General features: G+C 38.3%; 1 protein-coding gene and 1 pseudogene across 9 annotated transcripts; both read left to right on the top strand.

Moving 5' to 3' along the window:
* Positions 1-28,199: 28,199 nt before the first annotated feature.
* LOC134374859 (zinc finger protein 420-like) lies at positions 28,200-115,496 on the top strand. Of its 9 annotated transcripts, XM_063092913.1 has the most exons (8): positions 28,200-28,277; positions 31,447-31,594; positions 36,563-36,688; positions 36,940-37,032; positions 64,421-64,567; positions 78,903-79,029; positions 79,275-79,367; positions 81,037-84,302. In XM_063092913.1, exons 5-8 carry the CDS (start codon positions 64,424-64,426, stop codon positions 83,985-83,987), a joined length of 3,315 nt encoding a protein of 1,104 aa, XP_062948983.1. In that variant the 5' UTR covers positions 28,200-28,277; positions 31,447-31,594; positions 36,563-36,688; positions 36,940-37,032; positions 64,421-64,423; the 3' UTR covers positions 83,988-84,302. The 9 variants fall into 9 exon arrangements, 7 of the variants coding, with proteins under 7 accessions (XP_062948983.1, XP_062948982.1, XP_062948988.1 ...); XM_063092912.1 differs by lacking the exon at positions 31,447-31,594 and having other exon boundaries at positions 28,201-28,277; XM_063092918.1 differs by lacking the exons at positions 31,447-31,594; positions 64,421-64,567 and adding an exon at positions 55,617-55,730 and having other exon boundaries at positions 28,201-28,277.
* A 6,905-nt stretch (positions 115,497-122,401) lies between these two features.
* LOC134375531 (tyrosine-protein kinase Yes-like) lies at positions 122,402-124,349 on the top strand (annotated as a pseudogene).
* The last annotated feature ends 19,830 nt before the right edge of the window (positions 124,350-144,179 follow it).

Below are 144,179 nucleotides of genomic sequence, written 5' to 3'. Positions count from 1 at the left end.
ATTTGCCATTCCCACCACTTAAACTCAGCACTGAAACTAATTTGTTAGTCTTTGCTTACTTCTAAAATTGAGGAACTTCCTGTGGGGACCAGCACTTGAGCCCTGCACTTGAGCTGAGGTGAATTGCTTCATTGCTGCTGATTCCCTGGGGAAGGCTTTTGGTGCAGCTCAGGTTTTAATGGTTGAGCTTGTATGTATGTCCAGGTCTTGTGAGGGCTGATACTCTCAGGTTGCAAGGAAACTCTGGTCTGGGCCTGAGTCTTTTCAGCAAACTGTACCCCTGCAGTTCTGTATCTCTGACCACTCTCCACTGAGTGGTTCTGCACTGATTGGAGGGCAGATCATCTGTCTATGCTGTGCCCCAGTGTTCCCCCAGTGGGCCCATCTCTCCCATTGCCCATACTCCAAATACTTCCCATTGGACAGTCCATGCACTGGTCCCTTGCAATGACTCACTGACCTCTGGTTGGCTCTTTTTTCCATTGTCTGTTCTTCCTCACTCCTATGTGTGTCAGTGGTCTTGCTGGCCTGGAGGCCAAGTTCTTCTTCTCCCCTGGTGCCTCCAACTGCAACTTCATAGGGAGGGTACAGCTGCAGTTTTTGCCAGGTCTTCCTCCATGTGCTCACCAGCTCCAGCCTTAAAGTGGCCAGAGCTCAAAATGGTGGGAGCAATCTTTTCTTTCTCTCATTCTCATTTCTCCTGCTTTCATGAACTCTGTAAGTCTCTCCTCCTCACCCCCTGAGCTCTAGAAGCCCCAGCTTGACTGTCATTCTTTTTAATAGTTGTAAATTGGTTGAATTGTGGGAGAGAGTGACACTGGGGACCATCTATACTGCCATCTTGACCAGAAGCACTGAAATATTTACATTTAGCTATGACTGGTTGAATTGTATAAGAAAAACAAAATCTCCAAGTTACCTTGATATTTTACTTAACAGGGTCTGTGTTTACTCATGCAGAACTCTGTGTACAGATAAATTTTGTCCAGAGACTTAACCAAGTATAATGTTCTGTTTCTCAAGCTTACAAGGAAAAACTCAGAAAAAAAATATTCTTTTTTGTTTTTAGTCATCAGGTGTTTAATGAAAAAAAGGCATAAATGTAGTTACTCAAGCTCAAAGAAACATACAAATTTTGTTTAACTGATTCCAAGCCCACTGGCTGGCAGACTTGGGTACTTCATATTTTCTCCAGCCTCATTTGAGAATGATGTATCCATGGTTTGACTCCTGCAAGCTTTAAAGCATTATGAGTTGTTAGTAAGACATCAAAAGGTCTGTGCCACTTTTTGTGTTAGCAGGTATTCTGGACATTGTTCTTTCCAGGTTTTTTATAAGACTTTGTCTCCAAGCTGGAAAGGATGGAAAGGCTCATCAGGTGAAAGAGGCATGTAAAGAAAGCAAACTCATGAAGAGTCGTTAGTACCTGACATAACTGTTGTACATACTGTTTGATAGGATTGTCAAGATCTATCCCTGGGTCAAGTAAACCTAAGCTGGCCTGGATGGTTCTCCCATGTACAATCTCAAAAGGACTCAATTTAAGTCCACTTCTAGGTGCAACCTGGACCCTAAGCAAGACAGTTGCCAACAGCTTCTCCCAGGTTAAGTGAATCTCTTGACAAAGTTTTCCTATGGTCTTTTTCAGAGTGTGGTTGATCTTCTCAGTCTTACCTGTTGACTGAGGTCTCCATGATGAGCATAGTTTCCATTTAATCTGTAAGGCCTTGCTTTCCTTCTGTGTGACCTTTGAAACAAAGGCTGGTCCGTTGTCACCCTGAATTATGTTTAGAAAGCCAAACATAGCTGTTACTACTTAATAAAATTCTGGCAACCTCTGAAGCTTTCTCTGTTCATCTTGGGTAGGTTTCAACCCACCCTGAAAAGTATCCACCATAACAAGAATGTATTTAAGGTTTTCCACTGTGTTAGGCATCTGAGTGAAATCAATTTACTGGTCATCAAAAGGACAGACTCTCTTACACTACACTCCTTTTTGAAGAGGATGTTTACTAGTTTGGGTTATTTTTAGCACATAACTGGCAGCCTTGAGTCACTCATTACATGGTTCCACTGTGAATTCAGCATTACATTGTCTGTGCTCCATGAAGCTACTGCCTTCGGTATATAATTTCCAGCCTGGTTTAGGTAATAGTTGGTCCAACAGTTCTGGCCACCTGGAATAGACTGCACCCAGACCCTGAAGGCAGTCATGCATTCAGCCATCCTCTGTGCCACTGGTGGGCAGCAGGGGTCTGGATTCATGTTGGTGATTGTCTGTGAGAACTCCTGCTCCTGACTTCAGTATTATGAGTACAGGAATTATATTTTTGGCTTGGCCAGGGACCCCATTTACCCAAACTGTTTTACTCACTTGCTTGTAGACTTTGGATGGAAAGAGTTCACCTTTTGGAGGTCTGACTCTATCAAGGAGCATCTGGAATTGCAAGCCTTGCTCAGGAGGCATTCTTATCTGCATATGTACTTTTTTTAGGACAAAAAGTCACTTGTGCATTTAATTTATACAGAAAAACTCTTCACAGCAAAGGAATTCGACAATCACACATATACAAAAAGCTATATCTCAGTGTCAGAAACCCTAGATGGCACTCCAGAAAAGGTTGAAGAAAAGACTTTTTGGGGGGCCTACCTGTAAACCATATTATGGGCACTTTCTTCCCAGCATTTTTAGCTAATTTAGTGTTTAGGGCTGAGTGACTGGTTCGAGTATCCAATAGAAAATCAATTAATGTATTCCCCAGTATAAATTGTACCTGGGGCTCCTGTGGGGAAAGAATTAGTGGCTCTGAAAGGTTTAGTGGAGTCCCCAGGCCCCCTCATTCATCATTAGAGAAGAATTAAGCTACCAGACCTTCCTCATGACTGGCTCAATTCCAGGCTGTTGCTGCAGTTGCCATTTTGGGAATAAAGCCAACATGTTTGTGCATTTTGCACTGGGGCCGATAGGCATAATTTTTCCACAGCCCTGAGACCCAATCATCATGCCAGTTTGCAGGCACCTAAGTCTCCATGGCATCCTACACCCTGGGAACAGGTGGTCCTGTGCAGCAAGGGGTCACCCTTAGGACAGAGGGGGTCAGTGTGCACAATTTCCAGAGCCTCACAGCCAACCAATCAGAGCTTTCTGCCATGGATGGTGGCCCCTCCCTCTTCAATAAAGCACCTTTTCAACTTTCAGAGCCATTCTGAGTTAATCCATGGCTGCAATGGATCTGCATAGATCTGAGTTCCCCACTGGGGAGGTTACGGAGGCCTTGCACACCTCTGTTGATGGCACAGGCCCCCACCTGAAACACCAGTGAGCTTGTGCAGGGCTGGTACCACCACAGAGGGGACTGCAAACAAACCCAGAATCTCTCTTATGGGAACAGGGCTGCAGAATTTTCAGAGCCTGAGACTCAACTAATCAGAGCCTTCTGTTACTGGTGGCCATGCTGCTCTCCTCAGTGAAGTGTTTGTGCACCTCACAATGGTGCTGTGTCCCTCCCCAGATCCAGCAGTCCGACCCAGAGCCACACACTCCTGCATGGAAGTTGTGGACAGCCCGCATGCCCCTCATGGAGGCACAGAGCTCTACCTGCAGCTCCAATACCACTCATGCTTACATGATCCTGTCAGAGACTACAGAGCAAGCCAGCATGTCTCTTGGGGGCACTGCAGCCTGTCCACAGCCCCAGAAACCTTGAGTGGAGCAGCCTACCCACACTGTGGAGCTTCCGAGTGACCTTGTGCCAGAGACCCAGCATCTCTCTTGGGAGTTCAGGGTCCCATCCACACCACAGTCACCTCACCCAGAGAGACCACTCCAGCTGGACAGCTGCAAAGGACCCCAGCATCTCTTTTGGTGGCACAGGTTCCCACCCATGACTCCAGAGACCTTATCCATAGTAACCCACTCCACCTAAAGAGCTGCAGAATGATCCAGCATTCTTCTTAGGGCCAAATGGTCTTGTCCAAAACTATCATGCCCTCACCCAGAGTGGGCCACTCCCAACAGTGGTGCTGCAGAGCAACTCGGTGTCCTTCTTGAGGATGCAGGCCTCCACTTATGAACCCAGCAACCTCCACCCAGAGTGGCCCATATCAATGGAGAAATTGCAGAGCACACCAGCATCTCTCTTGGGGGCACAGGGTTCAACCCTCAGCCCCAGTGCCCTCAGCCCCAGTGTGTTGTCGATCCGTACTCCAAGGGGAGATGGTGGGAAATGAAGAAAGACACAATTTATCTTATGGGATTAGGAGGACTTTTTAGGCTGCTGACCTGCCTAAAAAGTCCTAGTTTATTTTTAGTTCCTTTTTATAAGCCAGTGAATTTAACAAATCGTACTAATTAAATCAGTTATGTCTGGTACCCAACTATTTATAGAACAGACCAGTTTTAGCTGCCATGGTGCTTAAAGGTTTCTGGCTAACTACTTTTCAACAAAACAAGAGCATAAGTTCCTCATTTACAAAACAGGAACATAAGTTCCTTTTTACAAAACTCTCAGGGTCTTAGGTTCAACCAAAGGTCAGACCTCAATGAAAAGGAAAAGGGGGAAGTAGGCAAAAGGGATGCTATCCTTGCTGGATCCCCGAGAATGGCAAGGACTCTGTCAGCTTGCCACTCAGTATCCCACACCAGTGACCTTGCCTTATGTTGCCCTGTGTTGTCCACTTTATTTGTGGACCTACAGAGTGCCCAACACCTCCTTTAGGTGTACAGGGCCCTGCCCAAAGCCCCAGTAATTCCACTGAGTTGCCCACTCTAGCTGAGGAGCTCATGAGCACCTCACTGTCTCCCCCAAAGTTCAAGCTTCTAAATCTCAGCTCCCAGATATCTCACCTAGAGTTGCCCATTTCAGCTGAGGAGTTTTAGAGCATCTCAGCTCATCTGCCAGGGTTACAGGATTCTGTTCAAGTTGCCAGGGAGTTCATCCAAGGTCACCCACTCCAGCTGAGCACTGGCAGGACACCCTGGCATGTCCTTAAGTTGTCCTTAAGACTAATTTAATATTGGTTTAAGAAAAACAGCTGTATCTTCTGAGTTATCAGCAAAATACCCATATGTTCACCTTTGGGTGAACACCTGATATTCACAGGCTATGAAGTGGTTAACAACAACAACAACAAAAACCTTAAAATGATGACCAGCTTTGTCCAATATCTCAATTTTTATAAGTAATCTATGTTTAATTGTTAAAATACATACATAAATTAGGTCAATGTAAATGAGGTCAATGTTTATAAATAATTTTTATGTAATTTAAAATCTTAAAGTTATGTTAAATTAACTGAAAGTTACTCACTAAATTTCCAAATAAGACATAAAAACTAAAATATAAGTGGGCTTAACAAATATGTGTGTTCTTAGTTTTAAATTTTATAAAAAGCTAAATACATTTGGGTGTATTGATATACATAAAACTTAAAGTTATTCAAAAAATTAATGTTTGGAAAATATGTTTCTAAAATTATAAAATGGTTCTCATTTATAAAATGATGACACAAAACATACAGCTCAAAATTGATTGCTTCCTCAGTTCTCACAAAAAATAGTTACTAATTGTCAGTAGTCTAATCAATATACCTAATTTTGTTTACAAAGTGTATGAAAAAAGATGTCGTTTTTATTTTTAAAATTACTAAAAAACATAAAATTGTTTTTTATTAAAAATAATAGTTTTATCCAAATTCAGAGGTTATTAGATGTTGTATCAAAAAGTAAATTCAAAAATAAGAATAAAAACATGATAAAGATCAATGTGAAAAAGGGAAATATGAAGAAAGTCATGGGTATGAAGATGTATTTTTGATAAGGAAGGTTAAAAAAGAAAAAAAAAGAATTTTGTATAAGAAAATATTACATAGTAAATTTGTATCTTAAAGTAAACTTACTATTAAGAAAGAGGAATAGAAAGTCTGAAGCATGTCATGGAAATGTCTGACTAAGGTGAAATAATGGTTCCTGAAGGGTTGAATTTATAAGAAGTATTTTGTGTGTGATTACCTTGGTTATAATTAGATGAAATTACAATTATTTCTAAAGATTAAACATTGATATTAAAAATACACTGATGCAAAACTAAATTTTATCCCTGTGTGTTAGAACAGAAAGGTTCATTGAGGTATTGATCTGCTCTTAGTAAAATTATAATAATTGTTTATTATTTGAAAAAAATTTTAACCTGCTTCATTAATGCCATCTTCTAAACTATAGTTATTTCTTCCTAAGATTCATTTAATATCCCTATTTTCAGATTGGAAATGCTGTCTTCTATATTCAGAATGGTGATTTCACTTCCTGAGGTAGAATATTTCTCTTAAACCTTCTTAGATTCATGTCTCAGAAGTTCAACTTATACCGTGTCTTGCTGCATGTAATTTGCAGGCCCTATGTCAGAGTCTGCAGCTCTTTCCTTTACTCCCCTTGAGAAGGCCTTGGAGTATAACTCTGTTTAATCTGCTCATCAGATGACTCGGCAGTTGACTGACACTAAAATCTCCTGTGTCGAAGACCTAGAAAAACAATGTTTTCCTCCAGTATAATTTAAAAGTACTCATGGCTTTTCTTAATTTTGTTGTTGTTGTTGTTGTTGCTGTCTGGCTGGTAATGAGGTCTCAACCCTTTATCTTGGGGTTATAACACTATGCTCTAATCAACTGAGCAAGTCAGCCAACCCCATATTTTTTTAACTGGCTTTATTGCAATTCTAGAAATAGACAACTCTTCATTTTATGCAATAGAATGTGTTCCCTTTGCTTTTCTTGATGTATTTAAATTGTTACTCTCATTACCTTGGATACATTCTTTCTATGTTTGATTAAATTTAAACCTTTTCATCAAGTCCAACTTTCAGTTTATCCAAGCCAGCTTCCCAGAGGAAGATGCAATCACACTACAGGAAGTTTATTTATAACTTTTTGGTGACTGGCCTTTAAAAAACTTAAGATTTTGTGTTTCTTTCTTTCTCTCATGGCTGGCCTGTATGGGGATTTGAAACCTTGGCTTTGCTGTCACCCACACCACACTCTACCAAGTGAGCTAACTGGCCAGCTTCAAAGATTTTGTGTTTTGTTAAAATTTTCTGTTATCTTTATTATGCTTTTAATTACGTGGAATAATTGATCATCAAATGGGTAAAGGTTTTTACATCCGTGTAACATTTTGAGTTGTTTTTAAAGTCTTTTGGGCCTGGCTAGTTAGCTCAGTTGGTTAGAATGCTGTGATGGTAAGACCAAGGACAAGGGATTGGATCCCCATACTGTCCAACTGCCAAAAAAAAAATCTTTAGATTATTATTCTGGTTAAATAGACAATTATTTTATGTTGGCCTGGGATCCTGTTATGATCAAGTGTTTTCAACATTTAGGCATGTTTAATGGGCTTCTCCAATAGCAAAATTCTAAAATAAGTCTTTGAGATTTTTCCAGTTGGGCCTCTGGACAGCCTTAAATGGTTTACCTCTCATCTTGTAGAGATATTAAATGATTAAGCATTATTTGACAAACTATGTGGAATGAATTGTCCAGTGGTATATAATACCAGATATTCATAAATTTATATTTATGGGTGTTTTAGTCCGTTTGTGTTGCTATAACAGAAAAACCCGAGACTGGGTAATTTATAAGGAAAAGAGGTTTATTTGGCTTACGATTCTGGAACAGCTCCATCTGGCATGGGCCTCAGGCTGCTTGTACTCATGGTGGAAAGTGGCAGGCAGCCAGTGGTTACAAGCAGATCACATGGTGAGAGGAAGCAGGAGAGAAATAATGTGCCATGGTCTTTTTGAGCAATGAGCTCTCACTGGAACTAATTGAGTGAGAACTCACTCATTAATCCTCCCTCCCCCAGGGAGAGCATTAATCCATTCATGAGGGATCTGCCCCCATGACTCAATCAGTTTCCAACACTGCCACATTGGAGATCAAATTTCCACATGAGTTTTGGAGGGAACAACACATCCAAACTCCATCAATGGGTATATTGTTAATATAGTTGTCACATAATTATATAAAGTTCTTAAAATCTAATATATGTTACCAGTCATATTTTGGTATTATGTTAAATCTTCTTTAAGGACATATACAAACCATGAACTTCACAAAGGCCATCACAAACCTACACAAAAATACTTTGGAGAGCTCTGCCCAACAACTGTCTCACCGACCTCACACTGGCTTCATCCTTTTTATTAATTCTTGTTCCAAGGATAATAAAAATTAGTCCCAATTATGTAATTCTTCATCACTTTTCTTTTAAAACCCTTTGCCTTTCTTTACCTCCCTGAATACACACATAGTTTACTATGACACATGTATTCCCATTCACACATAGTTTATTCTAAGATGAGTATTCCCATTATAATGCTCTAGGCCCAGGAAAACTCTATATATTTGGCCATGCTATTTTTTAGGTTAGCAGGAGAATCTATAAAATAACTTCTGATAGTTTTACTTGCTATATCAAACGGCAAGTAATTTAGTAGTTGTCATATAGGTAGAATATTTTGACACTTGTTAAAATAGTAAGGAAGACTTTTGCAACAGGAACTAACTCTATGGAAGTAGGGGAGAGAGAAGGACGTCAACTCCTAACACAAAGCGATAAGTGGAAATTTATTGCCAAAGCTAACGTGATGGGGTCAGTGGCTAGAAGGTTACTGGGAGATGATATCAAGAGTGGGAGGATTCTTGTCAAATTGACTTATCAAAACACCAAGGTCCAGGGTATGATTCCTGATCCAGGCAGCCATCATAAGAAAAAACAAACACAAAACAAATAATCCAAAAAACAAACAACAACAACAACAAAAACACCTGACAGCAGAATTTTTGCTAAAGGCAGGCCAAAGTTGAGACCATGTTAAGAAAAGAGATCAGAGGAGTCTGACTAACATCTGCTCAAAGACAGACTCTTTGCCACGCTTTTGATAAATATTATCAACTGCCCTCCGAAGACTTGGTTCACCTTCTATGAGCCTAGGAGTATGTACAAGATGCCCCATTTTCCACTGTTACCTACCAGTTGTTTTCAAACGTCTTCATCCTTTTCAGCCACATATGCAAAAGTAGTGTCACCTTACAAACCTTCTGGCAGTAAATATCAAAGGTCTTAAGTGGGTGCATCACCATTTCTAGAAATGTATCCCAAGAAAATAATGAAACATGGTGTTCAGCACTGTATTGTTTATAATTTTAAAAAAACTAAAACAACAGCCTAAAAATACCTGCGGGGATTTGTTAAATTAATTATAGCACACCCATTGGATAAAATTCTTTCAACCATTAAAACTTATGCATAAAATTGTATGATCAGCAGGTTTCAAGTTTACCTTTTTTAAACCTTTATGTTCTTCTCACCTAAAATCTCATACAAATTCGATAGCATTCATAAATTTTTGCATTAAAATTTTAAATTATTCAAGTAATTAACAGATATAAAAATGGAATGAAAAGTGAAACACCAACACTCCTTGTTTCAGTTATTATTATTATTGTAGAAATAACTACAGCCAGTTTGGTAAAGACTTGGAGACTTTTTCCTAAAGTGTATTTTACTTAGTGATTTAAGTTTTAGTTTTTGCTCAAGTGACAAATAAATTCTGTCTTAAAATGTGCAAATAACACAAAATTATGTGATTTAAACTTCCCTGTTATCTTTTGTCCCTAAATCTTTCTGCTTCTTCAGAGCAAACCACTATGAACAGGCTGGTATGTCTCTTCCTCAAACTCTTTTTAGAGATCAAATCTACTCTAACAATATATGTGTGTTTATTTTCTCTTTAACTTTTATTATGGAAAATTTATACACATATTAAGGTACAAATCATACTGTAGTGAAGCCATTTACTCTTCACCTAAATGTGAAAACTGCCTTATTTACTTTATATATTATTTTTCTGTCTTTTAAAACAAGTCCAATGTTTTCTGATGCTTCACACTAAATACTTCAGTATGCCTCTCTAAAAGTAAAAAAAAAAAATTCTTGTATAATCCAATTCCAAAATTACACCTATCAAGATAAAAAATGACTGCACCAAACCATATTTAATTTTCTTCCAATAACCCCTAAATGACCTTTGCAGTTTGTTTGGGCAAACAGTTTTCTGGACATTATTACTAATAGAGGAGGCAATGAGCTGCTCCTCTGTGTTTATTCTTTGTTGCATGTCTAGTGCTTTTCATAGGGAAGACAGAGAGTGGAAAAGCAGAAAATATCTGTAAATGAGACAATGAATATTTTATTAACAAAAAATCCAGGATACAATACAGCCTGTACAGTATGAGCACCTTCCTTTTAACATTTTAAAATTTTTTATTTTTTAAAACACTTTTAATTAGCACATAATAATTGGACATATTTGTGGGGTGCATTGTGATGTTTCACTACATGTCAAAACAAAGTGAGCAACCACAATAGATGTTAAATCCGATCCTCAAAGGTCATAAAAATGTTTCTGCACCTCTGCATGCCCCTCAAAATCCAAATCCCTCCCCAGAGTCATGAATGAAAAAAGCAGCCTCCAGAACCTTTTCTGCGCATCCTACACAATGTTACAATTGACATAATTATTCCAACCTGTTTTTCTCTCATACAAATATCTCTTTTGAATATCATGCTGTGTCAGTTAAATATATCTAATAATTTAAAAGTTGACTTTAGTTAATTTAGATGTAACTGAATTTTACATGTTTCTTCCTCATTCTAGAAATCCATTGCACAGATATTTGCTTTGTGCATGGGCACAGCTTGATTTTGCCTTTTTCTCCCCATGTTTGGCTACCACCATTGATGTTCCAGTGACTGTATTCAGACCATGTGTCTTTTGTAAGTTCCTCTAGGAAAATAAGTTAGAAAGGGAAAATCCAATTTAAATGCTAATCTTCTGCCACATGGGCTACTGCAAAGCTTTTACCAACTGGTATTCTTTCCAGCTTAGTACAGGAAAGTCTGAGCTTGCATGTCATGGTCACTAGGCAGTACCCCTGTCTTCCTTTTGAAACAATCTGATGGACTGAAAATAAAATCTCATGTTTTTAAAATTTTCACCCATTGCTGCTGAAGTCAATTAAAAATTAATCTAAATATAGCAGCTTGTATGAGGAAAGTGGAACTGAGATGCTTAGCACAGTGGTGGCCACAGCAGGTGCTCAATAAAAAGGGTGTATGTGCATCTGTACATTTACTTCCTTTTTCTTCTTAGCTGAGGACTTTCACTGGGTGCCGCACCCTCCTCCAAGCAAGCAGTGGGTGCTCATCTTATTTTAGTTTTCAATCTTTCATACTGAAGAATCGTCATAGAGCACCTGCTGTATACCAAGTCTACATTAATGTAGAAAGTTCAGCAGTTCACTTCTTTCTGTTCAGGTAAATTCGCTCTCAGATTCAAACTACTTGTTTTGGTAGCAGCTCCCTGTTGAATTTTTTTCAGAATCTGGGTCAGCTAAGGTGTCTAAATAAATAAGTAAATAAATAAATAAATAAAAATCTTCATCCCCCTTAAGACTGTAAAAGACTTTTTGTCATTTCTGGGCAAGTCTTGTTTGGTACCAGACTTGGCAAGTCTATGGTAAGCGCACTTTTGATTTCAGCTTCGCACTGGGTGGAGCGTGGACTCTCATATTCTCATTATTCTTTTTCTTCTCTGTTTCTGAACATCTAAAGGCAAATTACTTTCTATAAGGGGTGGGGACAGGCCAACCTTTTAAAAGTCACTAAGGGGGTCACCACCTTTCTAGGAGGGACCTCAAACTAACAGAAAAACTGTTAGTGTCTATACAGAGAGCAGGTATGCTTCAGTAGTTGCTCATGATTTAGGATATTGTGGAAGCTGAGAGGTTTCCTCACTTCCAGTGAAGATAAAATAATAAATGAGACACATGCAAAAAAAACTATTAAATGCAATACAGTTTTATGCTGCTCTAGCTATTATCAGTCTTTGTCTACTTGGTACCCTACTTGGAGTATACTCCTCAGCATTTGTAGTGACCAAGAAACCCGTTTTACTGGACAAGCTATAAAACAAGTGAGTGCTATGTGGCCGGTCAGGCAGCAATTCTGTTGTGCTTCCCATTTCCAGTCCTCTGGACTAGTTCAACACATAAATAGTACTTTTAAGACCCAGCTGGCAAAGTTTCTGGAAACTTTCAAATTGCCATGGCCAAAAGCCCTACCTAGAGTGTTTCTGAACGTAAGAGCTACTCCCTAGAGATTGCACAAGCTCTCACCTTTCAAGATAATTGCTGGACCCCCCATGCATTTGATTCCAACTCCTTTTGGCCCAAAATTAATAAAAAGTTGGAATGCTTATTATAAATATATTATCAAGGCTATAAATAAAAATTATTTTCTGACAGAACAATTTTTCCACAGTACACTCCCAGAAGACAAAGACATTAAGCACCATAACCTACCACAAGGAGATTTTGTCAATTGAAAAAGAGATTTGTAAAAGTATTTTCCCAACCATGCCAGAAAGGGCCATACCAGGTTCTTCTGACCAATGCCTGCACTGTCAAATTTAAAGGAATTGATTTCTGGATTCCTGTATCTCATTTTTTAAAAAAATCAACTTCTGGGTGGGCGTCTAGTTTTGCCAACAAATTAAAACTAAAATTCTCAAAATTTAATATAGATGGCACCTGGGTAGATTGCATTTTTCCAAGATGAACAGACTAGGCCTATACACTTTTTCCTTTCTATTAATTCTTACTTTATTTTCTTTCTACTTCTCCTTGAAAGACAATGCTCTTATCCACATTTCCCAGCCACCTGTACAAATTGAATCTCTGGTCCCTCCTATAGGTCAGACTTTCTCATCCACCTTCAGTGACCATCCTATGTCTTACCTACTCAAATCAGTGATCTCCTAGAAATATGTAATGGATCATCACTGTTAAAACATTCCTTAGGTCTCCCTACCATATATAAAAATAAGTTATTGGGATCAATTCCTTTTTTTTTTTTTTTAACATTTACTGGTTTATTTTATTTTTTTAAATTTATTTTATTTATTGAATCAAAATTGACTATACATATTTCTGGGGTTGAACATTGAGATATGTTGATCAAATCAATATTACTAGCATATATATTGTTACAAATTGTAATTATTCTTTATGTCCCTTGTCCAATCCCTCCCCATCCCCCTTTCCCTTCCTCCTCCCATCTCTAATTACCCTAGATTTCTTCTCTCCTTCTGAAAGAATAATGGTTACTCTGTTAACTTGTTGCCTAGATGATCTGTCCAATGCTGAGAGATGTGATCAGGTCCCCCAATATTATCATACAACAGATGCTTCTTCTGTCACTCTGAAATGGGCTTTGTGGAGAGAAACATCCTCTTCTTTTCTTTGTTCCTGCTGGTGACTCTTCTTGTGTTAATGCACTCCAGTGGTTGGCAGACCATCTACGTGGTGGCTGTGGCATCTAGCCGCTTTTGCAGTAGCCATGGTTATTGCAGCACCCACATGGAGGTGCTGCTTTTGGCATGCTCCTTGGCACTGGCAGTATGCCTGGTTGTGGGGTGTGTTTGGTCCCCTTTTCCATGCCTCTGGTCCCTGGGCAGGCCTCAAGGCACTGGTGCCATGTGCCTGGTTGTGGGTGAGGGGTTCAGTCCCCTTTTCCATGTCCCAGGTCCCTAGGCGGGCCCTGACATACTGGTGCAGTATACCTGGCTGTGGGAGGAGGGTCTGGTCCCCTTCTCCATACCTTGGGTACCCAGGTGGGCCCTGAGGTGCTGGTGTTTTGTGCCTGGTGTGGGAGGAGGGTCTAGTCCCTTTCTGCATGCCTCTGGGCCAGGTGGGCCCTGAGGTGCTGGCACAGTGTCCCTGGTTGTGGGAGAGAGGTCTAGTCCCCTTCTCCTTGCCTTGGGTCCCTGGGTGAGCCCCACGGTACTGGCATGGTGTGCCTTATTGTGGGAGGAGGGTCTGGTTCCTGACTCCATGCCTTGGGTCACTGGGTGAGACCCAAGGTGCTGGCTTGTTGTGCCTACTTGTGGGAAAGAGGTCCATTCCCCTTCTCCTTGCCTTGGGTACCCAGGCAGGCCCCAAGGTGCTGGCATGGTGTGCCTGGTTGTGGGAGAGAGGTCCAGTCCCTTTCTCCACACCTAAGGTCCCTGAGCAGGCCCTGAGGCACTGGTGCAGTGTGCCTGGCTGTGGGAGAGAGATCCAGTCCCCTTCTCCAGGACTCAGGTCCCTGGGTGGGTCCTGAAGCACTGTCTCAGTATCCCTGGTTGTGGGATAGAGATCCATTTCCCTTCTCCTTGTCTCAGGTCTCCGGGCAGACCCCAAGGTGCTGTGTGGTGTGCCTGGTTGTGGGAGGGTGGTCTGGTCCCCTTCTCCATGCCTTGGTTCCCCAGGCGAGCCCTGAAGTGCTGGCTCAGTGTGCCTGGTTGTGTGAAAGAGGTCCATTCCCCTTCTCCTTGCCTTGGGTCCTTGGGCAAGCCCCAAGGTGCTGGCGTGGTGTGTCTGGTTGTGGGAGGGGGGTCCAGTCCCCTTCTCCATGCCTCAGGTCCCTGGGCGGACCCTGAAGCTATTGCACAGTGTGCCTGGTTGTGAGAGAGAGGACCATTCCCCTTCTCCTTGCCCCAGGTCCCTGGGTGGGCTCCAAGGTGCTGGCATGTTGTGCCTGGTTGTGGGAGAGTGGTCCAGTCAGCTTCTCCTTGCCTCAGGTCCCTGGGCAGGCCCCAAGGTGCTGGCGTGGTGAGCCTGGTTGTGGGAGGGGTGATCCAGTCCCTTTCTCCATGGCTCAGGTCCCCAGGCTGGCCCCGAGGCACTGGTGCAGTTTGCTTAGAAGTGGGAATAGGGTCTGGTCCCCAGATCAAAGCCTCCAGTTCCCAGGCAGGCTCCAAGGTGCTGGTGGTGTGCCTGGGCCGGAACTAATTTTTTGTCCTTTGCTTCTAACATGGGGGAACTTCCTGTGGGAACCAGTACTTGAGCTGTGTGGTTGTTTAAATTGCTACTTTCCTGCTGTTTCCCTAGGGACGGCTTTTTGTGCAGCTCAGGGTTTAATGGTTGATCTTATAGGTATTTATGGCTCTCCAGAGACCCAGTAGATCTGTGTTCTGTAGAATCTCTGATCTGGGCTTGTGTTTTTTCACCAAACTGCACCCCATGCAATTGTGCATTCCTGACCAGTATCCTCTGAGTGGTCCTGTGCTGATTGGGGGGCAGATTGGCTGTCCTTGCTGTATCCCAGTGTTCCCCAGCTGGGCACATCTCCCCCACTGCCTGTGCTGCAAACACTTCCCATGGGATGGGCCCCTGTGCTGGTCCCTTGCGATGACTCAACAGCCTCTGAATGGCTCCCTTTTTTCAGCTATTCTGGCTCCTTGCTCCTGCATGGGTCCATGTGAACCCTATTAGTGGTCTTGCTGTCCTGGTGGCCACCAAGGCCTTCTCTCCTGCTGCCTCCAAGTAACGCCATCCGAAGGGCACAGCTGCGACTTCTGTTGGCTCCTTCTCCATGTGCTTATCAGGTCGAGCCTTAAAGCAGCCACGGCCCAAAATGCTCAGAGCAGCTTTTTCTTTCTCTCATCGTAGTTTCTCCTGCCTTCATGAACTGCATAGGTCTCTTCCCCTGAGCTCCAGCAGCACCAGCTTGGCTGATGTTCATTTTTATAGTTGTTAATTGGTTGATTTGTGGGAGACAGTGACGCTGGGAACCATCTATTCTGCCATTTTGATTGGATCTCTCTGGACCAATTTCAAAAGGAAAATATATTAGCAATACTTAGTAATATGACCAACTCCTGGTTTTATTTTATTATATATAGAAAATGCACAGATATGCAAGCCTGTGGCTCACTTGGGAGAGTGTGGTACTGATAACACCAAGGACAATGGTACAGATCCTTATATAGGGATGGCTGGTTAGCTCACTTGGGAGAGCATGGTGCTGACAACACCAAGTTAAGGGTTAAATATACCCTTACTGGTCATCTTTTTTAAAAAAAGAATGAAAATGCACAGGTAGAAGAATTGTCTGTGTGCCTATCAGATACATTTAATTTCGTGGGTGGGATACCTCAGTTTGAACATGTGGATGTTTGGACACCTGGACAACGGTAGACCAATGTAAATTAGAATATTTGACTGCTCTGTTATTAGTACATAATAGAACTTAAACTAATCATTGGATTAATGATTAAGTTATCTGCCTTTTATTACATCAACTTATCAAGTGTGAATAACCTCGTGAATTATGGAATTCTGAATTTGCTTCCTTAGGCAGATCTTCTGAACCATGGTATGGTGTGTTTGCTAAGAACAAAAGGTAAGAAACGTACCTGCTATCCTAAAAATTCTTGCAGATTTCACTGCAAAGGCTTTTGCAGTGAAAGAGCACTCATTCACTTCTGTTGCCAGGGTAGTCTTAGGTAATGGAGTTGCTCTTCATTACCTATTAGCTTAGCATGGTGCTGTCTGTGCTATTGAAAATACTACATGCTGCATGTGGAGAAACTCCTATGGGAAAGTTGAGACCCAGTTGCATAAGATAGAAAACCAAACCACATGACTAGAACAGGTATCACCCAGTTCCCCACGGTCATCTTGCTATTTAGTTAAATGCTTTTAAGTCTATGTTTATGGCTTAAAACATCATGTAAATCAGAATTGTCATATTGTTGTTATCTTTCTTTGTATTTTTCTTTTTATACTTACTGTTGTGTACTTGTGAATTATCAAGGCTTTGAAGAAATACAACTCCTGATAATATAATATTGGCTCAGAAGTTTGAGATGATAACCAATGCCCATGTAACAGATAAAATCAAACTAAACAGTATAATCCAAACAACGTTGGCCCAGAAACTACTCCTTCAGGCCTCCTTAGTGCCCAAATTTGGCTAAAAGCATCTTGACACTGACTTCCAACTGTTCATGACCTCTCCTGATGTGCAATCAGACCACACGTTCATCCTGGCTTCAAGGGACACTTAAAACCTGACAACAGTATTGTTTATCAGTGATGCTTTCTGAGAAAGATCTTGATCAAAAGGAGTAAATGTGACTGTTGATGATATCACATTCCCAGAATAAATAGCTGGGAAAGGCATGAAGAAGGGGTGTTATGCTTGCTTTTTAAGATAAGAACTGTTTCTGAGGATCTTCTTAAAAGCCCATCAGAAATCCTTTCATGTTTTTCACATCTTTTATGCATCAAGTGCTTTGCACACATGCATATGTTTCTGTGACAAAGTTTCTCATTAGACATATTTTAGAACTGCAGCAATACAGATAAGATGCCCAGAGAAGAAACTGCTCATAAGACATCTCAATCCATGAGCTAATGATAAATCTGACTTTGATCCTCTGATACTAATGAACTGTATTACCAATTGGCTTATGTAAACTTCCTTTTTGCCAATAAAAGATTTCTATTATCCTTGCCTCACTCAAGGCATTTGTAGCTTGCCATGGTATGCATTTGGATTATATTATTTACAATTTCCAAATAAACTCAACATATTTGAGATATTTTTCTCTAATATATATGTTTCGTGTTAACAAAAGAAATCTACCCTAACACAATAAATGACATACATGAAAGCCCAAAGTTAACACCATTGCAAATTATGAAAAGTTGAAAGTTTCATATCTTCTCTAAGATCAAAAACAAATAAGAATGTCCACACTTGCCACTTCCACTAAACATATTACTAAAATTCACAGCCAGAAAAAATTAGGCAAAGAAAGGAAGAAAGAGAGAAAGAAAGATCCAGAAATTGAATGAGATTAAACAACATATTTTAAATCTATGGATTAAAGAAGAAATCTAAAGACAAAATTTTAAATATTTTCAACTAAATTAAAATGCAAATACTACGCAGCTATAAAAACGAATGAAAGAGTTTTCAAGATGGCGGCGGCTGCGGCGGCTGGCGCGGAGTAGCTGAGGTGGAAAAGGTGGCCACTGGGCCTGAGGCAGCCGGGAAACTTGTGGTCCTTCCTCTCGCCATCTCTTAAGGGAGGACTGCTGCTGCTGACCGGTCATGGGGGGTGACCGCCACTTTGCCCCCGGCAGGAGAGGCTGCCTCATTTACAGGCAACAGCTTTGAAGTGTGGAGCAGGAAAAGAACTGTTTCTTAGCTGCAAAAGCGAGTCTCGAAACAGGGAACACGGCGCCAGGGCTGCGGTGGATGCAGCCAGGATCCCGGAGGCCGGGGCCGTGCTGAAGGCGGCCAGCTGCCCTATTCAGGATTCGAGGTTTCAGGCCGGCATTAAAGAAGATTCCTGGGAGCGCCCGAGCCGCGCCGCGACTGAACAGCCCGAGGCGGCAGCGACCGAGAACTGGGAAAGGCGGCAAACCAGAGACAGAGAGCGAGCACCCGACCTGGCACAGCACTGTGAGTGATCCCTGGCATAGCTCTGTTCGGGGGGTGCATGCCCATGCGGCTCCCACCTGCACCACCAGGCCACTCACAGCCGGGTGCTGCCTCCATTTTCCCAGGTGCGGGCAGCTCCGCCCTGCTCGGCCATCACTGAGCCCTCCCACTTGCTTGGCCTGGCGCCGGGCTTTCCGGAGCCTGCGGACCGGCCTCGGCTCGAACTCCCTCCATGGTTCTCTGGCGGGGCCGGTGTCGGGGGGGGGGGCAAGGAAGTACCCATCACTCCACCATACCCTGGACTCCGGCCCCAGGTAAACTCCCTGTTACTGGGAGGCAGATACCATCTCTGCGGCCACCAGTTTGGAAAAAAGCCTAACGAATTTCTGGTTGGGAATAGTGTGGTAGGAGAGTTCCCAGGTCCGCTTGAACCGGCCGGAGACCAGGCTGCAGGTGGGCACTAGACTCGGTTTATACTGGGGGGATACAAAGGTGAACAAGACCCGAGAAAGATCTACATAGTGCTACAAAGGCACCCAGAGAGACCAGTCGTCTGTGCCCAGCAGAAACCTGGTAGACTTCCTGGGCGAGGCGGTGCCGAGCAGGGTCTTGAAGGCCCAGCTGATAGACGAGGGGTGCAGAAGACAGGCCCCAGCCCAGCACAGTGCGCACAGAGTGGGGAGACGTGCGGCCAGGGAGGCGGAGACTCGACAGAAACCACACACCGGGTGGGGTCGCCACTGCACGATCTAACAGACTGGGCCAGAGCACACGGAACAGGGAGAAGTCCTGCACAGGAAGTGAAAGCTCAACAGAGATCACACACCCTGTGGTACGTGATCCACCAGCCCAGCAGAGTCCAAGCTGACCAGAAAGCTGGCTCCCCAGAGAAGCCCAAGACCCGAGGCAACCACACACACAAGGCACTAGATGCCAACTGAGCAGTCACGGAGGGAGCCATACGAAATTGGCAACCACAGCAACATCCTAGTTAGTCATTAGTCTTAAACCAGTGAACTGTGAAACCCCCGGCCACAATGAATAAACACCAAAAAAAAGATACCAGAAATACAAAAAAATCAAGAAAGTACTCCACCAAAAGTTAATAAATCTCAAACTCTACATCCTATAGAACAAGAAGCCCTTGAAATGACTGACAAGGAATTTCGAGTGATAATTCTAAGGAAACTGAATGAGATACAAGAAAACTCAGCTAGACATCATGATGAAATGAGGAAAAGTATACAGGATCTGAAAGAGGAAATGTACAAGGAAATCAATGTCCTGAAAAAATATGTAGCAGAACTTGCTGAACTGAAGAAGTTATTCAGCGAAATAAAAAACACAACGGAGAGTTTAACCAGCAGGCTTGTCGAAGTTGAAGAGATAACCTCTGAACTTGAAGATGGGCTGTTTGGAATAACACAAGCAGACAAAAAGAAAGAAAAAAGAATCAAGGACATCGAAGAAAATCTGAGAGAGATATCAGACAACCATAAGCGATGAAATATCCGAGTCATGGGTATTCCAGAAGGGGAGGAAAATGGAGATTCCATTGAAAACATATTCAACAAAATAGTGGCAGAAAACTTCCCAGGTATAGGAAAAATCACAGATCTTCAGATCCAGGAAGCTCAACGATCTCCAAATGTATTCAACCCAAAAAGACCTTCTCCAAGACATGTCATAGTCAAATTGGCAAAACTCAGAGATAAAGAGAGAATCTTAAAAGCTGCAAGAGAGAAGCGTCAAATCACCTATAAGGGAGCCCCAATCAGGTTAACATCAGACTTCTCATCACAAACCCTAAAAGCTAGAAAGGAATGGGATGATATTTTCAAAATACTAAAAGACAAAGTTTGCCAGCCAAGAATACTCTACCCTGCAAGGCTATCCTTCCGAAATGAGGGGCAAATAGTATATTTCTCAGACAAACAAAAACTGCAGGAGTTCACTACCACAAGACCACCCTTACAAGAAATCCTCAAGGGAGTACTGGGTTTGGTTCCTGAAAAATAACTACCACTGCCATAAAAACCCAAGAAAAATCTAAACCCGCTAGTATAATAAAAATGGCATTCATGAAGAGAAAACAAGCTAACAAAAACACTATCTACAACCTAAGGAAACAAGAAACACAGAAAACAAACAGTAAATGAGAAAGCAAGGAACAAAAGACACCTAAGACAACCAAACAACCAATAAAATGCTAGGAATAAATCAACACCTTTGAATAACAACTCTTAATGTAAAAGGCTTAAATTCCCCAATTAAAAGACACAGACTGGCTGACTGGATCAAAAAGCAGGACCCAACTATATGCTGCCTACAAGAGACCCACCTCACCCATAAAGATTCAAACAGACTAAGAGTGAAAGGATGGAAAAAGATTTACCATGCAAACAGAAAAGAAAAACGAGCTGGAGTAGCTATTCTTATATCTGACAAAATAGACTTTAAACTAAAAACCATAAAAAGAGACAATGAGGGACACTACTTAATGATAAAAGGACTGATCCATCAAGAAGACATAACAATCATAAATATGTATGCACCCAATGTTGGAGCAGCCAGATTTATAAAACAAACTCTATTAGACCTAAAGAAGGAAATAGACACTAATACCATAATAGCAGGGGACCTGAACACCCCACTGTCAATATTAGACAGATCATCTAGGCAAAGAATCAGTAGAGAAACACAAGATCTAAACAAGACTCTAGACCAATTGGAATTGGCAGATATCTACAGAACATTCCACCCAACAACCTCAGAATATTCATTTTTCTCATCAGCACATGGATCATTCTCCAGGATAGATCACATATTAGGTCACAAATCAAGTCTCAATAAATTCAAAAAAATTGGAATTATCCCAGGTATCTTCTCAGACCACAATGGATTAAAACTAGAAATCAATAACAAATGAAACTCTGGAAAATATACAAACACATGGAAATTAAACAGCATTCTACTTAATGACTTATGGGTCCAAGAAGAAATCAAGCAGGAAATCAAAAAATTTATTGAAACTAATGAAAACAATGATACATCATACCAAAACCTGTGGGATACGGCAAAAGCAGTATTGAGGGGAAAATTTATTGCATTAAACGCTCACTTCAGAAGAATAGAAAGATGGCAAGTGAACAACCTAACACTTCACCTTAAAGAACTAGAAAAACAAGAACAATCCAAACCTGAAGTTAGCAGACAGAAAGAAATCATTAAGATCAGAGCAGAACTGAATGAAATTGAAAACCAAAAAACAATTCAAAAGATCAACGAATCAAAAAGTTGGTTTTTTGAAAAGATAAATAAAATTGACAAACCATTAGCATGGCTAACAAAAAAAAGAAGAGAGAAGACTCAAATAACAAAAATTAGAAATGAAAAAGGCGATATTACAACTGATTCATCTGAAATACAAGGAATCATTCGAGACTACTATAAACAACTATACGCCAACAAATTTGAAAATCTGGAGGAAATGGATAAATTTCTGGACACACACAAGCTTCCAAAACTGAACCGTGAAGACGTAGAAAATTTGAACAGACCAATAACAATAAAGGAGATTGAAGCTGTTATCAGTAGGCTCCCAACAAAGAAAAGCCCAGGACCAGATGGATTCACAGCAGAATTTTACCAAATATTCAAACAGGAATTGACACCGATTCTTTACAAACTATTCCAAAAGATTGAAACGGACGCTAATCTCCCAAACTCATTCTATGAAGCAAACATCATCCTGATACCAAAACCAGGTAAAGATATAACCAAAAAAGAAAACTACAGGCCAATATCCTTGATGAATATAGATGCAAAAATCCTTACTAAATTACTAGCAAACAGAATACAGCAACACATACATAAAATTATTCATCACGATCAAGTGGGATTCATCCCAGGGATGCAAGGTTGGTTCAACATACGCAAATCAATAAATGTGATACACCATATTAATAAACTCAAACACAAGGACCATATGATCATCTCTATAGATGCTGAAAAAGCATTTGATAAAGTTCAGCACTCATTCATGACAAAGACCCTCTATAAGTTAGGTATAGAGGGAAAGTATCTCAACATAATTAAAGCCATATACGCCAAACCCACTGCCAATATCATCCTGAATGGGGAAAAGCTGAAAGCTTTTCCTTTAAGAACAGGAACTAGACAAGGATGCCCACTCTCACCACTCCTATTCAACATAGTGTTGGAAGTACTAGCCAGAGCAATCAGAGAAGAGAAGGAAATAAAGGGCATCCAGATTGGAAAAGATGAAGTCAAACTGTCCCTGTTTGCAGATGACATGACCCTATATATCGAACAGCCTAAAACCTCTACAAAAAAACTGCTGGAATTGATAAATGATTTCAGCACAGTAGCAGGATACAAAATCAACACACAAAAATCAGTAGCATTTCTTTTCTTCAATAGTGAACATGCAGAAAGAGAAGTCCAGAAAGCCTGCCCATTTACAATAGCCACCAAAAAAATAAAATACTTAGGAATTGAGTTAACCAAGGAGGTGAAAAATCTCTATAATGAGAACTACAAACCACTGCTGAGAGAAATTAGAGAGGATACAAGAAGATGGAAAGATATCCCATGCTCTTGGATTGGAAGAATCAACATAGTGAAAATGTCCATACTACCCAAAGTGATATACAAATTCAATGCAATCCCCATCAAAATTCCAAAGACATTTTTCTCAGAAATGGAAAAAACTATCCAGACATTTATATGGAACAATAAAAGACCACGCATAGCCAAAGCAATGCTGAGCAAAAAAAATAAAGCTGGAGGCATAACACTACCTGACTTTAAGCTATACTACAAAGCTATAATAACCAAAACAGTATGGTACTGGCATAAAAACAGACACACTGACCAATGGAATAGAATAGAGAATCCAGAAATCAACCCACACACTTACTGTCAGCTGATCTTTGACAAAGGCACCAAGCCTATTCAGTGGCGAAGGGACTGCCTCTTCAGCAAATGCTGCTGGGATAACTGGATATCCATATGCAGGAGAATGAAACTAGACCCATACCTCTCGCCGTATACTAAAATCAACTCAAAATGGATTAAGGATTTAAATATACACCCTGAAACAATAAAACTTCTTAAAGAAAACATCGGAGAAACACTTCAGGAAATAGAACTGGGCACAGACTTCATGAATACGACCCCAAAAGCACGGGCAACCAAAGGAAAAATAAACAAATGGGATTATATCAAACTAAAAAGCTTCTGCACAGCAAAAGAAACAATTAAAAGAGTTAAAAGACAACCAACAGAGTGGGAGAAAATATTTGCAAAATATATATCTGACAAAGGATTAATATCCAGAATATATAAGGAACTCAAACAACTGTACAAGAAGAAAACAAGCAACCCAATTAAAAAATGGGCAAAAGAGCTAAGTAGGCATTTTTCTAAGGAAGATATATAAATGGCCAACAGACATATGAAAAAATGCTCAACATCACTCAGCATCCGGGAAATGCAAATCAAAACCACATTGAGATACCATCTAACCCCAGTTAGGATGGCTAAAATCCAAAAGACTATGAACGATAAATGCTGGCGAGGTTGCGGAGAAAAAGGAACTCTCATACATTGTTGGTGGGACTGCAAAATGGTGCAGCCTCTATGGAAAATGGTATGGAGGTTCCTCAAACAATTGCAGATAGATCTACCATACGACCCAGCTATCCCACTGTTGGGTATATACCCAGAGGAATGGAAATCATCAAGTCGACGGTATACCTGTTTCCCAATGTTTATCGCAGCACTCTTTACAATAGCCAAGAGTTGGAAACAGCCCAAATGCCCATCATCGGATGAGTGGATACGGAAAATGTGGTACATCTACACAATGGAATACTACTCAGCTATAAAAACGAATGAAATACTGCCATTTGCAACGACATAGATGGACCTTGAGAGAATTATATTAAGTGAAACAAGTCAGGCACAGAAAGAGAAATACCACATGTTCTCACTTATTGGAGGGAGCTAAAAATTAATATATAAATTCACACACACACACTCACACACACACACATACACACACACACACAAACCGGGGGGGGGGAAGAAGATATAACAACCACAATTATTTGAAGTTGATACAACAAGCAAATAGAAAGGACATTGTTGGGGGGAGGGGGGGAGGGAGAAGGGAGGGAGGTTTTGGTAATGGGGAGCAATAATCAGCCACAATGTATATCGACAAAATAAAATTTAAAAAAAAAAGAAAAAAAAAGAAAAAAAAAAGATACTAGTGAGGAGATAAAATAAATAAATAAATAAAAAATAAATAAAATAAAAAATAAAAACGAATGAAATACTGCCATTTGCAACAACATGGATGGACCTTGAGAGAATTATATTAAGTGAAACAAGTCAGGCACAGAAAGAGAAATACCACATGTTCTCACTTATTGGAGGGAGCTAAAAATTAATATATAAATTCACACACACACACACACACACACACACACACACACACACACACACACACACACACAAACCGGGGGGGCGGAAGAAGATATAACAACCACAATTATTTGAAGTTGATACGACAAGCAAACAGAAAGGACATTGTTTGGGGGGAGGGGGGGAGGGAGAAGGGAGGGAGGTTTTGGTGATGGGGAGCAATAATCAGCTACAATGTTTATCGACAAAATAAAATTTTAAAAAAAAATGCAAACAGAACTTACAAAATTTTGTAGAATATAGCATACAGGGTTCTTTGAAGGAAACATAAAATTGATTGCATATATTAGAAAAAAGTCTAAAATCAATAATTTAAGTTTTCACCTTTGGAAATAGAGAAAAAGAACAAATTAAAGAGCAGAAGAAAAGAAAAACCTACAGCTAATATCATACATAATAGTGAAAATGCATATACTTTTCTTCTAAGCCCAAGAACAAGATAAATATACCCACTCTTGTCACATCTAGTCATCATTGTACTAGACAGGACAACTGGTACTGGAAATAAATAAAAGCCATCTAGATTGAAAAGAAAGCATAATTTTCTTAATTTGCTGATGACAGGATCTTGTATTTAGAAAATCATAAGGAATTATATGAAAACTTTTAGAACTAATAAACAAGTTCAGGAACGTATCAGGATACAAGATCAATATACAAAAATCAATTGCATTTGCATACACGAGAAATGAACAATCCAAAAATGAAATTAGAAAGAAACAAAAAAACAATTCTAGTTATAATAAAATCAAAAATAAAATTGTTAGGAACATCTTTAGCCAAAGAACTGTAAACTTGCACACTGAAAACTACAATTCATGGCTAATGTGGGGAAAATAGAATAATTTAGTCAGGCTTCCTTGACATTTCTTGTAAACAAGTTGTGTGTGGGTGGAGTTAGTGCGCATGTGCACCCATGTATCTTTCTAGTTTTTTGCTTTTGTGTGTTCTTCAGTTTGTGAAGCAGAGCTGGCTGGCAGAGCTCATGTCTAAAAATAGAACATGTTTACTCTGCTGGCAACTGCTCACTTTCAGTGTTTTCAGATGATTTTGCTGGCAGCAGTTGAGTTTTGGAGTCTCTGATTTTCTCTTTGTACTGCCTCACTCACAGTGTTGTGTGTGCTGAATAAAGACTGTTCCTACTCCAACCAAGGCTCCAAGGAACTTTTTCCCAGTTACTTTGCTCATAGACTGGCATATGAAGGGTTTGTGAATGGGCTCAAGGGGTCTGTGAGCTCCAGATCCTAGCCCTAGTTCTACAGCTAGTGTGGAAACACCTAGGTATAATCTCTGAGCCTCTTCTCCTTTGCTCCAAGGACTTCACCTTCATGGTGGAAAAAAAAAAAAAGAATTGCATTCTTGGCCTTTATATTATTAGAGTGAGACCTACTCATCCAAATGTGTATTACTGTCTCCATTTGTGTGTGTGTGTGTGTGTGTGTGTGTGTGTGGCTGACTGGTATGGGGATTCCGACCCTTGACCTCGGTGTTATCAGCACCTTGATCTACCAAGTGAACTAATCCACTGTCTCCATTTTTACAAATAGAAGATTGAGGCTCACAATAAAAGAGAATAACAATACCCATGCTAGAGGATGGAATACCAGCCACCCCCCACCCAATCCCTGCTAATCATCATGATCTTATTTATTTTTTATTTTTTATTTTTTTAAAAGATGACCGGTAAGGGGATCTTAACCCTTGACTTGGTGTTGTCAGCACCACGCTCTGAGCAAACCGGCCATCCCTATATGGGATCCGAACCCGTGGCCTTGGTGTTATCAGCACCACACTCTCCCGAGTGAGCCACAGGCTGTCCCCCATGATTTTATTTTTTGTATTGTTTTTGGTGGCTGGCCAATGTGGGGATCCAAACCTTTGACTTTGGTGTTATAACACAAATCCTGTATTTAAAGAATCTTCAGATATTTTACCAATAGGTGTTTAAAAGAGGCCTGGGATCCACGAATTTGAGAAAGGGAGGCTATAGATTCCAAAAATGTAGGCAAGAGGGCTTTCAGAACATCAAGGCTGAGATCCTTGGATATGCATAATAGAGTCACTTGATGCGCCATTGTAAGATCATATAAGTCACAGGAATGTGGACAACACACAGCATACATTAGGAAAAGAGAAAAAAAGGAACAGGTCTTTAGCAAGAGTCCAGCCTCTCTCGTGCCTCACCCACTCACCCCTAATCTTCACCCTCTTTTCACTCCCCACCCCATTCTACCACTCAAGCCCACATCAACCTTGTTGACTAAAGCTTGACATTTCCCTGTTTGAAGACTAACTTCAGTGGTAGCAGGAGCTTAGGGAAACCTTTTACAGAACATCTTGCCTAGTCTGCTGCAGAAACCAGAGAAGAAAAGGCAAAGTTAATGCGCATCACAGACACACACACACAAAAAAATATCTGAAGATGTGACTGATAGTTAGATGAATAGATGAATGTAACGTGGGGGTTTCTGGGCAAATAATTATCAGATGCTGACTGTGTAAATTGGCACAAGGATGAAGGAATGGACCTACCCGATATTCCTGCTCTTTTATTTCACAATACACGCTAGAGCAGTTTTTCCACTTATGTAGTACAATCCACTGAAGACTGACAAATTAGTTTACTGGATGAGAACAAACACTTTTAAAGGCTTGGAAGAGAGCTACCATGTTAATTTCTCATTTGTTTAACCATTTAAAATAAATTAGACGCATGATTTTTTTCATACTCTAAAACTCATGTACAAAAATAAAAGTGGATTCTATAATAGTAATAACTATATGACAACTAAAAGTAAAATTACTTATTAATACCATGCTGTAATTGGCCCACATTCGAATTTCCCCATTATTCTCCCGACGTCCCATGTTGTCAAACCAGGATTTAATAAAGAATCAGAATTCCACCTCGAAATAATGTGGATAGGGTCCAGTCCTGATCCATCAGGTCCTGGTCTCTCGGAAACAGGACTCCCTGATGGGAAAATAAAGAAAATATTCTCCCTTCCTCCCTAAAAGGTGACTGCAGAGGCTTGTGGGAAATGTAGTCTTGCCCTCCAATGACGTCACCAGCAGAGGAGGAGAAAAACAGCTATCCCGAATTCCTTCCACAAGTGCGCTGCTCCGCCCACTCCACCATCTTGTAAAGGTATTGTCTTGCTCTCCAATGACATCACCACCTCGGGAGTATGGCAACTGGGCTTTCTATATTTCTTCTACGTATGGGCTGCTTCACTCACTCCGCAATCCAGGAAACGTAGTTTCGCCCTGACGTGACGTCCCCAGAGCAGGACTATGTGAAGGGCTTTTCCGGGTTTCTTCTGCGCATGTGCGGCTCCGCCCACACCGCCATCTTTTGTCTGGAAATACTGGTTGTTGTGGCCGCAGCAGTGCTGCTTCTCAGGTCCAGGGGTTGGATTATGTCTCCTTGAAGGTGGGTAACAGGGTGAAACCCTGGGGAGCGGGACGGGTGTCCCGACACTTGGCGGGGCAGAGGGGCCTTGGGCCTTGGGTGGGCGGGGCCTGACGTAGGGCACAAGTGCGGACCTGGCCCCGCCGGGGAAGGGGCGCCTGGGCTGCGCTTTACGGCTCCGGTAAGAATCTGGTACCAACCTGTATGACATTCAGATTATTGTGAGGTGTGTGCGTACTGTTACGCTGTGGCAGTTGTGTTTGTGGGGTGTCTTGGTGTCCCTTCAGAAAGTCAAGCTTCTGGTCCCCTCCCGCTTGGTGCAGCCTGCCCAGCACTCCTGTTTTCAGTTTACAGGTGTTTATACGGGAACTCGTTTCCCAGGACAGTGACTTCTAGGAGGGAGATTGGGCTACTGGATGATGGTCCCGTTTTCTTCAGAGTAAAGGAGGTGTTACAGGAGGACGCCGTAAAAATAGGATCCCCACCTGAAAGAACTCTCCTCTGGCCCAATCTCTTTCACTGCTGCAGTGTGTTACTGTGAACTCATAGGGAGAGGCAGGAAACACCCAGGCTTGGGACAGGAAGCAGAGTTCATCGATGGCAGCAGCGGCTCAGCGGACTCCAGTCACAAAGGCTGAGCCCCGAACGCAGCAGGGCTGTTTCTTTTATACCATAGCGTTTCCCGGGTTTTTGCAGCGGGGCAAGGAGGTGACCTCATATGGTGATGTCTTTCTATCAGGAGTGGACAGTCCCAGTTCAGTTAGCCAATACAGCAGAGCAGACATGATAGCAGGATGGAATGACATGTATGATAAAAGCACGGTGGTCCTGGCTCAGTTAGCCATTACAGTAGAGTAAGGTGTACCTGGGCAGAGCATGAGTGTCTCATCACTAGTGCTTGAGAGCAGAGGCAAAAGTCTCAGAAAGGTAAAGGTCCTAGCTTTACACCGCCCAAGCAATTATTATTGATCCTAGTGCCGAGATGCACAAGGGTTTGGGTTGGTAGTACTTCCTTCAGTAGCTATCAGAGACTAGGTGATAGTGGAAGGTTTGGACAACTTTCAGAAGGGAGAGTGAGTTTGAGAAGAAGAGGCAAGGACCTAGGAAATGTTACTTATTGAAGGGGGTTTGAAGATATTCTGTGGGGTGCAGGAATAGCATGTCATAGCTGAGAGGATCTCTCTGCAGTGCTCTCTGAACACACTCCCATTCCTTCAAACTTCCCTCATTGTTCCCAGTGTCTGAGCTCTCTCAAACCCAGTCTGTCACGAATTTTGACATCTAGAGATATGTTGATGCTCCCTCTTATCCTGATAGTTCTTACTGGTAGTTCAGGAAACTTTGCCAAGGTAGTTCTGCCTTGTAAAAGAAAACAAAAAAGAAAAGGAAAAAAGAAAATGATTGAATTTGAGGAGATATGACTTGCCCAGGGTCATATGATTTGTAGATGTTAGATATCCTGACATTTTTGGCTAGTGTTTTCCATTTTGCCATACTTAAGTCAAAACAAGTGTTTCATTACTTTTGAGATTACTGTGACACTGAAGTCAACCTAGAACTAACGCTGCTATCACATATGTTGCCTTAAACATCCCTGTTCTTTTTGGCTTATTTTTTTTGTGTGTTCTTTTGTTTTTGGTACCTAGACCCTGGTTTTACCATCACCTTGCTCTAAACAACTGGCTAAGCAGCTAGTCCCTTCCTTATTCATTTTTAGTTTCAGCACTTTCTGTGGATTTACTGAGTTCAAAGGGTATGTAACACAAGTGTTTTCCACTTAATGTCAGTAACCTGTTCTTGGAAATCATAAATTCTGCAGGAATATAATAGGAGTCTATTTTATGTGATTTTAAATGGGAAAATTAGACTGCATCACACTCCTACTCCAAAAGATTTTTTTCAATGTAATTAAAATATAGTGCAATAGTTATTTATAAGTAACAGACTCTTTTTATGTTTTATGTTTTTTAAACCAAACAGACTTTTTTTATTATGTTAAAAAAAAAAAACTTACAGCATTGTTAACTGATGTTCAAAGCAGTTGATTTTTGTGATTACCATGACCTCTATTAGAGCAGGTAACCTCACTGAAGTTCACTTAGTTGACATTCATTGTGATTTTCAAAACTTGTAAATATGGCTGTGAAATTCATTGTTTTTGACATGTAATTTCTTTCTCTTCCACATAAGTTTGTTAGAAACATATTGAGTTCTGGGGGCTTAGATGTACTAGCTTGTGCTGTCTGAGGAACCAACCAAAGTTCAACAGCTTTAAAAAAAATCAACCCAGATGCTAACACTGAGCAGCTGCCAAACAAAACCAAAACCAAAACCCAACCATTTTCTTTGCTTAAAGTTTGAGGGATCCACATTTTGGGGTGTGCTAGCTGGGCAGTTTTATACTGGTGTTTTATGGATTACAAATAAGGTTTTAGTCAGCTGATACCTTGACTGAGGCTGATTGGTTCAAGATGGCTTCACTCACTTGTCCTGTGGTTTGTGCTGACTCTTTGGTAGGCCTTGTGTCTCCAACAGATCAGTCCCAGACTTATTCACACTATGACCCTGTGTGTCCATGAGGCAAGCACCAGTGGCCACTACTTTTCAAACCTATGTTGCATGACACTTTCTAATGTGCCATTGTCCAAAGCAAGTCACATGGCAAAGCCCAGTTCATTGTCAGAGTATACTTTATCAGGGCTTGGGTACAGGGAAACCTGTCAGTGGGCAACATTACTGTAATAGTGTACCATGAGAAATCTACTTTCCGTACATTTTTTATATAATCATTGGACAAAAATGTTTCATTGCAAGGTGCATATTTTTCACATATTTATGTATATAAAAGCAAGATATGTTGTGGAAATGCTCATTGGGTGTCCTCTATATAATCTCTATATTAGTAAAGAAATAACTAATACAGCCTATTTCTATAGCATTAATTTTAGCAAGGCATTTTTTTTGCTTAAATTATTAAATTATATGTTTAGATAATATTAATTCTTTCTATATCAGTAGGTAATGTATGTTTTCATTAACTTAAAAATAAATTGTCTAATGTGTTCTAATTAATATCTTTGTAAGTGCATCTTTAATGGGCTATTTTTGGCCTTATTGATGTATTTTCTGCGATAGAGAGTTTTTTTTCTTCTCTCTCTCTCTCTCTCTCTCTCTCTTTTTTTTTTTTTAGGTAATTTGTAAAAAGTTTTGGGCAGGAGAATCTAGCAGAAAGCCACACACTAGTTCTGTATAATCCACTGCATTTGCCATCTCTCCCAGTTATGCTGCCACAGTGCTCTATGCATTTCCAAGAGCAACAAAAAACAAGTAAATGTTTGGTGAGCTCGTTGTTTCTTTCTCACTTTATTTTACATTGTATTTTATTAGCTTTATGGGTGCATGAATTAAAATGGAAAAGTAGATATAAGTAAAACTCAGCTTGAAGTAAATGTACATGTACGAGATTAAGTGGACATATAGATATAGCAGCTACAAGACCTCAGAATTGTCTAAGTTGAGTGCAGATTTGGCTCTGGTGTTTCCGAGGTTATCTCAAGAAGGTAATCACATTTATTACACAATTGGAATGGAACCTGAGAAGAGAGTATGATAAATTCTCATGGGATATGAAGACTCGCTGGCAGCAAATTCTAAAACATTGTCTCTATTGGAAAGTTTTTCACTACCAACCTGGAAATAAACACTTTTCACTTTCTGCAGAGGTAATAGTTACCTAGTGTAAAAACACATGTTATTTAATAATGTTTTTCTAAATTATTTAAAATAGTTTGGTCTCAGACAGCTTTTGGAAGGCTGTACTTGATTCACAGATAAAACCTGGAATTATAAGAAAAATTACAGTCAAATCCAATGAGTATTCTCTAGTATTTGCCTAACTTGAATCTTCTGCCACATTTGACATTATTGTTCATTTCTTCTGGAAATTTTTCTGTTTTCTTCTCCTTAACAACCTTATCTAAGTGCTCCGTCCTGGGCCCTATTCTTCTCACTCTGCACTTCTTAGTTACCAATTCAGTCCTTTCTAGTTTGCACTCTTGTTTATCTGCAGCACGGAGCTCTTTCCCAGCCTTCTGAGCATAGTTTAAACTCTCTTTTGAATGCTCCTTTGTAGCTATCGAAAAGACTCCACAAGGTCAACAAATCCAAAATAAAATCTACATCCTCCTCTCTTCTCTTACATGAGGTATCACTCCATCTGGCCAGTGACCCAAACCACCAAAATAGAATTTCTTCTGGAGTATTCTGTGTTTCTCAGGTCTAATTTTGTCTGGCATCTAATCCTGCTACTTTAGTTTGTTTGTTTTATTCTAATTTCTATATACAGTGCCAGTATAGGGGAGGAAGAAACACAGTAACTTTGTTCCATTCAGTAAGGAATGTCATTCTTGTGAAAACCTGAAGGGTGTGTGTGCTGGGTGATGAGGTTTAATCTTTGGTGAATTGTGTTTTTAGACAGCACATGTGGTGATATCCTTAGGAGTTTTTCTATTATGTGTTGCTCTCTTTTGTGTGTGAGGTGATATTTTATTGTAGTTTTGATTTTCATTTCCCAAATAATTAGTGATATTCAGCATTTCTTTACATGTTTGTTAGTCATTTGTATATTGTCTTTGGAGAAATGTGTATTCAAGTATTTTGCCCATTTTTTAACCAGGTTGTGTGTTTTGTTGTTGTTTAGTTGAAGAAGTATTATTCAGAGTGTTTTGTTTAATTCCACACTTTTGGGGATTTTTCAGGTATTGTTTTGTTACTGATTTCCAGTTTATTCCATTTGGTTTGAGAACACACATTGTATGATTTCTATTATTTTAAATTTGTTCAGGTGTGTTTTATGGCCCAGAATGTGGTCTCTTTGGGTGGTTGTTCCCTGATTGAGAAGAATGTCTATTCTGTTGTTGTTGGATGATATAGTCCTTAGATATCCATTATATTTAGATCCTGATGTTAAGTTTAACTATGTCTTTACTGCTCTTCTGCCTGGTAGATCAATCCACTTTTGATAGAGGGTGTCAGTCTTTGGTTGTGATGGTGGATTTATGTATTTCTCCTTGCAGTTGTGTTAGCTTTTGGCTCACATAGTTTGACAATCTGTTGTTAGGCACATACACGTTAAGAATGGTTGTATTCTTGGAGGATTAGTGTTTACATCATTATGTAATGCCATATTTAATATCTGATAACTTTTCTTGCTTTGAAATCTCATTTGTCTGAAATAAACATAGCTACTTTGTTTTTTTCTGGTTAGTGTTGTCATTGTATACTTTTCTTTATCCATATACTTAGAATTCATGTGCATTTTTATATTTAATGTGGATTTCTTCTAGATATCAAATGTGTATAATTGGGTATTGTATTTTGATCCATTCTTAAAATGTGTCTTTTAATTAGTACATTTAGAACATTGAATTTCTATGTGATTATTGGGCTAAACATCTTTTGTAGTGCAAGATGAATACAAAATAGAACTATGTTTTCTTCTTTCTTACCTCAGTATACATTGAACTTGAGTCTAATCTAGTTCATGTAACACATTATTTCAGGCATGTATTCATACTTAACTGTTCATTGTTGTGTTAGTCCATTTCTATTGCTTATAAGAAAATACCTGAAACTGGATGATTTAGAAAGAAAATGAAATTTATCCCCTAGTTTCAGAGGCTAGGAAGTCCAAAGTCCAGGGAACACATCTGGTGAAGGCTTTCTTTGGTGGTGACTTCAGTGATGACATGGTATCATATTGCAAAATGGTGAAGCAGAGAGAGGAAGGGGGGGCAGGTGCCTACATCTTTTTAAATAACCAGCTCTCATAGGACCTAATAAAGTGAGAATTCATTCACTACTCCCACCCACTAGGAAGAGCATTAATCCAGTCATGTGGGATCTGCCCCCATGATTTAAACAGCTCCCAACACTGCCGCATTGGGGATCAGATTTCCACATGTTTTGGGGATCAAAACATTCAAACTCTATCATTCTGCCCCTTGCCCCCCAAAACTCATGTCACCATCACATACAAAATACAGTCATCCCATCCCAACAGTCTCAGAAGTCTTAGTTTGTTCCAGCACCAACTTAAAAGTCCAAAGTCTCATCTGAGACCAAAGGCAAAACTCCTTCTAGCTGTGAACTTGTAAAAATCTAAAACAAGTTTATCTATTTCCAAGATAGAATGGTGGATGGAACAGACATTGGGTACACATTCCCATTCCAAAAGGGAGGAGTAGGTCAAAAGAAAGATGTAACAGGTCCTGAGCAAGTCCAAAACCCAGCAGGGCAAACATTAAATCTCAAAACTGGTGAATCGTGCACCTTAACTCCATGTTTAATGTCCATTGCATGCTGGCATGGGGGTTGGGTTCCCAAGTCCTTGCACAGCTCTGCTCCTATGGATTTCCCATTCTGAAACCACATGTCAGCTCTCACAGCCTGGTGTTCCACCCTGGTAGCTCCACAGGTCTGGGATCTCCATGGCATTCCCACTCCCATTGCTCCACTAAGCATGGTGCTGATTGGGTGTCTTTGCTGCAACCCCAGCCCTGTGTTTCTGCTTGGCATGGCTTTAATGAAGGCTGTATGCAGTGAATCTGCCCACGACAGATCTCTTCCTCGGCCCCCAGACTTTTCCATATATCCTTTGAAAGTGGGTTGGATGCTCCCTTTCCTTCCCAGCTCTGGCATTCTGTGAGCCTGCAGGCCTAACACCACGTGGACTCTGCCAGTGCTTCTAGCTTGTATCTTTCAAAGGTGTGAGTACAGCTACACCTGGGGCTAATTTAGCCAAGGCTGCAACAACAGGGTTATGGAAAGCAGCTTTCCATTGTGGTTCTGGGCAGTGAGCCCTGGAGGGCACCTCAGGCCTGTTTCCCAAGACCATTTTGTCTCCCTAGGCCTTTGGGCCTGAAATGCAAGGGTTGGCCCCAGAGGCTTCTGCAATGCCTTCAAGGACTTTTTCCCTTCTCTTGATGATCCCAATCTATTGTGTTAAACTTCTTAGTGCCATTGATTTTTTACTTCTGAAAATGCTCTCTACTTCTCTACTATGTGGCCAGACTGCAATTTTTCGAAATCTTTATGGTCTGCTTCCCTTTTACATTCTGGCTTTCTTTTGTGCCTTTGCCACCACAACTCAGCATAGGCTGTTGCAAGTAAACATTCAGCTTCTTTAATGCTTTGATGCTTAGAAATTTCTTCCACCATATACCATGGTTCACAACTCTTAAGTTCCAACTTCCACAAAGTCCTAAGGCATGGACATAACGCAGCCAAGTTCCTTGCCAGTTCATAGCTAAGTTGATCTTTGCTCCAGTTTCCAAAAAGCTCCTTCTTTTTTCTATCTAAAACCTCTTTAGAGTGGTGTTTACAGTCCATATTTCTATCAGCACTCTGCTTGCCAGCATGTAACCAGTCTCTAAGGCATTCCAAACTTCTCTCATCTTTTTATCTTCTTCTGAGTCCTCCAAACTCCTCCAACCTCTCCTCAACACCCAGTTACAAAGCCATTTCCAATTTTCAAGTATCTATTATAAGCAACAACCCAATTCTCTGGTACCAATGTTCTATATTAGTCCTTTTTGTGTTGCTATAACAGAATTCCTGAGGCTGGGTTATTCATAAAGAACAGGGGTTTATTTGGCTTAAATTCTGTGACAGCTGCATCTGGCATGGGCCTCAGTCTGCTTCTATTCATGGCAGAAAACAGCAGGCAGCTGGTGTGCCAAGCAGATCACGTGGTGAGAGGAAGCAAGAGAGAAAGAGAGGGGTGGTGCCAGGGTCTTTTTAAACAATCAGCTCTCACAAGAACTAATAAAGCGAGAAACCACTCACTATCCTGAACCCTCAGGGAGAGCATTAATCCATTCATGAGGGATCTGCCCCCATGACTCAAACAGCTTCCAACCCTGACACATTGGGGATCAGATTTTCACTTGGGAACCACACAGTTGAACTCTATCAACAGTAGATCATAAAATTTGTGGATGAGAAGAATTTTATTCATACTTTTATCACTAGCCACAAGGATGGTTTTAATTCATAAGATAAAGCCTAAGGTAAATATATGGGAGAGAATACTACAGGTGTTAATAGTTAATTTTAATAATTAATAGATTATGATAGTGGCATATTTCTACTGTGACTTTTACTGCTTTCACCATATACAGTACAAGGAAGCTGCAACTTGTGTAAGGTACATGTGACACACATACACACACAAAAGGGCGAGCTTCCAGGTTTCTGTTTAGTGACCCAGGGCTGGTCATTGACTTCAGGAAATTGTGCCATTACAGGGGTTGGTGTCATTTGACCATGTGGCTGTGGAATTCACCTTGGAAGAGTGGCAGGATCTGAACAATGCTCATAAGACCCCGACAGTGATGTGATGCTGGAGACCTAAAGCAGCTTGGTGTTGTTGGGTGAGTGAATCTCCATGGTAAGTCCCAGGAATAATAGTTTCCTCTTTATTGATAAATACAGGAACAATTTATAAGGTTTAATGCTATTCAGGTAGGATTCCATTCCATGAAGAATGTTAGTGTCATCTGTCTCTAACAGAAAGATCAAATTGGCCTCTTAATTGCATAGCTTCTGAAGCCAAGTTTTTGGCTTCCTTCAAAGTACCTATCCTAGCAGTTTGGCAAAATCCTACATTATTTTCCACTAACAGGATGCTGCATTACCAAACCTGAGGTGATCTTCAAGTTGGAGCAAGGAGCAGAGCCATGGATGACTGGTGATCCTCCAAAACAGAACCTCCCAGGTCAGTCAACACATACTGGGAAGAAGCCAGGAAGAGTAAAACTCAAAAGATGTTGCCCAAGTTCAGCTGTTTCTACCAATTTTTTCCATTTTCCAGAGCTGAGGATGACTCATTTGCATGTGCAGGAGCAAACACACACATTACATGATCTCCATGGAGAAGTCACACATGCATATCCCACATTTTGTTTTGCTGATTTTTTTGACATTTACCCCAAATGTAATTCTTATTGCTCTCAGACTTTTTTCTTTTTTTTTTGCTTTTCACTTTCTCAATATTCTTAGTTGCCCTCTTTTTTTCATTTCCATGGACTTTTCTTCTTCCAGAAATTTATTCATACATTCATTTATTTTTTTTGCACATTTTGAGACGTTCCCCCCCCCCTTTTTTTTTTTAACCACTGGTGATTTTATAGTTGTACTTATAACAGCGATGATGTAAATGTTGTTCCTCTTTCATAGAATTTATATTCTCATCAGAGAGAGAGAAATAAGAAAATAATATATGTAAGTAGCTGTATAAGAACCATGAGGAATATTTCACCAGAATAAGAGACAGAGGAAAATGAGATGTGATAATTTAGGAATGATTATCAGAGAAGGCAGTTTTAGAGGGATTATTAAATATTTATTTTGTTATAGCTTCATTTCAAGTAAATTTTTCTTAATTATGAACGAATAATACATAGGTAAGTATAAAATACAGATTCGAGGGTATACTTCATTATTAGAGATAAAATTCAGAAGTTATTTAAAGTCATACTTATAGAAAAGGTCACCTATGGAGAAAAAGAAAAATTCAGCATTAAGACTTGTGTACTATGACATCAGAAATCATGAAGCTGAGGAGGACAGCATAGGAGCATAGAAAAGGGAAGTCCTGGACTTGATTGAATTATCAGGAGATTGTGGGTTTGAAGGTCAGTAAACCAAGGCTTCATGGTTGTGAGGTCAGATTTCTGTTTGGGTGTGGAGTTTGAACTTAGCATTTTCCACTTCTTTTTGTGGAAATGATTCTAGAACAACAAAGAGAATGAGAATTTTACAGGGAACTATTTTCTATGAAAGTAGGAGACAAGCTGAAACTCCAGTGTACAAAACAAAAGCCTTCAGAAGCAGTGAATTATCAGTAAGGGGTATGTGTACCAAAAATTGGGGGACAATGCCAGTTGATCTCAGAAACAGCTCTGAAAACATTTTTCAAAGACAGTGGGCAAAGCCTGGGTTTGCAGAACCAAATCCTTTAGACCATCAGGAAGGCCTGCCCAGAGTGGTGGACTGGGGCTTCCTGTACCTATTATGGTTTTGATAAGCAGAGTAAGTCAGGTTAAATTAGGAATTTGGAAGAAGCTGTCTTCATCTACTATGGGGAAAAAGAGACTTTATATTTGGGGGGGGGAGAGAAAAAGCCCTACCTTAGAGAATGGCTATAAGCACATTTCTGCTTAGCACACAAAGGGCCCTCTTCTGCACCTGCAAGTAGCTGATCCAGGAAATCCTTGCCATCTTCAAAACAAAATAATGAGAAAAATTACTAGCATAAGACAGCATGAGACACTGATATTACAAGAAAACAATAGAGAAAAAGAACTAGGTTAAACAAGTGGCGGGTGAGGAGCACTTAGTTGAAAACTGGATAGGCAGTGGATAAAAATTTCTATTAAATATTTCTTTATGAATTACAAAATAAAATGAGTCAATTGAAGACATGATGCAACATTAGAAAATCCATTAATATAATTTCTTACATTGTGTGAGTAGAAATAAACACTATATACTTATGAAAACAATACCAGTATTAATCCGTTTTGTGTTGCTTATTACAAAATACACAGAACTGGGTAATTATAAAGAGAAATGAAATTTATTGCTTAATGTTTCTAATGCTGGGAAGTCCAAAGTCCATCATGTGGTGGTGACAGTGACCCAGGGATCTCGCATTGCAAGATGGTGGAAGCAGAGGGAGCAGAGAGAGTGAAAAAGACAGACTCTTTTCTTCTTTTAAAGCCCTCAGAGCCACACTCTTGACCACCATTTTTAATACATCCACTATGTCATGGTCCTACAATCCAGTCACCTATTTAAGGCTTCACCTTTCAATTACCATAATAGGATTTCCCACCCTCTTAACAGTCACAGTGGGGGCTAAGATTTTAATACATAAACTTGGGGGAAACAATTCAAGCTTCAGTGAGTTTTGGGAGGTCATAATTCATTCCACTACATTCTACCCCGGCCCCCAAAACTCATGTCTTTTCACATGCAGATACATTCATTTCATCCCCAATGTCTTATCTTGTTTCAACTCAAAAGTCCAAAGTTCAAAGTCCCATCTGTGAAATCAATAAAAGTTATCTACTTCAAAGATACAATGGTGGGACAAACATAGGGTACATATTTCCATTCCAAAAGGGAGAAATAGGCCAAAAGAATGGGGTAACAGGTCCCAAACAAGTCCAAAACCCAGCAGGGCAGGTACTAAATCTCAAAGGTGGTGAATCTTGTAACTTGACTCCATGTTCAACATCCTCTGCACACTGGTGTGGGGGCTGGGTCCCCAAGTCCTTGGACATCTCCACCTCCTGTGGCTTTCCTGGTTGCAGGCCACACTTCAGCTCTTCCAGGCTGTTGTTCCACTCTGGTATCTCCACAGGTCTGGGGTCTCCATGGAGGTCCCATTCTCATGTCTCCACTAGACATGGCACTGATGGCAACTCCTACCTCATGTTTCCATTTGGAATTGCTCTAGCAAAGGTTGTCTGTGGTGACACCACCCCTGCAACTGATCACTTCCTGGACCCCCCAGACTTTTCCATACATCCTTTGAAATCCGGGTGGAGGCTACCAAGGCTTCTTAGCTTTGGCAAGTCTGCAAGCCTGCAGACTAACACCAGATGGATTCTGCCAAAGCTTCTGGCCTGTATTTTCGAAAGCTGCAAGTCCAGCCACACCTGGGGCAAATTTACTCACAGCTGGAGGCAGCTTCCCAAGGTGGTCCTGGGCAGTGAGTCCATGGAAGGATCCTTAATACTGTTCCCCAAGACAATTCTGTCTTCATATGTCTTTGGGCCAGAAAGGGAAGCGTTGGCCCCCAGAGTCTTCTGCAATGCTTTCAAGGACTTCTCCTTTCCTTGATAAGCCCTTTCCTTTGTACTAACCTTCTTAGCACCATTGTACTTTTTCTCTGAAAATGCTCTCTGCTTCTCTACCACATGGCCAGGCTGCAAATTTTCCAAATATATATACTCTGCTTCTCTTTTAAATTCTGGCTTTATGTCATGCCTTTGCTGCCATAACTCAGTGTAGGCTGTTGCAAGTAGCCATGCAGCTACCTTAATGCTTTGCTGCTTAGAAATTTCTTCTGCCAAGTACTCTGATTCACAACTCCCAATTTCCAACTTCCATGAAGTCCTAGGGCATGGACTGAATGCAGCCAGACTCCTTGCCAGTTCACAGTAAAGTTGATCTTTGCACCAATTTCCAACAAACTGCTCCTTCTATCTGAGACCTCCTCAGAATGGCCTTTACTATCCATAATTCTATAAGCACTCTTCTTGCCACCATGTAACCAGTCTCTAAGACATTCCAAACTCTCCTTCATCTTTTTGTCTTCTTCTGAGTCCTCCAAACTCCTCCAACCTTTGCCTAACATCCAGTTCCAAAGCCACTTCCACATTTTGAAGTGGTCGTTGTAAGCAACACCCAACTCTCTGGTACCAATTTTCTGTATTAGTCCATTTATGTTGCTTATAACAAAATACTTGGAACTGGGTAATTTATAAAGAAAATGAAATTTAATTATTAGAGTTTCTGAGGCTGGGAAGTCCAACATCCATCTGGTGGTGGTGACAGTGACCCAGGGGTCTCACATTGCAAGATGGTGGAAGCAGAGCAGATAGAGAGCAAGAGACAGACTCTCCTCTTTTCAAAGCCCTCAGAACCATACCTCTGTCCACCCTTTTTAATCCATTCAGTACTGCATGGTCCCACAATCCAATCACCTCTTCAAGGGTCCACCTTTCAGTTACCATAATAGGATTTCCCACCCTCTTAACAGTCACAGTGGGGGCCAAGTTTCTAATATATAAAACATGGGGGACACAATTCAAGCTTCAGGGAGTTTTGGGGGGGACATAATTAAATCTACTACAGGAGGCCAGGGGACTCTAGTGCTTCTAGCTTTTGTAGGTGTTCTTTGGTGGTGTTAGACCTTTACTAGTTAAGATCAAATGCTGTCTCTAATCTGGGTATTTTGTTTTTTCTTTCGGTTCTGTGTTGGATTATTTTCTGTTCCTGCCAATTTAACTCTGCACTAGAACTAATGTGCTGTCCTTTGGTTACTTCTACAATGAAGGAAATTCCTGTGGAGCCAGAACTTGAACCTTGTGGTTGAGCTAAGTTGCTGCTTTGCTGCTGATTCTGTGGGGAAGGCTTTTTGTGCAGCTCATGTTTTGATGGTTGATCTTGTATGTACTTCTGTGTCTTGTGAGGTCTGGTACACCTGCGTTGTGTGAAAACTCTGGTCTAGGACTGAGTCTTTTCAGCAAACTGTACCCCCTGCAGTTCTATATTCATGACGAGTCTGCACTGAGTGATCCTGTGCTAATTGGAGGGCAGATCAGCTGTCCATGCTATTCCTCAATGTTCCCCGTGCTGGGCCCATCTCTCCCACTGCCCACATTCCAAACATTTCCCACAGAATGGGGCTAAGCACTGTTCCCTTGTGATGACACACTGGCCTCTGAGTAGTTTTTTTCTCTTGTCTGTGATTTCTCTCTCCTTTGTGAGACCACAGAAACCTTGTTAGTGATCTTGCTGGTCTGGGATCACCAAGGTCCTCTTCTCCCCTGCCACTTCCAAGCAACATCATACAAAGGGCACAGCTGTGACTTTTGCCAACTCTTGCTCCGTGTGCTCACCAGCTCCAGACTTAAAGCATCTGAGGCTCAAAATGGTGGGAGTGATTTTTTCTTTCTCTCATCGTGGCTTTTCCTGCCTTCATGAACTCTGTAGGTCTCTCCTCCTCTTCCCCTGAGGTCTAGCAGCTGCTGCTTGTCTGTCATTGCTTTTAATGGTCGTAAATTGGTTGATTTTGGGGAGAGAGTGATGCTGGAGATCATTTATTCTGCCATCTTGACCAGAAGACTTACCTCAGAATTTTTGATATTAAATGTCCCTTCTTTATGTTTTGTTAAACTTATTGTCTAAAGTACTGTGTTTCTCACTTTTTTCCTACTCTCCTGTTGTAGGTAAATTTGTATGACCATTATTACAAAACTCTCTGTAATGTAAATATAATTTTTTCTAATGTTTGTAGCTAACACAGAGCCAGTCAGTGTGTTGAACAGAAATACTTCCATGAGAATGTACAAATAAGGTATAGAACTGTTAAGAGATTAAATCTGCAATCAGTTAAACTGCTATAAACAGCAGTATTTATCTTGTTCTAATCAGTGAAATGGAGTGTTTGGAAGGAAGATGTATCCATTATTCCTATTCCTCATATTTTTAAATGGGACAACATAATAGATATGATTGTGTGTATCATGTGCTCTGTACTTCAGGAATATCTTGTGTTTATATCTGCAGCGATGGAGTGCTGTGTTTGTATCTTGCCCTAAGAGGGGCAACAGAGTAAATCCTAGTTCCACTTGTGTATTGCCTTGTGCATGGTTCTTATTGCACATAGTTATGAAGACCTAGCAATGGCCCCAGAGCCTGTTATCACAGAGGGAGCCTCCTGGAGCCTGCAGCAACCCCTTCTCTGTCCTCAGAGCCCTAGTGAGGGGAAGAGACCCAGGCCTCAAGGAGGGATAAGAGCAAGTAAGACAAAATGGGGTCCAGCATAAAACCAGAGGTGTGGCTGAGTGCAGGTGTTGCAGGGCTTTGTTGAGCAAAGAGGTGACTCCCACCTGCCACCCTTCTGTCCCCTAATCTCTAGTACCAGTCAGCATACACTACAACACCATCATTTCTTTATCATTTTTCAGTCTGTATTATTTTCTACCTTTTGTTCTTTAGGGGTTTAATTTTGCTATCTTTTTCTTGTTTTTTAGTTGGAAGGTTAGCTTTTCAATATCAGATCTTTTCAAAGTATACATATGTACAGCTATAAATTTTATTCTAACCCCTTTTTAAGTTTTGGTATGTCATGTTCTTGTTTTCAGTCACAAAATGTTTCTAATTTTTTTTGTATGACTTACTGGCTCGAGTTTGTTGTTTAATTTCCACATAATTGTGAACTACTGAAATATCCTTCAGTTAATCATTTTCAATTTAAATCTGTTGTGGTCAGAGAACATACTTTGTGTGATTTCAGTCCTCACATTTATTGAGGCTATTTTATGGCCTAACAAATGATGTTTTCTGGGGTCCTTTCATGTGCTTTTGAACAACATGTGTATTCTGTTGTTGGGTGGTGTGTTGTATGTATACATGTCTGTAAAGTCAATTTGCTTCATAATGTTGTCCAGGACTCCTGTACCGTTGTCAGTGTTTTGCCTTGTTGTTCTACCAGTAGTGAAAGTTGAACTGGACATCTCTAAATATTTATATAGAACGTTCTACTTCTATCTTAATTTCTTTCCTAATTATTTTCATTTAATGTTGGGCTTCTGTGTTTGGTGCATGTGTATCTATAAGTGTCATGAAGTTCTCCTGACTGACACTATTGTCATCATAAACTGTCCCTCTTTATCCCCAGTAACATTTTTGTTGTAGTATTTATTTTGTCTGATATTAGTATGGCCAGCCAATGTAGCTATCTTTTGGTTCTGTTTACATTGCATATCTTTTGCCGTTCATTAACTTTCAATCTATTTGCATCTTTGAATTTAAAGTGTTTTTCCTATACACAATATTTAGTTTTATCTTGTTTGTATTTCTTTAAATTCATTCAGGCAATTCTGTTTTAATTGACAGATTATAATTGTATATGTTCATCAGGTAGAAAGTGATGTTTCAACACATATATACATTGTGAAATGAAAATATCAGACTGATTAACCTTCATTAACTCACATACTTATCATTTCATGGTGAGAACGTTTAAAATTTACTGTTACCAACTTTGAAATATACAATGCATTACTCTTAGCTATGTTCACCATGCTGTGCAATACACCACAAGAACATACTCCTCCTGACAATTTGAAAGTTTGAACCATTTCACCAACATGTCCACATTTACCTTGGACCCCCATCCTCACCCTCAGCTTCTGGTAACTTCCATTCTATTTTCTATTTCTCTTAGATTGACTTTTTAATAGACCACATGGAAGTAAAATTATGTGGTATTTGTTATTTGTGCCTGGCTAATTTTCCTTAATATAATGTTCTCTAGATTCATCCATGTTGTCACAATTGGCAGTTTTTTTAAAAGGCTGAGTAAAATTCCATTTTTTATATGCATGACATTTATTTTATCTATTCATTACTTGATGTGCATTTCTGTAGTTTTGATATATTTGCTGTTGTAAATAATGATGCAGTGAACACTGGAATGGTGACATCTCTTTGACAAACTGATTTCAGTTCATTTGAATATATACTCAGAAGTGGGATAGTTAGATCTATAGTAGTTTTATATTTAGCTCTTTGCAAAAACTTTATGCTACTTTCCAAAGTGGTGTTCTAACTTACACCCCCACCTACAGTGTATGAGTTTTCTCTTTTATTCACATGCTCATGAACAGTTATTTTTCATCTTTTTGATAATAACAATTCCAAGAGGAGTGATGTGTTCTCACTGTGGTTTTTAAATTGTGTTTCTCAGGATTAGTGAAAGTGAAGATTTTTTTCATATTTCTATTGGCCATTTCATCCATTTCATGTGTTCTGTTGAGAAAGGTGTATTCAGGTTCTTTGCTCTTTTTTTTTTTTTTTGAGTAGGGTTATTTCTTTTTTTCTTATCAAGTACATTGAGTCTTTTATATGCTTTGGATGTCAACCATTTATCAGACGTATAGTTTGCAAATATTTATTGTGAATCTGTGGTTGTCTCCTCACTTTGTTAATTGTTTCATTTTCTGTGCAGAAGTACAGGTTTCTCTAAATACCACTATGTACTTGTGATGTATTTATTGTCATTCAGTCAGCACTATAATTTCCAGTTAATGTAAAAGTTGTATCAATTGTGTATCAAAATTTCATGTCTAACACAGAAGTGATTAATCCCATCTCATAGAAAAATGAGAGGTTGACTTTTTGGTTTGTTGCTCGAGGTCTCAGGCCAGTTGTAGAATTTGTCCACCATGCCATATTCCATTCTTCCATGGTAACCATGTTCTCGATTCTGGAAGCCAGGGTGGGTCTCATTAACCCCATTATGTCACTGACCTACCTGGCCTGGGAGCCAGCCAACAGAAAAAATCTCTTTATACTTAGCTCAATGTATTTTGGCCCAGGAGGTGCACACCTTGACTCCCTTCTTTGGCTTTCACTGGGTTTATGTGTATTGGGAATTTGAAACCTACCTGACGTGCACAAAGTTGAAGACAAGGTTGATCGACTTTCTGCACATTAAGAATTTTTACATATTCCTGTCAAAAGTGTCAGTTATATATCCTGTGCCCATATGTAGACCAACTACACATAGCTTCAAGTCACATTTCTATTTCTTTGTAAACCAGTGGGAACTATGGCGTGGAACTGACTGGCTTGGGATTCCAGCTTGTACACCCTCTTTTTTTTTTTTAGATCTGAGGGTCAGGTGGTTCTAGAACCTCTGGGCTCATGGTGAGAGGGTCTCAGTCCTCATCTTTCTGCCTTGGGAGACCAGAATGTGAACAGTCCAGACACCAGGAGGTTTGGGAAGCACTCTGGACCAGGTCACAGGCAGTCAAGCTAAGGCTTTACCCAGTTTCAGGACCCTAGAAGTGTGTAATGGTTCTTCCTTCTTAAAACATTCCTTGGGTCTACCTAAGATATTTTTAAAATTTTATTGAAAACAATTTTAAAAGGAGTCATCATGAGCAATATGTAGTACTATAACTAACTCCTGGTTTAATTTCATTACATATAAGAATTCACAGATTGAAGAACTGTCTGTTCTTGTATCAGGCACATTTCCTTCTGTGGGTGGGATACCTCTATTTGGGCTTCTGAATGTTTAGTCACTGGACAGCAGGAAGCCAATGTGGATGGGGATGTTTGCTCTCTTATCATACATAATGAGTGTAAAGCTGATTACTGGAATATTCATTGGACTAGTCCCCACTCAATACATCAAAGGGTCAAGTGTGTTTTGCCTGGTCAATTATGGGATTCTAAATTGGCTTCCTTTGGCAGATCTCTTGAACCACATAGTATAGCCACTAATGAAGGAATGATAAGAAATCTAGCTGCTGCCCTATGAATTTTTTCAGATTCCACTGCAAAATCTATTGTGCAGCAATAGCACAATATCTCTAGCCAGAACAGTCTTAGGTAATAGAATTTTCTTGATTATTAGCTCAGGAAGAGCTTGTCTATGTTATTGCTAACACTACATACTGTGCCTGAGTGAATTCCTTTGTGGCAATTGAGATTCAGTTCCATAAAATAAGAGAACAAGCCACAAGGCTAGTGCAAGCCTCACCTAGTTCTCCACTGTCATTTGATTTATATAATCAAATGCCTTTAAGTCTAGGTTAATGGCTTACAATGGTCATGTTTCCAATATTTTTACTTTGCATTTCTTTTTTAACCTGTGCATTCATTATCTAGTAAATCTGTGTAGAAATGCCATTCCTGACAAAATAATGTTTGTGAAGTCCTCTGAGATCATAACCAATACCTAAAAAACAGATAAATCAAACTTAAAGATAAAATCTAGACAACTCAGGCTCCAAAGGAACCGTTTCAGGCCTCTACATTTCTCAGATGTAGTTAAAAGTCTCATGACGCTGACGTACAGTATTTCACTGCCCCCAATTTGAGAGCAGATCTACTGACTGGAACATGTTCATCCCAGCATCAAGGGACACATAAAATCTGCCATTAGACTTCTTTATCTATGATGATTTCAAGTAAAGCTCTTCATGAAAGGGGAAAATGAAAAGGTGATGAAATTAATTTATGAAATACACAGAGAAAATAGACCCAGAAAAGGCAGAAAACTGGGGGCTCATGCTTGCTTGTCTGAGGTAAGAATTTTTCCAAGGAAGTTCTAAAACCCCATCAGAAATCCCTTCATATCTTCCATGCATCTCCAGCTTTGTACAAACACACATTTCTGTAACAAAGTTTGTCATTAAACATTGTTTGTCATTGTAGTAATTCAGATAAGATGTTCCAAAAAGAAACTGCCCAATAACGGCATCTCAGCAAATGAACTGAGGACAAATCTGACACTGAGCCTCTAAAACCAATGAACTGTTTCCAACCAGCTTATGTGAACTTCTCCCTTAATGCCAATGAAAGCTTCTCTCACCCTTCCATTCTTTACAGAATGCGTTCATGGCTTGTGGTGGTGTGCATTCCAGATATTAACCCAATTTTATATTCATGAATAAACAGCATATTTGGAGATTATTATTCTCTCCTCTATTTTTTTCTAGGTTAACAGAAGAAAAGTACCTTAACACGTTACATGCCACATATGACAACCCCAAAGCTAACACCATCTCCAATGGTGAAAAGTTTCAAACTTTTCCTGGAAGATCAGAAACAAGATCAAGATGTCCACCCTCCCCACCTTTATTCATCATAGTACTAAAATTTCTAGCCAAAGAAGCTGGGCCAAATATATATAAAAGCCAACCAAATAGAAAATTTGGGCTATATGATCTGTTTTCCTATTAATACAGTGATACAATGCAGGACTTCATATGAGTGTTTCTACTACACCACTTCTACCTTTTATATATGTAAATATTCTGGAACATATGTATGTTGCAATTAAACATTTTTCACCCAAATTTAAATAGAAAAAGTACATAATTACACTTCTTGTGGTATACTATTCCAGTAATGGTTCCAAATGACAAACCTTCTGCTATCCACACCCTCATGTAGTCCCCACTGACCACTTGGGCTTTGCCACTGGATTATTTTGGCCAAGAGGACATCAGTAAATGTAATGCAAACATACATTTTAAAAATACTTGCTACTATGGCCTGCGTTCTTAGTAGCATTCATATTTGGATGCAGCCTGGGGCTATTCTGTTGGAGCAAAAGGGAATGGCCAAGAGTCAGCACACACAGGACATGTAGCAAAGCCATGTTAAACCAACCTGCCTCAGTGAAGGCACAAGGTGCCTACAACCTCATCTGTAATCCAGACAACACCAATCAAAGAATTTCCTAACTTAGCCCATCCCAAATTCTGATCCATAGAAAGATGATTAAATTAAATGATTCTTTTTAAGCCAATACATTTTTGATGATTTCTTACATATGAAAGGCTGATATATCTAAGCATGTGAAAGTCAACATTTTTACCCATTTGAAGAGGGTGACAGTTTTCAATTACATGCCAAATACACTAAAGGGAAATTTATAACCACATGTAGAAGTTTTGAAAACCAGAAAAAAATCAACTGAATAAACTTCAGTGTGCTTGAAGCTATGTGCATAAAACAAAAGCAGTTTTTTGGAGATTAAAATAATGTGTTTTAAGAGTTTTACATCAGGGCCGGCCCATGGCTCACTTGGGAGAGTGTGGTGCTGATAACACCAAGACCCCAGGTTCGGATCCCATATAGGGATGGCTGGTTAGCTCACTGGGTGAGCGTGGTGCTGACAACACCAAGTCAAGGGTTAAGATCCCCTTACTGGTCATCTTAAAAAAAAAGAGTTTTACATCATAACATACTTCTGATACTTATATGGGAGCACTACACTGTTTTATTTTTTATGGGTTTTGAGCAGAAATGTGATGCAGTCTGATTTTCCCATTTCAAATAATGTAAACTAGGATTATTATTATCCTGCACAATTTATGATTTTTAAGAATAGATAACTGACATTAGGGAAAAACACTTGTTATCAACCCTTTATATTCACATAATCTCCAGAAAGTGTTGGGATTAAAAATAGATATGGATGTTTAAAATAAGGCATTTTTAAAGCAATGTATGTAAGTTGACTTCGATGTAAGAAAAATGATATCGAGTTGACTTCAATGTCAAAAATGATGGCAAAAATAAACATGTTTTGAGTTAATTGTGGCAAAACTCATAACACTAATCAAAAGCAGAAAGGCCTCAGGACGAATGGGTCACAAGCACATCTCTAGATGACAAATTGGGTGATAGACTAGGTTTAAGAGATCTCAATCTCTAAAAACAATCATTGAAGGGAAATTTGAAAACTAGATGTGTGAAAATTAAAAATAATTAAATAATATTAGTGTGTTTAGAGAGCACTGTAGAAAGAATATCTTTCATGTGACAGTATCAATCAACCCCAATGCACATCTTCAAGACCTCTCCAATAAGTAACACTTTCTAGGCTCTTGTCTATCATCAGTCAGACTCACCTCTCCCTTCCACAAATTTGTTCAAGACTTCCAATATCACCAAGTCATTGATAATTTCCAGAAATTGTAGTGTCACTCAACTCTTGTTCACTATAGGCAGTATAATCAGTAATTGCTTGGTACATGGAAAGATAGGGTCTTGCCCTCTCTGAAGCTCTTTTTCCTCTTCTCTGAGTGTTAGTGAGAGGCTTTAGGAGTGTTCTTTCAAGTGAAATGTCTATTCATAAGATGACTTCCTTCAAACTTTGTAAACCTCCTTTACTCTAAAGTAAACCAGACCAACATCTAGAACCCAAATTTCTTTCCTTGGAGTCACTGTCCAGGGAGACTAGGTCCTGTATAAACTTCTGTGACTCAAACCAGGAATGCTAAACAGGATGCACAGTACCAGAGGGGAACAGAGATTTCACTTGCTGAATAGACACCAAGAAACCACACAAACACAACTGCCACTTAGTAACTCTTGGTGTAAACACACTTCATAGTGATTTCTCTGGGAATCCGGGGACATTTCTCTAGTACTGCTAATATACTCAACAACTTATAGATGGGTAAACTGCTTGTTATTTAGGATAGTAACATTTCCCACATCCTTCAGTGTCAGAGATGTAATGAGAACTCACACTACAGACCTCTCATATGCACAGTGTCTGAAGAAAGCCTTCCCCTGCTCAGCTTAAGGAACCAGAAGACAAAAGCACCTGGTATCCTGGCAGTACACATTCTTCTGATAAAGGAATCACTGAATTCACAGCTCAAGTGACACCTTTTGCAGACGCAGATCTGCAGACGCCAGTGCTAGTGTTGGCCACCTGTCCTGGCCTGGATCCTTAGCTCACAATGGTATGTCAAGTCTGGGCCAAACAAGGTCCACAAAGGTTTCTACTTCACTAGGTGGTGGGACACACATCCCACTCCCCAGGGTTCCCTGAGGTCCTCAGGGGCTCCTCTTTCATTCTCATGTTTACCTTCAGAGACAAAGAACCCATCCCCACAGCCTACAGAGCAGTGTTGGAGAGCTGCAGGGTCTGAAATGTCCTGACAGAACATGGATGAAGCAGCACATGCGCAGAAGAAATAAAGATCTTTTTTCAAGGTCTTCTGCTGATGACATCATTGCAGGAAGAAAACATTTCCACAGGCCTCTGCTCCAGTCCCTTATATACCAAAGGTGGAAGTTTTGTTTGTTTCACTGGGAGTGAATCCTGCTGCCTGTAGACCAGGACCTGGTGGTCAGTACTGGTTTCTGCTCACATGACAGCATGTGAAATTCTTCTTTATTAAATCCTGGTTTGACAACCTGACACATTTTGGGATGAATGGGAAAATTGGAATGTGGGCAAAGCAGTTGATGATATTAAACATTAGATTAATTTTTTATGTTTGGATAAAGGTATTGTAGAACACACGTATTTTTTTACAGTCTATTGTAAAGCAAAAAATTAAAAAATAAGTCTATTTTTTCTTTTAACTTGTTAACATATAATTAATATAACTCTCTTCAAACCCACTATAAAAATGTTTCTTCTCACCCACAAAACTAAATTGTGTGTCTTCAATGGATTATATTACTCAGTTGAAAACTCTTCTCTAGTGGGTAATGTGTATTAGAATAAAATACCAGGGAAACGTGCACTGTATATTTCTTGTTCTAATTTACACTCTAGTTTCTAAACATTATTTGCCCAGACTCCCAAGTTCCATCCACCTGTCCATATATCCATCTGTGAAATCTATAATTATTTAATTCTTATTATTATTTTGTGTTTGGTGGGGGGGGGACCTGATCTTCGTGTTTCCTTCCCTGGTTTATGCCAGAAACTAGGCAAAGATTCTCACACAAATGTTTCTCAGAGCTCCTGCTGCTACTGCTCTTCCTCCTCCAACATGGCCTTTTTGAGTTATCCAGGGTGATATGGACTTGTGTAAAAGATTAAAATTTAAAAAAGCATGATGTTTCAGGGTGAGTGAGTAGGTGTGAGAAGGCTTACTCTTTCTTAACACTGATCCCTGGTTTTACATTTTTCTAGTGTAGATGTATGTCCTGATATGTTTTAATTCCTGTGTTTCTTCTGATCCTACAATTGCCCCTGAGTGACTATCCTACAAATATAGGAAACTCAGCCTTGATCTCCCCAGAGAGATTTTGACTCAGACTTTATCATCTAAAGCCTCTCTTCCTCAGACTCCTGGATCCCAAGCTCTAACTTAAAGATCTGTTGATGTGATATCTTGGTTTTATTAAATACTTGAAGATTGGCAGGTGTTAAGTCAGGGTGAGTCAGTGACTGATAGTCTGTCCTCTAAGATATGGACTGTCATTTCCTCTTTGTGGGCCTCAGTCTTCTGTCCATAAAAGTGGGGACAGTAATACACATTTGGATGTGTAGAACTCACCCCGAGCCCATTTTTGTAATATAAAGTCCATGAATGAAATTCCTTTTCTCTCTCTATTAAGAACAGGAGTCTCTTGAATGATAACTAAGTCTTTCCACACTGGCCCTGTGTTGTAGTTTTCATTGTTCAAGTTTACACTTCTTTTGTTTCTGTTACTCATGTTTTCCTTTTGATATTATTGTATGTAAGATTGTTTTCTCAATATTATTTATGACTATTTATTATGTACAGTAACTTTATTAATTTTTGTACATTGATCTTCTATTACTTTCATCAAGCTGTTTAGTAGTTTTCATAGCTTTTAGTGAACTCCTTGCAATTTTCTAGATACAAGATCATGTCATCTGTGAATAAACATGATTATACTTCCTTTCCAATGTAGATGCTTTTTACTTATTTCTATTGCCAAATTTTCCCGGCTAGCACATCTACTACAGCAATAAGTAGATGTGATGAGAATGGATATACTAATCTTGTTCCTGATCTCAGAAAATAAGTATACTGGCTTTCACTATGAAGAATGATGTTAGCTGTGGGGTTTTTGTTTGTTTGTGAGTTTCTTTGTATTTTAATGCCCTTTATCTGTTTTGTTTTTTTTTTTTTTTTTTTTTTTTAAAGATGACTGGTAAGGGGATCTTAACCCTTGACTGGGTGTTGTCAGCACCACGCTCAGCCAGTGAGCAAACCAGCCATCCCTATATAGGATCCGAACCCGTGGCCTTGGTGTTATCAGCACCACACTCTCCCGAGTGAGCCACGGGCCGGCCCGCTTTTATCTGTTGTTGATGTTTCTTTCTATTCCTATGTTAAGTGTTTTTGTCATAAAAGTATATTAAATTTTGTCAAATTCATTTTCTGCATGTATTGAGATGGTCGTGTGGTTTTGTTTGTTATTGTATTGATATTGTATATTATGTTCAATGATTTTTAGCTTTTAACCAACATTCTATTTCTGAGAATTTAACTTGGTCATGGGGAATAATTATTTTATATGTTTCTAAGTTCCATTTGGTTGTATTGTTTTTGAAGGATTTTGTATCTATACTTACAAGGTAAACTGGTTTGAACTTTTTTTTTTCCTTGTAATATCTCAGTATGCTTTTGGTATCATAGTAAAACTGCCTTATGTAATGATTGTAAAAGTGTCTCTACTGTGTTTTTATTTTTTAGACAGTTTGAGCAGACTTTATATTAAATCTTCTCCAAATGCTTAGTAGAATTAAATAGTGAAGTTTCTGAACAAAAACTTTTCATTGTGTATAATAGTTTTTTATTATTAAAACACTTGTAATAGGTGTACTCAGATGTTTATTATTTTCTTGAGAAAGTTTCTGTAGTTTCTGACTTTCTAGGAATTTCTCCATTTTATCTAAATTATCTAACATGTTGGCATACAATCCTGCACAATGTTCTTCTCTAATATTTTCTTTATTTTTGTAAGTTTGGTAGTAATGACGTCTTTAATTTTTTATTTTGGTTATTTGATTCTTCTCTATCTTCATTTTTTATCTCTTTTTCCTTGGACTAGCTGAAGACTTGTCAATTTTTTTTTTATCTTTTATTAACCTGCTTTGAATGTTATTATTCTTTATTGTCTTTTATTTCCCATTCATTGCTTTTGTGTGTGTGTGTGTGTGATTTTATTTTTTTTCTTTTCTTATGCTTACTTTAGATTCTGTTTGCCTTACTATGTTCAGTATATTTTGGGGGAAGCTTAAGTCATTATTTTGAGATCATTGTTTCTTTTTAATATACGTATTCACATGTATAAATTTACTTCTACTCACTGCTTTAGCAGACTTCCAAACTTTTTAATTCTTTTTTATTGATAAATAAACACTTCATTCATTATAAAATGTTCCTCATTTTCTCTAATGAACTTTTATGTTTTTTTTTTTTTCTTCAGAAGATGACTGGTAAGGGGATCTTAACACTTGGCTTGGTGTTGTCAGCACCAGGCTCTCCCAAGTGAGCTAACCAGCCATCCCTATATAGGATCCGAACCCGTGGCCCTGGTGTTATCAGCACCACACTCTCCCAAGTGAGCCACAGGCCGGCCCTGAATTTTTATGTTTTAAAATCTATTTTGTTTTGTTTTCCAACAGATCTGATTACTGTTTATAGGTACCAGTTAGTGTAGGGTACATCTGCTTGATACAAATAGAGGAACTAAGCTGTAAGGGACTCTAATTTTCATTCTTTTTTCTTTTTTTAAATGATTGCCAGTAAGGGGATCTTTACCCTTGACTTGTTGTCAGAACCACACTCTCCCAAGTGAGCTAACCAGGCATCCTTAAATAGGGTTCCAAACACTTGGCCTTGGTGTTATCAGCATCACACTCTCCCAAGTGAGCCATGGGTCAGCCACAAAGGGACGGTAATTTTTAATTGCTTCTAGAAGAAATCATTGCAAACATAATGGCTTAAAACAGCAGAATTTTATTCTTCCACAATTTGGAAGAAGAGAAGTCCAAAATCAGTGTCATTGGACTAATATGAAACACAGATGGGGAGATGACAGCAGTGTGCAACACCTCCAAAATTTTAAGTGGAGGGCATTTGGAGACCACTGAACCCAGATGGAGCTAGGTGAAGAGAAAGTGCTGAGTCTAGATGGAGAGGAGGAGAAAGAGTACAGCCCACTTGGAACACTTCACCTGCGACTTTGATTAGGCACACAAAACATTTCCAAGCCACATAGAGACCTGTAGTGTTCTGATTATTGCTCTTTTCATCTTTTGCAAGCATCTCGATCTTCCCCCCACAACACCCACAATGCACATGGGGTACTGTATTTATCCAAACACTCTGGAGGATATACACATATGAAGATCTTTCTCTCTCATTCTCTCTCTCTCTCTCTGCATTTCTCCTTCCTGTCCAGAACTCTGCCTGCAAATTCCTGTGGCCTTATCTCTCTGAACCCCCATTTCTGTCATTTCAACTCAGCACATCTTCGTGCTGTGTGTGGTGTGGAGACCTGGAGCAGATTGTGAGACACACCATATTTGACTTCCTTTTCTATATTTAAAAAAAATCTTAACTCAGTGGTTGCAGAGAAGAGAACATATTTCTCACTCACCTTTACATTCAGGTCAAAAAGGGGTGCGTGTTGCTGCTCAGAGTGACTCAGGGACCGAGGCTGTTTATGGTTCTGAACTCTTAGAGTTACTTCATCTGGAGCACATTTCAGGTTGCACACTGGTTCTGTGCTTTATTGGAGGTGATTCATGGGCCATAACTGGTCTTCTGACCCTGCATAACTGTAAGGGAGCATAGAAACATGGGGATGGGATGGAAAATTTATCTCCATGGTTTCAACAAACTTAGCATGGTCCCTGCCCATGACAGGAGTTGTCTACTATCCCAAATCAAGTCAGAAATCAATTTCTGAACTCCTAAATTCTTGGAAAAGTAATTCCTCAAGAAAGATAAAGCTGGACATTAGTCACATTGGTAAGGACAGATCTTCATCAGTAATGAACTATGGTAGTAGGAAAAATAGTGAAATATACTCAACTTCAATTTGTACAAAAGAGACTGGACATTTTCAAGAGAGTATGGGAAATGATATAGCAGCCAAGGGATCAGTCCCATCTGGGCTGTGAATAACTGTAAAAGTAGGAAGGCGGTTGGCTCATGTAAAAGGAAACTGAAATTCTTACCTCTGCTTTATCACTATTTTTTCTTATCTTTCTGGTAAATCCTTTGCTTTCTCTGTTGTCAGGTGATATTCAAGATTTACTCCCTCCATCAGCCTGTGAGCCATTTATTGAGGAAGAGTATGAGGAAGAACTGAGTGTGGGAATGAAACAGATGGGAGACAGTGCACAAACCAAAAGTGAGAAGAAAGAAACAGTACAGTCGTAACAATTCACTTTTGAAGTATTCTTTTCACATCCTCCAGGTCCTGGCTCCCCAATGCCTCATTCATACTGCGTGGGAATATACAGGTCAGAGAGGGAGAACGCATTTAGTTCTTGAGAGGCATTAAGAGTTAGGGAGAAGGTGAAGAAAGAAAGAGTTCTGAGGAGAGAACGGAGAGCTCCTGATAAGGGTGAATCCAGCACTTCTGTGGCACATCTGAATAACCCAAGTTGCCCTGCATTGTCAGGCACCTGAGGCTCCTCTCTTTCACCTTATTGTCAACATTTACTCATGGTGACCCCACTCCCCAAATTCTATTTGAATAATGCATGCTGGTGCATTTGGACTGAGATTTTTATTTTAGGCCTATGGACAAGGAGCAGTGGGCAATTGCAGCACACGATACAAGAGAGTCTCTCTTTCTCTCCCTCTCTGTGTCTCTCTCTTTCTCTCACACACACAGGCACACAAGCACAGTTGAAAATAAGACTTTTCTTTTTACAGACAGATTTGTGTGATGACCACATTAGAAGGAAGTGGCAACTTGGTGAACTCATTTCAAAGGCAAAAAGAGTGACTAAAAATAATTTGTGGTTTTCAGATATTGTTGAAATTCATCCTTTGGTAAGAAATACATTTCATATTACCTCCATATATCCTTGAAAAATTGAAGCACATTATCACACATGACAAACTTAAATTTACAGAGTATGATACTGTTTGATATATTATTTTACATTACATTTCAATTAAAATATTTATCTGATGTAAACAACATGCTCCACAATCATAAATGGGTCAAATAAATCAAAAGAGACATTCAAAAATACATTAATATGACTCAAAATGAAAATACAATGTACAAAATTTGGAAGACAAAGTGAAGCTTAGAGGAAAGTCTATAGATGTGAACATTTATATTAAAAAAGAACAATCTCAAGTAAGTAATCTAAACTTACAGGTGAAGACACTGGAAGAGGAAGAGCAAATAAAATTTAAAGTAAGCAGAAGGAAGAAAAGAACCGTGGTTGCTGGCTGGCCCATGGCTCACTTGGGAGAGTGTGGTGCTGATAACACCAAGGCCAAGTGTTTGGAACCCTATAAAAGGATGTCTGGTTAGCTCACTTGGGAGAGCGTGGTTCTGACAACAAGTCAAGGGTAAAGATCCCCTTACCGGCGATCATTTAAAAAAAGAAAAATGAATCATGGTTGCAGGAGATATCATTGAAACAGATAATGGGAAAAGAAAAAAGAATAGAATACCAAAATTAGGCTCATGAGAGATTAAAGAAACTGATAAATCCTTACCTAGACCAGAGAGAGAGAGAAAGAGAGAGAAGACAAAAATAACTAAGAAGTGAAAGAGGAGACATTACTACCATCCTCACACATAAAATTGTTTAGAGAAGAGTAATATGAAGAATGGCATGTTAATATATTAGATAATGTACATGAAATGGAAAAATTCCTACAAACAGATTGCAAAAGCGGAGTTAAGAACAAAATTAATCATCAAAATAGACCTAGTACAGGTGAAGTGATTGTATTAACAATGAAAAACCACTACATAACAAGAAAGGATCATGTCCAAAAACTTTAATGATAAATATTAACAAACATTTGGAGATTTACCATCAACTGTTCCCAAATTCTCCTGAAGATAACCATTGTAGAGATGCTTTTCCACTCATTGCCGGCATCAGTATTACCATGATACCAAGATTCTACAAAGACATTACAAGGAAAGAAAACTTCATAAGAATGCATCTTATTAGTATAGTAGCAAAATTTGATAAAAATATAAAAGTAAATAGAACCAAGCAACATATAAAAATAATTATATCCCGTCTCAATGTTTCATATACCCAGGACTACATATTTGGTTAATAGAAAAAAATTGCATATTATGATACACTATATCAATAAAATAATAAACAAAACCAGACGACATCTCAATAGGTGGAGAAAACAAATTTGACAAAATCCAACATCCTTCTATGAAGAAAATATTCAACAAAGTAGGAATAGAAGGGAACATCTTCAAACTGATGAAGAGCATATGAAAAATCCACTGCTCACACTATTTTTAATGGTGAAAGTTAATATGCTTATTTCCTAAGATTAGGAACAAGATAAACAATCCACTCTTGAGACACCTTTTCATCATTGTACTAGACAGAAAAACTGGCAGCAAGTAAATAAAAGGCATCTAGATTGGAAAGAAAGTACAATTTTCTGTATTTTCAGTTTACATGTTTTTGTATGTAGAAAACCATAAGGAATTAATGAAAAACTGTTAGAGTTCTGAGAAGTAACAAAAGACAAGATCAATACACAAATACCAATTGTATTTATGTACACAAAAATAAATAATCAAAATATAAAATTGAAGAAACAATTCTAGTTACAGTAGAATCAAAATAAAATCCATAGAAATCAGTTTAACAATAGAAGTGTATACTTGAACAGGTAAAACTACAACACATGGCTAGTGTGGAAACACTTAGGTATCATCCCTGAGCCTCATCTCCTTGGAGGAGAGAACTTTACCTTCATAGTGAAGAAAGGGGATTGCATTATTGTTCTTTATGTTAACAGAGGGTGAGGTCTGCACATCCAAATGTGTATTACTGTCTCCATTTTTATGGACATAAGGCAGACTTACAAAGAGAGGGAGTGACAAATTGTATCCAAAGTGTGAAAGTTCAGGCAGTGTCTCCTGCCACCCAATCCCTGCCAATCATCCTGTGTTTAAAGGATTCCCACATACCATACCAATGATTGTTTAAGAGAGAGGCATGGGATTTAGGAGTTCAAGGTTGGGGGTCTATAGATTCTAAAGTGCTAGACAAGTGAGCTGTGGGAAGATCAAGGCTGAGTTCCCTGGATCTGCAATTAGAATCACTGAGAGGAAGTTGAAGAATCAAAGAAAACACAGGAATTTGAACAAGGCATGAAATACGTTAGGAAAAGAGAAAACCAAAGATAGGTTTTAGACATGACCCCAGCATCTCACACATCCCATCCACACACCCCCAGTGTTCACCCTTCTTTTACTCTGCCCCACATTCTAACACTCAAGCCCAAATCAACTCTGAGTACTCAAGCTAGGCATTTTTGCATTTTTTGTGGTTTTTCTTTCTTTGTTTGGTGTCTGGCCAGTAATGGGATCTCAACTCTTGATGTTTGTGTTATCAGCACCATGTTCTCCCAAGTGAGCTAACCAGCCAGCACTAGTTCCTGTTTTAAGAGGAACTTCAACAGCAGAAACTTTGATAAACCCATGTAAAGATCTCTTTGCCTATTTTGATGCAGAAACCATAGAAGAAAAGGTAAAGTTCATGTCCAACGCACACGCACACATACATCTCACATTACTAAAATTTAATTTAATAAAGGGACAGATGGGTAAATGGAACATGGGAATTTCTGGGCAATTAATTATCAGACCCTGCAAGCATAAATTGGCACAAGGATAAGAATGCATCTACCCTGTGACCCTGCTATTTTATGTCCCTATACACTAGAGCAGTTTTTCTAACTGTGTAATACAATGCATTGAGACTCACAAATTAGTTTACTTGATGAGAACAAACATCTCTTAATGTTTTGAAAGAAAATTACCATGTCAATTTTTAGAAACATTTAAAATAAAATGGAGATATGATTTCTTTTCTTCCTTTTTAATTGAATTATAATTGATAATACATATTTCAGGGATTCAGTGTTGACATATGTTGATCAAATCAATATTACTAGTATGTATATTGTTACAAATTGTACTTCTTCTTTATGCCCCTTATCCAATCCATCCCTATCCCCCTTTCACTCCTCCTTCCCACCACTGATAACCCTAGATATCTTCTCTCCCACTGAAAGAGTAATGGTTTCTTTGTTGATTTGTTGCCTAGAGGATCTGTCCAATGCTGAGAGGTATGTTCAGGTCCCCCAATATTATCACAGAGCAGATGCTTCTTTTGTCACTCTGGGATGGGCTTTGTGGAGAGAGACATCCTCTTCTTTTCTTTGGTCTCTGCTGGTGACTCTCCTTGTGTCAATGCACTCCAGTGGCTGGTGGACCATCTCCGTGGTGGTTGTGATGTCTAATCGCTTTTGTGGCAGCTGTGATTAGTATGGTGGCTGTGGTGGGCCACCCACATGGAGGTGATATTTTTGGCATGCTCCTTGGCCCTGGTTTTGTGCCTGATCATTGGCAAGGGGCCTAGTCCCCGGATCCAGGACCTGGGCCCTGGGCAGGGCCTCAAGGCACTGGTGGTGTGTCTCGTTGTGGGTTTGGAGTCTGGTACCTGGCTCCATACCCTGGGTCCCAGGGTGGGCCCTAAGGCTCTGGTGGTATGCTTGGGCCGGTACTAATTTTTTGTCCTTAGCTTACTTCTAAAATGGTAGAACTTCCTGTGGGAACCAGTACTTGAGCTCTGTGGTTGAGCTAAATTGCTGCATTGCTGCTGTTTCCCTAGGAGAGGCTTTATGTGCCACTCAGGGTTTAATGGTTGACCTTGTAGGTACTTCTGGTGCTCCAGAGACCCAATGTACCTGCGTTGTGTAGAAACTCTGATCTGGGCATGTGTCTTTTCATCAAACTGCACCCCATGCAATTCTGCATTCCTGACCAGTCTCCTCTGAGTGGTCCTGTGCTGATTGGGGGATGGTTCGGCTGTTCTTGCTGTGTCTCAGTGTTCTCTCGGTGGGCCCATCTCCCCCAATGCCCATGCTCCAAACACTTCTCATGGGATTGGCCCTGTGCCAGTCCCTTGCAATGACTCACCAGCCTCTGAATGGCTCCCATTTTTCCACTGTTCTGGCTCCTTGCTCCTGCATGGATCCATGGGAGCCCTATTAGTGGTCTTGCTGTCCTGGGGTCCACCAAGGCCCTCTTCTCCCCTGCCACCTCCAAGTATCTCCATCCAAAAGGCACAACTTAGGCTTCTGCCGGCTCCTGCTCCGTGCTCTCAGCAGCTCCAGCCTTAAAGAGGCTGTGGCCTGAAACACTATGAGCAGTGTTTTCTTTCTCTCATCATGGCTTCTCCTGTCTTCATGAACTCTGTGGGTATCTCCTCCTCTTCCTCTGAGCTCCAGCAGCCAGAGCTTGGCTGTTGTTACATTTTTATTGTTGTAAATTAGTTGATTTGTGGGAGAGAGTGATGCTGTGGACCTCCTATTCCCCCATCATGCCCAGAACTCGATTTTTTCATACTTGAAAACGTATGTTTAAAAATAGACATAGGTCTGTAACAGCTATACCAGGCCCCCATTTGAATTTCCCCATTACTGCCACAATGTCTCAGGTTGCCAAACCAACGTCTAATAAAAATACAGAATTCCACATCTGTGGAACAGAGACTAGTCTGTTGCATAGGTAGAAACCAGTCTTGATCGAACAAGGACTGATCTCCCGGTAGCAGTCGTCCGTGCAGGGAAAATTTTAAATATTTTCTCATTTGTTTTCTAATGTCGGATCCCAGAGTGTTCTGGGAAATGTAGTGTCACTGACCACTAATGAAATAGGCACAGGACTACGGAAAACTGTCTTTGTGTGTTTCCTCTGCGCATGTGCATACTCGCTCACCTGCTATCTGGGAAATGCAGTTTTGCCTTGCAATGACGTCACCCTCTCAGGACTACCGTGGGACAGGATTTCCCAGGTTTCTACTGCGCGTGTGCGGTCCGCAGCACTCCGCCATCTTTTCTGTGGAGATTCTGGAGGCTGCCGAATTCTCCACGCTGCTCCTTAGATCCTGGGGTTGGATTGTGCGTCTCTGAAGGTAGGTGTGGAGGTGGGGGCCCTGGGGAGTGGGACGGCTATCCCTGGCACTTGGCGGGTCGGAAGCGCCGCGGGCCTGGGGCAGGAGGGGCCTGACGTGCGGCGCGAGCGCGGACCAGGGCCGGGGAAGGGGCGCCCGGGCTGCGGTTTTTACAACGGCTCATTCAGAAGACGGCGCTGCTGGAAAGTGGTCGTGGTGCTGCCTAGTGTGCAGAAGCCGGTTCCATATGTCCTTGAATGGGGGTTCAGGTCCAAGGTGGCCCCGGGTGTGTGGTTGGGGGTGTGTGGAGACCTCGAGCCTGGGAGGTGTGCGGGAGGTCCTATTCCACTTCCGCCATCCAGGAACCTGGTGCCTGCCTACAGGACGTTGACTTTAACCTTCTGTAACATAAATGTGTTGATATTAGTGTAATGCCGCCAAATTCCCAGAAAAATAACTGAGGCGTGTGCAGACGCAGTGTTCCTCTGTGGCAGTTGTGTTTGTGGGGTTTCTCTGTGTCTCTTCAGGAGGTCAAGTTTCTGGTCCCTCCTGCACTGTGCAGCCGGCATAGCGCTCCTGGTCTGACTTTACAGATGTTGTCATAAGACGAAGTTTTCAGGAACAGTCTCTTCTAGGAGGGACATCGGGGCATAGGATGAAATTCGGGCTTTCTTTGGGATACAGGAGCTGTGACAGAGTTTGAAGGAGGGCACCCTTTGAATATAAGTAGGAATCTCACTGGGGAGAACATCGCTGTGGCCTGAACTCTCTCAGTATTGCTTCAGAACAAAGGCAAAAGTGTCCCAGAAATTCTTAGCTTTCACAACCCATGGAGTTATTCAGTCTAGTGCTTACAGTGCACAACACTTGGCCAGTAATCTCATTAGGAAGCTATCTGGGACTGAGTGATATTAGAAGGTTTAGGCCAACTTTCAAAAGGGAGAGTGAGTTTGAGAAGAATAGGCAAGGACGTAGGAAATGTTACTGAAGAGGTTTTGAAGGTGTTCTGTGGGGTACAAGAATAAGCTGTCATAGCAGAGAGGATGTCTGCAGTGCTCTCTGAACACACTCCCATTCCTTAAATTTTCCCTCATTGTTCCTAGTGTCTGAGCTCTCTCAAACCCAGCCTATCACCAATTTTGGCATCTAGACATGCTGATGGTATTATATCTTCATAGTTTCTTTCTGGTAGTTCAGCAATATTTTGCAAGGTATTTCTATCCTGGAAGAAAAGTGAAAATAATTAGCTATGAGGAAATGTGAGTTGCCCGAGGTTACATGATATGTTGGTGTTAGATATCCTGACTTTTTGCCTATTTTTCTCCATTTTGCCACACTTCCATCAAAACAACTGTTTGTTCACTGTCGAGATTACTTCTGTAATGCTGAAGTCAACTTAGAACAATGTATGCTTTAACATACATTGCCTTAAACATCCCTATCCTTTTTTGATCTCCAGTGCTTTCTGTGGATCATGTCACCACAGAGTAAATAACATAAGTACTTCCCTTAATGTCAGTATTCTGTTCTTGAAAGTTACAAATTTTGCTGATATATATACAGGAGTCAATTTTACATTACTTAAATGGGAAAATGAGAATACTAATGTGCTTCAAAACTTCATGGAGAGAATCCCTATTATATTATATTTCTTTTAATTATATTTTTCCATGAACTTTTGAATGTACCCTGGTACAGTTCACTACTAACTTATAAGAGACAGATCCTTTTCATGTTTTTAAAATATGCAACTTCTACATGATATTAAACAAAACAGAACAAAAAAAACCCCCAGAAAATCTTACACCATAGTTTACTGATGTTCAAACAATTGCTTTTATGGTTCACATGGCCTGCATTAGTGCCAGGAACCTCAGTGAAGTCCTCTTAGTTGACATTCATTGTAATTTTCAAAATTGTCCCTGTGGTTGTAAACGTATGTTGATTGTATTTGAAATGTAATTTAAGGCTTTTCCCTCCACAACATTTTGTTCAAAACATATTGAGTTCTGGGGGCTTAAGTGTATCACTTAGCATTTCCTATATAAGGAAAAACCTAAAGCCTATATAAGGCTTTAAAAACCTGGCCATTTTATTACGTTGAAGTTCTATGAATCCATATTTTGGGTGTGTTTAGCTGGGCAGTTCAGCTTTAGTCACCTTGTGCCTTGACTGAGGCTAGTTGGTTCAAGATGGCTTCACTCACATATCTTGTGATTTGTGCTGACTTTTTGCTGGGCCCTGTTTCTCCAAAAGTGTAGCCCCAGGCTTCTTCACACTACGATTGTGTTTAAGAAGGCAAGCACCAGTGGCCATTACTTGTCAAACTTATGTTTGCTGACATATGCTAATGTACTCTTGGTGAAAGCAAGTCATGTAGCAAAGCCCAGTTCTTTGTCACAGCATACTACATGAGGGTTTGGGTGCAGGGAGTTCCGTAAGTGGATAACGTTACTGGAATAGTGTACTAAAAGAAATATACATAATGAACATTTTTTACCTGTATAATCATGGGCAAAAGATATTGGGTTGCAAGATGCATACTGATCAGATAGGTACATATAAATAAGATTTGTTGTAGTGGAAACACTTATCTGGAGTCATGTGTGGAGTCATCACATTAGTATGAAAATAATATAGCCTAACTATATTTCTATACTATTGGTTTTAGTAATGACACAGTGTGTTTTTCTTTGGTTTAAATGAAGTTTTATTTTAGTTAACGTTGATTCTTGCCAAATCAGTAGGTAACATGTTTTCATTAACCCAAAAATAAATTGTGTGTCTAATGTGTACCAATTAATGTACTTGCAGACGCACGTTTCATGGGTCTTTGTTGCAACTTATTGATGATAGAGATTGTTGTCTCACAAGGAGGCTTTTTGTTGTTTGTCTTTTCCAGCTAATGTGTAGAGAGTTTGGGGCAGGAGAATCCAAGGTCAAGCAACAACAGTTCTCTCCTTACTCCATTCCATGCCCTCCGCTCCCAGCTAAGCTGCCTGAGTGCGCTATGCATTTCCAAGAACAAGAAAAGATGGATAAATCTCCAGTGAGTTGTTTATTTATTCCTCATTTTTTCACTGTATTACCTGAGTCTTATGGGGAGCATGAATTAAAATGGAAAAGTAGAAATGAATAAACCTCAGCTTGAAGGAAATGTACATATGTAAGGTCAAGTTTGCATGTAGATATAGTAAGGTATAAGATTTCTGAGTCATCTAAGTTGAATAAAAATTTATCTCTGGTCTTTCTGATGTCATGTCAAAAAGGCAGACACTTTTTTTACATGATTGGAATGGAACCTGAGAAGAGAATATGCCAAATTCTCCGAGAATATAAGGATTTGTTGGCACTAAATTCCGAAATACCGTCTCTATTAGAAAGTTTTTGACTGCCAACCTGGAAATAAACACATAGCTTTCCACAGTGGAAATGGTTAAAGAGTGCTAAGGCACTTGTTGCTGAATAAGCAGACTATAAGGTTTCATGTAATTTAAGACTTTCTCACCCACATAATTTTGTTAAAATATACTGAGTTTGGGGGGCTTACATGTATCATTTAGCATTTGATGTGTAAGAACAAATCAAAATGCAATGGTTTAAAATATCTGGCCATTTTATTTCCTTGAAGTTCTCTGGATCCAAATGTTGGCTGTACTTAGCAGGAGAGTTTTCATGCTAGCATTGCCTGGATGGCAAATTCACCTTCAGTTACCTGGTGCTGTGATTGAGGCTTTTGGTTCAAGATGGCTTCACTTACATGTCCTGTGGATTGTGTACAGGTTTGGAAGTTTGTACATGATTCATGGATAAAACATGAAATTATCACTTAAATTACAGTGAAATCCAGTGCCTATTCTGTAGTCTTTTTATAACTTGACTCTTCTGCCACATTTGAAACTGCTGTTCATGATCTTTTCCTGGAAATTCTTCTGTTTCTCTCGTGCCCTTGCTGATGTTTTTTTCTCTTTTCTTCTGAGTTCTTCTCCTTTCTTCTTCTAAACATCACTCATCATAGTACTTCATTCTGTGCACTATTCTCACAGTGCTCTTGTTGACAGATTCAGTCCTCTGTTGTTTGCAGTCTTGGTTCTCTTTAGCTTCTTCCCTTTTCTACTTTCCTTTTCTTGGATCACAGATTCAGCTCGCTGTTGCCTGCTTTTTGTAGCTATTCAAAAGTTACCTTAAGGTCAATGAATCCAAAATGAAAATGGTGTTTACTTCTTTTATATGTGGTATCACTACCATCCAGGCAGTGACCCAAGCCAGTGAAATGGGATATTTCCTGGACTCTTCCCTGTTTCTTGTGTCTAATTCTCTGTGGTGTCAATTCTTGCTACTTTCGTTTGCTTGTTCTTTTCATTTATTCTGATTTCTGTATACACTGCATATATAGGGGAAGGAGGTGTTGCTTCTTATAAAGACAATAACTTTGTTCCATTGGAAATATTCTTATATGAAGCTGAAGGGGATGTTTCCTGGATGATGAGGTTCAATCCCTGGTGACCTGTGCTTCTAACCAGCACCTGTGGTGACATCCTTAAGACTCTGAGGGGAGAAAGCCTTCAGGAGTTAGTGAGACATTCACAAAGAGCTGATAAAAAGGCATGCAAAGAATAAAAACAGAAATTGCAGATTTTCATAATTTGTACATTTTGCTTCCATAAATTTATGTCAGTGATCCTATCTGTAGTCTGTTCCTTGTTCAAGAAGACTTGTCATGTATTTAAACTTTCTTACATATTGTGTTTTATTCTCCTTTCTCCTATTTCAGGTAATCACTTAGAAATGAATGAGAAAAATTGATGTGTGCGTTAGTCATCAGTACATTTATAAACTAGAACCATAGGTAACAGTTGGTGTGTTGACATTCTCAGAGTTTGAGATGTAACCTAAGATGTGAAATGCTGGCTTTATTTATTTTGGACCTAATGTTCATTGTGAACCTACATGCTTCCTGTTGCATATCAGAGTATTGTCAGTGGTCTCTAATGACTTCTTTGGTGTTCCAATAATCAGCTGTGTAATGAAGTGACACAATACTTAGTTGTTTAGAATAAGAATTTTTTCCTTACTCCATGTTGGAATGGTGTGGGTAAGTAGACTGTAAAAGGGCAGTGTGTTTTGGCTGCTGCATGATGTGTCTGGTCTCACGTGGAAGAACACTAGTGGCTGGGGACATTGGGCAGACATCCAGCCCTCTCTTTTTTTTTTTTTTTGTCATTTTTGTGACCAGCCGCACCGCGCTCAGCCAGTGAGCGCACCGGCCATCCTTATATAGGATCCAAACCCGTGGTGGGAGCACTGCTACGCTCCCAGCGCGGCACTCTCCTGAGTGCGCCACGGGGTTGGCCCCCAGCCCTCTCTTTGTGGTCAGGTGGGCTTCCTCAGAGTCTGGCAGTCTCAGTGTGGTCAGGTTTGTCTGGCTTCTCCCAGGGCAATTGTCCAGGAAGCCCTGGCAGTGGCTGTGAGGCTTCTGGTTATCTCTACTCAGATACAAAGCATGTCTCCTAACACATTTTCTTAGTCATGCACATCACTAAGAGCAGCCCCGATTCAAGAGGAAGGCAATTAGATTCCACCTCTCAATAACAGGAATAGTAAGACTTTGCAGCAGTCTTTAATAGACCACAATTTGCTCTCTGGCCACAAGTTTCTACCACATGCAGAATGTAGTTTGCCCCTCTCAGGAGCCCTTGAAATCTTCTACTGTTATGCAGTTGACTGAAAGCCCAAGCAAATCATGTCTGGTGATCTGTTATCTTCATCTCAGCACGTGGCCAGCTCACATTGAGGAGAATGGCATAAACATGTGGACACTTCCCTTCAGACAGGGTGGGTGGTAAGGGGCAACACTCTGCAGGCACTGGCCTGAGCAGTTAGCTATGCCCACTGGGTACCTGATTTAGTTCTTTGATCATGGCCCGGTGTTGGACTCTGGAAAAAATGCCTCCTGCTTTTGCACTGTGCCCTCTGGGCTCTCACTATTCTCTGTCAAAATCCATTTTTCTTAATGCCCGAGTTTGCAGTTGACCAATTTCTTTGCCTATTTTTAGTTTATAATAGTTAAAAATCCAATGACCCTTTACAACTTTTTTCTAATTCTGCCCTTTTGATACAAGAAATTACTTTGTGTACATCTTTAAAAAGCATGACCTTCAATTGTACTATAATCCATTATAACAATGTGTTAGGCTCTTTTTTTTCTGGCCTCCCCTTCTCTCTGAGGCAGCTATTTCTTAAGAAGTTTTATTGTTTATCAGGCACTGTCTTTGTATCACACCCTATGGTACTTACAATACTGGAAATATTTTTTGGTTTTTAACTGTTTTTGTTTTTGTTTTTACAAAACACTGTAATTCTTGCCACAAAGTAGTTTGTGTCATTGAAAGTATTTTGTTGGAAAAAAACTTGGATTGAAAAGTCTTTTTCTTTCAAACTCAGCAAGTTTTGGCTCCTAACATTTTGAAATTGAACATCTTTCTTTGTTTTATTGTTACTTATTTATTGGTTGATGCATGGCCTATGGAGGGTTCCAAACCATTGACCTTGGTGTTATCAAAACCATGCTCGAACCATCTTAGTGGTCTGGCCACCCATCCTTCTTTAATTTAGCTTTCTTCTCATATTTTTTCAGTGGCAAAGAGAGGGTACCAGCTAGCACTTTTCCCATTGTTCACAGAAGACTACTTCGGCGGACCCCTGAGATGTTGAGATATCCTTTCCATTTTCCATGCTATTGTAGGCAATAGTGTGGCCCACATCTTTCAGTGCTCCATTTATTTCTGGTAGTATATTTTGTGCTGAAGCTTCTTTTGGCTAGTATTAATATTTCCTTTTAAGCTTTTCATAGTTAGTGTTTGTGTAGTATTTTTAATTTAACTTTGGTTTTTAACTTTCAGTTTGTGTCTTTGTATTTAAAGTGTATGTCCCTGGATAGCATATCATTGGGTCTTACTTTCCTACCAAATCTGATAGTTTTTGCCTCAAGTAGAATATTTAGACTAATTCCATTTAATCTACATATTAAAAGGGGTAGATTTAGGTCTGCCATTTTTCTGTTTTTCATTGTTGTTGTTGTCTCATCTATGTTTTAATCCTTTGCTTTTCCTCTTTTCTTTTCCTTAATTTTTTTTTCAGTTAATCAAATATATATATACATTTCAAAAGACGACCAGTAAGGGGATCTTAACCCTTCACTAGGTGTTGATAGGACCACACTCTCACAAGAGAGCTAACTGGCCATCCCTAGATAGGGATCCAAACCCATGGCCTTGGTGTTTTCAGCACCACACTCTCCCAACTGAGCCATGCTGGCCCTTAATCAAATATTTTTAAATATTTTAGTTTCTTCCAATTTATTTTCATTTTAGTTTTAGTAAAGAAAAATACTCATAACAAAAAATTTAGCATTTGAGCCATTTTTTTTTTACCTTGAAGTGGTGTTATGTATATTTGCAATGTTGTGCAACAGATGTCCAGAACTTTTTTGTTTTGGAATACTGAAGCTCTATATCCATTAAAGGACAACTCTCAATTTTCCTCTTCTCTTAGGTTCTGGCATCTGACATTCTAGTTTGGTTTCTCAGAATTTTACTCATGTCAGTGGGGCCATACAATACTTGTGATTTTGTGAGTGGCTTATTTCGCTTTGCATAATGTCCTCACTGTACCTTGTTACAGCATATGTCAAGATTACATTTCTTTTTATGGCTGAATAATATTCCTTTCTGTGTACATACCACAATTTGTTTATCCATTTATTCATGGATGGATGTTTGGAATGCTTGCACCACTTCACTGTGTGACTAATGCTGCTATGAACACTGGTGGGGAAATATCTTTTGGAGATTTAGCTATTAATTATTTTGGATATATACATTGAACTTGGACTTCTGGATCACATGGTAATACCATTTAAATTTTTTTTAGAAGCCAATGTATTTCTTTTTAATGGTACATGGGCTACACCATTTTATATTGCCACCCACAGCATACTAAAGTTCCAACTTCACTGAAACCTGTTATTCTGTATTAAATGTGAGGCAATATTTCATTGTGGTTTTGCATTTTCTTATGTTTAATGCTGTTAAGCATCTTATCATGTGTTTGTTAGATATTAGTATATCATCTTTGGAGAAATGTCTATTCAATTTCTTTGCAATTTTTTCATTGAGGGGTGTTGTTGGGCTGGCAGCCTGGTATGGGGAACTGAACCTTTGAACTTGGTGATATAATTCTGCTCTCTAGTCAACTGAGCTAAACAGCCAGGCCCATCCTTTGCTTGTTTTTAAAATAGGTTATTTATTTGTTGTATAACTGTGGAAGGTTTTTTCATTATGTTTTCTTGATGTTAATTGCTTATGACATAGATGATTTGCAACTGTTTTATTTTTTCAGGTTCTGACAAATAGTGTTGTGTTTTTTATTTAAGATTCTACTTGGTCATTCCTGGTATGTTGAAATGTGATAAAATTTTGTTTCTTAACCTTGTGTTTTGCAATCTTGCTGCAATCACTTATTAATTCCAGGAGTTTTTTCATTTACTTACTAGAATTTTTTACACAAATAGTCATATCACCTGTAGCCAAAGACAGTTTAGTTGATTCATTTTTCCCAGTCTGTAATCTTTTATTTCATTTTCTTCTGTTATTACAATGTGAAGTATTTTCAGTGCGATGTTGTGAGTGGTGAGAGGGCCCATACTTCCCTTGTTCCTGATTTTCTGGAAAACCTTTGAGTATTTTACCATGAATAATTAATGTTAACTCATTTCCTGTAAATAGTATTTAGGAAGTTGTGAAGTTCTCCTCTATTTCTAATTTACTGAGAGTTTTTATGATGAGTGGGTGCTGTATTTTGTCAAACACTTTTTGTGAATCTGTTGATATGATGATCTAATTTCTTTGTTTTTAGTGTTTTGATGTGAAGGATTAAATTAATTGATGTTCAAGTATTGAATAAGCCTTGCTTGCTTGGGATAAATACGACTTGGTTGTGGTGCATAATTTTTAAACATTGTTTGATTAGGTTTTTGAATATTTTCTTGAAGATACTGGTATGTTCGTGTGAGATAATGGTTTGTAGATTTCTATTGTAATATCTTTGTCTGGTTTTGGTATTCAGTTAGTACTGTCCTTGTAGAAAGTGTTGAGGTATCTTATTTATTCTCTGAAATAGATGGTAGAGAGTTGGTATAATTTCTTCCTTTTAAATGTTTGGATGAATTCCCCAGTAAACACATAAGGCCCAGGTGCATTCTGTTTTGAAGATTTTTTTTATTTTTTACTCAATTTTCATAATAGATATAGTCCTGTTCTACTACTTCATTTTAGTGTGTTTGTGTTTTGGTCAATTGCGTCTTTTAAGGAATTGGTCCATTTAATGTAGGTTATCAAATTTGTGCCCAGCATTGTTCATAGTATTTTTTTAATGTCCACAGGCTCTGTAGTAATGACCACAGGCTCTGTAGTGATGTCCTCTTTTTCATTTCTGATATTAGTAATTGCTGTTCTGTGTCATTGTCTTTTTAGTTCACGTAGCAGTAGGCTTATCTATTTTATTGATCTTTTTGAGTAATCAACTTTTTTATTGACAATTTTCTCTCAATTTCCTTTCTAAATTTTATTTTTACTCTGATTTTTATTTTTTCTGATTCCTTTCAATTTAATATGCTCTCTTTTTTTTTTTAGTTCTCATAGATACAAACTTAGCTTATTGATTTTAGGTGTTTCTTTTTTTTCAAGTATATGCATTCAATATTGTAAATTTTGAAAGGATTTCTATTTCTGCATCTCACAAATTTAGATAAGTTGCATTTTCTCTTTCATGTACTTCAACATATTTTAATTTTTTTTTGAGATTTTTGTTTATTTTTATTCTTTTTACCTATGTACAATTCCAATACTGAATTTTGCCAAAGTGCCTACATGGAGACTGCACTATGCATCTACCTGAAACCAGTACTAAAATACCCATTCAGTAGTCAGTATTAAACATATCAACAAAAGGAACTTCATCTCCTCAAAGCCCACTCTGGAGTATTAGCGAAAAACAACTGCTCTACCAGGTGACTAGAGACCAATGTAGAGGTACCAGAAATATGAAAAATAAAACTTATGACACTATCAAAGGAATATAATAATTTTCATGTACCAGACCATATAGAGCAAGAAGTCCTTGAAATGACTGAAAAGGAATTTCAAACAACAATCCCAAGGAAACTCAGTGAGATAGAAGATGACTCAGAAAGTAGAACAAAATGGGGAAAAGTATCCAGGATCTGAAGGAGGAAATGTATAAAGAGACTGTTGCCCTAAAAAAAGCAAAACTCATGGAACTGGAAGTGTCATTAAATGAAATTTGAAACACTACAAAGAGCTTTAACAGCAAAGCTAGAATGACCAGAAGAACAAATTCATGACCTTGAAGACAGCCTTTTCAAAATAACACAATTGGATCAAACAAAAAAAAAAAGCAAGTAAAAAAGAATTTTCAAAAAAGAAGAAAGTCAAAGAGAACAAGCAGACAACCTGAAACCACACAAATATCAGAATGATGGGTATTTCAGAAGGGGAGGAAAAAGGAAAAAGTATTGAAAACATTCGATTAAGTAATAGCAGAAAACCTCAGGTATAGGGAGAGAATGGATTTTTGGGTCAAGTAGGCCCAAAGATCCCAGAACCAATTCAATCCAAAAACATCCTCTGCAAGGTACATTATGATGAAATTGAGAAAGCTCAAAGACAGGGAATCTTGAAAACAATAATGCAAAAACATCACATCACCTATAAGAGAGAGACATCAAGAGACTAACAACAGATTTTTCATCAGAAATCCTAAAGGCAAGAAAAGGGTAATATATTCAAAATACTAAGACAGAAATTGCCAGGAAAGACTACTATACCCAGCAAGTCTATCATTTGGAAATGAGGGACAAAGAATATATTTCCCACAAAAACAAATACTATGGGAGTTCACCACCATATGACCAGCCCTACAAGATATTCTCAAGGGTACTATATCTCATATCTGAACAATAATCATTACCAAAGAATAAAACCCATTAATAGAACAAAAAACCTAATGTTAAAGAGAAAAAACCTATCTAACCACCTCAAAAAAGCAACAAACACAGAAGACAAACAAAAAAATAAATAAAGGAACAAAAGGTATTTAAAACATCTAAGCAAAAATCAAAATGACAGGAGTAAGTCAACATATTTAAATAATGTAAATGGATTAAGTGCACCACTCAAAAGACAGACTGACTAATTAGATTTATGATAAACGGCTCTATCCAGTAAGAAAACAACATAATCATAAGTATATATTCAGTCAACTTTGGAGTACACAGATAACTAAGACAAATGCTATTAGACCTAAAGAAAGAGATGGACTCTAATATTATAACAGTTGGGGACCTGAGTTCCCCTCTCTCATCATTGGACAGATCATCTAGGTGAAAAATCAACAGAAACACGATTTAAACTGCACTTTAGACCAATTGGATTTGGTAGACATCTACAGAAAATTTCATCCAGCAAACACAGAATATATATTTTTCTCATCAGCACAAGGAACGTACTCCAGGATACACCACAAGTTACATCACAAATTAAGTCTCAACAAATTTTTATAAATTGAAATTCTTTCATTTGTATTTTCTGAGGACAATGGATTAAAACTAGAAATCGATAAGAAAGAAAACTCTGGAAAGTTTACAAATAAATGAAAATTAAACAGCATACTATTGTGTGACCTATGGGTCCATGAAGAAATTAAACAGGAAATCAAAAAATTTCTTGAAACTAATGAGAACAAAGAGAAATCATACCAAAAGATGGGATACTGCAAAAGCAGTACTGAGGGAAACTAATTGTGATACATGCATATACTGGAAGAGTAGAATGGCTGCAAATAAATATTTGAACATTACACCTCAAAAAACCAGAAAAATAAAAACAATCCAACCCCAAAAGTTGTAGATAGAAAGAAATCATTAAGATCAGATCAATACTAAGTGTAATAGAACCCCACAAAATAATACAAATGATCAATGAAAGAAAAAGTTTTTTTGAGAAGATAATCAAAGTAGATACACCTTTAGGTAGGCTAAACTAAAGAAAGGAGAGAGAAGGCACAAATAACAGTCATCAGAAATGAAAAAGAAGACATCAAAACCTATACCACAGAAACACAAAGAATCATTGGACACTATTATAAACATCTATACAAAAATAAATTTGAAAATCTGGAGGAAAGAGAAATTTCTGGACACATACAAACTACAAAGGCTGAATGAGGAAGATATAGAAAACAAACAGACCAATAACAACCAAAGAGATTGAAGCAGTAATCCGTAATCTCCCAACAAAGAAAATGCCAGGACCAGATGCCTTTACTGCTGAATTCTACCAAACCTTTAAAGAGGAATTAATTCCAAATCTCTTGAAACTATTCCAAAAAATTGAAACAGACGTCATTTTCCCAAACTCATTCTATGAGGCAAACATCACCTTTATCCCAAAAGTAGATAAAGACATCACTGAAAAATAAAGTATAGGCTGATATATTTGATGACTATAGATGGGAAAATCATCAATAAGATATTAGGAAATAGAATACAGCAACACATCCAAAAAATTATACATCTTGATCAAGTAGGATTCAACCCAGGGATGCAAGAATTGTTCAACATACACAAGTAAGTAAGTGTGATACACTCCATCAACAAAATCAGAGAGAAAAACTATATGATTATTGCTATAGCAACACAAAATGGACTAAAACAATTATCTAAACAGACATTGAAGAAGCATTTGACAAAATTCAACATCACTTCATGGTAAAGAGTGTCAGCAAATTAGGTATAGAAAGAAAGTATCTCAACATGATAAAAGCAATATATGACAACCTAATATCATTGTCATTCTGAATGGGGAGAAATTGAAAGCATTTCCTTAAGAATGGGAAAAAGACAAGGATATCTACCCTCAGCTGTTATTTAACATAGTATAGGAAGTACTAGCTGGAGGAATCAGGCAAGAGAAAGAAAGCAAGGGCATCCCAAACAGAAAAGAGAAAGTCAAATTGTCCCTTTTTACTGATATCTTGATACAGAAAAGCCTAAAAAGTTTCCAAAAATCTCTTAGAGTCAGTAAACAATTTCAGTAAAGTAGCAGGATACATCAACATGCAAAAATCACTAGTGTTTTTGAACTAGCAGAAAAAAAATCAAGAAAGCTATATTCCACTTACAATAGTAACCGCCAAAATGAAATACCTTGGAATACAGTCAGTGAAGGATGTGAAATATCTCTAAATGGAATCTACAAATCATTCTTGAAAGAAATTAAAGACAACAATAATTGGAAAGATATTCCATAATCTTGGATTGGAAGAAATGGATTAAAAACTTAAATGTAAGATCTGAAACTATAAAACTCCTAAAAGGAATTATAGGGGAAACACTGCAGGAAGTAGAACTGGGCAAAGACTTTATGAATATGGCCCCAATAGCATAGGCAACAAAAGAAAAAATAAATGGGATTATATCAAATTAAAGAGCTGCTGCACAGGACAAGAAACAACAGGAAAAGGACAACCTACAGAGTGGAAGAAATTATTTGTAAATTTTGCTTTTGATGAAGGATCAATATCCGGAATATACAGGTAACTCCAACAATTTAAAAGAAGAATAACAAATAGTCTGATTTTTAAAGTGGGCAAAGGAGTTGAATAGGCATTTCAACAAGGAAGATATACAAATGACCAACAGATACAGGAGAAAAATGCTCAACATCACTCAGCATCCAGGAAGTGTAAATCAAAGCCACACTGAAATATCATGTCATTGCAGTTAGACTGGCTACTATGAAAAAGGTGGAGAATAACAAATGCTGGTGAGAATGCAGAGAAAGAGGAACTCTCCTATACTGTTGGTGGGACTGTAAATTGGTGCAGCCATTATCGAAAACCCTGTGGAAGTTTTTCAAGCAACTACAGATAGAACTGCCATATGACTCAGTAATCCTACTGCTGGGTATACATTCAAATGATTGGAAATAATCATGTAGAAGAGACACCTGTACTCCCATGTTAATTGCAGCTCTATTTGCAGTAGGCAAGAGTTGGAATTAACCTAAATGTACACTATTGGATGACTGGATATGGAAAATGTGGTATATTTATACAATGTAGTACTCCGCCTTTAAAAAGAATGAAATATTGCCATTCACAGCAACATGGATGAACTTAGAAAAAATTATGTAAGGTAAAATAAGCCAGGTACAGAAAGAAAAATTTTGCATGTCCTCACTTATATGTGGCAGCTAAGAAATAAATAAGTAATTAAAAAATAAAAGAAATATACAAGAATCACAGTATTGCATTGAATTTCAAGAGTAGAAGACAGAACTGATGTTACAAGACAGTGGAAATGATCAGGGAGATGGTGGAAGAGAGAGGTATTTGTAAAGAGTCACAAAAATCGATTACACTGTATAATGAAGAATATCCTAATTATCCTGATTTGGACATCACATATTGCATACATAATGATATCCAATTCTTTACCTCAAAGATATGTACAATTAACTATGTTGCAATGAAAAAAAGTTTTTATTGTATCTTCACTTATTTCTTTAGTTCTCCTTATGTATATCCACATCCTAACCTATATCTTTTTTCTTTTGTTTGTTGTTGTTTGTTTTTCTTCACATTGCTTTCAATGCAGGTATACTGGCAACAAATTCTCTCAATTTTTGTTTACCTGAGAGTCTTTATTTTTTCTTCATTTTTACAGGTTGATTTCATAGTGCAGAGGACTCTAGGTTGTAGGTTTCTTTAATCAAGCGTTTGGATATTTCACTGTACTCTCTCCTTACATACATGGATACTCAGGAGATGTTGGGTGTAATTCTTATCTGGTTTCTTTTTAGGTAAGATATTTTTTCCTCCCTCTGACTTCTGATTTTTTATTATTTTTGATTTTCTGAAGTTTGAAAACTACATGCCTAGATGTAGATTTTTGGCATTTATCTGGTTCTGTGTTATCTTAACTCCCTTAATCTTTGGTTTGGTGCCTGATATTGATTTGTGGAAGTTCTCAGACATTATTGTTTTAAGTGTTTCTTCAATTTTTTTGTCCATCTCTCTTCTGCTGCTGGTTTTCTCATTACTCTGTGTTACACGTTTTGACATTGTCCAACACTCTTCACATATTATATTCTGTTCTTTTTGTCTTTTTCTAGTGTGTGTATGCTTTTCAGTTGCCTGCCCACCATGTATCTTTCTAATATCTATATGATTATTTGAAGGGTTTTCACTCATAGAACTATGAATATGTTGGATTTTCAAACAGACCAAATGCAAATATATATACATATAATGAATTATATTGGTAGACTAATACTGAGCTTTCCTTTAATTGTGGAATGAATTTAGAAAATTTCTTTTTGTTCTTCCATTCTATTTCTTTTCCTCTGTCTTATTTTTATAGATAAGTGCTTCTGTGGACTCCATCCTTGTTCTTTTGTTTTGTTATGTTTTTACATGGAATGTCTTAGGTTATTGCTTATTCATTCTGATGGCTTCAGGTAACATCAAAATTTTGACATTTCCCTGCCTTGGGCTGAATGTCCCCCCCAAAACTTGACCCCCACTCTTAGTGTAAAAGTTGGTGGGAAATCCTATCAAGGTAATTGAAACACAGGACCTTAATGATGTGATTAGATTGTAGGACCATACCATAATGAATGAATTAATAATGGTAGACAGGGATGTGGTTCTGAGTGCTTTAAAAGAAGAACACATGAGAACTTGACCTCTGCCATGCCATTTTCTGCCATGTGAGACCCCTGGGTCACTGTCATTTCCACCAAGGCCTTCACCAGCTGTGTTCCCTGGACTTTTGACTCCCCAGCTTTTGAATCTGAAAGGAGTAAATTTTGTTTTCTAACAAATCACCCAATTCCAGGTATTTTGTTATAAGCAACAGAAATGGACTAATACATTTCCAGTCTTTGTCTTCAGCATACATATTTCTCTTGCACTCTGGAATCGTGTATCCAATTGCCATTTGGACATTCCCAAAGATATTTCAGGTGCAATGTATTCAAGTCTGTTTTATTTCAGATAAATATAAAATATAAAAAAATATATACTTTTATATTTTATATTCATCTGTCATTGTAAAGAGTACACTTTACAGTGCCAGTACCTAACTAGCTGTGATTATGTAGAGAGCCTGAGAGTAAAACACTTTTATTTTCTGCACCGGAATTTAATAGCACAGTGTCTTCCTGCTTCTTGTTTCTGTATTACTTTCTTCTTCTGTATGCTTACTGCTCTGTTATTTATTTATTTTCTACTGGGTGGCCTGTAGGGGCATCTGAACCTATGATCTTAGTGTTACCAGAAGCATGGTATCCCAAGAGAACTACTTAACCAGCCTTGCTGTATGTTCTAAGGCAGCTGGTCTTCAACCACCCTGTTTTCTTCTGCTGTGACTCTCTCTAAAGCTTTTTCCATTCTCCTTCTAGTGGATGACTACTAAATTGTAAATATAGTATGTAACTGATTTGTATTTACAAAACCACATTATTTACACCCTGTGTTTGAAAGTCGCAGTGTTCTCTCTAATGTAGACATAATCCTTTGGCATGTGGGAAGGATATTTTGGAGTGCCTTTGAATATGCTTTTAGTTTATAAGTAATTAAAAATAGCAATTGCATATAATGTTTTACTTTTTGCAATAGAAAAATATTTACATGCAGTAGCATTCCATGATGTGTTTTCTTAGTAGTGTGGTTATCTGTTATCACTGCCCATGATCCTTGACTTAGACATGGTGACGTGTGTAGTTCCATTAACATGGGATATCTTCCTTTGCTCTTGTGAGTGCAGTTTTACTATTGCCTCATACTCATGAGAACATGTGGTTCACACGGAGGAGCTTAACATCTCTGGCATTTCAGTGAAGTGCATACAGAATGCAACATAGAAATATATTTTGTCTTACCCCATTCTCTATTGAATGTCTGTCAATATTTGTTAATTTGACACACTAATTCAGGTATGTATTCATTCTTATGTCTTCAAACCTGATTATAAACTTCTTGAAGAAGTAGGATTTTATTCATAGTTCTATCACTAGCAAAAAAGATGGTTCTTAGCTGTAAGGTAAGCTTTGTAATCAAAATTTTAGTAATTAATATATTATTACAGTGACAGGATATTTCTGCTGTTTTTTTTTTCTCTCCTCTATATGGAGTATAGAAAGAAGTACCTTACTTAACACATAAGACACTCATCCTCAGAGAAATGTGAACTCTGAGATTCCTGTTTTGTGGCTCAAATTGAGATCAATGTGCCATTATAGGAGTTGGTGTCATTTGAGGATGTGGCTTTGTACTTCACCTGGGAGGAGTGGCAGGACTTGAACGATGCTCAGAGGACCTTGTACAGGGATGTGATGCTGGAGACCTACAACAGCTTGGTGTCATTGGGTGAGTGAACCTCCCCAGTAACTTTCAGGAGAAACATTTTGTTATTTTTTTATAAAAATAGAGTGGTATATAGGGTTTTATGCTGTTTGGTAAGACTACATTTCATGAAAAACATGTCATCCCTATCTAACAGAAGATTGAAGTTGTCATCTTTATCATATAATCTCTGGAGCTGAGCTCTTATCATTCTTACAAGGATCTGGCCTTGCAGTTTTATAAAGTCCTATGTTACTTCCCATTAACAGGGCACTGCCTTAGTAAACCTGAGGTGATCCTCAAGTTGGACAAAGGAGCAGAGCCATGGATAATAAAAGAACACCCAAACCAGAGCCTCCCAGGTTAGTAAGCACATACTGGGCAGAGGCCAGGAAGAGTAAAACCCAGGAGATCTTGGCTGTGTTCAGCTATTTCTAGCAGTTTTTCCACAGGTGCCTGAGCTGAGGCTGGCTCATCTCCTTGCATCAAAAACATGTATTATATAATCTCTTAGATGAACTTACACATATGTCCATACTTTATTTTGCTGTTTTTTAGCAATGTATTTTCCTAAAGTATAATCCCTATATTTTTCTTCTTTGACTTTTATATTTGCTATCCAATTTTTCCAATATTCTCAGTTGCTGTCATGTCCTGCATTCTCATGAACATGGTTTTTCAGACTCTGTCCTTTTGTGTTGTTTAAAACAGAATATCTGAAACTGGGTAATTTATGAAGAAACAAACCATGTCTCTTACTGTTCTCTTCTGGGGGCTGAGCATTCCTTTGTCACGGGGCTACATGTGGTAACGGCCTTGTTTCTGGTGGGGATCCTTGGCAGAATCCCATAGTGCAGGATATTACATAGGAAGTTGATAAGAAAGTAAGAAAAGAGTTCCAGGTCTGAACCTTCTGAACCACCACATCAGAAATTATGAATCAGAGGCATACCTAGCATAGGGAATGGAAAAGGAGAGTTCTAGACATTGTAGAAGGACCAGGAGACTCATGTTGTCAAGGTTAAGTGAACCAAGGGCTTCAAGTTCAGGGACTGAGATTGCTGTTTGGAAGTGGAATTTGAAGTTAGTACTTTTCTCTTTGTAGAATTCATTCTAAGACAACAAAGAAATTTAGAAATGTACAGGAGACTCTATTTTTTATGAGAGTAGTTGCCATCCAAAACTCCAGTGCATAATACTAAAGACTTCATAAGCAGTGAATTATCAAATGGGAGTGTGTGTTCCAGAGCTTTGGAAGATAATACAGGTTAATTTTATAAGGATTCAAAAACACCTTTTTCAAAGGTGGTGGACACAGCCTTGGTTGCAGAACCAAATAGTTTACACCAGCAGGGTGTCGGTAGGGGTGGACTGAAATTTCCTGGATAGTAATGGTTTTTTGAAGCACAGAAAGTCAGGTTAAAGAAGTAATTTGTGGGAGGCTCTGTTTAGGGTGGGGAAAAGATTTTATTACTTGAAAAACTTCCACATGCCTATTGCCATTTTCCAGGGAAGAGTAAAAGGTATAGAAACATTAATGCAAAATTCTTAACCTGTCATTTTCCTCCATATGTAATGAAAAATTGGATCATTCTGCACCTGAAAGTAGACAGTGAAGGAAAACCTAGTCATATTGAAAGCACAAGAATGAGAAAAAGAGCAGCAGGAGATAACCGCTTTTGTTATAAAAATAAAACTGAGTAAAAACTGTAAACAAATGGAAGGTGATAAGCAATTATCTGAAATCTCCAATTAGAAAAAAGGTCGAAATTATCAATATTTCATCATGATTCAAAAACAAAAAAAGTGAATAAAGAAGTAAAGAACAATATGATGTAATGTTAGAAAATATATTAATACAACATAACATTATGTCAGTATGAAGAAAACATATACAACTGAAACCAATACACATTACTGATTTTATAAAATCTTTTATTACTAGGGTTGAGAGAAACTCCTCTACAAGAGCATGCAAAAAAAAATATGCTTATGTGTGGTTCATGGATATGGGTTTTTTTGTCATTTCAGATGTCCAGATAGTCAATGACCTCACTGAGAGGAGCCAAGAAAGTCATGGTAGATACTTGTGGCAAGGTGTAATCATCAATGGCAATGGATCAACTGAGAGAGTGGAGTTAGAAAAATTATTTAATTGGAGTTCAATGCATATTTTAAATCTGGTTATAAATAATGGAAACTATTCAGGAGTGGGGCATGAAGAGTTTAACATATGTCCGAAAGCACTTCTTCCACAGACTGATTCCATGCACGCTGAAGAGGAACCTGATGAGCATAATGTATCTGAGAAATCACTGAGTCATCATGAGCATCTTAGTCAGTATCCTAAGATTCCAACTGGGCAATCTTTTGAATATAGTGGAAAAGGACAGTCCTCCAACACGGTGCCAATAATATTTGCATGTAAGAAAATTCATATGGGTGAGACCACATATAAACATAGCCAAAATGGAAAAGCCTATAGTAATTCAGCTGTCATTGCCCAACAGATAACTCAGGTAGGGAAGAAAACTTTTCAATGTCATGTATGTGGGAAAATATTCTATAAAAAGGGTAAACTTACTCAACATCAGGTTATACACACAGGAGACAAACATGATAAAAACAGTGAATGTCAGAAATCCTTTATTAAACAATCATACCTTATCTCATATCAGGGAACATCTACAGGGAAGAAGTTTTATCCATGTAATGAACAAGAGAAAATTTTCTATCAGAAGTCAGAACTTACAGTGCATCACAGAATTCACACAGGGGAAATGTCCTATGGATTTAATAAGGGTGGCAAAAACTTACAAGAGAATTCACTTCACAGCTGTCATCAGGCAATTCACACAAGTGGAAAATGTAATGGATGTAGAAAATCTTACTACAATAATTCTGCCGTTACTGTATATCAGGGAATTCACATTAGTGAGAATCCATTTGAATTTGAAGAAAGTCAAATTTTCTCCAGTAAGTCAAAACTCAAGAAACATGAGAGAATTCACATTGGTGAGAAACCCTTTGACTGTAAGACATGTGGAAAAACCTTTCACCAGAATTCAAACTTCAGCAAGCATAAGAGAATTAACAAGGAATGTGGGAAAGCTTTTACCCAAAAGTTGATCTGCAGCATGCATCAGAGAATTCACAGAGGTGAGAAACCATATGAATGTAAAGAATGTGGTAAAGCTTTTAACCAAAAGTCAATCCTCTGCATGCATCAGAGAATTCACACAGGTGAGAAACCATATGAATGTAAAGAATGTGGAAAATCTTTTAATCAGAAGTCAATCCTCAGTATGCATCAGAGAATTCACACAGGTGAGAAACCATATGAATGTGAAGAATGTGGAAAAGCTTTTAAGCGAAAGTCGCACCTCAGCATGCATCAGAGAATTCACACAGGTGAGAAACCATATGAATGTAAAGAATGTGGACACACTTTTAACCAGAAGTCCACTCTCAATATGCATCAGAGAATTCACACAGGTGAGAAACCGTATGAATGTAAAGAATGTGGGAAAACATTTAACCAAAAATCAGCCCTCAACAGGCATCAGAGGATTCATGAAAGTGAGATAACATATGAATGTAAGGAAAATTCAAAAGCTTTTAACCAGATGTCAGCCTTCAGCATGCATCTGAGTACTCAAACAGAGAAAACACCTTATGAATGTAAAGAATGTGGAAAAGCTTTTAACCAAAAGCCAGTTCTCAGCATGCATGAGAGAATTCACACAGGTGAGAAACCTTATGAATGTAAAGAATGTGGGAAAACTTTTAAGCGAAAGTCACACCTCACCATGCATCAGAGAATTCACACAGGTGAGAAACCATATGAATGTAAAGAATGTGGAAAAGCTTTTAACCAAAACTCAGTCCTCACTATGCATCAGAGAATTCACACAGGTGAGAAACCATATGAATGTAAAGAATGTGGAAAAGCTTTTAACCAAAAGTCAAATCTCAGAATGCATCAAAGAATCCACATATGTGAGAAACCATATGAATGTAAAGAATGTGGAAAAGCTTTTAAGTTAAAGTCACACCACAGCATACATCAGAGAATTCACACAGGTGAGAAACCATATGAATGTAAAGAATGTGGAAAAGCTTTTAACCAAAAGTCACACCTCATCATGCATCAGAGCATGCACACATGTGGGAAACCATATGAATGTGAAGAATGTGGAAAAGCTTTTAAGTTGAAGTCATACCTCAGCATGCATCAGAGATTTCACACGTGTGAGAAACCATATGAATGTAAAGAATGTGGAAAAGCTTTTAAGTTAAAGTCACACCTCAGGGTGCATGAGAGAATTCACTCAGGTGAGAAACCATATGATTGTAAAAAATGCGGGAAAGCTTTTAGCCGAAAGTCAGCCCTCAACAGGCATCAGATAATTCACAAAAGTGAGACAACATATGAATGTAAGGGAAGTTCAGAAGCATTTAATGAAATGTCAGCCTTCAGCATGCATCAGAGAACTCACCCAGGTGAGAAGCCATACAAATATAATGGATGTGGAAAAACATTTAACAAGTCATCCTCTAGGATGCATCAGAGTACTCTGACAGGGAAAACGCTTTATGAATGTAAAGAATGTGGAAAAGCTTTTAACCAAAAGTCAATTTTCAGCATGCACGAGAGAATTCACACAGGTGAGAAACCATATGAATGTAAAGAATGTGGAAAAGCTTTTAAGCAAAAGTCACACCTCAGCATGCATCAGAGAATTCACACAGGTGAGAAACCATATGAATGTAAAGAATGTGGAAAAGCTTTTAAGCAAAAGTCACACCTCAGCATGCATCAGAGAATTCACACAGGTGAGAAACCATATGAATGTAAAGAATGTGGAAAAGCTTTTAACCAAAAGTCAATCCTTAGCAGGCATCAGAGAATTCACACAGGTAGAAGCCATGTGAATATAATGAATGCAGGAAAAAAAATTTTTTGCAAAGTCACAGTTTAGAAGTCTTCAGGATATTCACACAGTAAAAAACTATTTATGAATGTGACATTACAAGCCTTTTATTGGAAATCCCCCTACCAGACAATAGAATTCACACAAAGGTAAATCTCACTGAATCTAATTTGTATGGGATAAGATTTTGCCAGAAGTCATACCTGAAGACATCAGAGAACTTTCATCAAGAAGACCTATAAATATACAGTTGTCCTCAAGTACTAAAGTTTGTCTTGAGGATCCCCTATTGACATAAAAATTTGCTGATGCTCAAGTCCATTCTACAAATGGTCTAGTGTTTGTGTATTACCAATTCACTTCCTGCCATGTACTTTACATCTTATGTAGATTACTTATAATGCTGGAAAAAATGTGAATACTATGTAAATAGTTGTTATACTGTGTTGATTTTCAGTTGTAGAATTGTTTCATTTATCGTTTTTATTTATTTTTGAGGATTTTTGATAAGAAGTTGCTTGAATCACCAGATGTGTAACCCTCAGATATGGAAGTAGGACTGTAATGAGTGTGAAAACATCTTTTCTCAGAAGTCTGAAGAATGGCTATGGTTAGTGCATTGTTGCTTATAACATTGTGCTGAAAACACAAATGATCTCCATACCAGCCATGCACCAAAAAATAAATAGATAAAAATTAAGAAGTATTCACATTATAGTAGTCATTACAGGATTTAAAAGGGAGAAATTCTGTATGGATTAGACTGACTATATATTTTTAAAATAAAACCACTCTTTTCTCCTGTACGCAAAGCCTGCAATCTGAGCATTTCATCATTGGATGGATGACCATGTAATTTAACTCTGTTAGGGAGAACATAGATATAAGCGAGGAACATTCCTTCCAGTTCAGGCACCAAAATAAAAAAAAATTTTTCATGCAGTTGTTCCTGATATTTCATGTTCTCTGGGACTGAATGAAGATGACTTTGGGTGGAGTTGGGGGCCACAGGTCAGAGAAATCCACCCTAATTTAAAATGTAAGGAATTAAAGAAACCAGAGATAGTCTCACCACTATCCCCAAACCTCCACTTATGTATTACATAAGAAATTATTTCCTTGTTGAGCCATTTTATGTGTGCTCTCTTTGCATTACAGCACAACCAGCCCACTACAGCTAAATGATTTTATAAACGTTGAGAGAAGTTACCAATCCTTGAATATGGGAAGAGAATCCTGTGTTGTCACCTTTTATATGCAAATCAGTTTATGGGAAAATCAAATTTAAGGGGAGAAACTGCAATAAATGTGGGATATCTTATTGGGACATCTCATTGAACAGTGAAAATAAAGTTAAATGTCTTTCTAAATCTCTTTAATTTGTCAAAGCTTTTAAGAAAACTAAACACTTTTTATGTCCGAATTTGAAATGAAAACTATGTATGTAATAAATGTAAATTTTTAAATGGAATTGATAAATAGAATATTACAAATACTTTTAAATTTTGAGTGTTAAAAGTATTTAAATATGACTGGTGACACTGTCTGCCAGGGGACATTTGTCTTTGTCTGAAGACATTTTTGGTTGTCATAACTGAAGGTAGGGAGATGCTACTCCATTGAGTGGAAAGAAGACACAAATGTTGGTAACATAAAATGCACACAGGCCACTTCACATGCAAAATTATGCATTAAAATGTTCTTTGTTAAAAATTCTTCTTTACGGAAAATAGCATAACTATGGATAGGAAGTATGTACACTTAGTGTGATAAACAATTGGTTTGACTTTGGGATTTTTGACATTAGCTGCCACTCTAACTTCTGTATATTTTAAAATATATATTAAATGTAAGGTATGGCACTACATAGATTTTTTTTCCTACTCTCCTATTTTAGGTAAATTTGTATGACCAGTATTACAAAACTATGTGAAGATAAATTTTTCTAAAGTTTGAAGCTAATGCAGAGCGAGTCCATGGGTAGAATAGAAACATTGTTGTGTGACTGCACAAATTCACAGGCTCATAATTGTAAACAACTTGTTTGAACTTAAAGAGCTGTAAACAATAGTTTTATTCAGTGAAAAGCAGTGTCTGGAAGGAATACTTATTTTTTATACCAATTTCTCATATTTTCAAATGGCACCAAATCATAGGTATGAGTGTGTACCATGTGCCCGATAGCTAAGATATCTTTTGTGTTTCTATTTGCAGTGATGGAGTTCTATCTTGTAACTTACCTCTAAGAGGTAAATCCTGGCTCCACTTATGTATGGCTTTGTGCATGGGTCTGCTTGTGTATAGGCCTCCAGACCTAGAGCTGGCCCCAGACCCTGATTTCTCCTAAGGAGACTTCTCAAGTCTGTGGTGACTTCCTGTCTGCCCTCAGAGCCCTTGGGGGTGTGGGAGACCCAAGCCCCAAACAAGGGTAAGAGCAGGTGAGACAAAATGGTGTCCAGCATAGAAACTGAGGGTTGTGGTTGGAGGCAGGGGCTCTGGGATCCTTTGGGGCAGGGAGGTCATTTCTATCTGCCACAATTCTGTCCCCGAATCTCTGGTAACAGTGGGGAGAGTACAGCACCATCATTTGTTTCTCATTTTTCACTCTGATCTTTATCTTCTTTTTTCTGTTTTAGGAGGTTTGATTTTCCAACTTTGTCTAGGTTTTTAATTGGAAGGTTAGGTTATTGGTTTGAGATCTTTCCTTTCTAAAATGTATACATTTTAAAATATAAATTTTTAAGCCTTTTTTTTTACTTTTGATGTATTGTTATTTTCAATCTGAAAATGTTTCAAATTTTAGTGTCATTTTTATGGCTCACTGGCAGTTTGGGAGTTTGTTTTTAACTTCCACGTAATTGTGAGCTACTGTAATATTCAGTTAATTTTCTGTTTAAATCTATTGTGGTCAGAGAACATATATTGTATGATTTCAGTTCTCAAATTTATTGAAGATATTTTATGGTCTCGCAAATGGCCTTTTCTGGAGTATGTTCCAAGGGCTTGAATAGATTGGGTATTCTGTTGTTTGGGCATTGTGTCTATATATATAGATCTGTAAATTCAAGTTGTTTTATAATGTCTAAGACTTCTATACCCTTGTCAGTCTTTTGGTAGTTCTATCGATTATCAAAAGTTGCACTTGATGTATCTGAATATTTACATATGACAGTCTATTTCACCCTTAATTTCTTCTCTATTTTTATTTGATGTTGGAGTTATTTGTTTGCTGCATGTATACCTATAATTGGTACAGTATCCCCCTGGCTGACACTTTTGCAATAAATGACACTCTTCATTCCTAGTATCAATTTTGTTTGTTTGGTGTTAATATTGTCATCCAGTGTATCTGTGTTATGGTTATGTTTACATTGTATATCTTTCCCTGCCCATAACTTTCAAACTGTTCATATCTTTGAATTTAATGTGTTTCTCTTGTGCTCAATATGTAGTTTCTTCCTCTTTTTTAAAATACTATTGTACAAGCCTTTTAAATTTATTTTGTTTTACTTGACAGATTATAATGGTATATGCTTATGACGTACAATTTGAAGTTTCAGCACATGTATATATTGTGAAATGATTAAATCACGCTAATTCACATATTCATTATCTGACATTTCTTTGCAGTGAGAACATTTAAAATCCACTCTGTTAGCAACTTTGAAATATACATTACTATTAACTATATTCACCATGCTGTGCAGTAGATCACCAGAACTTATTCCTCCTGCTGAATTGAAACTTTGTACTCTTGGACCAACAAATCCCTATTGATCTTTTACCCATCTTAACCCTCAGTTTTGGTAAACTTCATTCTTCTATTAGTTTGACTTTTTGATAGTTTACATATAATTAAAATTAAGTGGTATTTTTCTGCACCTGGCTTATTTTATTTAACACAATGTACTCTAGAGTCATCTATGTTGCCACAGTGGACAATTTGTTTCCTTTTTAATGAGTAGAATTTTATTTTATATGTAAACATTTATTTTATCGCATTGTTGAGGGCTTCTGTAGTTTTGATATCTTGACTGTTGTGAATAATGGTGCCATAAATATGGGAGGGCTGATGTCTCTTTCTCATACTGATGTCTTTTACTTCGGACATATACCCCGAAATGGGATTGCTGGATCATTTGGTAGTTTTATTTTTAGCTTTGTGACTTTATGGTACTTTCCAAGTTGGTGTTCTAATTTACGTTCCCAACTTGTCTATTCAAACCTTCAGGAACGCTTCTTATCTTTTATCTTTTTGACAATATGTGTTCTAATAGGTCTGACGTGATCTCATTGTAGTTTTAAATTGCATTTCCCTGTGGATTATTGATGTTGACAATGTTTCAATACATCTGTAGGCCATTTCAAGTCTTTTGAGAAATGTACATTCAGGTTTTCGTTCACTTTTTGAGTAGGGTTATTTATTTATTCATTCTTATTAAGTATTTTGAGATCCATATATTCTTTAGATTTAACCCATGTGTGAGATGTGTGGCTTGCAAGTGTTTTCTCTGAACCTGTGGGCTGTCTCCTCATTTTGATATTTGTTTTATTTTCTGTACAGAAACTTTTCAGTTTGAGGTACAAATTTCTTCTAACCATGAGGTTAGCTAAATTGAAGTTTTTACATGTGATTCCTGTACTTTATTCAGCATCTTCTCTAATTTCCACTGGATGTAAAATTATTTTGATTATGTGTCAATATCTCATTGGTAACACAGGTGTAGCTAACCACATATTATAGTTAGAAAAATGAGAGGTTGAGACAGGTTTGTTGCTTGAGGTCTCAGACTGGCTGTAGAACTTTTCCACCATGCCATATTCTTCCATTCTGTGGAAACAATGCTCACCAGTCTGGAAGCCTGGATGAGCTTCTCTCCAACCCCACCAGATTACTGGCTTACCTGGCATGGGAGCCTGTCAAGAGAAGATATCTCTTTGTCCTTAAATCAGTGTATTTGGATGCAGACAATGCACACCTTGACTTCAGTCATTGACCTTAAATGCATTAATGCATATTGGCGAATCTGTAACTTCATGAGGTATACAGAATTTAAGACAATGTTGATTGACTTTCTGCACACTGAATATATTAGATATATTCCTGTCAAAAAGTCAGTAATATGTCTCATGTCTGTAAATAGACAAACTACACACAGCCTCAAATTACATTTCTTTTTCTTCAATAAACCAGTGAGAACTTTCACATGGAACTGACTGGCTTTGGATCCCAGAGTATTGACTTTTTTTAAATTGTGAAAGTCGGTTGGGTCCCAGATCCTCCAGGGCCAGGTGGAGAGGGTCTTGGTCCTCATCCCTCTACCTTGGGAGCTCCAAAAACCTATCCATTATGTATCAGCATTCCTGGGACCCAGAAGTTAGAGAAACTGGCCAAGGCTGAAGGCAGAGTGAGACAAAGGCTTTACAAGGAACCTGGGACTTGGGAGTGCTGGGGCCACCTCCATCCCTTCCTTAGCACAGACTCAGCTGAAGTGGGTTGCACCATAACAATGTCTTCATTTGCCATAGTCCTCTCAGATAAGGTCATGGTGCGGTGTGTTCTCCTGACCTGGAAAGGCCTCAGGCCATGCTCAGTGGGCAGCTGTCATTCAGTTTCCTCAATGACTTCTAGGAACTTGGGACTTGTCTTTGGAAGGACACATCTGGGCTGGGAGGTCTCCATGGTCTACTTGATCATACCAAACTCCACCCAACCAACACTGCCTTTTTGCCTTTGCCTTTCCTGTGTCCACAGCAAGAGTGTCCTTTCTTGCAGACACTCTTCTTAGGATTCCCAGAGCCCTCCTTGCCCTCAGTCCCCTAGTCACATTTTGGTGCTGCCTTTGCTCCCTTCCAATGAATCTGAGGACATTCCACCTTTCTTGGATCAACCTCTTCCTGAATGTTCAGGGCTTGAGCAGGATCCTGTATACTGCACATTTCAGCTCTTCCTTCAACTGGATGAAAGGAGTGGCATAGGAAGGTGCAATGGGGGAATAAATGGGACAGGTGGAGGAGAGTCAAGAGGTAGTAAAATGGACACAGAGACAGAAGGTGAAGAGGACAGGAGACTACATTGTTGGGTGTGATAGATGCTGTCTGCCCACCTCTGTTGCTACTGCTCTCAGTGCTTGTGGTGGATGGTAGCCTCCAGAAGCTCCTTGGCTTTCTAGTTCTCTTGCAATAGTTGCCTCTGGGCTGGTGGTAAGGAGTAAGAAGCTCTTTCTCATTCTGCCCTCTCCATCTGCAACTATGCATCTTACTGCATGGTTGCTGCCTCTTGGGTGTGAAGTAAGAGCCCCTCAGTGATGGTGGACAGTCTCTTGTCCCACACAGGGAGCACAGCTGCATCTTCAGGACCTTCAGTTTTGTCTCCACCAGCTTCAATGTAGAGAAAGGGCCAGATAAGCTGGTGAGGTCAGATAAGATCCAGTCTCCTGCCGTGCCTCACCTCTGCTGAGAAGCTATTTGAAAATCTACACCTCCCAGTTTCCCCATGCCTCAGAGCATACCACGTGGATGTGCTAATTTAGACACTAATTCCACGTTTCACCATCTGTAGAGACTATATTTGTGGCCCTCCAATAGGGTTAAATTTTGTCATTTACCTTCAATTCTGATCCCCTGTCTCACCTACTCAAAACAGTTTTTGCTGAGTTAAACCCTAGAAATGTGCAATGGGTCATTCTTCTTAAAAAAAAATATATATATATATACACATATGTATATATATGTGTATATATATATATGTGTGTATATATATATATATGTATACTTATATATTTATATATATATTCTTAAAACGTGTATATGTTTATATATATGTATAAATATATATATTTATATATATAATGTTATTGAAACCTGTCACCAAAGGAGGAATCATTAGCAATATGTAGTAACATAATTTAGTACTTACTCCAGATATAATTCCTTTACACACAATAATTCAAAGGTGAAAGAATCATTTGTGTTTGTACTAAGTACATTCATTTCTATAGGTGGAATGGCTCAATTTGGGCTTCCAGATGTTTAGAGAGCCAAACAATAGGAGGCCAGTGTAGATTGGGATATTTGACTCCTCAATTATCCATACATAATAGGTGTAAAACAGATCATTAGAGTAATTATTGAGCTACTCCCCTCACTACATCAAAGGATCAAGCATCATTTACCAGGTTAATTATATAATTCTGGATTTGCTTCCTTTGGCAGATCTCTTGAACAAAGAATGTAGCCACTAATGAATAAATGATAAGAAATCTTATCTGCTACCCCAGGAAGGTTTGAGGTCTCCACTGGAAAGGCTGCTGCTGCACAATAGCATATTAACATTTCTAGCCAGGGTAGTCTCAGATAATAGAATTGTTCTCAATTATGTATTATTAACTAAGGAAGGCGATGTCTTTATTATTGCTAACCCTGCATGATGTACCTGAATAAACTCTGAGGAAACTGAGACTCAGTTGCATAAAATAAGAGAGCAAGCCACATGACTACCATAAGCCTCACCTAGTTCTCCATTATCATTTTCATCTATGTAATTAAATGTCTTTTACTGTCGGTTCATGGCTTAAAAGCATCATTCAACCTAGAATGTTCACAAAGTTGGCATCTTTCCTTTATTTCTTCCTTTTTAAACTATGTACTTGTTATCTATTAAAGCTCTGCAGAAATGCAACTACTGACAAAATAATGTTTGCCCAGTGCTCTGAGACAACAACCAATACCTACAAAAGAGATAAACATAATGCCTAGGTAACCCAGGCACAAAAGCACCTTTTTCTGGCCTCCTTGTTGCTCAAATGTAATTAAAACATCTTGACATGCACTTGCAGTTGTTCATGACCTTCCCTGATATTAGGTCACATCCAGTGACTCGAACATGTTCATTGTAGCAAAAAGGGACACACAAAATCTGACACTGGACTATTTTAGCAGTGATCTTTTCAAAGATCTTGATCAAAAAGGGGAAATGTAAAAATTCATGAAATCAATTTCTGTAAGAACAAGACAAAATAAAGGCAGGAAAGGCACAAGGAAGGAAGGTTTATGCTTGCTTGACTGAGGTAAGAATTGTGTTGAAGGACCTTCTAAAAACCCATCAAAAATCCCTTCACCTTTTTATGTGTGCCCTAGTTTATACAAAACAGTTTCTGTAACAAAGTTTGTCATTAGGCATTATTTGCCATCACAGTAACTCAGTTAAGATCCTCCAAAAACAACCTGTCAAGTAATGGCATCTCACAAAATGAACTGATGACAAATCTGACCCTAAGTCTCTAAAACCAACGAACTCTATTTCTAAGCAGCTTATGTGAACTTCTCCCTTTATGCCAATAGAAGCTTTCTCTTTGCCTTCTATCACTGAATGCATTTGTGGCTTGCCATGGGATGCACTCCAGATTTTAATCCAATTTTATATTCACAAAGAAGTTAACACATCTGAAGGTATTTTTCTCTACTTTTTTCTTTACTCAGTGAACAGAGGAAATGTACATTAACTGAAAAAATGCCATATATGACAAGTCCAAGCCTAGGACCATCTTAAGAAGTGAAAATTTAAAACCTTTCCAGCCAGTAAAATTGGGGAAGAAATTTCTAACAGGAGGTATTGGGCAAGAAAAAGAAATGAAAGGGAAACAAATAGAAAAAAATACTCTTTGCCTTTCACATAGAAAAATCTAATGGCTCCAGAAAAATACAAACAAAAACAAAAAACCACAGAGAACTCAAAAACATTTAGTGTAGTTGCAGAATATAAAACCAACGTAGCAAAACCAGTCGTGTTTACACACTATCTGAAACAAATTAATAAGACGATCACAATTCCAACAGCATACAAGAAAATTAAGAGTGAATTTAATAAAGGGTGTGGATAATGTGTGCAGTGAAAATTGTAAGCATTGATGAAAAAAGTGACACAAATATTGGAAAGATATCCCATGTTCATGGATTGGAATACTCAATTTTATTAAATGGTTTATACTAGCTGAAGCAATCTACCAATTCAATGCAATGACAAAATATTAATGTCATTCTTTACATAAGTATAAAACAAAATTTCAAACATGTATAGAATCACAAAAGACTACAAACAGTAAAGAATCATCTTGAGCAAAAAAAAGCTAGAGGAATAACTATCTAATCTCCAAATATACTGCCGAGTTTAGTAATCAAAAGAGCATGTTACTGGCAAAAAAAAATGACACATTGATCAATGAATTAGAATAAATAACCCATAAGTATACCCACACATCTACAGTCAACTGATTGATAACAAAAGTGCCATGAACACACAAAGAGGAAAGGCCAGTCTGTTTAGTAAATGATGTGATAACTCTCAGTTCAAATGTTTTTTTAAAAAATCAGGCTCTTATCTCAACTTTTGTATAAGAACCTAGTCAAAGTAAACTATGACTTAAACATATTCTAAAAATTGAAATCTGCTACAAGAAAAACTAATGAGAGTGGTCCACGATATTGGTCTGAACAATGATTTTTAGGCTATCACTCCAAAAGCACATAGTGAAAATAGAAGAGTGAGATTGCATACATCTGAGAATTTTCTGCATACCAAAAGAAACCATCAACAGATGAAAGTGCTGGTATCCACACCCTCACAGTGTGTGTCCAAACTCAATATTTGACAAATGAAGGCTGTCCCACTAGACAGATTTCTCTGGTTTTTAAAGTGAATATGGAGATGAGGGGGTGAGGAAGGGTGCTGGTATACTTTTTGGTTTCTTCTCCACATTATCTCAACTTTATTGTTCCTGCCTGATACAGTGGTCACAGAACCAGGGTTAGAGCTGCAAGTGCTGGAATCAGAAATTATTTCAAAGGAAGAAACTTATTTTAACTTTAAATCTTTGTGTCATAATTCCTAAGGACTTGATAAAGTCGGTTGTATTCTGAAAATACTGATAAAACTGGTGTTAACAGAAAATGCAACTGTATTGCCAGTTGGTAAAACAGCCCACTGAATCTACCTATGTCAACATATCCTGCATTAATGGGAATGGACTGGTGGAGGGGGTGGGTATTTGTTAGACTAAAACCAATGCCTGCGATGTGGAGCAATACAGTGGACAAACCTAATGCTCCATCCAATGTTAAATGTGTTTGGGTATAAATGAAGAAAAAGAGAAATTGCAGCTAAAAGTGAGAGAATTGATAAATAAAATATGTAATGGGAGAAATTCAGTATTACGTCAACATCATAAAAGAGACTCAGACCAAAAGATGGTATTGATTTTCAGCTTAATTATATGAAATGACTGAGAGGGTGAAACCATATATTGCTGAGACTACTCCTGCTTTTGGAACCTGACAAGATACAACCGAAGACTGAAACCTGAGTAGCCACCCCCTGTAAGTCTGAAGATTGAGTTCTATCACCAATGGACAATGATGTAACTAATCATGCCTATGTAATGAAACATCCCTAAGAATCCCTAAGGATTGGGTTCTAGAAACTTCAGGGCTGGTGAACACATCAAAATGCTGGGAGGGTGACACAACCAGGGAGAGCATAGAGGCTCAGAGACTCATTTATAGCAAAGTCAATGAAAGTGTGGATTTGCCTGGGACCCCCTAAAAAAATGAGATTATATAATGATCAAAAGCTAAACTCGCCAGAAATACATATGCACAAAACAGGAAAGATTTTTTAAAAAGGGAGAGAGAGCTATTGAAATACTAGGTTTCAATAACCTACATAGAATAATGAATAGAATCAGACAAAACAACAACAAGTAAAAAATGGGTGTGAACAACAGTATTGAGCCATTTGGACCCTAACATTCATATACAGAACATACCCTACAACAACAGTAGAACTCAAATTTATTAAGTGTTCATAGAACATTTTTTAAGAAAAAACACATGTTAGGATGGAAAGCAACACTTAAATTTAAAAATATCAAAATCATAGAATAAACTTTTCCAATCACAATCCATCACAAATAAAAAGCTTGAAAATCCACCTATATGTAAAAATGTAAAAGCACAAACTGTTAGATAAAAAAGATGATATCAGAAGAGAAATCAGAAAGTATCTTGACAGTAAGAGAAACAATCAGCATTGTGAAAGGACAGTAATATGGAATGGGTAGAAGATATTTGCAAATTGTGTATTTGATAAAAGAATAATGACAAAAATATAAAAACAACAACAAAAAAAACTTTTATAGGTCAACAGCAAAAAGGAAACAAAGCAAAACCCTCAAAAGAAAAGAAAAAACCCAATGTGGCTAAATTTTTGAGAATAGACATTTTTTTTCCTTGTAGTCTCCCTTACATAGTCATACACATACATACATACATACATACATACATACATACATACATACATAAATACATACATACATACATATATATATATATTTTTTAAGGTCACCAATTATATGTAAATATAGCAATTTAGAGGTCCAGCTGGCAGTCTCAGTTCCAAATCACCATCATGTGTAAAATCAAGGCTTCATCTTTCATCCCTTATGAGTACATTAAAATCCAAGGTGGTAGGTTACTAAGATGGGAAAATATTCCCAGGGCAACTGCAAGTTCACTGTTACCTAACTACTCTGGTTTCCAGAGTCCTATTTTCGTGGGGCCCTGGCTTTTTTTCCCTGAATTTACTGTGAAAGCAGCTATGCATTTTTAAAAAACTTTTTATTATACATACAGCTGGGGTACAATGTTGATTTTCAATAATCGTGTAGATTGTGTGGTGGTTAGATCAGTATAGTTAGCTTATTCATCATTACAATACACGATCATTCTTTGTGTCTGTTGGCCAATTCCTCATCGGTAGGGGGTCTAATGAGCAGATATGCATTTAAAAGGTATGTTTGTTATATGTTTTTCAGTATTCCTAGGCATTTTATCATGAGAATTTCCAGGACATCTAATCTGCCAGGTTGCCCAAACTAATATTTGTAAATCATATCTCCATGTCTTTTTTAAAAAAATTTTATTTTGTCGATATACATTGTGGTTGATTATTGTTGCCCCTTACCAAAACCTCCGTCCCTCCTCCCTCTCCTCCCTCCCCCCCAACAATGTCCTTTCTGTTTGCTTGTCGTATCAACTTCAAATAATTGTAGTTGTTATATCTTCTTCCCCCCCTCCACGGTTGTGTGTGTGTGTGTGTGTGTGTGTGTGTGTGTGTGTGTGTGTGTGTGAATTTATATATTAATTTTTAGCTCCCACCAATAAGTGAGAACATGTGGTATTTCTCTTTCTGTGCCTGACTCGTTTCCCTTAATATAATTCTCTCAAGGTCCATCCATGTTGTTGCAAATGGCAGTATTTCATTCGTTTTTATAGCTGAGTAGTATTCCATTGTGTAGATGTACCACATTTTCCGTATCCACTCATCCGATGATGGACATTTGGGCTGCTTCCAACTCTTGGCTATTGTAAAGAGTGCTGCAATGAACATTGGGGAACAGGTATACCTTCGACTTGATGATTTCCATTCCTCTGGGTATATTCCCAGCAGTGGGCTAGCTGGGTCATATGGTAGATCTATCTGCAATTGTTTGAGGAACCTCCATACCATTTTCCATAGAGGCTGCACCATTTTACAGTCCCACCAACAACGTATGAGAGTTCCTTTTTCTCCGCAACCTTGCCAGCATTTATCGTTCAGAGTCTTTTGGATTTTAGCCATCCTAACTGGAGTTAGATGGTATCTCAGTGTGGATTTGATTTGGATTTCCCAGATGCTGAGTAATGTTGAGCATTTTTTCATATGTCTGTTGGCCATTTGTATATCTTCCTTAGAGAAATGCCTCCTTAGCTCTTTTGCCCATTTTTTAATTGTGTTGCTTCTTTTTTTCTTGTAAAGTTGTTTGAGTTCCTCCTATATTCTGGATATTAATCCTTTGTCAGATGTATATTTTGCAAATATTTTCTCCCACTCTGTTGGTTGTCTTTTAACTCTGATAATTGTTTCTTTTGCTGTGCAGAAGCTCTTTAGTTTGATATAATCCCATTTGCTTATTTTTCCTTTGGTTCCCCGTGCTTTGGGGGTCGTATTCATGAAGTCTGTGTCCAGTCCTATTTCCTGAAGTGTTTCTCCTATGTTTTCTTTAAGAAGTTTTATTGTTTCAGGGTGTATATTTAAATCCTTAATCCATTTTGAGTTGATTTTAGTATATGGTGTGAGGTACGGGTCTAGTTTCATTCTCCTGCATATGGATATCCAGTTACCCCAGCACCATTTGCTGAAGAGGCAGTCCCTTCCCCAGTGAATAGGCTTGGTGCCTTTGTCAAAGATCAGATTGCAGTAAGTTTGTGGTTTGATTTCTGGATTCTCTATTCTATTCCATTGATCAGTGTGTCTGTTTTTATGCCAGTACCATACTGTTTTGGTTATTATAGCTTTGTAGTATAGCTTAAAGTCAGGTAGTGTTATGCCTCCAGCTTTATTTTTTTTACTCAGCATTGCTTTGGCTATGTGTGGTCTTTTATTATTCCATATAAATGTCTGGATACTTCTTTCCATTTCTGAGAAAAATGTCTTTGGAATTTTGATGGGGATTGCATTGAATTTGTATATCACTTTGGGCAGTTTGGACATTTTCATTATGTTGATTCTTCCAATCCAAGAACATGGGATATCTTTCCATCTTCTTGTATCCTCTCTAATTTCACTAGGCAGTGATTTGTAGTTCTCATTATAGAGATTTTTCACATCCTTCGTTATTTCAATTCCTAAGTATTTTATTGTTTTGGTGGCTATTGTAAATGGGCAGGCTTTTTTGTTTTCTCGTTCTGCATGTTCACTATTGGAGAAAAGAAATGCTACTGATTTTTTTTGTGTTGATTTTGTATCCTGCTACTCTACTGAAATCATTTATCAATTCCAAGGTTTTTTTGTAGAGGTTTTCACCTTTCGATATATAGGATCTTGTCATCTGCAAACAGGGACAGTTTGACTTCATCTTTTCCAATCTGGATGCCCTTTATTTCCTTCTCTTCTCTGATTGCTCTGGCTAGTACATCCAACACTATGTTGCATAGGAGTGGTGAGAGTGGGCATCCTTGTCTAGTTCCTGTTCTTAAAGGAAAAGCTTTCAGCTTTTCCCCATTCAGGATGATATTGGCAGTGGGTTTGTAATATATGGCTTTAATTATGTTGAATTACTTTCCATCTGTACCTAACTTATAGATGGTTTTTGTCATGAATGAGTGCTGAATTTTATCAAATGCTTTTTCAGCATCTATAGAGATGATCATATGGTCCTTGTGTTTGAGTTTATTAATATGGTGTATCACATTTATTGATTTGCGTATGTTAACAACCTTGCATCCCTGGGATGAATCCCACTTGATCGTGGTGAATAATTTTACGTATGTGTTGCTGTATTCCATTTGCTAGTATTTTAGTGAGGATTTTTGCATCTATATTCATCAAGGATATCGGCCTGTAGTTTTCTTTTTTGGTTATATCTTTACCTGGTTTTGGTATCAGGATGACGTTTGCTTCATAGATTGAGTTTGAGAGATTTGCGTCCGTTTCGATCTTTTGGAATAGTTTGTAAAGAATTGGTGTCAATTCCTCTTTGAATGTTTGGTAAAATTCTGCTGTAAATCCATCTGGTCCTGGGCTTTTCTTTGTTGGGAGCCTTCTGATAACACCTTCAATCTCCTTTATTGTTAGTGGTCTGTTCAAATTTTCTACGTCTTCATGGTTCAGTCTTGGGAGCTTGTGTGTGTCCAGAAATTTATCCATTTCCTCCAGATTTTCAAATTTCTTGGCGTATAGTTGTTTAAAGTAGTCTCGAATGATTCCTTGTATTTCAGATGAATCAGTTGTAATATCGCCTTTTTCATTTCTAATTTTTGTTATTTGAATCTTCTCTCTTCTTTTTTTTGTTAACCATGCTAATGGTTTGTGAATTTTATTTATCTTTTCAAAAAACCACCTTTTTGATTCATTGATCTTTTGTATTGTTTCTTGTGTTTCAATTTCATTAAGTTCTTCTCTGATCTTAATGATTTCTTTCCATCTGCTAACTTTAGGTTTGGATTGTTCTTGTTTTTCTAGTTCTTTAAGGTGAAGTGTTAGGTTGTTCACTTGCCATCTTTCCATTCTTCTGAGGTGAGCATTTCATGCAATAACTTTCCCCCTTAATACTGCTTTTGCAGTATCCCACAGGTTTTGGTATGATGTATCATTGTTTTCATTAGTTTCAATAATTTTTTTGATTTCCTGCTTGATTTCTTTGTAGACCCATATGTCATTAAGTAGAATGCTGTTTAATTTCCATATGTTTGTATAGTTTCCAGAGTTTCATTTGTTATTAATTTCTAGTTTTAATCCATTGTGGTCTGAGAAAATACGTGGGATAATTCCAATTTTTTTGAATTTCTTGAGACTTGATTTGTGACCTTATATGTGATCTATACTGGAGAATGATCCATGTGCTGATGAGAAGAGTGTATATTCTGAGGTTGTTGGATGGAATGTTCTATAGCTATCTGCCAATTCCAATTGGTCTAGAGTATTGTTTAGATCTTGTGTTTCTCTGCTGATTCTTTGCCTAGATGATCTGTCTAATATTGACAGTGGGGTGTTCAAGTTCCCTGCTATTATGGTATTAGTATCTATTTCCTTCTTTAGGTCTAATATAGTTTGTTTTATAAATCTGGCTGCTCCACCATTGGGTGCGTACATATTTATGATTGTTATGTGTTCTTAATGGATCAGTCCTTTTATCATTAAGTAGTGTCCCTCATTGTCTCTTTTTATGGTTTTTAGTTTAAAGTCTATTTTGTCAGATATAAGAATACTACTCCAGCTTGTTTTTCTTTTCTGTTTGCATGGTAAATCTTTTTTCATCCTTTCGCTCTTAGTCTATTTGTATCTTTAGGGGTGAGGTGGGTGTCTTGTAGGCAGCATATAGTTGGGTCCTCCTTTTTAATCCAGTCAGCCAGTCTGTGTCTTTTGATTGGGGAATTTAAGCCTTTTACATTAAGAGTTGTTATTGAAAGGTGTTGATTTATTCCTAGCATTTTATTGATTGTTTGGTTGTCTTAGGTGTCTTTTGTTCTTTGCTTTCTGATTTACTGTTTGGTTTCTGTGTTCCTTAGTTTGTAGATAGCGTTTTTGTTTGTTTGTTTTCTCTTCATGAATGCCATTTTTATTACACTTGTGAGTTTTGATTTTTCTTGGGTTTTTATGTCAGTGGTACCATAAAAACCAGGAACCAAACCCAGTACTCCCTTGAGGATTTCTTGTAAGGGTGGTTGTATGGTGGTGAACTCCCGCAGTTTTTGTTTGTCTGAGAAGTATACTATTTGCCCTTCATTTCAGAAGGGTAGCGTTGCAGGGTAGAGTATTCTTGGCTGGCAATCTTTGTCTTTTAGTATTTTGAATATATCATCCCATTCCTTTCTAGCTTTTAGGGTTTGTGATGAAAAGTCTGATGTTAGCCTGATTGGGGCTCCCTTATAGGTGATTTGACACTTCTCTCTTGAAGCTTTTAAGATTCTCTCTTTGTCTCTGAGTTTTGCCAATTTGACTATAACATGTCTTGGAGAAGGCCTTTATGGGTTGAATACATTTGGAGATCGTTGAGCTTCGTGGATCTGAAGATCTGTGATTTTTCCTATACCTGGGAAGTTTTCTGCCACTATTTTGTTGAACATGTTTTCAATGCAATCTTCATTTTCCTCCCCTTCTGGAATACCCATGACTTGGATATTTGAGAGCTCATGGTTGTCTGATATCTCTCTCAGATTTTCTTCAATGCCTTTGATTCTTTTTTCTTTTTTTTTTTGTCTGCTTGTGGTATTTCAAACAGCCCATCTTCAAGTTCAGAGGTTCTCTCTTCAACTTCGACAAGCCTGCTGGTTAAACTCTCCGTTGTGTTTTTTATTTCATTGAATAACTTCTTCAGTTCAGCAAGTTCTGCTACATTTTTTTTCAAGACTTTGATTTTCTTGTACATTTCCTCTTTCAGATCCTGTATACTTTTCCTCATTTCATCATGATGTCTAGCTGAGTTTTCTTGTATCTCATTCAGTTTCCTTAGAATTATCACTCGAAATTCCTTGTCAGTCATTTGAAGGGCTTCTTGTTCTATAGGATCTAGAGTTTGAGATTTATTAACTTTTGGTGGTGTATTTTCTTGATGTTTTGTATTTCTGGTATCTTTTTTTTTATGTTTACTCATTGTGGCAGGGGGTTTCACAGTCCACCAGTTTGAGACTATTGACTAACTAAGATGTTGCTGTGGTTGCAAATTGGGTATGGCTACCTCTGTGACTGCTCAGGTGGCCTCTAGTGCCTTGTGTGTGTGTATGCCTCAGGTCTTGGGCCTCTCCGGGGGCCACCTCTTTGGTCAGCTTGGACTGTGTGCTGGGCTGCTGGATCACGGGGCGGTACCGCAGGGTGTGTGGTCTCTGCTGAGCTTCCACTTCCTGTGCAGGACTTCTCCCTGTTCTGTGCGCTCTGGCCCGGGTTGCTGGATCACACAGTGGTGGCCCCACAGGGTGTTGGTTTCTGTCAAGTCTCCTCCTTCCTAGCCAGACGTCTCCCCACTTTGTGCGCACTAGGCTGGGCTGCTGGATCTCGCAGTGGCAGCCCACAGGGTGTGTGTTTTCTGCTAAGTCTCCACCTCCCTAGCTGGACGTTTCCCAACTCTGTGCACACTGGGCTGGGCTGGGATATGTCTACTGCAACCCTCGTCTATCAGCCAGATCTTCAAGACCCTGCTCGGCACTGCCTCGCCCAGGAAGTCTACCAGGTTTCTGCTAGGTGCAGACGACCGGTTGCTCTTGGTGCCTTTGTAGCACTGTGTAGATCTTTCTTGGGACTTATCCCCTTCCTCCTGTTATCGCGGTTATTTGTGTACTTGCCTTATCTCCCACACCAGAGCGTGAGCTCCTTGGGGGAGGAGCCCGCAGCACACGGTTCACCTTTGGATCCCCCCGGCATGGACCGGCTCCAGTGCCCGCCCGCAGTTAGCTCTCCAGCTGGTTCAAGCAAACTCCGGAATGCTCTGACCACACTATTCCTAACCAGAAATCGGTTAGGTGTTTTTCCGAACTGGTGGCTGCAGAGATGGTATCTGCTTCCCGGTAAGAGGAAGTTTACCGGGGGCCGGAGACCAGGATGCAGTGGAGTGACAATCAGCCCAGCCTGTACTTCCTTGCCCTCCTGACACTTGCCAGGGATGCCCCACACCACCAGCCCTGCCAGAGATCTGTGGAGGGAGCCAGAGGGGAGGCCGGCCCACAGGCCCCGGGAAGCCCCATGCTGGGGCAAGCAAGTGGGAAGGCTCAGTGAGGAGCTGAACCTCCTCAGTGAGGATGACAGGCCTGGCCAAGCCCGGCTGGAGGCACCACCACCTGAGAAAATGGAGGCAGGCCCGGGGCTGGTGAATGGCCCGTTGGGGCAGGCGGACCCCGGCTGGGCATCAGCCCCCCTAGCAGGGCCAGGCTGGGGGTCACTCATGGGGCTGGGCCAGGCTGGGCGGCTCTCTCTCTGCCTCTACTTCGTCGCCATCCCCGTCCTCAGCTGCCACCGCCTCAGGTTGCTCACTCGGTCCGGCAGCATGGCTCAGGCACTCCCAGGAATCTTCTTTTATGCTGGCCTGAAACCTCGAATCCTGAATAGGGCAGCTGGCCGCTGCAGCTAAGAAACAGTTCTTTTCCTGCTCCACACTTCAAAGCTGTTGTCTGTAAATGACGCAGCCTCTCTTGCCAAGGGCAAAGTGGCGGTCAGCCCCCACGACTGGCCACCAGCAGCGGTCCTCCCTTAAGAGTCAGCAAGAGGAAGGTCTACAAGTTTCCCGGTTGCCTGAGGCCCAGTGGCCGCCTTTTCCACCTCAGCTACTCAGCGCCATCTGCCGCAGCCAGCACCATCTTAGGATCCTCAAGTTTTCTACCTTACTTTTTCCATTTTTTAAAATTTTCTTTAATGTTTTAAAAAATATTCAGGGGCCAGCCCATGGCTCACTTGGGAGAGTGTGGTGCTGATAACACCAAGTCAAGGTTTAAGATCCCCTTATCAGTCATCTGAGGGGGCAGCACCACCTTGCCCAACTGCGCCGGCTGTCACAGTGGTGGTGGTTGAGAATAGACATTTCTAAAAAGAAAAAAAGCAATACATACAAAGGGCCAACATATATCTCAAAATGTTCTCAGCATCACTAATTGCCAGGAAAATGAATATCAAAAACAAAATGAGATATTACCTGAAGCCTATTATGATGACAATTATCAAATAGACAGTAGATAACTAGTGTTGGTGAGTCTGTGGAGAAAAGAGAATGCTTGTACACTTATAGTGAGAATGTTTATTGGTAAAGACACTACAAATAATAGCATGAAGTTACTTCAAAAATTAGAAATGTAAGTACCATATAATCTAGCAATTTTCCTTCTGGATATATCTCCAAAGGAATCAATATTAGGATCTCAAAGAGCTGTCAGCATTATTTACAAAGGCCAATAATTGGTAACAAACTAAATGGCCACCCACAGATGAGTAGATAACACGTGGCATATACAGGCAGAGGAATATTATTCAGCCTTAAAAATAAAGAAAATTCATGCTATTTCCGACAAGATGGTTGTAACTGAAGGGCATTATGCTTAGTGACACAAGCCAGAAATAGAGGATGTACTACATAATCCCACTAAACTGAAAACAATAAAATTACACTTTTTGTGGACCAAAAAATCTTAAAACAGATGGAAATAAAAATACATGAGGAAACTCAAAGAATGCAGAGAAAGCCGTGCTAAGAGAAAAACTTCCATTAAAAATAGAAAGATCTGAAATCAACGATGTAACATTAGACATCAAAAAACTAGAAAACAGGAAGAAACTTGTGAAAAACCAAGCAGAAAAATGATTAGAACATAGATAAACAACAGGGGGAAAAAAGCAAAATGATTAGGAAAAAAATGATTAGGAAAAAAAAGCAAAATCAAACCAACAATGCTGAATTGGTTTTAGAAAAAAATCAATAAAATTGACAAATTCTTAGCTACATTAACATAGAAAAGAAAGAAAAAGAGACTGAAATAGTAAAATAATAAATGAAATAGGTGACATTACATCTCATGCTACAGAAATAAAAATGATTATAAAAAAATATGAGTTCTCTCAAAATTGAATAACCTAGATAAAACTGATAAATTCTTAGAAACGAATAAGCTGTCATTCTGAATCATAGAGAAATAAGAAATATAAACAAAACTGTAATGAGGATGGAGGTCAAACCAGTAATCAAAAGCCTCACCACAAGGAAAATCCCAGGCTTGGGTGACTTCACTGGAGAATTCTACCCAACATTTCAAGAAGAATTAACTCCAATCCTCCTTACAGTATTTAAAAGAATTAAAAAGAAAGGAACACTCCCAAACTCATTCTGCCAGGCAACGTTACACTGATAACCAAAAGCTCAAAATATACCTTTAATAATTGTTTATTTTTTGTCTTAACAGTTGATTGACAGCAGGTGGCTTACTCAGTTAGCAAGGTATACTTTAATTGGTACATTGAGAATTGGAAGAACATGAATCTTTTGTTTAGGAACAGGATGTCTCATCCAACTCATGAGCCCCCACTTCAAGGCTGTGAATATTTTTAGAGATCTGCTTGTGTGTAGACAAGATATTATTTCTCCCTTTTTTGATCGAACCACTCCTCATGGAATATTGATGATCTATTTTCTGATTGAAAATATCGTACTTTTCTTTGTATTGATCCCTCAGTGCTGGAAAAGCTCATTCAGCTTGTCATCTTCTTAGCTGGGGTGTGTGTGGGGGTGTGTGGGATGGGATGAAACAGCAGTCTGGCCAAATGACAGCAACACGAAGTATGGTCAGGAACTTAGAAGATCCATTCTATTTTTTACCCAATATTTCCCACTGTATTTTGGTATAAAGGGGAAATACTTATTAAACTAATTTATGTAAATAAACATGTTGGCATAAAAGTCATGCAGATACTCACAAACAGTTTTGGGTTTTGTAGGAACCAAATAGGTTTTTAAAAACCCTAATATTTCCATCTTTCTTCATAAAGATATATTTTACCAAATTGCTGTAAATTATGGACAAATTAAGAGAGAAAATTTCCTTAAATCAGAAAAACAAAACATTTGAGTGAAGAACCAACAATGGAAGGTACAAAACATTGCCTGTATTATTTAACTTTATGTAATTAATCTTTGCTTTGATTGACCTTAATTAGCAGTTTTTTAAAACCCATTAGATTTGTTATTACAGTACGGGAAAAGTTTCATTTTGTCTATTGATCTTGAAGTAATTTGAAATTTATGTTTAAAAGTACTTGTTATAGTATTTTAGATGATTCTGACTGTAGATGCCTTTAGAGAAAAATCAGAACTTCTTTAAGTCTTACTAAGCGCAGATCATTACATCAAAAGAACTATGTTGTAATATAGAGAAATTTTAATTCTACATCTGTATATTTTTAATGTCAAAGTTCAATCTTTAGAAAGATGTAGAAATAATTCCCTTGTAATTATATCCAAGTTTATAACACAAAATTCTTCAGAAACCATTATTATGACTTAGACATTTTCATACCACGCTTTGGACATTCTATTTTGCCCTATACTTCCTCTTTCATAAACAGTCAGTCATTTTAAGGACAAAAACTTGTTACAAAAGCTCTATCCTCAGACAAAATAGATTCTCTTTTCTTTTTAACCTTCCTAACCAGAACTATATCTTCATATCCCTAGCTTTCTTCACATCTCTGTCTTCTCCTACATACTGATTCCTTTCTCATCAAAAACGTATCTTATTTTTATACAGATCTCTACAGAACTACACATTCTAATTAGACTTTTAACTTTTAATAACCACAATTTTTAGTGAAAACCTAGGAAGCAAGAAATTTTGAATGGTCTGCCATATATGAACATTTTATATATGAAACTTTGTCCCATTTTTAAAGTTCAGCATATGATTTAAACAATGCCAACAAAACAAAACAAGCAAACAAAACAAAACAACCAAAGTGACACACCCACAAAAAGCAGAACAAAAATACTAGGTAGAAATATCTTACTCATCAGATGGTACAAACAAATGTCTAAAAGCTCAAAAGATAAGGAAAAGAACTTCCAAAACAGCAAGTCCAACAACTATTTCCCTTGCCAGGAGCTTCCAACAAATGGCTAAAAACCCAAATGATGAGAAAAGGGAGTTTCCAGCATGAGCACCAGAGCAAGTTTCTTCAAATTCCAAGACACAATATACAACATAATACATGCACATGTGTGTAAACATGCCTAAACACATATTCATACAGTTGTGAGATAGTAATACAAACTCACTAATTCATAACATAGAGTTGAACCCAAATCATACTTCATACAAAATGGCACCTTTTTACATGGCTAAACTATTTCTTCCTATACATAATTCCAATACAGGCTGTGGAACACACCTTAGGTATAGCAATTTTCATAGTGGTCTGAATCAGACATTTTTGTTTTTTTTATCTTTCAGTTTCAAGTGAGTTTTGGGTTAAATTCTCAAACATCACACTTAGCTAGGACTGGCTGAATTGTATAAGAAAAATAAAATCCACAAGTAGTCTTAATTCTTTTCTAATGAGTTTCTCTTGTTTCTCATCTTGGCTGGATTGCCGTTAACAGTGAGTTTCTGGTTAATGCTTGAAGAACTCTGTACACCGGCAGACAAATTCTGCCCAGAGACTCAATAAATTGTAATGATCTCTATTTCTCTAGCTAACAGAAATTCAGAAAAAAAAAAATTTCTTTTTGGTCATCAGATCCTTGCTCACCCAAATGCACAACTTATTCAAATCCAAACAGATAAAGCTCAAAACAAACTCCTCCAAGGAGAAAGCTGGTTATTAGTCCCTGAGAAATTTCTCATGCCCAAATCATACCTTTAATAATTTTTAAAAACTGCAGAACAGTCATTTCTCACACCCCAGTATCTTTTTTATTTCTTACAAATATTCATTAATTACAAAGCTGATTGTCCCCCCTCCTGCCCATGATGTGGGTCGCTCATTCATACTGGGGGCATACCCATTACCAGAATTTACTTTTATACCCTTTGTTCCCTTCTAATTATCCCCCAACCTCTCTCCCCAGCTCCCTCTCCTCTCAACTTCAATTTGTAGCCCAAGGAATATTCCCTCCCTTTGTTGGATCATGGCACTACTGTGGTCTTTCTTTCCTGCATTCTTTCTCTCTTAGCTCCCACATATGAGTGAGCTCATGTGGTATTTATCCCTCTGTCACACCCCAGTATTACCTTTTACCAGCAACCAGTGTTGAAAGAGAAGTACCAGTGGGACTACCCAGCTCAGAACATTTCAATACCTTAAATGCTGCTTTCCATCACCGACAAAATGGTGGAAAATCAGTGGATTACTCTGCTGCTAGAAGGTCAAGTTAACAAAATCCCATCCTCAGGAGTCACCTACCAAAGGCAGCTGACACCCGCAGTTGGACCCAGACTCACTTCCACAGAAGTAGGAGAGCTAAGCCACCCAGGAAACACTTCTTCTGTCTTGGTTTACCAAAATCTATTATTGGGGGCACTCAGCTACTGGATGGGTGCTTCCCAAACATCTTTGACCAAACCTAAGTCTGCTGCCTGCCTCCAAACAAAAACAAAGAACTGAAAACCCAAATGGTGTTGAAAATGGAAGTCAACTCTTACTCAGGAAGAGCAGTGACCTGAGGAGAGATGTTAGGTTAACATATGTGTCTGGTAAAACTGAGGGAGCATTGTCATACAAAAGCCATCTGAAAGACTCAGATTTACTGAGAGATATTTAAAGAGAGGATTGAGGGAATGGAATGTGGGAAATGAAAAGCAGGTGGGAGGGAGACATGAGCTGTGCTGACCCCACACAAGAAACTTGGTACATGGTTTTGCCATGTCTCTTTCCAGTTTCTGTTCTCCTCCTTGACACCATCCTAGGGTCCTGCAGGATCTTGATTTGGCTTGGGGTAGCATCGACACAGCTTTACTGATGTCATCCTTGCATTCTCAGATTCTGCATAGTGCATGTCTGGTGGCAAGTTTGCAGCTCCACACTAACTGGAAAACATCTTTACATTTATGTAGATAATGTCATCTTGCCCATAACCAGGCTTCAAAACAGCAATACTGTGGGAAAAGATGAAACTCAGAAAAATGCCTGCTAAGAAAAAAAAACTGTCTTTTAAGTATGCCTAGAGCCCAAGAGATTTTTGCTCCCAACATGGCTTCACCCCTTCTCACTCTAAAAGAACTACCCCATTGCCACCATGGTAGAGAACCACATGGAAAGACCAAGAACTGGTATGCTCTTTGACAGCCCCCATGAATCTCCAGATGCACCTGCTGCAAACCACCAGTGAGCCTTCTTGAACATAAGCCCAGTTGTGCTTTGACATGATCTTTCTCAGCTGCTACCCTACTTAGTGGCTGGAGGTAAGCCACCCTACAAGATTTTCCAAGTCAGATAATCAAAAATGGTAATAATTACTTATAATCTTCCATCTCTTGGGTGTGGATTTTTAAGCAGAATAAGTAACTGAAACAAAATTTGGTATCTGGAAATGGGATGCTGCAGTAATAAATAGCTACAACACGAGGCATTGGCTATGAGACTGGGCCTCAAAGGAGACTTTAGTGCAAACTAGAAGTCTGTCAAGACACCTGAAGGGGAACTGAAGGGCAGTGAGAAAAATCTTATTGGAAACTGAAGAAAAAGGTATATAGATGTGAGTTTAGTAATATTCCAGTCATGACATCAGTGAGTCCATTTGGAGAAGCTGATTTCAGTGGAATTATTTATGAACTTTGAGACCCACAAAGAAATTAAGAGAAATCAAGTTGCTCCCCACAATGAACAATACCAGGAAACTGATAGTCTTTAAGGATACTCTGTGTATAGCTTCCCCTTGCACATGAACAAAAATGCCCCATTTTACTATGATTAAAGACTTCTTTCTTAAACTAACCAATGGGGCCACCGCGGTGCTCGCGCTGCCGGTTCGGATCCTATATAAGGATGGCCGGTGCGCTCACCAAGCCAAGGGTTGCGATCACCTTACCGGTCACAAAAAAGACAAAAAAAAAAAACAAAAACAACTAACCAATGAAATAATCTGGCAGATTTCTTCTGTAATCTTAATAAATTTCCATAAATGTAATCCCCCTGGCACCTCTTGAATGATACAGTGCCTCAGTGCCGGGTTGTAATCCCTCTTCCTGCTTAGATGTTTTTTTCTTTTCTCTCTAACCTGTTGATCTTCTCTTCTTAGTATTAACATGGATAATGTGCTGGAGGATAACTGGCAACACTACTGCCTGCAATAACATTAAAACTTGAAAGGTCCTCTCACTATCTCAGGGATGTGTTTAAGGAGATTTCTGGGAAGAAAACACAAAGTGCTATGTGGTCTTCTTTGCCTTTGAGACAATATGAGAGGAGAGAGATGAACTATAGAAAAATGTTCAACTTTCAAAGACAATTTAGAAAATCTATAAAGGAAACAGGATTTATTTAGCTAACAAATACTCTAGTGCACTTTTATTAATCTGGTACAACCTGTGACAAGTGATTTTTTTTGAGCATCAATGCTTTTGACGGTATCTTAAGCTAGTTGGCCAATGATAGCATATGGGTTTCAAATTACATCTTTGTTGACATACACTTCTGCACTAGGTATTAAGAGTCCCAATATTCTTTGAACAACGTGAACATTATATCTTGCTAATGTAGCACATTTGAACTTTAATAGATAATGAGAAAAATGGTGGACCTGTAGAAATTTTTTTTCACTTTAAAAAAAATTGGTTATGAATATTCATGAGCTGATTTTCACCCCTTTTGCCCATGAAGTGAGGGCCAGATTCACACTGGCAGCATATCCATTACCACAAATTGCATTTGTACCCCGTGTCCCCTACCCGATTTTACCCAGCCTCCCTCTTTCACCCCCGTTCCCCCCAACTTTGTAGCCCAGGGAATGTTCTCTCCCTCTGCATGTCCAGTACACTACTGTGGTCTTTCTCTCCTTCATTCTTTCTCTCTTAGCTCCCACATATGAGGGAGCACATGCGGTATTTATCCCTCTGTGCTTTGCTTATTTCAATCAACATAAGTTTCTCCATGCACATACATGTTGTTGCAAATGGGAGAATTTCATTCTTTTTATGGCAGAGTAGAATTCCATGGTGTATACATACCACAGTTTTCTTATCCAATCATCCATTGATGGACTTTTAGTTCTTTCCGTGTCTTGGCTATTGTAAACAGAGTTGCAATGAACATGAAAGTGCAGATATTCCTTTGACATGATGATTTCCATTCCTGTGGGTATATACCCAGGAGTTGGATTGCTGGATCATATGAAAGATCTATCTGTAGTAGTTTGAGAAACCTCCATACTGTTTTCCATAGTGGTTGTACTAATTTACAGTCCCACCAACAGTGTAGGAGTGTTCAATTCTATCCACTACCTCACCAGCATTTGTTATTCACTGTCTTTATTATAGCCAGTCTGACTGGGGTGAGGTGGTATCTGAATGTATTTTTAATTTGCATTTCCCTGATGACTAGTGATGTTGAGAATTTTTCATGTACATGTTGGCCATTTGTATGTCTTCCTTTGAAAAATGTCTTATGTAAGAATTAAAAGGATATGATGTGTCCTAATAGGCATACCCTTTCTTTTGGCAACTATAAAGACATTGATAAGCCCAACCTCGAATTAGGGAATTTTTACCAATGCAACATACAAAAATGTGCTTTGAAGGGGCACATGTAGTTTCTTAGAGGGTGTTTTCATTAAATGATTGCTTCAAGGGAAGGTTTGATAACACTAAATTAAACTATGGATCTTATCCTTTACTTTCTTTCTAAATCCATTTACATAATAACGTACTGAATGAAGTAGTTGGTATAATAAGTATTTGTTGTTCAATTTCTTAATACATATTTCTAATGAGAATAAAATTGGGCTGGCTTAGGTGTGAGGATTGGTTTAAAAGTCGGGCCTGGGGAAACAAGGCATATAGTTTGAAATGGATTGAAGCCTGACACAGAAGTATTGTGGTTTTTCTTGCATATAAGAGGTAACATAAGGTACATCTGTAAAATTAGTGGCAGGTAACTCTAGTGGCATATATTAGTCATAAAAAGACCTAGTAATAATGTGACATATCCAGCAATCAGTCAAATTTCCTCCGTCAGCTACACACTGAGTTAGTCAGACTGATGTATTGTCTTGCCATGCCAAAGACTGGGGGATAAAAACCTGAGGATACAAAATTAAGTGGGGGGTCTTTTTAAGGTTTTATCAAGGTGATGAGTCCCATAGTCTGGCAAAGACCTAAGAGTACAAATATTCCCAAGTTAACCCCCAAATTCTAAAAACTACAAGGGCTTACATTTACATGAAACAAAATATGTAGGAGACATAAAATTTCTAAAAGTACAAAAATAGCAATTATAAAATATGTGTAATTACTTATTAAATCTAAGTTCTTAAAGAGACATGGTTGAGAATTTGGAGATAAGCAGTATACCCAGATTTCATTTGCTTGTTCTGGTTAAAAGAGAGGTATTTTTTTTCTGAGTTATCTTTATCAGAACATCCCCAGTGATGGAAGGAGTCCACTCAGGTGAACTTGCCTTTTTGAAATAAGAAACATGAGTCCATGAGTTAATGCCTTTAAGTTTAGCTGCTCCCAAATAGTTATCCATACCTGACATAATCCCTTCCAATGTGGATGGAGGGAATTATTTATTTGATATTACTTTGAATAAATAAAGTCTCCAGGCTCTAAGTCATCATGTTTTTGATCTTTGTCTCTTGAGAATGCACAGACTTCCTGACTAACTTAATGTTTCTTTTAGTAAAATTTATTAGGCTTTGCCAGCAAAGTAAAAAGCCCCCTTTTAGCATACAAGAGCCCCTTTCTGCTTGTTCTAAGTGCATGAAGCTTCCACTCATTATCTCGAAAGGAGACAATTGATTTGTCCAAAACAGGGAGAAAAATAAATTAAGCAATATCAGTTGTATTAGTCTGTTTGTGTTGCTTATAACAAAATACCTGAAACTGGGTGATTTATAAAGAAAAATGACATTTATTGCTTAGTTTCTGAGGCTGGGAAGTCCAAAGTCCATCTGGTGGAGACACCTTGACCCAGGGGTCTCACTTTGCAAAATGGTTTAAGCAGAGAGAGCAAGAGAGAGACAGACTCTCTTCTTCTTTTAAAGCCCTCAGAGCCACACCCCTGACCACCATTTTTAACCCATTCACTACTAACTGGTCCTACAATCCAATCACCTCTTCAAGACTCCACCTTTCAATTACCATAATAGGATTTCCCAACCTCCCAACAGTCACAGAGGGGTTAAGTTTCTAATACATAAAACTTGGGGGACACATTTCAAGCTTCAGGGAGTTTTAGAAAATTCAGTCCATTACACCAGTGGAAGAGTATTTGGCCAAAGAAGATTACATGGTTATGGTATTCATTTGTAAGCACCAAATCTTACCTGTTAATATTGGCTCTGTATATCAAACAGTAGAATGAAGACATTAGAATGGGATGAAAAATACAGACAAAAGTACAGAACTTGACACTAGATGAGATTAGAGCTGAACAAATAAAATAAAAAGGATTTCAGAGGAATATCTCTTTTTGGTGAATGTTTGAGAAGGAGGTTAAAATATGTGCCCTCCAAGTTGAGAATGTACATTGAGACTGAAGAAGAAAGCAGGTAGGTCCATTTGGTAATCAGACATATTTATGAATCAGGTTGACTTACAGACAAGGAAGCTGGATGCAGTGAAGAATCAGACATCAGCAGAAAGGCCCTCTCTACTCTGCATGCTACACAATGTTTATATAGCAAAAGTCCCTGTTACTAGGAATAATGACAAAGAAACATTATAAGAAAAATAAGGTGAATACCATTCACCAGGTGTCTTGTAATGCATGAGGTGGAGGGTGAGGGGGGTGTCTTGTGATGTGTATGCTAAGAACACTGATGCCACCTCCTGGAATAAATTACTCAGTCCCAGAAACCTATGATCTCTTTATATTGGCCCTAAGGTTAAGGTGTAACTGGTCTGTGAAGGGAAGAAATGTGTATAAGCCGTCAACGGGGCAAGTTGGGCACAAAATGGCATTGGTCTTATTTACTCTCTGACAGTGAGTTGGGTTCACTGGCTGAATGACAGTGATAGCATAAGTAAGGAAAGAAAGAATGTGATTTTCCTTTTTGATTTTTTGATTTGTTGAGCTTTATATGACTTTTGGATAGATACAAAGAAGCATCCAACAGAGAGTTCAATCTAAGGTCTAATGTCTGGAGAAAATATGCAAGATATAGACAAATAAGAGTGCAAACCAGAGAGGACTACATCAGCCAAGGAGAATTGCAAAGTGAAAAGATTGGGTGCAGGATGAAGCTCTTGGTTGAGCTATAATAAGAAGTAAAAGAGAAAAAAAACTGAGAAACAAACAAAAAATCATCAAAGAGGCAATGACATAAACAAAGAGAGAAGAATTTCCAGGAGCAGATCATAGACAGTGTTTCCCAATATAGCAGAAGATTCAAGTTAGGCAAAGACTAGAAAATAATATTTAGATTTAATATTGTTTAGGGTATTTGGGAGCTTTTGAAAAACTGAGCTAAGATTACATTGAATGGGTTAAAATTTAAATAAATTAGCTCTGGGAATATTTGCCAGAAAATATAACTTTGAACAGTGTGCTGTACAACGTGCATGTAGAGATGAAATGAGAGAAATGTGTGGAGAGTTACTTAAAGACCTGTGGTCAGCTCAGTCCTCCAAACACTCCAGGTTTTATCTGAATCAAGTACAGGCTTTCAAAAGCTGTCTGGGAGCACAGTATTTTAACATCCCCAGAAAACCTTTAAGGTGAGTTTTGACGTAGTACTAGGTAGCTGTGTCCACCTGTCTACATTGAAAATGTTTATTTCCAGGCTGGTAGTGAAAAGCTTTCCACTACCATTGTCTATATGATCAATGAAGACAGTGTTTCAGATTTTGGTGTCAGCAAGTCTTGATTTCCCATGAGACTTGAGCATACTGTCTTTTCAGATTCCATCCTAATCATGTATTAATTATGTGTGTCTTTTGGTGAGGACATCAGAAGACCAGAGACAAATTTATACTCAACTTATGTGACTCCGGGGTTTCATAACCTGCCTATACATGCATGCCAACTTTCCCTTATTCATGCACATTTCTCTGAAGCTGAGTTTTAATTATTTCTAATTTTTTCTTTTTTCAATTTATTGACCCCATAAAGCTTATTAGATATAATGTAAGCAAAACAACATAAGTAATAATTTAACAAATAACTAATTAAAATTTATTCATTTGTTGTTGCTCTTGGACACAACTGAAGATAAACCCACAAGTGAATTATTAGTACAGACTAGACACAACTTATTTTTGAGTTAATAAGACATGGATTTCCTAGTGATTTAGCAATAGTTACTGTTCTCTAAAGGAATAATTAAATCATTTAAACTAGATCGTGTAAACTCAATGAACTAAATCATTTAAACTAGAGGAAGCAACATTACATCTGCACTAAACTTAATGTTATAAAAATGCACTTTGGCTGTATGATCTATTTTCCTGCTAATATGGGATAGGACAAGGGATTCCATATGAGTGTTTCCTCTACAGCACCTCTAGCTTTTATAGACCTAAATTTTCTGGAAGATATGAACTTGAAATTCAACATTTTTCATCCAATATTATGTAGGAAAAAACATAAACATGTATATTTCTTCTGGTGCACTCTTCCAGCAATTGTTCCAAATGACAAGCCTCCAGGTATCCACAGCCTTATATGGTCTCCTCTGTCAATATCTTGAACTTTGTCATTGGACTTACTTTGGCCAAAAGGACATCAGTAAATGTGATGCAAACATAGGTTTAAAAATTTCTTGCCACTGGGGCTTGTCTTCTTGGACACTGTCATAGTTGGATGAAAACAGGACTATCCTGTTGGAGACACAAGGGGTGGCCAAGAGCCACCACAAACCACAGGACATGTTAGTGAATCCATCTTGAACCAACCAGCCTTAGTCAAAACACAAGGTGCCTACAGCCTCATCTGTAATCCGGGCAGCACCAATACAGGAATTTACCAATTTAGCTCAACCCTAATGTTGATTTTTAAAAATGATGAAATTAAGAAATTCTTCAAAAGCCAGTATATTGTTGATTTCTTTCCTTTTTGATTTCCTTTTTCTCTTTTCTTTCTTTCTTTCTTTCTTTCTTTCTTTCTTTCTTTCTTTCTTTCTTTCTTTCTTTCTTTCTTTCTTTCTTTCTTTTTTTTTTTTTGGTGGCTGGTCAAATTTTTTGTGACTTTTCACACAGCAAAGGCTGATACATCTAAGCACCTGCAAGTCAACGTCTTTAACCAGTTAAAGGGTGAGAGAGACACTCTTCAATTCCATGCCAAATACAAAAAGCAGAACTTTACAACAACATGTATAAGTTCTGAAAAGCACAATAAAAGTCAATGACAGAATGTTGGTGTGGTCGAAGCAACAAAAATAAAACAAAAGCAATTTCCTTGAGATCAGGAGACTATGTTTTAAGCTTCTTACATCACAACTTAATTCTATTAATTATATACATGCACTATACTGTGTTTTATTTAGCTTTTATTGGTTTTGAGAAGTGTGATGAGGTCTGATATTCCCATTTCAAACAATGTAAAATAGGATTATTGTTATTTTTCTGCACAATTTATGATTTTATAGACAGATTACTGACATTTGGGAAAAACACTTGTGTTATTGACCCTTTAAGTTCACATAATTTCCAGAAAGTGTTCCAATTAAAAAGGGATAGGGGTGTATAAAATTAAGCATTTTAAAGCAATATGTGTTCTAAGTTGACTCAGTGTCACAAAAACTATTTCAAAAAGAAGCAAACATTGGTTTTCAGCTAATTGTGGCACAATGGGTAGCACTAATCAAAAGCAGAAACACCTCAGAATAGATGGAACATAAGACTATCTCTTGATGCCAAGTGGAGTGGTAGACTAAGCTTTAGAGAGCTCAGGATCTGGAAATAATGAGGGGAGACAAAAATGAAAGTGCATTTAGAGATCACTGTGGAGAGATGCTCTCAGGTTTGACAGGGTATCCATGCACCCCAATCTACACCTTCCAGACAAGTCCAATAAGTACCATTTCCTAGGCTTTTGCATAACGTTCTCAGCCTAACTCACCTCTTCCTTTTTAAAATTGCTTCAAACCTTCTAATAGCACCCAGTCATTGATACCTTTCAGAAATGTAGTGGAGTCAACTCGTGTTCATGGTAGGCAGTAGGATCAATACTTGCTTAGTATATGGAAAGCTAACTTCTTCCCCTTTTTGGAACTCTTTTGCCCTTGGTCTAAAGTAGCAGTGAGAGGGTTCAGGCCATATGAGTGTTCTTTCATGTGAGATATCTTTTCCCAGGGCCATCCTCCTTCAACTTCATAACACCTCTGAATTAGTCTGTTTTAGTTGCTTACAACAAAATACATGGAACTGGGTACATTGTAGGAAAATGAAATATTTATTCCTTATGGTATAAGAGGCTGGGAAGTCAAAGTCCAGGGAACACATCTGATGAGGTTCTTCTTTGGTGGTGACTTTACAGCAATCCAGGGGTATCACATGACAGAAAAAGGCAGAGCAGAAAAATAGAAAGACTCTCAAGGGCTCTTCTTTTGAAGCCCTCAGAACCAAGCCTATGTCCGCAATTAAACCATCAACTTAATCACCTCTTCAAGGCCCCTCCTTTCAATTATCATAACAGGATTTTCCACTCTCTTAACAGTCACAGTGGGGGCCAAGTTTCCAATCCCTGGAACTTTGGGGGACAAAATGTGAGCATCAATGAGTTTGAGGGGGAGGACATTCAATCCACAGCACCCTCCTTTTCTCCAAAACAAAAGAAACAGAGTATCATCAAGTACCCCAATCTCTCACCTAGAAATCACTGTCCTAGGAAGCTAGGTCTTGTATAATCTTCTGTCAATTCAAACCATGTATGCCAGGCAGGCTGCGCAGTACAGGAGGGGACCAGAAACTTTATTTCCTGAAGAGTCACCAAGAAACTCCACAAATGCAACTGCCACAGAGTAACATTCAGCCGGCACACACTTCACAATTATTTCTGTGGGATACAGTGGGCAATTCCACTAGTATTGTCAATACACTCAATTTACAGATGGGTAACTGAATGTTATAGAGGCTAGCAACATTGCCCAGATCCTTCAGTGTCGGTTGTCATGTGAATTTACACAACAGACCTCTGATATCCATTCTGTCTGCAAACCCTTTGCCTCATTCATTTGTTGTGCTTCAGGAGCCAGTTTTTATACACCTAGAGAAACAGACCTGCTGTCCTGTCAGCACTATCTTCTAAGAAAGATAGTCTCTTCTAATGAAGATATCTTGTACTATCTTCTAATAAAGCAGTCAGTGAAAGCATAGCCCCATCACTTCTTTCCCAGGACTGGATCTGTGGATCCCATGCTAGGACTGTTCCATGTCCATGGCTCTTACTTGCACATCCAGCCTGGCCTGAACAAGATCCACCATTGTTTCTACTCCACCAAGTTTGGGACACCCATCCCACTCTCCAGGACTCCCTGAGCTCTGAGGTGCTTGCCCTTCATTCTCACATTTACCTTCAGAGACATAGAACCCAACCTCCCAGCCTGCAGAACAGCATCAGAGACCTGCAGGGTCTGAAATGTCCTGGCAGAAGATGGCGAGAATGGATGGAGTGGCACATGAACAGAAGAAACACAAAAAATCTTTTTTTCATGATCTTCTGTTGGTGACATCATTGGAGGAAGAGACTAACTTTCCTCAGACCTCTGTGGAAAAAACCAAAGGAGGAAGTTTTGTTTGTTTCCTGGACAGTGAGTCCTGCTGCCTGTAGACCAAGTCCTGGTGGTCAATATTGGTGTCTACTCAGGTGACAGCTGTAAAATTCTGCTTCTTTATTAATCCTGGTTTGACAACCTGACACATTGTGGGTTGAATAGGGAAACTTGAATGTTGGCTGTCAATGGTATTAAAAATTAGCTTACATTTCTTTAGTTTGGTTAAGTGTATTGTGGTCATAAAACCGACATGCATTTTGTACATCCTTTTCTAAAACATAACAAGTCTCCATTTTTCTTTAAATTTGTTAAAAATCAAAAAATTAATATCGTAACTCTCTTCAAATCCATTAAATATTTTTCTCTCACTAATTAAACTAAATTGTGCATCTTCAATGGATTACATTTTTCAGTTTTTGAAAACTGCTCTAGAGTATACTGTATATTAGATTAAAATACTAGGGTCACAGGGTAGGTGCACTCCATAACTTATTCTAATTTACACTTCACTTTCTAAAAATTAATTGCTTAGGCTCCCAAGCTCCATCCACCCATTCATCTATGCATCTATCAAATATTTATTTATGAGACAGATGTGTACTTTCTGTTTCCTTCCCTAGTTTCTGCCACAAACTAGCCAAGGGATTCACACAAGGATTCCTCAGACCTCCCACTACTAATCCTATTCTTCCTCAGACAGGGAATTGCCCTGTTTGAATCATCCAGGGTGATGTGTGTTAAAGTGTAAAATAAATGGTAGAATTTTTTAAAGGGTGACATTAGGGGTGGAGTGAGTGGGGAGTATGAGAGGCTGGACTCCTGCCCAACAAAAATCCCTGGTTTTCCCTTTTCCTATTGTACATGTATATTCTCCCCTGTTTTAATTCCTGTGCTTTGACTGATTCTACAATTGCCACTCATTGATTCTATTGCACAAATATGGGGAACTCAAGCATTGATCCCTCCAGAGCCATTTTACCTCAGACTTTGGAAACTATAGCCTCTCTTCCACAGAACCCTGTATCACAGGCCTCTAACTTAAAGATCTATTGAAATGATTTCTGGTGTTTATTAAAAACAGAATGACCTGCCTTCCCACTGTGAGTTTCAACTCATCTCATTGCTGTCACCTGCAGCATGGCTCCAGCCACTGCCATTGCTGGAAATGATCCAAACTGGCTTTACAGCTCTAACCGGGCCTGCCATGCACAGGATCCCTGCCTACACTGCTGCACCAGCCAGCACAGTTGTGCACAGGACCCCTGCTGCAGCTGCCTGCAGTGCTGCAGCCTTTGCTAGTGGCTGTCTATGCCACTTTTGCACTAGCCAGAGCAACCACATGTGGGATCTCTGCCCAAGCAGCCTCAACAGCCAGCTCAGCTTGTTATAGGTCCACTTGCCATGGTTGCCTGCAGTACAGCTATGCTGCCATAATTAATGCACCAGCAGGACTGTTGGGTGTGGGACATTCTGCTGACACTGAAGCAGTATCCACCCCATGTGAGAGTGGGACCCCATGCCACCACTTACAGTACATTGGCCATTGCCAGGGACCTTCCACACTGCTGCACCAGCCAGACCAGCTGTATCCAGTATCACTGCCCAGGCCACCTCACAAGCCAGCCTGGCTGTGTGCAGGACCCATGCCACACCAGACTCCAGTGTGACAGCCATTGTCAGGGGCATCGATGCCACATTAACAGACAGACCAACTGCATACAGGACCCTTACAGCTGGCCCTGCTGTCCGTGGGATCACCATCACAGTCACATGTTGTGTGGCTGCTGCTACCATAGTCATTGCACCAGCAAGATCAACTGGTTGCAGAACCCCCATCCAGGCCACTACCTCAGCCAGACTGACAGAAGGCATGACTCCCTGCCAACACTAAAGAAGTAACCAGCCTAGCTGGGTATGAGACCCCAGATGATGTCACCTGCACCACTCCTTCTGCCACTGTCACTGCCGACAGTCACACACACCACTATCACCACAGCTGCACCACTCAGAATGGCCAAGGGCAGGACCCAATATTGTCATCACACACTGACACAAGACGAGTCACAAATGGAGACACTAGAAAGAGGTAAGCCAGCATAAACCCACACCCCAGTAACACAATTCACAGGGGGAATTTAACCGCATGGTCAGTGAGCATGACTGACTCACCCAAGGAGAGACATGCATACAAAACCCTGGAGAATACAGAAGCCCAGGACAGCCAAATAGTGTAAAAAACAAAATACCCAGCCACTACCAACCAAGCCCCCAACCAAGGGGAGCAAGAACCCAGGAGGAGCCTTGGCCTATAGGAACAAGGAAAGAGAAACCTTGCCCAGGGTCACTCTTTCAAGCTAAGGAGATCCAGTATACCCCAGTGCACCCATCAGGGTCACAGGACACTAGCTTGGGAGCCAACAAGTCCACCTAGGATCACTCACCCCAGCCAATGGGTGACAAGGAATACAGGCACTTCACCCAAGATCTCAAGAGCTAGACTACATACTTGACATCCCAACTAACTTCAACAAGAAATCACTAAGTGCCTCAGTGACTACACAATAGAAGCATTTTCACACAACTCCAACACTGAACACAACAGAAGTACCCACATGGAGAATACACTACTAAGTCAAACCAGAAGCAACACTAATACACCCTACTCAACATCCAATATAAAACACATCTACAGGAGGGAATCTCTCTCCTCAAAGACCACTTCTGAGTAATAGAAAGAGCAACTGTTCAACTGGAGACTAGAAATATGGAAAAAAAAAAACAAGAAAATATGATGCCACCAAAGGAATACAATAATTCTCAAGTACCAGAACCCAAAGAGCAGGAAACCATCAAAATGTCTGAAAAGGAATTTCAAGTAACAATCTTAAACAAACTCAGTGAGATACAGAAACTCCCAGTTGGATAATTTGATGAAACAAGCAAAAGCAATCCAGGACTTGAAGGATGAAATTTACAAAGAGATAAATTCCATAACAAAGAATGTAGTAGATCTCATCGAACTGAAAGACTCATTCAATGAAATAAAAACTACAATTGAGAGTGTAAGCAGCAGGCTAGAGGAAAAAGAAAGAATTTCTGATCTTGAGGACAGTTTTTAAAAATAATCAAAGCAGGCAAAAAAGGAATTTAAGAAAATGAAGATAATCTAAGAGAGCTAACAGACCACCTTAAGCATACAAACATTCATATCATGGGTGTTCTGGAGGATGAAGAGAAAGGAAAAGTCATTGAAAATATATTCAATGAAATAATAGCAAAAAACTCCCCAGGTATTGGTAGAGATATAGACTCCAGAACCAAGAGGCTCAAAGGTCCCCAGATTCAACCCAAAATTTTCCTCCCTGAGACACATTGTAGTCAAACTGTCAATGGTCAAAGAAAAACAAAATCCTAAACAGAAAGAGAAATATATCAAGTCACCTGTAAGGGAATCCCCATCAGACTAAAGACAGACTTCTCAACTGAAACTCCACAGTCCAGAAAAGATTGGGATAAAATATGCAAAGTATTAAAAACAAGCAAATAAACAAACAAACAAAAAAACCCCACTGCCAATCAAGAATATTTTACTCAGAAATGCTATTCTTCAGAAATGAAAGGGAAATAGTGTATTTCCCAGACAAACAAATTCTGTGGGAGTTCACCATCACATGAAACAGTCCACAAGAAATCCTTAAGGTAGCCCTGCACCTGGAACATAAATGAATACACTGGAAAGAACAAACCCCACTGGTCGAGCAGATATGCAAATGAGAAAGAAAGAAACTATACCATACTATGTCAAAAAAAAAAAAAAAACAATCAAAACTGAAGCCAAACAATAAAAGGGTAAGAAAGGAACAAAAGATATTTAAATCAAGAATAAGTAAGGCAATTAAGTGACAGGAGTAAGACAGTTCCTCTCAATAACACCCTAAATATAAATGGATTAAATTCCCCATTCAAAAGACACAGACTGATTGATTGGATAAAAAGGCTAGAATCAACTATATGCTGTCTTCAAGAGACTTATCTCACCAATAAAGATGCACATAGACTAATAGTGAAGGGATGGAAAAAAGGTATACCATGCAAATGGATGCCAAAAAAGAGCAGGAGTAGCTCTTCTTATATCAGATAAAATAGGCCTTAAAACAAAAACTGTAAAAAGAGACAAAGAAGGCCATTATACAATGATAAAGGGATCTATTCAGCAAGAAGGCATAACAATCATACACACACACACACACAGACACACACACACACATGCACCCAACACTGGAGCAACCAGACATTTAAAGCAAACACTATTAGACATAAAGAAAGAGGAGCCCAGGAGTTCCCGCCTCCTGAAGTAAGGCGGCCCGGGCCGGCTCTGCCATGGTCGCTGCCACCCAGTGCCCCGGGACGAGGAGGTGGAGGAGGTAGAGGGCCCCGCGGGCCTCGCCTCCACCCCCTCCCCGCCACCCTGTGCTGCGGCAGCAGCAACTCATGCGAGCGCAGCCGGAGGGCAGCTGGCCGGTAAAGGGATCTGAACCCATGACCTTGGCATTATCAGCACCACACTCTAACCAAGTGAGCTCGCTGTCCAGCTCTGAGATTTGATAATGGGCTGCATTAAAAGTAAAGAAAACCAAAGTCCAGCCATTGAATATAGAACTGAAAACACTTCAGAGCCTGTCAGTACAAGCCTCAGCCATTATGGAGCAGAACACACTGCAGTGGCACCGTCATCTTCAGCAAAGGGAACGTCAGTTAATTTTAGCAGTCGTTCCATGACACCATTTGGAGGATCCTCAGGGGTGACACCTTTTGGAGGAGCATCTTCCTCATTCTCAGTGGTGCCTAGTTCATATCCTACTGGCTTAACAGGTGGTGTTACTATATTTGTGGCCTTATATGATTATGAAGCTAGAACTACAGAGGACCTTTCATTTAAAAAGGGTGAAAGATTTCAAATAATTAACAATACGGAAGGAGACTGGTGGGAAGCAAGATCAATCGCTACAGGAAAGAATGGTTATATCCCTAGCAATTATGTAGTGCCTGCAGATTCCATTCAGGCAGAAGAATGGTATTTCGACAAAATGGGGAGAAAAGATGCTGAAAGATTGCTTCTGAATCCTGGGAATCAATGAGGTATTTTCTTAGTGAGAGAGAGTGAAACTACTAAAGGTGCTTATTCCCTCTCTATTCGTGATTGGGATGAGGTAAGGGGTGACAATGTGAAACACTACAAGATTAGGAAACTTGACAGTGGTGGATACTATATCACAACCAGAGCTCCATTTGATACTCTGCAGAAATTGGTGAAACACTACACAGAACATGCTGATGGTTTATGCCACAAGCTAACAAGTGTGTGTCCAACTGTGAAACTGCAGACTCAAGGTCTAGCAAAAGATGCTTGGGAAATCCCTCCTGAATCTTGGCAACTAGAGGTTAAACTAGGACAAGGATGTTTTGGTGAAGTATGGATGGGAACATGGAATGGAACCACAAAAGTAGCAATCAAAACACTAAAACCAGGTACAATGATGCCAGAAGCTTTTCTTCAAGAAGCTCAGATTATGAAAAAATTAAGACATGATAAACTTGTTCCATTATATGCTGTTGTTTCTGAAGAGCCCATTTACATTGTCACTGAATTTATGTCGAAAGGGAGCTTATTAGATTTCCTTAAGGAATGAGATGGAAAGTACTTAAAGCTTCCACAACTCGTAGATATGGCTGCACAGATTGCTGATGGTATGGCATATATTGAAAGAATGAACTATATTCACCGAGATCTTCGAGCTGCTAATATTCCTGTAGGAGAAAATCTTGTGTGCAAAATAGCAGATTTTGGTTTAGCAAGATTAATTGAAGACAATGAATACACGGCAAGACAAGGTGCAAAATTTCCAATCAAATGGACAGCTCCTGAGGCTGCACTGTACGGTAGATTCACAATAAAGTTTGATGTATGGTCATTTGGGATTCTACAGACAGAACTGGTAACAAAGGGCAGAGTGCCTTATCCAGGTATGGTAAACCGTGAAGTGCTGGAACAGGTAGAACGAGGATACAGGATGCCCTGCCCTCAGGGCTGTCCAGAATCCCTCCATGAATTGATGAATCTGTGTTGGAAGAAGGATCCCGATGAAAGACCAACATTTGAATATATTCAGTCTTTCTTGGAAGACTACTTCACTGCTACAGAGCCACAGTACCAGCCAGGGGAAAATTTATAATCCAAGTAGCCTGTTTTATATGCGCAAATCTGCCAAAATGTAAAGAACTTTGTAGAGTTCCTCACTTACATACAGGAATCAAAAGAAGAACATCTTCACTCCGCGTGTATTTAATGGTAAACTGGAATTCCAGATATAGTTGCACAAAACCACTTTTTTTTTTCCAAGTGTTAAACTGTAAAGTACCAATGATGATTTTCCAACTTATTTCATGCTCCAAAGAAAGTAGAGCTAAGATTCTGATGATAGCATGGTAATGAAGAGTAACAAGGCTATTGTTTATAAATCATTCCCTTGCTTTTCTTCCCCCAGCTGAGAATAGTTAAGAGAAAATTATTTATTGTTATAGACAAAACTTGGGAGATTAAAAGTTATACCATAATGAAATCTAAAATTAAGGATCTTAAGGGGACCAAATAATTTCATTCCAGTTTTTAAATATTTTTTGCATTTATTATTCTCAAAAGTTTTTTTCTAAGTTAATCAGCCAATATGCAGTCTTAATATATGCCTCCTTTTGCATGGAAAAGGGTCAGGTTTTTCAGAACCAAAAAAGGAATATAAACGTCATCTAAAACTTGATTAAATGTTAGACCACAGTAGTAGAATTTGAAAGTAGATTGAACTATGTTGATACTCATTCGTGGAACTGGAAAATAGAATAAGAAATTTTTCACTTCAGTCATTTTCTGAATAGTTCAGTTTAGAGTAATGAAGGTAACTAGAAACTGAGTTGATCATTCATAAGGTGCATTAATTTTTTTTTCTTTTTTTGACTGGTAAGGGGATCACATCCTCGGCCAGGTGTGGTCTGCACCATGCTCAGCCAGCACGCGAACCAGCCATCCCTATATAGGATCCGAACCCGTGTCCTCGGTGCTCCCAGCGCCGCAATCTCCTGAGTGAGCCACGGGGCTGGCCCTTAATTTTTTTTAAAGGCAATATATAATGGAAATTGTACCATCCAATCCGAGGGGAAGTGTTTTAATTTTTAGATAGCATGAAATGTAAGACCACTCATTTAAACAGTCCTTTTTTAAAAAATAGGACTTGGTACTGTGAGATGTTGCTAATATGTTCTTACGGTGATGCATGCCACAAATAGAAAATGTCACTGAATCAGGGACTTGAATGCACTTTTGCTTGTATGGAATATAGACTAAGAGAAGAAAATGTATTTAAAAGAAACATGAGAAAAGAATGTGAAAGTTTTACAGGTAGAGGGATGGAATGTAATGTTTAATGTAGATGTCATGGAGTGACAAAATGGCTTTGCTGGCACTCAAAGCTCCTCACTTAGCTGTTTTCTGAGACATCAAGAGATACGAGGTATGACTGTAAAACTAGCATACACACTAAATGAGTGTTACATCCTCAAAATAGTGAAGTTAAGGCTTCACACTAATTCCAGTGATATAGCTTTTATGAAAAATATTTTTAGAATTCCAGTTTTCAAATCCATGTTTGGATCTACATTCACTTTTGAAATATACTTAATGGTCATTATTTTTTCTCTTTTAGAATATAGTTAATTTGAGGTGGGAAAACATTCTGAATAATAACAGTAGTAGTAAAAAGGGGAACAGTTTTTGCCCATTTGAAATGCGGAAGTGAAACACACAAAAAAAGACAGATTTTTATGACTAACTCAGAAAGAAATTCCAAAATATGAATTTGAATAGCAGCATTACTGGTTTATGTGTCTAGCAAAGAAAAAACTGACTCTGATAAATAAAATAAACATCTGGTATTTATGTTTTAAAATACTCTATTTTATAGTCACACTTTAAGTCAAGCATTATATTAGGTTCCCATATGTTTAAGATATAATTTTTAACGATTATTACCTGATTTAATCATTAAATTTAAAATTCTGTGCCATGATATATGTTCAAATTCAAACCATTTTAAAATGTGATGAATGAACTTCACCCAAGTTGGCAACAGTTCTGGTACTAAAAAACGTGGTTGTTTCTTCTGTTTACGTAACCTGCTTAGTATTGAATCCCTCTCTACCACGAGGGTCTTTCCTAAGAAGAGTGCTGTTATTATTTACCCTTAATGTCTACAACCTGTGACATGAGATTTTAAAAGGGCTTTATGTGAACTATGATATTGTAATTTTTGTGAGCATTTTAAAAAGGGTAACAAAAGTATGTTTATATACTAATTCTGATCAGAACATTAAGCACGGAAAAATAGATGGTATTCATTAGGTTTTAAGTGAATGAAGTAGTTCCTTATAATAACCATTGTACAGTAAGGATAAAACACTAACTCATTGTGTATTCATTTAAAATTGTCTGTATTTTAAAATTGCCAGAAAAAAAAAAACAAAACAACTTTGTACATTTGAAGATTTTTTTTCAACAGCTTTTCATCTTCAGTGTCTTAATATGGAACTTAACCCTTACCCAAAAAGGAAGTTGGCAAAACAGCCTCCTGGCACAAACATTTTTTAATAATGGTAGCCTAAAACTTAATATTTTTATAAAGCATTATAATATTGTTTTGTGGATAATTGAAATAAAAATTCTCATTGAATGCAAAAAAAAAAAAAAAGACATAAAGAGATAGACCCCAACACAATAATTGTTAGGGATCTGAACACACGTCTCCCAGCATTAGACAGGTCATTTAGGCAACAAATCAACAGAGAGACACAAGAATTAAACTGCACTTTAGACCAACTGAACTTGGCAGGTACATACAAAACACTTCATCCAATGACTACAGAATATACATTATTCTCACCTGCACATGGGACATTCTCCAGGATAGACCACATGTGAGGTCACAAATCAAGTCTCAACAAATTTTTAAAAATTGAAATCGTTCCAAGTATCTATTCAGACCACAATGGATTAAAACTGGAAATCAATAACAAATGAAAGTCTCAAAACTATACAAAAACACAGAAATTAAATAGCATGCCCCTGAATGACCCATGGGTCCAATAAGATATTAAACAAAAAATCAAAAAATTCATTGACACTATAGAAAATAAAGACACATCATACCAAAACTTGAGACACACAGAAAAAGCAATACTAAGGGGGAAGTTTATTGCAATAAACACTTACATCAAAAGAATAGAAAGATTTCAAATAAACAACCTAACCCTAAACTTCAACAAACTAGAAAACCAAGAACAATCTCACCCCAAAATTATTAGATGGAAAGAAATAATTAAGGTCATATCATAACTAAATGAAATAGAAACCCCAAAAAGATGCAAAAGATCAAAGAAAGAAAAAGTTCTTATTTTCAGAAGATAAACAAAATAGATAAACCATTCACAAGGGTAAATAAAAAAAGTAGAAGTCCCAATAACAAAAATCAGAACTGAAAGAGGAGACATTACAACTGATACCACAGATGCAAAGAATCGTTAGAGACTATAGACTATAACAAACAACTATATGCCAACAAATTTAAAAACCTGAAGGAAATGGATACATTTCTCAACACATACAAATTACCAAGACTGAACCATGAAGACATAGAAAACCTGAACAGACCAATAACAAGCAAGGAGATTGAAGCAGTAACCAGCAGTCTGCCAACAAAGAAAAGCCCAGGACTGGATGCCTTTACAGCTGAATTCTACCAAAAGTTTAGAGGGGAATTAATACCAATTCTCTTCAAATGATTCCAAAATATTGAAACAAAAGTCATTCTCCCAAACTGTGAAGCCAGTATCACCCTGATACACAAGCAATAAAAAAATACAACAACAACAAAATAAATGTAATACATCACATCAACCAAATCAAGGACCAAAACTCAATAGACACAGAAAAAGCATTTGACACAACTCAACCTCCCTTCATGATAAAGACTCTTAGTAAATCAGGTAAAAAGGGAAAGTATTTGAACACAATAAAAGCCAATACGACCAACTCAGTGCCAATATCACCCTGAATGGGGAAAATCTTATAGGATGAAAGCTTATACTTTAAGGACAGGAACAAGACAAAGATGCCCACTCTCACCACTCCTATTTAACATAGTATTGGAAGTACTAGCCAGAGCAGTCTGGCAGAGAAAGTAATAAAGGACATCTGGATTAGAAAAGATGATATCAAATTGTCTCTTTTTGCAGATGACATGATCCTATATATACAAAACCCTAAAGATTCTACCAAGAAACTCTTAGAGCTGAGAAATGATTTCGTAAACTTGCAGGATATAAAATCAATATGCAAAAATCAGTTGCATTTTTATATTTCAACAATCAACTAGCAGAAAAAGAAATCAGAAAAGCAAGCCCATGTAAAATACACTCCAAAAAAATGAAATAACTAGGAATCAACTTCACCAAGGAGACGAAAGATCTCTATAATTAGAACTATTAATCACTGCTGAAAAAAATTAAGGCAGCTACAAAAAGATGAAGGAAAGATATTCCATGCTTTTTGATTGGAGGAATTAACATTGTGAAAATGTCCATAGTATGAAAGTGATCTACAGATTCAATGCAATCCCCATCAAAACACCAATCACATTCTTCACATAAACAGAAAAACCAATACTCATATGGAACACCAAAAAAACCCAATACTCATATGGAACACCAAAAACCCCGAAATAGTTGAAGAAATCCTGAACAAAAAACAGCCCAAATATCCAGAGGCATAACACTACCTGACTTCAAACTATACTACAAAGCTACAGTAACCACAGCAGCACTGTACTGGCATAAAAACAGACACTCAGAACTATGAAACAGAATAGAGAACCGAGAAATCAACCCACACGCTTACAGCCAACTGATCTTTGACAAAGGCACCAAGAACAGACACTGGGAAAATGATTGCCTCTTCAATAAATAGTGCTGGGAAAACTGGAAATCCACATGTAGAAAAGTGTAACTAGACCTGTACCTCTCACCATATACCAAAATCAACTCAAAATGAATTAAAGGCTTAAACATAACACTGAAAACTGTAAAACTCCTAAAAGGAAACAGGTGAAACACTTCAGGACATAGGACTGAGCAAAGACTCTATGACCAAGATCCCAAAAGCACAGGCAACAAAAGGAAAAGTAAACAAATGAGATTATATCAAACTACAAAGCTTCTGCATAGCAAAAGAAACAACACAGAGAACAGACAACTCACAGAATGGGAGAAAATGTTTACATACTATGCATTCGACAAGGGATTAATATCCAGGATACACAAAGAATTCAAACGTTCAACAGAAAGAATACACGTAACTCAATTAAAAATGGGCAAAGGAGCTGATAGACATTTCTCATATGAAGATACACAAATGATCAAAAGACACACGAAAAAATGTTCAACATCACTCAACATCAGGGAAAGGCAAATCAAAACCTCACTTAGATGTCACATCACCCTAGTTAGACTGGCTATTATCAAAAGACGGAGAATAACAAATGCTGGGGAGGATGTGGAGAAAGGAGATCCCTCCTACCCTGTCGGTGGGACTTTAAATTAGTGCAGCCATTATGGAAAACAGTATGGAGGGTCCTAAAAAACTACAGCTAGAACTGCCATATGACCCAGCAATCCCATTGCTGGGTATGTACCCAAAGGAATGGAAATCATTGTGTTGAAGGGACACCTGCACTCCCATGTTCATTGCAGCTCTATTTACAATAGCCAAGAGTTGGAATCAATCTAAATGTCCACTGACAGATGACTAGATAAGAAAATGTGGCATAAATACTCAGAGAAATACTCCTCTGCCATAAAAAAGAATGAAATTTTGCCATTTGCAGCAACTTGGATGAATTTAGAGAAAATTGTGTTAAATGAAATAAAGCAAGCACATGTCCTCACTCATATGTTGGAGCAGAGAGAGAGAGAGAGAGACAGAGAGAGAGAGAGAGAGAAAACAAAGAAAGATTCATAATAATATATTAAACTTGCAAAAGAAAATGAGAGAACAGAACTGTGGTTATTAAAGGTGGGAAAGGGGGAGGGGAATGGCATTGGTGAGAAACGAGTTAAGGGTCACAAAGATTATGTTTGGTAAACAGGAGTATAATAATTATCCTGACGATCACCACATATTGCACACATGTCTTGATATTTGATTCTGTACTGCACAAATATATATAATCGATAAAAAAATTAAAAATTAAAGTTTGTTTTTACATGTAAATACAGCAGAAATCTATATTTTTTTAATAATGTGAGAGAGGTACTTATTTTACATGGTTTAAAGAATTATTTACTGAAGTCCTTTTTCTACTCCATTTAAGGTTTTTCCATGATATTTACATCTCTGAGCCTACTTGTAGTCTTGCTGTTCTGTTCCACGTTGAAGCACTGCTATTTTAATAACCGTTCTCGTCCAGTCAATCATGACATGTGACCAAGAGATTTACTTATTATCACTGTGATCATTTCTGAAAAATTATGTGCCTTTTTTCTTCTATATAAATTGAAGGATCTCCTCGTCAAGTTTCATTAAAAACTCAGTTGGAATTTTTATGTAAATTGTATACATTTTTGAATTTATAAATTAATATGAGAATTTCTTTATCTCTGTATTGATTCTTCTACCATATTAAATCTTTCCATTTATTTAGTTTTTTAAATGTCTTTTAGTAGTTAATTTTCTAACTTTATGGCTTGCATTGCTTTTTAAAATTAATTCTTAGGGCTTTATTTCAAGTAATTTTTGTTTTCAGTATGAGGTGACACAGATAGTGCCTGAATTTTCTGAGTGATGTTTAATGAGAACTATGGGGACGGGGAAAATGGCTGTTCACTTTCACACAGTTTCTTGAAAAATAATAATTTAGAAATTTCTCTCTTCAAAAGATTATTTAAGATGTTGTCATCTACAGTTATTCTGAACATTTATTACAAGTGAAAGAAAAGTTATGCTTTTAACATGCCTAGTTTGTATCAGGCAATCTGCTAAAAATTTGTATATATGACTTAGCATTAAATTCTCTGAACAACCCTATAGAGTAGGTATTAACCTTCTTATTTTTTCCAAGGATGAAACTGCTATTTTGAGACATTGTTAACCCAATGGAGGCTATCCAATTGCAGAGCCAGGATTATAAGCCAGGACTGTTTGACTGTAACCACACACTGCTTTTGGTCAACAAAACTTTCACATAAAAAAGACTGCAGATTACCTTAAAGTTGTGAAAAGACAACAAAACTATTATAATTATATCAAAAGTCTGCAGAGATCCACAGAAGATCTGCAGATGGGCCCTCAGCTTTCACTTTCTGTTACTTAGAAGTGACAAAGATTCTTTGCTTGACCACACATTAGCCAGGCTTCTGAAGCTTATACTGGGCCCATCTGTGCACTTTCTTGTAATATAGAGTTTTAGCAAGAAGCCCACACCTTTAGTATCTGATCACCCTCAAGATCTGTTTGGGTTCCTAATCCTCCATTACCCCAGGTGATGTCTGACTGTCCTGGCCTGTCTTTAGAAGGAGTATCCTTAGGTCAGATTAGTGAGATTCCCCCTGACCCCTGAAGTTCCCTGAGTAAGTTTTCATCCACTGGCTCCCACCCTGCTTTCTGGCTACAAATTCTCAATTGTCCATGTTGCAGTGGAGTTGAGCCCAGTCTCTCTATGTCACTACAGGAATCCATTCATAGTGGTCCTAAACAAAGCCTGTCTCACTGCACTTTCACAAGTGTCGAGGATGTTTTGTGTTTACTACAAACTCCTCAATGCTCCTTCTCCCCACCCCAAAGTTGCATAGGGTCAGAGGAGGAAAGTGTTGTATTTGCTTCTACCGCTCTCCACAGCTGAACACAAGTCCTGGGCAAGGAAGCCAGGGCCAGGAGCTCTGCCATTTAGTTAACAACATTGAGGCACAAGAGGATGGAGAAAGAGAGACACAGGAATTTGATGGGGCAGTGGATGCAACAGGGGTTGCCTGAAGAACCGTGTTCAGAAGAACTATAAAAGTTTTCTCTTCTATACCAAAAACAGCATTTTCCCACAGAGTAAAGCAGAAAAGTTCATTTTAAAAGCTTATACTCCAAAGTTCATATATTAGAAGCTTAATTTTCATTGTAACTATTGAGGGTGGAAAATTCTATTAAGGTAATTGAAAAGTGGGGCCTTAAATGTGTGATTGGACTGTAGGACCATGTCAGAGTTAATGGATTAGTAATGGTGGTCAGGGGCATGGTTCTGAGGGTTTAAAAGGAGAGCACATGAGATTGTCTTTCTTTCTGCTCCATCACTTTCTGCCATGTGAGACCCCTGCACTCCTGTAAAGCCACCACCAAAGAAGACCCTCACCAGATGTGTTCCTTGGACTTTGGACTTCCCAGCCACTGAAACTGTAAGCAGTAAAATTTCATTTTTTCTCACTCTTATGCTGGTACTTCCTCAGCTTCATGATTTATGATGTGGTGGTACACAAGATTCACTCCTGGGCCTTTTATTTTACTTATTTGCCAACCCCCTGGCAGAACACCTCTGTAAGTATGACATTAAATACCAACTTTAGATCACTGATTTCCAAATTTGTATCTCCAACAATGATGTTCAATCAGAAATCTGTATTTTATATTCATATATGTATTATATATCAAAATTGAAATATAGTTCATTTGAACTGAAGCTACACCAAAGTAAACACTTAATAATCTTTCTAAAACTGCCTTCTCTAAAAATTCTTCCTAATTTCTAATTCCCATTTTCTCTCTCACTTTGGTTAAATAGTCCATATGAATTCAATATAACTACTTAACATATTTTCTTTTTTATCTGGTCAGAATGTAAAGTCTATGAAAAAGGGACAGTATTTAGATCATTTTTGTTATAGGAACAAGTAAAAAATCACCAGTGCTTCAAACCTGCATGATAAAAACATGTTGAAAGAATAAATGTATGAATAAATGTATGAATAAATGTCTGTGCCATGATTTGAATGGCCCTCCACAACTCATACTGAATATTGATCCCCACTGTAACTGTTAAGAGCGTGGGATATCCAACTACGGTATTTGAAAAGTAGGGCTATGGGGAGGTGATGGATAGGGAGGGCTAAGCCCTCATGATGGATTGATCCATTCATGTATTAGTAGCTTAGTGATTTAATGGGTTGTAAGTAAGTAGGTTGGGGGCTTTATATGGAGATGAAGAAACCATGTGGACATGCCACTGTTGACATGTGATACCCTGTACCACCTCCAGACTCTGTCAAGTGTCCCCACCAGGTAGAAGGCCCTTGCCAGATGCATCTCCTTGACATTGGTCTTCTGTCTTCAGAACTGTAAGAAATACATCTTGGTTCCTTGTAAATTACCAAGCATCAGTATCAGGTGTTCTGTTTTAGGCAATGGAAAACAAATGGATAGTCTGAAAAACTGTATCCATGAGAACTGTATCCATGACACATGGCAAGTGAGAATACTGAGAGTGAATAGCAAAAATAAATGTCAAAGAGAAATGTAGGGATTTGATTTTAAGTATACATAAAAATGTATTTAGCAAATTAAGAGGTGAAGGTAAACCTGTGAGAGCCTTCTTTAGAGAATATGTATGTGTTTGATGCATGAAAACAAGCTGTTCTCAGGTCTGAGAGCTGGGAAAATGGTGTAAACAGCTGAACATGGCAAATATCCATCGTGATTTATACTTTCTATCCTCCCTGCCATGTATGCACTAACTGATCTGAAAGGTTCTGGTTTGGGGGTTCTTCTATACTTCATGACACTCGCATTCTACAGGAAATGGAATTATAATTAAATAGCATTATTTAGAACTTAAAATGGCTTATTTCTTTACTGACAAAGAAAGTATTGCTCCTGGGAGTTACTGGAAACTAACTCACCCATTTACTTACCCGAGGACACAGGCTACTGGAGGCCTCCAGCACTATGTCCCTGTATAGGGTCCTCTAAGCAGTGCACAGGTCCTGCTACTCCTCCCAGAGAAATTCCACAGCCATGATAAATGACACCAGTCAGTCCCTGTAATTCCACATTTTTTCTCAAATTGAGTCACCAGCCCTGAGTCACATGACAGAACCTGAACTTCCACCCTTACCTGTATGTGTGTATCTTATCTAAGTTGCCACTTCCTTGAGGCCCATATGAGTGGAGAAAGAAAAATCACAGTAGAAGTCTCCTGGGACTAGAATAACTTATCAGTTATTAAAATTTCTGTTACAAGGCATACATTATAGTTCTAGAACCATCCTTCTTTCTAGGAATAAGTATGAATAAAATTTTGTTCTTCCAAGAAGCTTATAATTTGGTATGAAGATATAGGTATAAATACACAGGAGAAAAAATGTGTTAGATGAACTAATTTAGATGCAGGGTCAATGTACATTGGAATAAAAAAGATGTAGAAAATATGAGTCTACTTTGTATTCAGTTTGCAGTTCACCAGAATGCCAAAGATGTTTAGCTCTTCCATGGGAACATGTTTTCTCATGAAAATGAGGCAATAGCAAAAGTGCAGTAACAAGAACAAAAAGAACACCACTCCCTCACATTAATGGAACCACACAGAGCACCATGTCCATGTAAATGATTTGGTATGGTGATGAGATATAAATGCAATATTGATGTAACTGATTACAAAGTAATTATGTATCTAAACATTTTACCTAATTCAAACAGTAAAATATTTTATGCACTTATTGTTGATTTTTAATTATGTATAAATTAAAAGCACTTATCCAGGCATCCCAAAGTTTCCTTCCTACACACCAAAAGATTGCTTGTGCTCACCTCAAGGTTAACACTGCCACTTCCAAATCCACAAAATCTAAATAATTAAGTCCTATAAAAACAGGTAAGTTATGTGACCAGATCTGTATTTTCAGTCATTCACTAGGAGAATGAAGAAGAGCTGAAGGAAGAGTCAGAGGGGAAGAAAACAGTGACAGATGAGCACCTACATAAATACACAGGGCAGTAAGCATACAGAAGAAGGAAGTAATCCTATAAAAGACAAAAGAAAAAGAAAAAGCAAGAAAAAGTGTAGTTGTGACAATTTTGCACATCAAAACAAATTTGTTGTGCAGAGAGTAAAAATGGAGTTTTACCAACAGGCTGTCTACCTGAATGCAGCTAGTTTGGTACTGGTGCAGTAAAGAAAAATTGAAAAAATGAAAGAAGAATATAACGGGCAGAAGTAATATAGGCTTGACCCATGAACACATTATATTTGAAATATCTGTGGGAATGTCCAAATGTTAAATAGGTTTTGATTCCAGAGTTCAAGAGAGCTGTAAGCTGCAGATACAAATTTGAAAATTATCAGGCTTTCAAAAGTACCTGATGCCATAAGCATAAATAAACTTAAAATATTTTGGGGAAAAAAACAGAACGAAGGACGAGTACACAATCTGCAGAAATACTAATGTTTAAAGATAGAGTAAGATAAATGACTGTAAAGACTGACTTTTTTTTTCTGAGTTTATTTCATGAATAAAGAAAGCTCAATTTTAAGAAGTCTACCAGTATAGTTTATCATATCCATAGTGTTATAGAGAAAAAGCCTTTGATAATCAATATAGACATCTAGATGGTACTTCTAGAAATACACTACAGATTTTTATTGTAAAGCTAAGAAGTCATAACCTCATCCTAAAAACAATTTAAAAGGTAAAGAAGCTGAAAAATCTTAGTGATTTTAGTTATGAAGCCATGACTAAGAAAGGAATGGTGTTCTATTGCAATACTCTGTGGCTTGTGTTTTTGTTAGACTCTGGAGAATGGTGGTCACTAAATGCATCTCTTAATTATCACGTTTTGGCACAACTGGAATTGTTTTGCCAAAGATAAGTCAAACAAGATTAAATATCTTGTGTTCAGCCTTTTTTGCTTTTACATTATTGGGACTCTAAAAGAGGAGGAGCAGGGTCCAAATTAATGGTAGAACAAGGTGGCTCCTCCATACTATCTGGCAGGCCACATTGTTATCGCCCTTTTCCAGACAGGGAGAATGAATTGGATAATGAAATAAACAATCGATACTTGTTAGAGGCTTTGAATCCTATGGGACCTGCAGTGGCACCCCTTCCTGAGCCACTGTCTGAGGCATCTCAGCCTCAAGTGGTGGCCCCAGAGATGGTGAGTTAAGTGGGGCATCAGCCCCACTTCAGTATGATCAGGGCCCCAGAATGTTCTCTCCTTCTAAGACCCAGCAGGACACCCATTTTGGCCCAGGTGCATACCCAAACATAGTGGGGCAATTTCCACTCCACCAAATCCCAGTGTGTGCACCGAATGTGCGTGGCCAACCCGCAGGATTTTGCTTGGCATGTGCAACTTTCTCTTGTTAAAGTGGAAACATTCAAATCCTCCATATAGAGACAATCCTCAGAAAATGGCTGCCCTCTTTTCCATTGTTTTTTTTTTTTCATTTTATTTTTTAATTTTTTAAAATTTTCTTAAAATTTTTACCTGAAATCTATTATGATAACTATTACCAATAGACAGTAAATAACAAGTGTTGGCCAGGGTGTAATGTAAAGAGAACCCTTGTACACTGCCAGTGGGAATGTTTATTGGTAAATACACTATAAATAACAGCATAGAGTTACCTCAAAAATTAGAAATAGGATTACCATATAATCCAACAATTTTCCTTCTGGATATATCTTCAAAGGAATCCATTAGAATTCCTTTATTAGTTAGTATCTCCAGAAGCTATCAGAATTATTTACAAAGTCCAAAATATGGAAACAAACTAAATGTCCACCCACCAATGAGTAGATACCATGTGGGATATACAGGCAAAGGAATATTATTCAGCCTTAAAAATAAAGAAAACTCATGCTATTTGTGACAACATGGATATAACTGAAGGAAATTATGCTTAGTGAAATAAGCCACAGATAGAGGATGTACTACGTACTCCCACTAAACTGAAAACAATAAAATTACACTTTTTGAGGACAAAAAAATCTTAAAACATATGGAAATAAAAATACAACATGATGAAAGTCAAATGATGCAGTGGAAGCAGTGCTAAGAGCAAGACTTACATTAAAAAGAAGGAAGATCTGAAATCAGCAACCTAACTTTACACTTCAAAAAACTAGAAAAACAAGAACAAACTAGTGAAAAACAAAGCCGGAAAAGGATTAGAACACAGATAAACAAAATAAAGACAATAGAAACAAATAAACAAAAAAAGCAAAAACAAGCCAACAATGCTGAATTGGTTTTAGAAAAATTCAATAAAATTGACAAATTCTTAGCTACAGAAACATAGAAAAGAAAGAAAGAAAAAGAGAGTTAAACAGTAAAATAATAAAGTAGGTGACTTTACAAATCAGGGCACAGAAATAAAAAAGATTATTAAAAAAATGAGGAGTTCTTCACCCAAAATTGAATAAACTAGATAAAACTGATAAATTCATAAGAATGAACAAGCTATCCTACTGAATCATAAAGATATAAGAATGTAAACAGATGGCGATTTAGGCACTAATCAAAACTTCGCCATAAAGAAAATCCCAGATTTAGATGACTTCAGTGGAGAATTCTATCCAACATTTCAAGAAGAATTAACATCAATCTTCCTCAAAGTACTGAAAGAATTAAAAAGGAAGGAACACTTCTGAACTCATTCTACCAGGCAACATTACACTGATACAAAAGCCTGAAAATAACTTTAAGAATTGTTTAACTATTGTCTTAACAGTTGATTGACAACAGGTGGCTTACTCAGTTAGCAAGGTATATATTAATTGGTACAGTGACAATTTTAAGAACACAAATCATTCGTTTTGGAACAGGATGTCTCAATCAAGTCATGAGCTCCCCCTTCAAGTCTGTGAATATTTTTAGAGAACTGCTTGTGTGTAGACAAGATATTATTTCCCCCTTTTTGATCAAACCATTTCTCATGGAGTACTGATGATCAATTTTCTGACTGAAAAGGTCTTACTTTTCTTTGTACTGATACCTTGGTGCTGAAAAAGCTCATTCCCAGTTTGTCATGTTCCACATTGTGGTGTGTGTAGGGGGAGAGGAGTGAGATGAAAAAGTAATTTGGTCAAATTAGGGCAACATGAAGTGGGGTCACGAACTTAGAAGAGCCACGCTATTTTATACCCAATTTTTCCAATTGTATATTGCTATAAAAAGAGACGAAATACTTATTAAAATTAGATGTGTAAATAATCATTTTGCCATAAAAATCATATAGATACTCAAACAGTTCTGGATTTTGCAGGAATCAAATATGTTTTTTTTTTTAAAGCAAATGTTTTTATCTTCATTCAAGAAGGTGTATTTTACCAAAAAAAGTAAGACCTTTTCAATCATGGATAACTTGAGAGAAAATTTTCTTAAATCTGAAAAACAAAACGTTTCAGTAAAGAACCAACAATGGACGTTACAAAACATTGTCTTTATTATTTAATTTTACGTAATTAATTTTTGCTTTAATTAATCTTAATTAGCAGTTTCTAACCCATTACATTTGTTATTAGAGCTTGGAAAAACTTTCATTTTGTCCATTGATCTTGAAGTTTTTTGAAATCTATGTTTAAAAGTACTTCTTAGAGACCATGAGCCCTGTGGTGCTGTCTTGTGACCCAGCAGGTAGGCCTCACCACCTCTGCCTGGTTCCATCCCCAGCCCTGCTGAGTGCATGTGGATCAGGGAGGTGTCCAGCCAGAAAAGCAGAAGATATGCAGAGAACATGTGCCTGGCAGTGCCGGTCACGTTACCCAGCAGGGAGGCATCACCGTTGCCGACCGACTCCATCCCCAGCCTAGCTGAGTGTGTGCAGATCAGGGAGGTGACCAGCTGGAAAAGTGAAAGATCCATAGAGACCACATGCCCTGTGGTGCCAGTGCATGACCCAGCAGGTAGGACTCACTGCCACCACCTGACTCCATCAACAGCCTGGCCAAGTGCATGCTGACCAGAGAGGCGCCACCCCGGAGAGGCCCAACATCCGAGGCAACCAAACACCCAAGGCACTAGTGGCCAACTGAGCAGACACTGAGGCATACCATATTGGCATACCAAATTGGCAACCCCAGCAGCATGCTAGCCAGACAATAGTGTCAAACCAGTGGAACATGAAATCCCCTGCCACAGTGACTAAACATCAAAGGAAAGATACCAGAAATATGAAAAATCAAGAAAGTACACCACCAAAGGGTAATAACTCTCAAGCTCTAGATCCTATAGAACAAGAAGCCCTTGAAATGTCTAACAAGGAATTTTGAGTGATAATTCTAAGGAAACTAAATGAGATACAAGAAAAGTCAGCTAGACAACATGATGAAATGAGGAAAAGTATACAGGACCTGAAAGAAAAAATGTACAAGGACATCAATGCCTTGAAAAAGAATGTAGCAGAGCTTGCTGAGCTGAAGAATTTATTCAATGAAATAAAAAGCACAACAAAGAGTTTAACCAGCAGGCTTGCAGAAGCAGAAGAGAGAACTTCTGATCCTGAAGACAGGCTGTTTGAAATACCACAGGCAGACAAAAAAAAAGAAAGAAAGAAAAGAAAAAATAATTAAAAACATTAAAGAAAATCTAATGGAGATATCAGACAACCTTAAGCACCCAAATATCTGAGTCATGGGTATTCCAGAATGGGAGGAAAAAGGAGATTGCACTGAAAACATGTTCAACAAAAAAGTGGCAGAAAACTCCCCAGGTATTGGAAAAGACACAGATCTTCAGATTCAGGAAGCTTGAAGATCCCCAACTGTATTCAAACCTAAAAGGTCTTCTCCAAGACATGTTATAGTCAAACTGGCAAAACTCAAAGACAAAGAGAGAATCTTAAAACCTGCAAGAGAGAAGAGTCAAATCACCTATAAGGGAGCCCCAATGAGACTAACATCAGGGTTTTCAAACCCTAAAAGCCAGAAAGGAAGGGAATGATATATTCAAAATACTTAAAGACAGAGATTACCAGCCAAGAATACTCTACCCCACAAGGCTATCCTTCCAAAATGAAGGACAAATAGTATATTTCTCACACAACCAAAAACTGCTGGAGTTCAGTACAACATGACCACCCTTACAAGAAATTCTCAAGGGAGTACTGGGTTTCGTACCTGAAAAATAACTACCACTGCCATCAAAACTCAAGAAAAATCAAAACCCACGAATAAAATAAAAATGCCAACAATGAAGTGGGAAAAAAGTTTATCTACAACCCAAAGAACCAACAAATACAGAAGACAAACACCAAATCAGAAAGAAAGGAACAAAAGACACAAGACATCCAAACAAAATTCAATAAAATGCTAGGAGTAAATCAACACTTTTCAATAACAACTTTTAATGTAAAAGGATTAAATTCCCCAATCAAAAGACACAGACTGGCTGACTGGATTCAAAAGGAGGACCCAACTATATGCTGTCTTCAAGAGACCCACCTGACCAATAAAGACTCATATAGACTAAGAGTGGAAGGATGAAAAAAGATATACCATGCAAACAGAAATGAAAAACGAGCTGCAGTAGCTATTCTTATATCTGATAAAATATACTTTAAAATAAAAACTATAAAAAGAGATAATGAGGGGCATTACATAATGATAAAAGGATTGATTCATCAAGAAGACATAACAATCATAAATATATATGCACCCAATGTTAGAGCAGCCAGATTTATAAAGCAAGCAGTATTAGACCTAAAAAATGAGACAGACACTAATACCATAATAGCGAGAGACCTGAACACCCCAGTGTCAACATTGGACAGATCATCTAGGCAGTGAATCAGCAGAGAAATACAAGATCTAAACAATACTCTAGACCAATTGGACTTGGCAGATATCTACAGAACATTCCATCCAACAATGTCAGAATATTCATTCTTATCAGTACATGAATCATTCTCCAGAATAGAACACATGCTAGGTCAAGAGTCCACTCTCAACAAATTCAAAAAATTGGAATTGTTCCATGTATTTTTTTCAGACCACAATGGATTAAAATTAGAAATCAAAAACTAACGAAATTCTGGAAACCATACAAACACATGGAAATTAAACAGCATTCTACTTAATGAGAAATGGGTCCAAGAAGAAATCAAACAGGGAATCAAAAAACTTATTAAACTAATGAAAATAATGATAGATCATACCAAATCCTGTGGGATACTGCAAAAGCAGTACTAAGGGGGAAATTTACCAAATTAAATGCTAACTTCAGAAGAATGGAAAGGTGGCAAGTGAACTACCTAACACTTCACCTTAAAGAATTAGAAAAACAAGAACAATCCAACCCCAAAGTTAGCAGATGGAAAGAAATCATTAAGATCAGAGCAGAACTTAATGAAATTGAAACCCAAAAACAATACAAAAGATAAATGAAACAAAAAGTTGTTCTTTTGAAAAGATAAATAAAATTGACAAATCATTAGCACAGCTAACTAAAAAGAGAAGAGAGAAGATCCAAAGAACAAAAATTAGAAATGAAAAAGGTAATATTACAACTGGTACATCTGAAATACAAGGAATCATTCAAAACTAATATAAGCAAATACATGCCAACAAATTTGAAAATCTGGAGGAAATGCATAAATTTCTGGACACACACAAGCTACCAAAACTGAGCCAAGAAGATGTAGAAAATCTGAACAGATCAATAACAATAAAGGAGATTGAAGCTGTTATCAAAAGTCTCCCAACAAATAAAATGCCAGGACTGGATGGATTCATAGCAGAATTTTACCAAACATTCAAAGAGGAATTGGCACCAGTTCTCTACAAACTATTCCAAAAGTTTGAAACAGGCAATTCTCCCAAACTCATTCTATGAAGCAAACATCACCCTGATACCAGAACCATGGAAAGATACAACTAAAAAAGAAAACTACAGGCCTATATCCTTGATGAATATACATGCAAAAATCTTCAATAAAATACTAGGTAACAGAATACAGCAACACATACGCAAAATTATACAATACAATCAAGTGGGATTCATCCCAGGGATGCAAGTTTGGTTCAACATATGCAAATCAATAAATGTGACACACCATATCAATAAAATCAAACACAAGGACCATATGATCATCTTTATAGAATCTGAAAAAGCATTTGATAAAATTCAACATTCATTCATGACAAAGACCCTCCATAAGTTAGGTATAGATAGAAAGTATCTCAACATAATTAAAACCATATATGACAAACCTACTGCCAATATCATCCTGAATGGGGAAAAGCTGAAAGCTTTTCCTTTAAGAACAGGAACTAGACAAGGATGTCCACTCTCAACACTCCTGTTCAACATACTGTTGGAAGTACTAGCCAGAGCAATCAGAGAAGAGAAGGAAATAAAGGGCATCCAGATTGGAAAAGATGAAGTCAAACTGTCCCTGTTTGCAGATGACATGATCCTATATATCAAACAGCCTAAAGCCACTGCAAAAAACCTCTTGGAGTTGATAAACGATTTCAGCAAAGTAGCAGGATACAAAATCAACACACAACAATTAGCAGCATTTCTATTCTCCAATAGTGAACATGCAGAAAGAGAAATCAAGAAAGCTTACCCATTTACAATAGCCACCAAAAAAATAAAATACTTAGGAATTGAGTTAACCAAGGATATGAAAAATCTCTATAATGAGAACTACAAACCACTCTTGAGAGAAATTGGAGAGGATACAAGAAGATGGAAAGATATTCCATGCTCTTGGATTGGAAGAATCAACATTGTGAAAATGTCCATACTACCCAAAGTGATCTACAAATTCAATGCAAATCCCATCTAAATTCCAATGACATTTTTCTCCGAAATGGAAAGAACTATTCAAACACTTATATGGAATAACAAAAGACCATGCATAGCCAAAGCAATTCCGAGCAAAATAAATAAATAAATAAAGCTGTAGGCATAACACTACCTGACTTTAAACTATACTACAAAGCTATAATAACCAAAACAGCATGGTACCGGCATAAAAACAGACAAACTGATCAACGGAATAGAATAGATAATCCAGAAATCAACCCACACACCTACAGCCATCTGATCTTTGACAAAGGCACCAAGCCTATACACTGGGGAAAAGACTGCCTCTTCAGCAAATGGTGCTGGGATAACTGGTTATCAATATGCAGGAGAATGAAACCAGACCCATGCCTCTCACTATATACTAAAATCAACTCAAAATGGAGTAAAGAATTAAATATACACCTTGAAACAATAAAACTTCTTCAAGAAAACATAGGATAAACACTTCAGGAAGTAGGACTGGACACAGACTTCATGAATATGACACCAAAAGCATGGGCAACCAAAGGAAAAATAAACAAATGGGATTATATCAAACTAAAAAGCTTCTGCACAGCAAAAGAAACAATTAACAGAGTTAAAAGACAACCAACAGAGTGGGAGAAAATGTTTGCAAAGTATACATCTGACAAAGGATTAATTTCCAGAATACACAAGGAACTCAAACAACTTTACAAGATAAAAAAAAAAAAGCAACCCAGTTAAAAAATGGGCAAAAGAGCTAAGTAGGCATTTCTCTAAGGAAGATATACAAATGGCCAACAGGCACATGAAAAAATGCTCAACATCACTCAGCATTCAGGAAATGCAAATCCAAACCACACTGAGATACCATCTCACTCCAGTTAGGATGGCTAATATCCAAAAGACCATGAATGATAAATGCTTTTGAGGTTGCGGAGTAAAAGGAACTCTCATACAGTGTTGGTGGGACTGCAAAATGGTGCAGCCTCTATGGAAAATGGTATGTAGGTTCCTCAATCAACTGCAGATAGATCTACCATATGACCCAGCTATCCCACTGCTGGGAATATACTCAGAGGAATGGAAATCATCAAGTCGAAGGTATACCTGTTCCCCAAAGTTTATCACAGCACTCTTTACAATAGCCAAGAGTTGGAACCAGCCCAAATGTCCATCATCGGATGAGTGGGTATGGAAAATGTCGTATATCTACACAATGGAATACTACTCGGCTATAAAAACAAACGAAATACTGCCATTTGCAGCAAGATGGATGGACCTAGATAAAGTTATATTAAGTGAAACGAGTCAGTCACAAAAAGAGAACTACCACATATTCTCACTTATTGGTGGGGGCTAAAAATAAATAAATAAATTCACACACACGCACAC

The sequence above is a fragment of the Cynocephalus volans genome, chromosome 4 (assembly GCF_027409185.1).
Source record: "Cynocephalus volans isolate mCynVol1 chromosome 4, mCynVol1.pri, whole genome shotgun sequence".
Taxonomy (NCBI): Eukaryota; Metazoa; Chordata; class Mammalia; order Dermoptera; family Cynocephalidae; genus Cynocephalus; species Cynocephalus volans.
This window is presented reverse-complemented; position numbering and strand designations above follow the sequence as displayed.

Excerpts from the sequence above, each read along its gene's own strand:
- LOC134374859 (XM_063092913.1), top strand. The coding sequence starts at position 64,424 with ATGTGTAGAGAGTTTGGGGCAGGAGAATCCAAGGTCAAGCAACAACAG. Across the intron at positions 79,030-79,274 it reads CAACAGCTTGGTGTCATTGG|GGCACTGCCTTAGTAAACCT; the intron begins GTGAGTGAACCT and ends TCCCATTAACAG. Across the intron at positions 79,368-81,036 it reads CCCAAACCAGAGCCTCCCAG|ATGTCCAGATAGTCAATGAC; the intron begins GTTAGTAAGCAC and ends TTGTCATTTCAG.